The 144,179-nt window shown below is 37.8% G+C and overlaps 3 protein-coding genes across 6 annotated transcripts; 1 reads left to right on the top strand and 2 right to left on the bottom strand.

Annotated features, from left to right (window-relative positions):
• Window positions 1–51,803: 51,803 nt before the first annotated feature.
• Window positions 51,804–58,359, bottom strand: VCPKMT (valosin containing protein lysine methyltransferase). 2 transcript variants are annotated; one of them, XM_033107198.1, is made up of 6 exons: window positions 57,992–58,359; window positions 57,777–57,887; window positions 57,534–57,606; window positions 56,691–56,810; window positions 55,381–55,485; window positions 51,804–52,795 (listed from the first exon to the last, which is right to left on the bottom strand). In XM_033107198.1, the coding sequence occupies exons 1-6, from the start codon at window positions 58,255–58,257 to the stop codon at window positions 52,781–52,783; spliced, it is 690 nt and encodes a 229-aa protein (XP_032963089.1). In that variant the 5' UTR covers window positions 58,258–58,359; the 3' UTR covers window positions 51,804–52,780. The 2 variants fall into 2 exon arrangements, with proteins under 2 accessions (XP_032963089.1, XP_032963090.1); XM_033107199.1 differs by lacking the exon at window positions 55,381–55,485 and having other exon boundaries at window positions 57,992–58,306.
• On the bottom strand, window positions 51,804–142,501 carry SOS2 (SOS Ras/Rho guanine nucleotide exchange factor 2). Of its 3 annotated transcripts, XM_033107194.1 has the most exons (28): window positions 142,097–142,501; window positions 123,956–124,081; window positions 121,392–121,523; window positions 120,340–120,504; window positions 111,573–111,776; window positions 108,853–108,996; window positions 106,101–106,211; window positions 101,468–101,566; window positions 92,625–92,752; window positions 91,472–92,127; window positions 91,010–91,091; window positions 89,324–89,446; window positions 83,716–83,819; window positions 81,850–82,072; window positions 78,869–78,988; window positions 78,546–78,708; window positions 74,044–74,161; window positions 72,868–73,040; window positions 70,302–70,418; window positions 68,340–68,601; window positions 67,659–67,700; window positions 61,515–61,624; window positions 57,992–60,645; window positions 57,788–57,887; window positions 57,534–57,606; window positions 56,691–56,810; window positions 55,381–55,485; window positions 51,804–52,795 (listed from the first exon to the last, which is right to left on the bottom strand). In XM_033107194.1, the coding sequence occupies exons 1-23, from the start codon at window positions 142,181–142,183 to the stop codon at window positions 60,136–60,138; spliced, it is 3,999 nt and encodes a 1,332-aa protein (XP_032963085.1). In that variant the 5' UTR covers window positions 142,184–142,501; the 3' UTR covers window positions 51,804–52,795; window positions 55,381–55,485; window positions 56,691–56,810; window positions 57,534–57,606; window positions 57,788–57,887; window positions 57,992–60,135. The 3 variants fall into 3 exon arrangements, with proteins under 3 accessions (XP_032963085.1, XP_032963087.1, XP_032963086.1); XM_033107195.1 differs by lacking the exons at window positions 51,804–52,795; window positions 55,381–55,485; window positions 56,691–56,810; window positions 57,534–57,606; window positions 57,788–57,887 and having other exon boundaries at window positions 60,531–60,645; window positions 61,497–61,624; window positions 142,097–142,344; XM_033107196.1 differs by lacking the exons at window positions 51,804–52,795; window positions 55,381–55,485; window positions 56,691–56,810; ... (1 more) ...; window positions 57,788–57,887; window positions 61,515–61,624 and having other exon boundaries at window positions 60,482–60,645; window positions 142,097–142,344.
• On the top strand, window positions 118,172–118,551 carry LOC117022941 (small nuclear ribonucleoprotein F). Its single transcript, XM_033107200.1, has one exon. It carries the CDS (start codon window positions 118,275–118,277, stop codon window positions 118,533–118,535), a length of 261 nt encoding a protein of 86 aa, XP_032963091.1. The 5' UTR covers window positions 118,172–118,274; the 3' UTR covers window positions 118,536–118,551.
• Window positions 142,502–144,179: the final 1,678 nt, after the last annotated feature.

The raw sequence follows: 144,179 nt of genomic DNA, 5'->3' as shown, positions 1-144,179 counted from the left end.
ATGCTGCAGACACAGGCACATCACATCTTGCACAGCAGGGAAGGAAAGAGAAGTGGGACCAATAGGCAGAGAAAGGCCCAGAAACTCAGGCCAGCCTAGAAAATAGGACTGTTGTCCTGAAAGCAATCTGAAATGCAGAGTCTTGGCTCTGAAGATCCTGATTGCAGAGACATTATCTTCAAAGAGAGAAAGAGGTACTCAGAGTCTAGTTGTGCAGAAAAGCAACAATGCCACATGCAGATCTACAGAAAACAGAACACAAAAATTGTCATCCTCTTAATTATAGAGCGTGTAAGGAAATAGGAGTTCTCATACCCTGATGATGGGTATGTAAAGTGGAAAAGTTTGGTTGGTTGGCAACTTGGTAATGTATGTTTAAGGCAGAGACAATGCTGTGTTCACCAAACTGTTTTCCTCCTGTACACACAGGAAGACTACATTTCCCAGCCACCTTTGCAGTTAGGAGTGGTCATGTGACTGAGTTCTTAAAAGGTGGGCCCAGGAAGTGATGTGAGTTACTTCCAAACTTGGCCTTAAAACCACCTGTCCAAGTCTCCATTCTCTCTTTCCTCTCTGCTCTTCCTCTCTCCCTTTGCCTTTCAGCTGAAATCAGAGGGTACAGTGCAGAACTCCAAGGCCCTGGCAAATGAGAAGCCATCCTATGAACAAATCCTGGTTCCAGACGACTGAGCAGAGCACCCTCCACCCCCAACCAGATGACCTACATTGAACTATAACATAAGAGAGAAAAAAAATCTTTATTGTGTTAAGCTGCTGAGATTTTGGGGTGTTTGTTACAACATTTAGCCTATCCTGACTGATGTAGTACCAAAATCCTTAAAAATGTCCATAAGCTTTGACCCAGCAAGTACATTCTTTGGAACATATCCTAATTAAGAATAGTCACTATAGTATTGCTTATAACAGCAAAAAAAGAAAAAGGTAAACATTAATCTCCAATAATAGATTCTTTAAATAAATAATAGAGCTTTGCAAAGCAATATTAAACACTTAGTATCATTGAAATATATTTACTGACATGACAAACTTTCATGATATAGTGTTATATGAAAAAGAGCAAGGAACAAAACAACATGGAAGGTATGACCCCAAAATCATTTATACGTGTGTGTGCGCGCGCGTATCTGGAAATATACCAAAATAACAGTGATTATTTCTGATAATAGGATTACAGGTGGCTTCTTTAAAAAAAATTGTCTCTTTTCTGCAGTTTTATGCTTTTTTTTTTTGCAATGAACATGTATTTCTTGAGTTAAAAAAAATTCTTTTAAAGCAGCCTGCTAGAAATGGATGGGTCTCCTGTGAATTTGAAGGCTGGCCTTGCTGTCTCTGTGTATAGGTGTATTGTGTGCAAAAAAACCCCAGACCCCTTGGATGCACTGCTGGTAAGGGCTAAAACTCCACTATTCCTAACGTTAAACGTCTACTTGATCCTCGCCTCTGGGAGCAGCTCTCAAGGCCTTCCCCAGCTTCAAGGCTCAGTTCCAGTGACAAACTGTCCTGGCTTTAAGGAAGGAAGTGACTTTTCCAGGATTTCCTCAGAGATTGATCTACCTCAGAACGCTCTTCTTTTGGGGTCCTAATTTGGTAATTTGGGGGAAATGTGGCCACAGATCTCTCTTCTCCCAAGACAAGCTGGGTAATGCGGACCATACCCACCCTGCAGAGAGCAAGGCAGGAAGTTACACTCTAACTATAGGTTTTTATTCAGAAACTCAGCGGCCTCACCACAAAATACACTCCAGAGCCCTGAAGCCTTGGGGCCCTGACCTACAAGATCAAAGAGTCTTTTGCAATCTCTCCAAGTGAACTTTGAACAACAAGTAATGCTGCAGGTTTTTGTTTTGACCTTCCAACCACATGTCATGCCAGAATTAAGTTGTAACTCCAATTTCTTTTTCTGCTGTATTCCTCCCTATGCTTTTCAATGGACCCTCACACAGACAGAATAAGCCACTGAGGGTTCCTGTTGAAAAAGGTTCTTTGTGTTCTGTGAGGAGACCGTATATTACTATGACCCAGGTATAAATTTTGTGTGTAGTAGGACAAATCTATTTTATTTGAATTCAATATCTTTTTGGCAAAACATATGTCCCCAAACTGAAGACATGTAAAGAAGGCACAACTAACTTTTAACAGGAGATCCTGATGTACTCCATCAGGAAAAGAGGCTTCCCCTGGAGCAAATGAGGACCAAAGCCTGAGAGCCTGAAGTGCCTGTAAGAAAACCTTAGTAATTCTTTTCCATTCTTTTCTACGACTCAAATCCTACCTGCCCTTCAAGGCCCAGCCAAAGAAAGTACTCACAAAGGCCTCCCTGGTCCAGTCCACCCACACCTATGTCTTTCCTTTCTCTCCATATCCCTTCCCAGTGAAAAGGCTGTATCATGTGACATATGACCTGAGTGCTGCGGGCTCTGAGTGAACACCTTCTGGGCCAATGCAATCAGATTCATGTCAGTGTCCTGCGTAGAGTTACTCAGGGTCCCCATCCACTCAGGATCTCAGCCTGTTGAAGATTCCTCTTTCTCCAGGTACTAGGAACCCAACAGACAGTAGTAGTAGCAGCTAAACACATAGGTGTTAGAGTTAGACTGTTATGTGACCTTGAGCAAGTCACTTGTTTTCTCTCTGCCTGGTTCCTCATTTGTAAAATGGCCTTAATAGTTGTAAGACTTAAATGAGAGAATTCACATAATGAACTTCAAACTTAAAAATCAATGTTTCCATTTTTAAAAATGGCCCCAAATTTCTTTGACACCCCTCCCATGCAGAAGTGGTGTTCTATATCTCCTCTCCTTGAATCTGGTCTCTGAAGGTGCCTGACCAATAGAATGTAGGTAAGATATGCCACACCATTTTCCAGTTCCAAGCCTTCAGAAACTGGCAGCTTGCATGTCCTGTCTCGCTCTTGGAACCCAGACACTATCCTGTGAAGGAGCCTGGCCACAGGAGAGATTTGATTTGGCAGAAAGCCCCAGCTGAGGTAAAAGCAAAGAAGCTTTTGAGATGACTCCAACTGCAGTCACCATCTGACTGTAATCATGGAAATCAGAGATCAGAAACCCTGAGCAAGCACTGCCTAGCTGATCACAGTCAACCCGCAGAACCATGAGCAATAAGAATAAAATGATTGTAACTTTTTTAAGTCACTCAGTTTTCTGGTCATATGTTATTCGGCAATAGATATCTGAAGCCTTTACATATTGATTTAAGGAGGTTTCACATTGGTCCACGAGTGATCTTAGCCCTCATTTGCCATTTCTCCTTTGGCACCTGGACACTCGGTCGTCCTGCTTCCTCCTCCCCAGCTTTGTACAGTCAGGTCTTCCCTTCCCCCTTCCTTCCATACTCTTGTAAGTATCTAAATCCAGCTGCAGAGCTGATTCAAGTTTTCTCCCCAAAGGAAACTTCTTAACTCCCATGTTAATCAGTGCATTCAAAGAATTGTTGAGGAGGAAGAGTATTGCCCAACTCCACGACAGAACAGCTTCTTACCATTGCATGCTGCCTTCTTCTGTTCACGATTTTTTTCTATCTATGTTAGATCTTGTTTTTCCAAAAAGAATGTAAGTTTCTTGAGGGCAGGCACCCTGTTTTAATTTTGTTTTTTGTGCAATTTTAATTTTATTTTTGGGGAAAATTTAATTTATTTTTGTGAAAAAAAGCGATCATAGCTAATTGGAACCAGTTCAGTCTGTGAAAAGCCTAAGTCCATGATGATACTTTAAAGAGGACAAACAGTCAAAAGTGTGCTAGAAGAAAATTGCATTGTGTGATATGAGTCTATTGGTGCACCATCGTCTGCCCAAGATGTAAGAAATATTTCACCTGCTAAGTTGATAATTGCAAAAATCTTGACACTTAGGTCTGACACTGGAAGCAGTAATAGACCTGAAGGATATTCCGTGGCTGGTTTGGGGGTTGGGGGGTGGGTAATGGTGCTCCTGGGGAGCGTCACACACTCTGCACAATGGCTCCTCCACAGGCTCTATCTGGAAGCACGTTACATGGTGTCTCCTGCTCTGTGGAACCATTTCCATAAGTTTCTCTCAGTTGCCAACCAAAAAGATTAACATGCTCTATGACTATTGGTTTCTATTGAGCAATCCCATGCCTCTGCCTCTGGGAGCACCTCCATTGTCCCCACCTCCAGGCTGGGTTAGGGGTGTTTTCTCTGCGCTACCACAGCTTTTGGTGCTTATTTTTATCCCAACCCTTACTCTGCCTTTCTGTGTCTGTGTACATCTCTCTCTCTCTCTCTGAGAGACTGACCTTCTAGAGAGTCTTCACAGCCATTTGTTTTTCTCTTCCCGCTCCCTGGCAGTAGCAGGACCTCCCCTTAATAAAGTTTTAAATGAGTAAATGAATTAATGAGTGAATGACCTTTCCACTATTTCCTTACAGGTTTCAACCAGCACAGACTACTTGATTTTTCCCCAATGTGCCTTCTGTTTCCTTGTCTCCAAGGGACTGGGTTTTATGTGTTTCTGGAAGCCTTCTTGGTGCACACAGTAGTGTAGCAGTAAGGTCGGCTGCAATTATGTAGGCTCCAGTGAAAAATGAAAATGCAGGGCCCCTCCTTCAAAAATTATTAAGAATTTCAAAACGGTAACAGCAGAGCATCATACCGTATGTGGAGTCCTTTTAAGCACCAGGCCCGGTGTGATTGCACAGGTCCCCCATCCATGAATCTGGCCTGTGTAGCACCTACCTGTTGATGGCATCAGCCTGGCATGCCATGCCCCTCTTTCTGGTAACTGTAGTTTTTATTTGTGCAATCACAGTTTCCTATATATGTGGCTTGGAGGGACTGCCTACCCAGAGGTGAGCATGTGATCCTGGTCTGGCCAATGAGAGCATTGCATCCTCCTGGTCATGATTTGTTCAGAGATGGGCAAGTGACCCAAGCACAACCAATGAGAACCACACCTCAGAAAGGTGTTCTTTTTGCTGGGGCTACTCAGTTGGCAGGAAACAAGCCTAGAGCGCCTGGGAGTCACCAACTGGGGAAACCCTGCTTGGGTTAAAGCTGATACTGAAAAACCAGAGCTGAGAAGATGGGGTGGTGGGGAGAGAAATTCTTGCCAACATCATTTAAGTAGCTGACTGAACTGACCCTTTGGACTCTTTTTCATAATTTGTATAAACCAATAAATTTCCTTCATGGCCTAAGCCAGCTTACCTTGGGTTTCAGTCATTTGTAATCAAAACAGACCTGACAAATGGGTGAGAGCTTAATAAATACCTTTCAGTTTGAATAACAGACCAGCAGGGCTTGAAGGAATCCATTGTTTAGTTCTATTACTCATCCTTTGCTTGGTTCCATTTGACTTGAGAATCAGGGCAAGAAATAGAATAGCCCAAAGAGATTGTGCCTGGGTTATTAAAATGGGGATTTAATAGTACGTGAAGGACTTATCTCTGCCTCACGCTCCCTGTTTTGTGCATAGAGGAAGACAGGCACGAAGAGCATGGGGCCTCTTTGCTTGGAGATTTTAAAATAAAGTTTTTATGTTAAACATGTTTTACTTTGATAATATGAAAGAAGAAGAATAAAGTGTATGGTTTGAAAGGATTTGAAAAGATGTAACTCAGGCCAGTTTACCTTTCTGCAGACTGCTAGGGGACCAGACCCACAGAGTTAACTCTGACCAGCCCAGCCAGCCCTTCGTCTAAAGCTGCTTCACAGAATCCAGAAGCCCACGTGAGTCCTGACCTTCAGCACCCCAGCTCTCAGCCTTCTGGCTCCTCCCCTCTCTACTCAGAGCTGCTGTGCCAAAGCCAGAGGGTCAGTGGGGTGTTTACTGACTTGGGCCCAACCACGCCCCACCTGCCTCCTTTCGCCAGTTTCATTTGGAATCCTGAGCAAAGGTCTCAGATTGCTGACTCCACTGCCAACAGCAAACATTATCTATCTTCTGAATGTGTTGGCAGGAAAACCAAATTTTTATATCTCCAGGACAGCCAAAATCCGGAGGCCGGTGAACTTCCGTCATGATCTCATTAGAGTCATCCTTCTCTTCTGCTCAGTAAAAGCCTCGTCTGTGCTCTGCTCGACTCTCAGCCCAGCATTGCTCTCTGCACAAACCTCCCCCGACACACCACCACCACCACCTACTTGTCTCCCACTGCAGCCTTCCCCGAAAACCCCTTCCTTTGGGGTGCCGTCTTCTGTTCCACTGTGAAGTGTTTCTCCATCTTATTCCCTCAGACTCTTCACTGAATACTTGATGCCTTTGTTGAAACTAGATCTTTCCAAGGATACTACCTTCCTTCACGGGCCTCTCACAATTCTCAGTGGAAACTTCCAGTGCCTCTCCCCACCATCCTGGGAAAGTTTAATTTTCTAATGGGTGCCTCAGCCAATATCCTAGCATCAAGTGTGTTCACCTCCTCAACTTCAGTGACCTTTGTCTTCTCTTCATTTTATGTCCATATCCTATATATTCTCAAAACTCAGAACTGAAATGTTAAACTCTAGTATCCTTAAACTTGTTTACACACACACACACACACACACACACACACACACACACACACACACCGCCAATATCCCACATTCTGACTTTGATTCCCTGGTTACCAGCATTCATACTGTCAAACATCAGCATTTTTCTTTATTGAGACTTCTGGCCAATGGTCAGCTCCATTTCCCCCAAATTCATGTATTCAACTGAGTGTATGTGTGTGCCAGGTACTGCCAGGCAAAGCTCATGAAGCTTCATTTTAGTGGGAGCTTCAGTGACCTACTGCTGCATAACAAAACTGCAAAACTTTGACTTCAAACAAGAGGATGTATTACGTCTCACAGTTCTCTGTCAGGAACTGGACCAGGGTTAAGTTAGGCAGATCTTCTGCTGCTCTGGGTGTCAGCGGGGATCACTCACTCATTGACATTCAGGTATCGCTACATGTCTGTCACTTCGGTGCTCCCACACACGCAAGCTTGGGCTCCCTCATAACATGGTGGTCTCAGGGTAGTTAGGCTTACTACATGCCAGCCAGCTTTCAAGAGTAAAGGAAGCTCACAGGCCTCTTAAAAGTTAGGCCCAGAACTGGCATAGCATCCTTTCTGCTGAATTCTGTCAGTCAAAGAGAGTAATAAGAAGTCGTAGGCCAGATTCAATGGGAGGAGAAACAGACTCCACCTAGTGACTGACTGGTGACCAGCATGTGCATACACTGAGAGATGGAACTGATGGCAGCTATCTTTGGAGACTATCAACTACAAAGGAAGGAGACAATAAATATACAGACAAATAAACAGGAAAATACCAGATAGTAATAAAAGCTGCCCAGAGAATTGAAACAGAGTGATTTGACAGAGAACCATTGAGTAGCTCCTGTAGATTGAAGGGATTGTCAAGGAAAATCTCTTTGTTTTAAAGAGATTTTAAAGTTGTTTTAAAATTACAACTTGAAAGAATTGACAGCTGTATGAGGATCCAGGCAGAAGGAAGAGCTAGCAAAATGCTCTAAACGGGAATGAGCTGGGCATGCTTAAGGAACAGAAAGAAGGATCAAATGTTAGGAGTGCAGACAACAACACAGTACAGGTGGAAACGAGGTCAGACAAGTAGGAAGGACCAGATCCTAAGTGCACTGTGGTAAGGAGATTAAATTGTATTCCAAGAGCGGTCAATGGAAAGCCATTGGAGGGTTTTAAGCAGGGGAGGGACCTGACACAGCTCACACTATTAAAAGGTCAGCTGGCTGCCTTATGGGGAACAGGTTGTGAAGTTCAAGTGTGCACGCAGCAGAACCGGTCGGGGGGCGACTGTGGGAGCCTGGGCCAAGGACGTGGTGACTCGTTTGGCTGCTGGCTGTGGGGAGAAAAATGGAGATATGTTTGGGGGTTGGGCCGTCAGGAAATGTTGAGGATTGAGCCTGTTCTGTCTTGTGTCAAGTCCCCTTCATGCTCGGTGACCACTGCAAAAGCCTCTTGCCTGTTCCTCACCAATGGCCCACATCCAGCTGGCCTTAAATAGCGCCTCAGAGTTTTCAAGCTTACCGTCATGCGTCACTTTAACGATGGGGATGCATTCTGAGAAATGCATTGTTAGGCAATTTTGTCATTGTGCAAACAGCACCGAGCGCTCACATAAACCCAGGTGGTCTAGCTTACTACACAGCCAGCCGATTGCTCCGAGACTACAAACCATGGTAGTGCACTGAATACTGTAGGCAACTGTAACACAATGGTAAGTATTCGTGTATCTAAGCATATCTAAACATAGAAAAGGTAAAAATATGGTATCAAAAACAAACAATGGTCCACCTGTAGAGGGTCCACCTGTATCATGAATGGAGCTTGCAGGACTGAAAATTGCTCTGGGTGAGTCAGTGAGTGAGTGACAAGTGAATGTGAAAACCGAAGATATTACTGTCCAGTACTATAGACTTTATAAACACAAGTGTACAGACTTTATAAACACTGTACACTTTATAAACTTATAAAACAATGTGAGATTAAATCAAGCACAAGAGAAAATGATGCAATCAAAAGACTAGGTAAAAAAATAAAATTAAAAATACAAATTAAAAAAAAATTAGGTAAACACGAGATGTATGCGGCTGTTGGCAGCATGACACAGCATACTATTTTACTGCAAACTTTTTTTGTTAAGTAGAAGGAGTACACTCTAAGATAATGATAAAAAGTATAGTAACCACATAATCCAGTAACATGGTCATGTATTATCATTATCAAGTATTATGTACTGTACAGAATTGTATGAGCTATATTTTACACACCTGGCAGCACAGTAGGTTTGTTTACACCAGCATCACCACAAATCCGGGAGTAATGTTACACGATAACATTAACACGGCTATGACATCACTAGGCAATAGGAATTTTCCAGCTCCATTATAATCTTATGGGAACACCGTAACATTTGTGGTCCCATTATGCAGCACATGACTGTATTTTAAATTTAGTATCTTTGCATACAATGCTGCCCTTCATGATAGGCTCTGCCTCCCTCCCGACTTGGGCTCATTTCCAGTCCCTGCCTCATAGGTGCCCTTTATTCCAGCCATATCTAATTATTCAGTGTTCCTGAACAACATCCTAGGTCATGATCCCGTGCCTGGCAGGTGCCGTTTCTTCTTCCTAAAGAATTTCCTTTTCCCCACCTCCATTTGTCATCCAAAAAATGTTTATTCCTCCTTCAAAATCTAACAGGAGTCACCTCTTCCACTAAGCCTTTCCTGAAACCTCAGTTTTATTTAGATTTCTGTGCACTCAACACACAACATCATAGACGGCCAACTCCTGCTCTGTTTCCTCCAACTGACTCTGGGTGCCTAAGGACTGGAAACTAACAGATTGTTCCATAAGTGAAGAAAGTGAGAAATTTAAGAGAGCTGATGCATGATTTGCCCTTGGAGTGTGAAAATGTACGTTACAAGGTCAAATCACAGCAGAAAGATGGATTTTATGGTCCCTTTACCGAGTTCCTCCCTCCTCCAAGCTGATTCTAGGAGGCTAGCCTCATCACTTCACAAGCCTTTAAGCCTCCAAGGGGGAGAACTTATGTTTCTCTGTGCTCAGATTCTCCAGAAAGAGTCTGGCCTCTGCACACACAAAGTATCAGCATCATTGCTGATAACAGTATTGACATCTGACAGAATTAGTCCTCAGATTGCCTCCCCCCACCCCCAGACACAGTCTCTGGGAAAATCTGAAAAGCCCACTTCGGCCAACGTGAAGTTCACTGTGATATTTACAGGTAAATATACTACAAGCTGCTGACTTTCAAATCTACACCCACACCTGGTCCTTACACTGAACGTCAGACTCTCAAATCCTGATGGACTTCTCTACCTAGATGTCCCCCAAACTTGGCAGGTCTAAAATCAAACTCATCATCTCTCCTGCCCCATATATTCATGACTAGGAGTCCACCAGTAACTCACTAATGAGTCACCGATGACTATTTCTTGAGTTCACCCTCCCCGCTTCATTCCCATCACCAGGATCCTGGCCCGAGTCCTCAGCTTCTCTGGCCTGCACCTCATTAGCCCCTTCAGCAGCCTCCCTGCTCCCAGCCTGTGTACTTCTGGTTTCCGGTTTATCCAAAATGTAACTCTGACCTTGTCCCTCCCCAGTCTGAAATCCTTTAATTGCCCAGCAAAGGTTATCAAACTTTAGTTTGGATCTGATCCACCTTCTCAACAATGCAGATTTGAGCCCCTCCCCAGAGCCAATAAATTTGAGGAACTGCGGGTAGAGCAAAGGGATGCACATTCTTGACTAGCACCCAAGGGCTGGGACCCACCAGGCTCAGAGACACCGTCATCCATCCCGGGGATGAATCCAAGCTCCTCATTCACTTTACCAAGCCCTCTTCATGAGTCCTTACCCTCTTTAGGAGAGGTCCTACACACCTCTCGGGCCTCACCCAGCCCTCCTCACACACGCTGCTCTCTGTAATACTTCTCACCTTTGACCTTTGCTCTATCTTGCCTGCTGCCAGGAATGTCCTCTCTGAATGACCCCCCTTTTCAGTGAGGTTAGTCTTACTCATCCTTTGTAGCTTTGCTCCCCAGAGCATCAGCATCACCTGAGAGCTTGTTAGAAATGCAGAATCGCAGGATCCACCCCAACCCTACTGAATCAGACCCTAGGTGACTCCGATGCACTTTAGAGGATAAGCAGCACAGCTTGAAAACCCTGCTCAAGCTTTCCCAGACTGACACACACTCATCAAGTATTCCTCTTACTGCACACTGGGTATCACCACAACTGCACTTGTAACATTTCCCAAGTAAGGACTCCTGTAATGAAATCACAGAGAACTGGTGTGTTTAAAGCGTTGCCCAAAGAGGCAGTGAACGCATTTAATCCCCAAATATCCCAAAGTCAAGGGCACACCCCTTTTTTGCTCGAGGTCCCATGCCCTGTCTTGGTACCCCCTTTCTTCTCTGCCAGTACTCACCCCACAGGAGGTGCCCCCAACATGCAGGGTCCCCTGCCTCACCTGGCCTCTTGGCTCCTGCAGTTCCTCTTCAGCCCTGTCTGCTTTTCTCCTGAGAACCTGCGCGTGGGGCGTGGTCGCTTCTCCCCTCAGGGATGCGAGCAGGCGGAAGGGGAGGAGGTAGTGGCAGATGCTCTCGAGGGTTCAGTAGAAATGCTTTAAATATCTGCCTCCCCCATCCTCGAACAGCGAGTGTCCAGTTCATTGCTGACCACCTGTTCTTGATGGGGTGGGAAAAGCGATGGCCTGGGAGCCAGAGGCCTGTTCTCACAAGTGGCTCTGCCACTGACTGAATGTCACCCCGGGAAGACCCCTTTACGGCTCTGAATGTCTAGTCCTTGGTCTGTAAAAGGAGGATAATAATACTGTGTGGTCCGCCGCACTCCTTCCAGAGGGTATCTACTGAGCCGTGACTGTCTGGGTGTGGTGCGCATGTGCGCCCATGCCCCTACACCCTCTCTGCGGTTCCTCAGCCCAAGGAACAGAGCATAGTCGGGTCTTCCCGTCATTTTTCCCTGCTGCCATGATGCCATGAATGTTCTCAAGAGCATCAACACCACCAAAAAGAGAGGCAAACGCCAGATTAACAGGCCGTGCTCCAGAGTCATCCGGTTTCTAACTGCGATGATGAAGCATGGTTACACTGACGAAGCTGAAAACGATTTTTGATCACAGAGCTGGGGATTTTTGAGAACCTCACCAACACATTTAAAACGTGTGGGTGAAACCAGTATGGTGCCCCAGATTTGATGTGTAAGTCAAAGACCTAGAAAAATGGCAAAACAATCTGCTCCTGTCCCATCTGTTTGGTTTCATTATATTGATTGATGACCTTAGCTGGCATCATGTGTGAACACACACAGGAGAGAAAATCCTGGGATTCTTTTTCGAGGGATGTGATACAGACATACAAATAAAATGTCTCAGTGGAAGAGAGAAAGAGGAAGAGAGCCAAGCCCGGGTCAGCTGCTGCTCTGAGTCTCAGAGCACTGGATGAGGAGGAACTCAATCCCTTGGTATCCACATGTGTCTAGACTGGAAATTGTCCTGGGGCAGCCTGGGAATACCAGGACAATTTCCAGTTCTCCCAGGACAATGATACTCCTGTGACAGTTCTCACTGAGGAGTATCCCGGAGCCACTGGCATGCATAGAGGGACTGCAGGGAGCTTGACCCAGCAGAAGCCTGGAATTGCTTTAGCAGAAGAATGAGGGAACTGTGGGCCCTGGGGTTGGGGCTCTCACTGAGGACACCTGTGGGTCTTTATTACCTGTTACCTGCTGAGTGGAGGACTAGAGGGTGCTATAAACTGGTACGGGCCAGAGAACACAGGCTTTGCTTTTTGGAATGGTTAGAACTCTTAGGCAGAAATGAGGTTTTTGAAACTGGATGATTCCGCTCCTCCTCTCCCCTAATTTATTAATAACGGATTTGTGACACACCTACTATGTGCCCTGCACAGTATTAGACACGTGGCTTACGTCGTCTTGGTTAACACGTTCTTGTCACAAAACTGAAAATGAGGCCAAGGAGCTGACGTGATTTTTAAAACCTAAAGTAGCACCTGAGCTCTGACTCCCAACTCCATGACCCCACTCCATCGGCCTTTCCCAAAATGTTCTCGGTGAGGGATAGTCTGGAGGGACCTTCTGTGGTCAAATGAATTTAGGAATGTCTGTATATTTGCGTCCCCTTTGGTTTCCGGGTGTTATGAGCTGAAAAAACACAGAACTGTGAAGAAACAAACCCAATGGGTTAACGCAACAGTGTAAGCACGGCAGAGATCAAGAGAAGCTTCTTTGGTCGTTCTCGGCTTTTCCCGCATGATTCTAATATGACTGCGACAGCTCCAAGCTCATGACTACATGTGGTAACGTCTAAAGACAGGAAGAGGCAAGTACTCAGCTGCAGCACGTTGAGATCCCTAAAGCCATCACGATCAAGAAGGATGGCTTAGACCAGGGGTGTCCAAACTTTTTTCAACGTTTTTCACCAAGGGCCATATGCGGTAAAATACACAAACAGCCGGCCACTCACTCGAGGTGAAGTACGTATCGCCTCACCTGGTTTATTTAAGTAAACTAAATATATTTTGGGAACTTGCTGCGGGCCAATTAACAATGGATCGCAGGTCATAGTTGGTCCGCGGGCCACAGTTTGGACACTCCTGGCTTAGACCAACCAACATGACTTCCTGGCACTGAGAAGGAGCCCACGAAACATGCAGGTATCATAACCAACAACAACAACAAAAAAAAAATCCAATCTATTTCAGCAAAGAAGTGGAATAGGGGATGGTATTGGGTAGAAAATCAATGCTCTTTCACACCCTTCTTGGAGATTCATATTGCACATGAGTATATTTAAGGTTCTATATAGTAAAGAAACCCATTTCACTTCTTCTGAACCCAGTGCTTCTCAAACTTATTTTTCCTTGGAGTTCTTGTTAACTTCCTGCAGGCACGTTAAGAAAAGCTGGATCCCACCGTGCTGTTTGTCCTCAGTTAAGTGACAGTCCTGAGAGCTCTTGAGCACACACAGTCTTGGAGCCAGACAGCACTCTGTGCACACGCCAGAGAACAATGAGAACAGCTCAGTAATTTGAAGGAGAGAGTTTTCCTTGGTCCAATTAACTGGAAATATAGGCAGGGGTTTTCTTTCTCCTGCAGGCTCCTTTTCTTTCTGACCATTCTAAATGAATAGGTTTAAGACATTACTTTTAGTTTAATTTCTTTCCACTAACCTTGCCACCAGGGAGGGAGAAAATGACAGCTTTTAATAATGATTCAAGATGGACCAATGGTTAGATCAAACCAGGACTGCATTGCCTCCCATTCTGCATGGACAATGCTCTCCAACTCATTACTTCCCTGTGGCCACTTCTCAGAAGTCAACAGCTGCCAGAAGCCTGGACAGCTGGCGGTTGGCTCTCACAACACGCTCAGCTCCACAAACCTCTCCCTTTTCTCTCTTCCTCCTAAATCTTCCGGTCTTCCCACCCCACCTAGCCCCCTACACTTCTCCTCTGTATTTCTTCCCTTGTTGGAAATTTCTCACTGGTTGACAGAAAGGAGACGTTGAGGTTTCTTTGACATTGATATTTGAATGAAAATGGAAACCCCACTGTAGCCCTCTGCTGAGGAAGCCAGCCTGGTGCCCTGATTCAGGCAAGTTCTCAGAACCTGAGCAGAGGCAGAGGTTTGGGCAGGCAGGAAAGCCACACTTTGAACTCAAGATAACCAAAATTCATGTTGATTTCACAGGTATAAGCACCGTTCTCTCTCCCGTTCATTCCTGGGTACTGCTGTGGCTGTGGGCTGGCCTTTGTTCCCATTTTTGTATGTGGGTTTTAAGGGGCGAGGCCATCCTGCCGGCTGTGGGAGGGAAGAACAGGCACTCTCAGCCTTCACTGGTTTCCCCAGAGAAGTTGTCCTGCAAGCTGGCAAGCTGAGTCCTCTGGGCTAGTAGAACCTGGTGGCAAAGATTGGGTGGGTGAGGTACAACTTGCTAGGATGACAGAAAAGAGCTCAGTTCATTCCACCTGCTTCATCCAGACATAAGAACAATGCAACCAACAAGTACCCTTTGCAACACAGAGATTCCCTAGACCCTGAGTTATAGGCAGATCTGGGCTGGTCCCTGCATCTTGTGGTCTTCCCCTTCACTCCCACAGTGTCTTCCTTCTCCTTGGACTCTCACTTCCTTGATCTCTGCATCCCCCATTTCTTTTACTTTATGTCCAAAAAATGTCTTCCATCCATCCACTTCTCTCCATTTCTGTGGCCTCTGCCAGAGTTTACGTCACCCTCATCTCTTGCCTGGACTGGATAGCCCCATTTCCACTCTTTTGTGGCCACACCCATTCTCCCCACCACAGCCAGTGTGACCTTAAAATGCCAGTTCTCTACTTCAAGCCCTTGGGTGGTTTCCTACTGGGCAAAGAACAAAATTGAAGCTGTTTACCCTGACCCCTCAATGATTCCCCTTCTATGTTTCTGCTCAGAGTCACTTCCCCTTCCCTGTGGAGGGGGATGGGAGCAGAAAAAACTTGAGAAAAGGTATAAGAAATCCTTTGCTTTAAAATAGCAGAGAATTGCTGCTTGGTATGTTCCTGATTTTTATTTGTTGAAAAACCTGACTCTGGCTCCTGTTAAGTTCAAGGTGGACAACGGAAAGGCTTGGCGCCATCCTAGAATCTAGCATGCATGCATTCAACAAGTCCGTCACTGAGCACCTCAGGTGCCGTTATGTGCTGTGGAGACAAACAAGGCAGAGGAGAGGATTCAGAAGCTCCAGGGAGGACGGCGGTTGCTGTTTTTTGTTTCAGGAAGGAGGAAAGAGAAGGAAAACAGCGTGTTCCTCATCCTTCAAGGACAATTTCCAGACGTTGCACACTACACCTGAAGCCATTGCTCAAAACTTAGTCACACAGCCACACCTTGCTGCGAGAGAACATGGGAAATGCAGACTCAATTCTGGGAAGCCATGTGCACAGCTCTTGTGGGGAAGTGGGGTTTCATAACTGAAGATGCAGAGAATGGATATTGGGGAGCAATCTGCCACAACAGGGGAATTACACCACTAATGGGACAAATTGATATCATGTGCCTCTTAATGTAATTCCCTGAGAAGAATCCAACATCATCTCAGTTGTGCTCTTGTTAAAAATATGTAGCATGATTCTAATCATGATGAAAAATAAATCCAAATTGAGGGATATGCTATAAAAACATTAACACCATGAAATACAAAAAAGGAAGGGGGAACTCTTCTAGATGACAGGGACAGCTAAATGGAATGTGTCATCCTTGATTGGATCTCAAATTGAAGAAGGAAAAAACAAATATGATAATATTATATAAAATATCCATATTCACATTGCCCTTGAAAAAAATGAACATGGACATATATTAGATAATATATCATTCTTACATTTCTTGAATGATATTATAATTATGTAGAAGATGTTCAAGTTCCTAGGTGATACACATTGAAATATTCAGGGGAGAAGTGTCATGACTTCAGCAAATTGTTTTCAAATAGAGCAGGACAAAAATGTGTACGTATACAGAGAGAGAAAATACAGAGGTGGCTAAATTCCTAACAGTTGGTGAATCTGGGTGACGGCTATGTGGGTGTTCACTGGATTATTCTGTAAACTTCTTTGTAGTTTGATCTTTTTTAAAACAAAAAGTTGGAGAAAATGGTACAGAATCCTGGTGACTCTGAGGAGGATGGATTGGAGGGAGGGCAGAGCTGGGCTCAGGCGTGGCTGAATTAGGAAGTCCATCTGCTTGGGAATTGTCTCTGCATGCGTCAGAGCTTCTTTCTGCAGCATGGTCTCCTTCTCTCCTGCTGCAAACAGTCTTTGTCCAGGCAGCAAGGCACATGGGCATAGGCCTCTCTAGATTCCCAGCCTTCCAGCTAGGAAACAGAGAGGAAAGAAGTGTTCAACTCTGTTTCAGCTCGGAAAATCCTGGGGAAGGGCTCTGATGGCCTCAGCTTGGGTTGTGCACCCACCTCTGGGTCAGAAAAAGGCAGGGGAAGGGAGCCGTATGGCTAGGACTCAGTGTCAGCTATGTATTCCAGGAAATGAGGGGAGGCTTGGGGACTTCCTGAAGACAAAGAAACCAGGAGGGAAAATCAATCACATATAGGGGGCAGGAGGAGGAGGAGAGGAGCCGGGGAATTAAGGCTGATTCAGCATTTTCTAAATAGGGTGACTCGGAGAAGGTGAGGCCAGTTATTGAAAGAGAGAATACAGGAAGACAAGTTTGGGGTGTCCTATTTTGATCATGATGAATTCAGAAGCTTTGAGGGCATCTAGGAGGAGAAATCTGACAGAATGCTGGAACCCCAGCTCTGTAGTTCAGAAAAGCACTGGCAGTGCCAGCCACTTGATGACAGTGTGGGGGGGCGAGCTTTGGCCCAAGAATGTGAACGGTGCCACCTTGTCCAGCAGCCTCGCAGCACAGCCCTCCCCTTGTAACCAGGCCCCTGCTGGAGAGACCCCAGCTAATCACAAGGGAGCTGTGAAAGGCATTGCATCCACATTTCTGTTTAATGCAGCATTCATGACTCAGCAAGGGCTGCTCCTGTGGCTTGTTCCAAAGCACACTGGGAGATGCTGGACAAATATTTGAAAAGCATTCAGGTCCTAAATCTGCAATGGCCTGAACCTTCTAGTTGCAGAGCCTCCTGCCCTGGAGTAGCCAGCCCTCTCAGCTTCTCCTTCAAGCCCAGCTACAGCAGGGGCAGTGGAAACACTCAGAGCTCCAGTCTGGCTTTCCAGAAAAGGCCCCCTGCCAAGAAATGTGTCACTGGAGGAAAGGAGGAAAGGGAAATATAGCCAAAACTGCAGCGTATTGATACCTTTCTCCTATCTTCCTCCAGAAAACGGAGGGCTCCCCTTTGTTTACTGTGATCCTTTTCGCCTTCTGTGCTCAGGGGAAGGGGAGTCTGTGGTTATCCTTGAGATCCAGAATGAGTCAGACATGGGTCTGGATTCCTGTTTCTCCATCTACCAAATGGGAATAATAAAGCACTTTCTTCCTGGGAGTAAGTGAAAGTTAAAGAGACGACACAGTTAAGAGCTCAGCACAGGTTGTGGCTCATGGGGCTGTGCGCCAAGTATGAGTTGCTCTCTGGAGAGTCTGAACAAGGCCGGGTGGAACATCTTCTTTCCTGCTGCCTCTCAGACCTCCCCTTGGGAAGTTTCCGGTCACGGAGCAGAGGAGATCAGCCTCAAAGTGGGTGCCCAATGAGGCTGTAGGGAGGGAGGCTGGAGGAGGGTGGCTGGGACTTCACTTGTGTAAGCTGCACACCTAAAATAGGCCCAGGCAGAAGACCCTGGGAATTCCTATAATCTTCACTGTAAATGTCCTATTTATAAAGCTGAGTCACTGCAAGACGTTGTTTCACAACCATTCAGCATGTAGAGACAGGCCGCACAGGAAACAAGGAGCACAGCCCGCAGGCCTCACCCACGGGGCAGGCCTCGGGTCGGCCTGGCCTGGCTGTTCAGCTCTCAGAAGCACCTCAACAGGCTCAGAGCCTTCACCTTACTGGACCCTACTTTCTCTCATTCCATTGATCCTTTTTCTGGCTTCTTTGCTCCAAAATAGCCTCCTTGTTTTGGGGTTATAAATGTACAAGGAAAGTCTGGCCTCCTCATAGCTTGCTTACAAGCAGTGGCAGGCCTGTCTCTCCCCGAGACCCAAGGGGTCTGGCATCTGAGTGAGAAGTGAGCCATCTGTCTGTGTCCCCGCATGAGCAGACTGCCTGGCTATCGCTGCTCGTCCAATCGCTATTTAAAAAAGCAAATTCTCCTAAGAGAGTTTCCATACATTCAGAGCTCTGGGTGCCTGCGGTACAGAATTCATGAAAAGCCATAAAGGAGCAAAGAGGGGAGCAGAGGTCAGCAAAGAAGAGCTGCACTAATGAGGCCGTCAGTCCATCCAGGGTAAACCCTTAGAGAGGGGCAGGGAGGGAACACCTGCCTCACTTCCGGATGTTACAGCCACTCAGCCCTTGACCGAAATTAGTCACCGATCACGACTGTTAAACCAAGGCCTTCCCATCCTGCCTGCAGCAGCCCAGTTAATGCCGCGCGGGGCAGAGGGCGGCCCCATTCCACCGTCTCTCAGGTGTACAGAGAAAGTTTCCAAACCAAAGTAACCTTCATACTCAGCTACAGCTACCCATTAAACAAGGCAAACCAGCGGCCTGGTTAAAACATTCTCAACTCCTGACCCTCCCTCCATAAGCTTGTCAGGACCAAGTGTGAGGTCCTGCAACTTGGCTGTGTCTTGTGGATCCAGCTCTGACTTGCAGGAGCTCTGGAGATGCAGGTGGTTCAGACCCTGGGGAGTTCCTGGGCCCCCCGGGCAGCTTTGAGCGTTAGGATCACAGCCCTGCATGGTGACAGGAGCAGTCATGGGGGGCCTCTGTCAGTCAGTCAGTGTGGGCTGGTGGTGGGAGGGTTGGAGGTGCCTGTGCCTCTCCCAGGTGCTTGAGATCCTTTCCTGTCCCCACATTAGGCGACCAGGGCTGCTTTGGGCAAGACTGCTGGATGGTGCGTCCCTGGTCCAGTTCCTCTTCTGAAACCAGACTCTTTTACCATCTACTGACCCTGATGACTTCTCAGGCCCCAGACTAACCCCCAGCCATCAAAATCCTCCTCAAAAGAGTCTTTCCCTTTCGTCTGTCTTTTTCCTCCTCTCTAAATCTCTCCCTCTCTCTTTCTGGTGACATCCCCTGCTACCAGAGAAACTTAGGCCACCTTTTCTCCCATCACAGTGGTAGGTGGCTTGACTGGCAAGTCTCTGTTTCTATGGAGAACCCCGATTTCACCATCCCAGAGGCCTAAGCCCCTCTCTAGTAGCGGGGAGGAGCAAACACTTTCCAGTTCTTTCTAGTAAGTCACCCCCCCCCAACCCTCACTACCCGCAACACAGAAATTAAATGAGGGGACGGGTGCTTCTAACCACAGCAACAGAAAGCCAGAATGTCAACTTAGAAAAAACAAATGATAACTAATAAGGTTCAGCAAGATTGCCAGATGCAAGATCAACCTGCACAAATCAACAGCGTCTCTCCGACCCACAACAGCTACCAGAACATATTACTAAAAGGTATCATTCACAGTCGCAATAGGAATTACAAAATATCTGGGCATTAACCAAAAATACACAAAAACTTCTCTACAAATTTTAAAAATTCTAATAAAGAAGCAGCAAATGATCTGAATAAGTCGAGCACATTCCACACTTTTGGACTAGATGACCTAATGTAGAATGACTTATCTTGCATGGCTCTATAAAGACCTAATTAAATGAATGATTAACCTACAAATTCAGTGCAATCTCACTCAAACTTCCAGTTGGATCTCTTTTTGAGGCTCTCTTTTTGGATCTCTTTTTGATCTCTTATTTATTCAATCACTAAATCCTTAAGATAACTTAAAAAAAGAAGAGTAAAGAGGGGAGACTTGCTCAATCAAATAAAAAACCATAGAAATAACAGGGTGGTGCTGGCTTAGTAACAGGCCAGTAGAACAGAATAGAAAGGTCAGCAACACACCCATGTACTATATGTGTATTTCATACATATTTACATATATACACTTACATTAAAACATATATTCTCAGTGGGGTAGGCCACAAGTTGAGGTTTCATTGGAATAGTCTGTTGCACTGCTATCATTGTAGCCGGTGTACAAGGAAATGTGTACCCTGAGGTCCCCATGTGACTCAAAATGAACTACATAAAAGTGACTCTGTGGAGAGAACAGCACTTCCTTGTTCCACAGGCCTAAGTTTCAGGGGCTGCCTCCTAAAGCCAGCAGCAGCCACACAGCCCCTAGTGAGAGACGTAAGAAGCGAGGCAGGTCTGTGCACACAGCCACAGGGCACCCGTCTCTTTTTCCGTGAAGATTGTTGTGTAGATAATGAGAAGATGAGCTTTAACTGCCAGAAGAGCTGGAGGGTAAGCTGAAGATGGACTTAGGCTGAGACCAAAAGCAAGGATTCCACAGAGCAGCCCCATTCTGAGTGTCCAGCAACTTTTGCCTCAACTAATCCACGCAGGTGTTGAGCTCTCCTGAATCCCTAAAAGCATAAAAACAAACACAAACAAAACAACTTCAAGAAAAATATGGCATAAAAATCAGATTTGATCAATTTTGTTTCCACTCTCTTTACCTACTTGTCACTCATTCAGCATTTCTATAAAATAACATCCTGTTCTCTTGCTTTAAGCAAGATTAGTCTATGTTGTCCTGTATTATTAGGTTGGTGCAAAAGTAATTGTGGTTTAAAAGTTTAAAAATAATTGCAAAAACCGCAATTACTTTTGCACTAACTTCTAATAATCAACAAGCCCCAAATCATAAAAGCCTATATTTTGATAATTGTTGAAGCTAAGTAATGGGTATAGCAGTTTGGATACATTATTGTCTCTGCTTTCATATATGTATGTTTGAAATGTTCTGTAACAAAAGTTTTTAAAATCTCCATGGCTTAAAGCAACAAAAATTTCTTTCTTGCTCATACTACATGTCCACCATGGATCAGTAAGGTCTCTGCTCCACTTTGTCCTCAGGGAGACCCAGGCTAGCAAGCTTTCACCATCTGGAGTATTGCTGATTACATGGCAGAGGGAAAGAGCCGTGCAGGAGCCGTGCGATTGTTCTTAAAGCTTTGGCCTGGAAGTAAAACATATGCTGTTCACATTTCATTGGCAAAGCAAGTCACATGACCATGCTTAACTTCAGTAGGTCAGGAAAATATGACCCTACTGTGTGCTCAGTAGAATGAACACAGGAAATATTTGGTGAACAGCACTGGTAATTATCACAGCCCTGAAGAGATGTGAATCTAGGAATTAAAAGCAAGCAAAAAGGTGTTCTCATACACCATAATTCTCCCCAGTGGATTTGACCCCAAAACAAACAATGCTCAGCTTTCTAACTTGTGATAAAACACTCAAAATTGTACCGGGAGTTCTGCAATGTCAGGAACAGCTTACCTGTCTTTACCTTTGCAATACAGAGCACTCTGCCTTGTCTTTACCAGGTACTAAAATAAGACTCGCTGAACTGAAGAAACACCGGAGGCAGGCAGTGTGGATGACCAGGCACTCCCTTAGAGTATCCATTTTCCATCTTGGTTCTTACTTTTACCAAACTCTTTCTAATGACATTGCCAGGCAGAACAGGGAGAGGCCTGGTGCTTTCCTAGTTCACTGGGTTATTGAGGCTATTCTGGGTGGTCAGTCTTTCTCAGCCCAAAGCCCTGAACTTGAACTTACCAATGTTAGGGGCTCCAGTTACGGGCCTCTGGATCTTTCTACACAAAAGCATGCATCTTACAAGTGAGGAAACTGAACCCCAGAGAGAGAAGGAGCTTTATTTGCTTTATAAGTCTATGGCCTCCTAAGTCCCTTTGTCTTAGCATTGTTCGAAATGCTTATGGCTGAGCTGACTTTGCAGCAGGGGTATCCTGGCCACCAGGCTAGTGCTCTCTGCCATATTCTATCCAGCCATGTTTTTGCAAAACTAAAATTGGAAGAGGGAGAGGGAGCAGAAGAAGGAGAAGGAGAGGGTGAGAGCGAGCTATTTAAATAGTGTCAGCAGTTCTGCCTGCTATTCCACTCAATGAAGGGATATGAACATGCTGTTCCCCACAGGTCTTGGTTTCTGCCTCCTCGTTGTATAAAAACTAGCAAGGCTTTATGTAGTTCTAGCATAGCTCCTAGATACAGGCCAGTTCTTCACCTGGGGCTTCACTGAAGAGACACTGCTCTGCTCCAAAACTAGAAGATAAAAAGGCTGGTCGGAGAAGGGCTGCCAGGAAAGGACCCATTCAAAGCAGTGCCGTGTGTTACATTACCCTGTGATGAGCGCTGGCTGGAGCGTCTCAAGAGCAAAGGAGCATGGAGAGAATGAAAACTTGAACAAACCTACACATCACTGGACTATAACAATCATTAAAATATTGAAGAATTTAAAGACTAAATGACCCAGCACAGATGGAAAATACGCTTACATGCAGATCTCAGTCATTAAAAGTGCATTTTGCATGCCACATTTACTTCCCATGAAAATGGGGAGAGGGGATACATTTAGGGCAAGACTGCCACAGTTCCCCAAGTGGGCAGATTAGAAAAGTAAGTGACAATCCTCACTGAGTGCCCAATGAGGCGAAAGCTCTCCGGTGCTCCCATTGCTTTTCTGTCACCATCTGAACCTGCAGCCAATTCACCACTCCAGAGACTTCCACCATATGCAAAATGCATGAGCATTTTTCTGAGAGAGATTCCTTCATGGGGAAAGATGCCAGAAAGAGTCTGGCTCGGCAGTAGCATCAGGAGGTAAGGCAACTGGAGAAATGTCTGTGCAGAAACACGGAGGAAGGCAACTAACCAGAGAACAAATTAGTCTTCTACCAATGCTTGTTTCTTTTTCTTACCAGTCCTTTGTTATTGTATTGGTTGGCTAGGGCTGCCATAACAAAATAGCAGAGACTGGGACGCTTACACGACAGAAATGTCCCACAATTCTGGAGGCTGGAAGTCTGAGATCAAGGTGCCACACAGTTGGTTTCTTCTGAGGCCGCTCTCTTTGGCTTGTACATGGCCGCCTTCTGCATCATCTTCCCTCTGTGCCCAGATGTGTCCAAATTTCCTCTTAAAAGGACACCAGTCGTATTGGATTAGGGCCCACCCTAGTGGCCACGTTTTAACTTAATTACCTCTTGAAAGATGTTACCTCCAAATCGGTGACCTTCTAAGGTACTGGGAGTTAGGACTTCAGCATACGAATTGGGGTGCAGGGAGGAGGACACAGTTCAGCCCATAACAGTTACGAAATGATTATAATACATCCCAAAGGAGGCCTTGGCGGGTTTTGCTTTATAGAGAAAGTTAAAAGTTCGTGGTGTATGGAGTGCCTTCTACCTTTCTAAGGAGTTTGACTCAGTGAAACTCCCACTCACAAGGAGTCCTATTGACAAAGTGCATGAACAATAAGGGGGCAAACCTGGGACTGTCAGCCACAGACCAGTTATGTGACCGTCAGCAGATAACATACCTCTCCCAAACCTCAGTTTCCTCATCTGTAAAACAAAAGAACTAAGTCCTCCTCTGCATGCGGTGATGGGCACGCCAACTTGCTTCTGCACGCTTTCCTGTGTGGCAGAGACAAGAAAGTTGAAAACTATATTCTCAGATTCCTTTACAGCTGGAGCTCTGGTTACGAATTCAGTTCCCCAATGCAGTGCACTGATGTGAGACTGGAGGACAAAAATGAAGCAGAGGCTGGGAAGGAGGCAGGGAGGCTGCATTCTGGTGTCTCCAAACCAGGCTGAGGGGCTTGCAGAGCGGTCAAAGGGGTGAGGTGTGGGGCAGCAGCAGGGGGTGTCCGAGGACTCTTTCCCAAAGACATGCTGGCAAGATATGAAAAAGTTCCTTATAGCAAAGGACTAGTAACAACCCTGATGTTTGCCAACAGGGACCTGGTTGAATAAACTGTGGCATATCCACACAGAGTGGAATGTTCTGCAGCTCCATAAAGGGATAAAAAGAATATTTCTGTATCCTGCTGGGCCATCATCAAGACGTATAGTTAAGTGGAAAAGGCCAAGTGAAAAAAAAGGTACAAATTATGCTAATATTTAGAAAGAGGGTTAGATATGTATATTTAAAAGAAATCTCAGAAGACTAAACAAACAAGAAAAGGTAGTGCTAACGATCTCTTTAAATAGTAAAAATCATGTGATTAGGGTGTCAGGTCCCGAACTGTGGTGGTGCAACCAGAAACGGACAAGTGCACCTGCCTTGTGGTGTCTTCCACCCGGTTCAGACTCAGGAGTGAGGAGGAGGCAGACGGCTGGGAAGGCACCGAAGGACGAGGAGCATTTACTGAGTGTCTGCCATTCACTATGCCTGCGCCAGGTTCGCCACGTACATTTTCTCCTTTAATCTGCCACAGCTGTGCCTTGAGGTAGGTATTTTTATTAGCCCCACTTTATAAATATGGAATGGAGAGCAAAGAGAAGTTAGGCAACTTGATTAAATTCATAAAGCAAGTAAAGTACCGGAAATAGCGCTTCGCACCTGCAGGCCTTTGGGGTCCCGGCTCTAGCGTCCCCCTCTTGCTGGTGGAGTCCTTAGGCCGTGGCCACAGGAAGATCCCTAGGGGGTCCCGGTTCCTGTGCTTCCTTCACCCACTTCTAGGGGGGCACCAGACCTGGCTGCAAAGGACGGGCCCCAAGCCTAGCCAGGGCATCTCCTAGCCTCCCAGCTTCTCCCAGTCTGGCTGCTGGGGAGGGAGGAAGTACCTCTACGCCATTGGCTTTCAATTTGCTTGCATATTAAAATCACCAGAGGAGTTTCAAAAAATACTGCCGCTCAGGTCCCATCCCAGGAGAGTCTGGTTTAGTAAGTATGGGTTGCAGCTTAGCCATGGGGTTTTTTAGAAGCTCCCCAGGTATTCTTAATGGGCAGCAACGTCTGAGAACCACTGCTCTCAGCTATTGTTTTCACGTGCAGTGCCATCCAGAACTAGCTTCTGAGAAGGGGGAGCACCATTGTCAGAATATGATGCTGCTACTTAGCAACTGTGCATCAAACGCTGCCAAATGGAGTGTTGACAGCGAAGGGAGAATCTGGTCCTCGAGGACAGATGGGCCAGGAGGAACAGCCGAGGTGACCCAGCAGACTGGCAACCCCTCTTGCCATCTTGAATGGTGTGTTAATTTCCTCGGGCTGCCGTAACAAATTATTACAAACTTAATCACTTAACACAACAGAAAGCTACTCTTTCACCGTTCTGGAGGACAGAAGTCTGAAATCAAGGTTTATAGCAGGGTTGGTTCCTCCTGGAAGGTCTGAGGGAGAATCTGTTCCCTGCCTCTGTCCGGGCTTCTACCGCTGCTGGCAACACTTGGAGTCCCTTGGCTTGTAGACAGACACATTGCTCTAATCTCTGCCTGTCTTCACAGGGCTCTCTCTTCTGTGTCTCAGATTTCCCTCTCCTTTCTCTTAGGAGTACACCAGTCATTGGATTTGGAGCCTACCCTAAATCCAGGATGATCTCATCTCAAAATCCTTCACTTAATTACATCTGCAAAGATTGTTTCCAAAGGTCCCATCCCCAGGTATTGAGGATTAGGACTTGGGCTATCTTTTGGGGGCTATCATTCAACCCACTACAGATGGGAAACAGCTTTCACTTTCTTACAGCTGCCCTCCCCAAGGCTGATTCTGAGCAGAGGAATTACCGGACCTAACTCCGTTTCCCTCGAGGCAAATACGATGGGCCTGGAATACAGCACCAATCACTGTCTTCAGAGTTCCACATTGTACAAAGTGCTTTCATGTGTGTGCGCACTGAAACTTGGCCACCAGGCTGTGACAGTTCTGTGCTGTTGCATAAAGGAGGAGGCTAAGTGACTTGCCCAAGCTCACAGAACTAGCAAGGGGTAGCCCTCCCCGACTCTCAATGTGCTGCCATTCTGCTGGGATTAGCTACTGTCAGGAGTCGTGACTTAATTAACCCTTCTGACTTCAAGAAAGTGGGGGCTGGGAGACCCTTACCTGAAGCTAGTGGTCTAATTAAGATCCAGGGTCACCGGTGGTTCATGGGAATGGCCTGGTCACTTCTTTCTCTTGCTCAGTTTCCTGTGACATCCTTCAACTCCAGTGCTACAAACACAGAGAACCTTGTACATTCTAGGCAACGTGGCCTCTGTGAATAGAATGATTTTTGCTTGTTTGTTTCTGGCTCTAGCTCAGCAGGAAGCCTGCTTGATAATACACGGTAGAATAAAATACATCTATTTCCATGAGTTAACAATCCAGAGACCCCACAGACACACTTAGATGAACAGTGAAAGCAGAAGCAGGGGGTTCTGACACCAGTCTCCTTGCTCTTTATCAAACTCAAAAATGGCTGAAAACAGGTAACCGAAGCAGCCAGCAGACTGGTGTTGATGCTGTTATCTTCAGGTGGGTGCCTAGTGTTCCATGGGTTCCTTGGGGTCGGGTCTGTGATGTGATGTCAGCTTCATCTTCAGAGTCTTCCTGACTGAGACGGAAGACCTCAGGTTTGCTTGTTCCCCTCAGCCATTGGCTGCTGCGACCTCTTCTAGGAACTTGGGACACATGCAGCTGGAACAATGCCAGTGATCTTGCTCAGGACTCTGCCTCCCTGTCCCGTTGCCATTTCTCAGCCCTTGGGCTTCCAGCCACCAACACGACTAGCCCACCATCACTTCAAACTCCAAAGTTCAAAAATCAACCCTATCTTCGCCTTTTGACTAGTTCTCCTTTCTAACATTTTCCGTCTGCTTAATGGCGCCATCTAGAAAACAGACGTCATTACTTTGCCCTGTCCTCTCCTCTTTCCTCTACAGGCAATCTCTTACCACAGGACAGGAGGGGGCATACAGAGATGAGTAGATGAGGAAGGGAACAGACATTTTTGAACGCTCACCCTGATGAGTCGTGCTGCATGCTAACTCACTGAACTTCTCATTAATCCAGGGAGGTAGGGACAGTATCACCGTCCTGATTTTACAGGTGACAAACAGAAGCTCAGAATGATTCAGGGCCCTGAGGCCACGCAGCTGTCAGGTAGAGATCAGAATACAGCCTGTGCTCTTCACACTGCGTTGTATTCAGCCGGATTCATTCTTCATTTGGTGACTCCCTAATGCACCGCTTCTCTTCTGACTTTGCTAGCACATCACCATCTCCTTCCTGAATTGCTGTAACAGCTTCCCAGTTATTCTCTGCAGCTACTCTTTTTTCGCTCCAATTTGCCTCTGTCGGACTGCTTTATAGTTCTTTCACGTCTTCTGTAATGCCTAGCCAAGGACTAGACAGGGGGTACTCAGCACATTTTGTTAACAGAATGATATGGGAAATTTATTTTCTACCATCGAGATATGATTTTTGATCAGGCTAGGTGTCACCTGCTTGTACCTTAAGAGGATGTAGTAAAATCATACCAGATACAGACTAGGTTAGTCATGCGGTTGACTTGTCAACCCCTTCTTAGTGATGAAGGAAGAAAATGGAACTTACACAGAAGTTCAGAGCTAATCTACAAAGCTTACCATTGCCCATAGCTTTAATCTTTTCCCCGTAAGTCTGTAGTCAGTCTTGTTTCTCTACCACTGTACAACTTCGAGTGAAGACAGAAAGTCCCATTTCCTACACATCAAACTCTCCAGCCTAGATGGGAGTTTGGAGAAGCCACGAGAAAAAGGAATTTCTGGATTCTCAGGTGACTTGGATGAATGAAGAAAGTCAAGTAACTTTTGCTTAACCCGACCCAGGAATGCAAGCCTTAAGATATACATTTTGTAGTCAAAGTGGATTTTATAGGGATGAGCTCTACGGTATGTGCTTATCTGATTTAATCAGGAAAGTGTGCGTGTTTGAATCACAGATACTCCCTTTACCAACTTGGGTGTAGATAAGAGGACTATGGTGTTAGGAGGTCCCAGTGAAGTATGGTAAACATCCTCCCCGAGGGACCATTTGCCAGTTCCCAGACATGAAACTAACACCTGATTCTTCTCCTTTGTCATGACAGTGTCACTGCCAGGAGTCCATCAGGCTCCCACCCTCCCTCCCACTAAGCAATTCAAAATATTTTGAAAAATATGCCCATTCCATTTCATATATTCATCATCAGTTAGTTTGAATAAATGCTAGAATGCTTACAAATTAATGCAAACTATTCATAACTGATTTACCTGTTATGCCACACAGCAAAGCTGTATTTTGTATGAAAATCTAGTCAGATAACAAGGGCACCAGACTTAGCACTTAAAATTCCTTCTTAGAGCAACTTGGTGCAACCTCTTCATAGGATAATTTGGAACTATTGATTAAAATTTAAAATATAAATATCCTTTGACCTAAAAGTTCCACTTCTAGGATTTTTTCCCCTTGGATAATGACAACAACGACTACAAGCCAAAACAAAAATACATACACGTGTGTGTAAATACTTATTTCAGCATTATGTGTAAGAACACAAGACTAGACACACTTAAAATGTTCTTTAATAGATGATGGTCAAATTCTGATACATCCAGACAATGGCAATCTATGAAGTCATGAGAAAGAATGAGGTAAATCTTTGTGATGATATTGACGATGGAAGGTGGTACAGGATATGTTAAGTGAAAAAACAAAGGCGAGAGGAGTAGGTGTAGGGTGTGTAGCGTGTGTGCTATGTAGTATGCTTCCTTGTGTATGAAAAGAGTATTGAAGCATTCATTCATTTATTCAAACTAAATTACCAGTAAGTGCCTCTTCTCCATGTATTTACTTGCTATTGAGTTTATTGTAGATTTCTGAAGACTCATTATATAATTTAACTTGTTATAAGAAGCAGTGGTGCCATCATCTCTGAATCAAAATGAGGAGAAAGGAGATTCAGAAACTAGGTCCCCCATTATAACCTCAGGAAAAAATGGAACAGGAAGGCTGCCATTGCATCCCTTCGTTATCCTCTTCACTGAAATATCCTGCTCCCTTTAAGCTGGTATTGGTGGGTTTTGGGGTTGGTTCATGTAAGTATCTTTTAAAAAAATCTATAATACTGAACCTGGTGCTGGCTCCTCATGCCATTTGTAGACTGAAGAGCAGAGCTGGGTCCTGAGTTTCATCCAGCCCCATAAAGTAAGGGGTGAATACTGGAGATTATGAAAGAGCCCATTTGTGTTTCTAGGGAATTTCCAGGCCAACAGTATGGTAGGGGCAGCTGGACTAGGGCACTATGGACCAGGAGATTCAGCTCCAGAGACTTCACCTTGGAATTGTACTGCGATGAAAGGAAGATGTTCATGAGGAATGTCTAAATAGTCCCTAGTCTCTTAGGTTTGGTACCTTGACTCTCAAGACGGTAGTGCATAGTGGGTAAGAGCTAGGTTCTGCAGATTCTAAGATTTGGTCCTGGTGATGCCACTTATCAGTTATTTGACCTTGAATAAGTTACTCTCTCATCTTAGTTTTCTCATTTGTAAAATGGGGATAATTCTAGCACTTATCGCCTAAGGTTGTCATGAAGATTAAACAAGTAAATATAGGTAAAATACATACCAAGTACTTAACCAATGCTATTACATCCTTAAAAGCTAGTCTATTTCTGAAAACCAGTCATATTTCTGCACAGTAAGCATTAAAAGTTTCAACACCCCCTCATTGCACCATTTCTGTTCAAGCTCCCTGAGGCCATGAATTAAATAACAGACATGATCTTTGTCTCCTGAGTTCAACAGAGCAGTTTTTCCTAAGCAATGTTATCTACTGCAATGCAAATTAATGTAAACTATTCATTTTATCTCAAAATCATTTAATCTCATTCAAACAGCCATTAATTTCAAACCCAGACTTGCCTTTGTACGTAATTATCAGTCCTCTCAGGAGTTGAGAATGTAGTGCTTTCATTCACTTACCTAAAGTTTAGGTGCCCACCATGGTGGTGGTGGTGGTGTCTGAAAGGATCCAACAGCACTTGGGTTGGAGTGTTAGAAACTCCCATTGCTGCTGCTGCAGAAACGAGACACCATCTCAGCGGAGTTTCTAGGCTAACAGCATACAGTTTCCCTACCATGTAGGCAGGATATGGAATTGCACAAAAGGAGGTAGCTGTAGGATCCAGAGCAAGCCCTTACCTGTCTGGACCTGAGTTTCATCATTTCTAAAACAAAGGTATTGAATTAAATGGTCTAGTGGTTCTTTTCAGTCCAAAAGACTAAGTAAATATGAACCCTATCTCAGGAAGCTGGGCTTTTTTTTTTTTTTTTTCTTTTTACTACATGGAAACACTCCCCTCTAACCCCAACACTGCCACACAGAGCTAAACACATAGACCTGGTGAAATAATAATAAGAGCTCCCATTTACTGAGTGCTAAGTGCCAAACGCTTCATATACATCACTGCACTTAGTGCTCACAATAAAACTTGGAGGTAGCTATTAATTTTTCAGATACCCAGAGAGACCAAAATGAAGGCCACAGTGAAGGCCAAAGAGATTCTTCTCTGTAAAAGAGAAACCTGGACTGGATTACTAAGGCCCCTTCCCACTCTGTAACATTCTATAAATCTAGATCCATTGTATTCTCGAGCTTTCCAAGTCAGCCACGCTTGGGGAAGGGGGTTGGACCTGGGCAATTCCTATGGGATTCTTCTTGACGTACAAGGTGTGAAATGGCACCATCATCCATGGATTTCTACTTTCCAAATTTGTTTTGTTTTAGCCATGCTGGTTTTATAAAACAGCACCCAAGAAGTTCTCCTAGAGCCCTTGAAAGCCTCCGGGACAGACGGAGATTCAGTGCACTTGATTCCAAACCTCCACCCTTTCTCTCAAACACTCAGACCTCTCCACAGTTTCACTCAGGAAAGAAATTCAGCTAAGTTCCCCTCCTGTGGGTTTTCAGCTTGCGTCAGGCTACAGGGTGGGGCTGAAGGAGAGCACAGAATGATATGACCTCATTTTCGGTGTCTGGTTTCCAAGCACATATTTAAGTCTCCGATTCTACCACAACTACACATTTTGCGCCTTTAGCATCCCTCCCTTCCTTAACCATTCCAGTCTACCCAGCCAATCTCTCTCTCTCCCTCTCCTCTCCCTCCCCCCGTCTGTCTCTCTATCTCTCTCTCTCTCTCTCTCTGTCACACACACACTCATGTTCTCATTCATTCTCTATTCCTTTGAAGACAATTCACAGTTGAAAATTAACACATCAAAATTAAGACTGTTCTCTGCAACAGGAAAGCGTAGACCAAAGAAGTGACCGCCTGAGTTCCCAAAACCTCAGCCATTCAGGAATGTCTTTGGAACCATCTTCCTCCTCTCAGGGCTGAGAGTTGCAATAAATGGAGCTCATCAGAGACAGAGTCAGAATAAGAAAAGCACACATTTACTATGAGCAGTTGCATTCGTCTGAGTTTTTGGAGGGATGTGGGAGAAGGCTGGCATTCCGTCCCTGCCCTGGAAAAGGCTGATGCCACAGTCCCCGTGCCACGGGTGGTGCCCAGCAGGCAGCAGCATCTACACAGGCGAGGCTGTGGGAGGACTTCCTGAGCAGTTCCCCCAAAATCTATCAACAAGACAGTCCAAGGGCCCTCAGTCTGCAGCCTGCCTGTGGGATGGGAGAGGGGCAGTGCTTGGGGCATCCCGTTGTGAACGGAAATCCTGCCATCTGGAGAGGATGGCACCACTTCAATTCCAGGGGGGCCTTCCCTCTGGATGGTGTTTATCCGATAGAAATATGGAACACCCCGTTAAAGTAGAATTTCATGTTTCAGTATAAATATGTCCCAAATTCTGCATGGGGCATACTTACACTAAAACGTTTTTTGTTGTTATTTACTATCTGAAAGTTGAATATAACCAGTTGTCCTGTATTTTATCTGGGTACTACATCCAAATAAAAGTAGGCCTTCCGAGGGAGTGTTTATTCTCACTAGGTGCTTTCAAGCAGAAACGTGTACAGTTCTGATTCTCCTAGGATTCCTGGTGAAAAAGGTAAAGTCTTCAGGCCACATCTAGTGCAGAAAATGTCTCGCGGGGGGCCCAGAAGCACCTATTTGACTAAGTTGTTAATCCAGGTGATGTGATGCATATTTGTGTTAGTTATCTATTGCTTCTGAACAAATTGCCCTAAAACACAGAGACTGAACACAACCAACATTTGTTATCTCACCATTTGTATGGGCCAGGGATTTGGCATAGATTCGGCTTTGTGATGCTGGCTCAGGCTGTCTCACGATGCTGCAATCCACGTGTGGGTTCAGGCAGCAGTCACCTCATGACTCCACTGGTGCTGGACAATCAGCTCCCAAGTTCCCTCACGCGGCCTTTAGCAGGCTTCAGGTCCTTACTGGCTATGAGCTGGAAACATCAGGTCCTCACCACAAGGCTGCTGGCTGTTTCCCCCCTGAGCTAGGGATGGGGGCCTGGGGGGTGGGGAGGGAGATGTCCCAAGACAAATCCAAATCCAGACTCCACTCAGAGGAAGAGAATTACATAAGCTCATGAACACCAAGAGGCAGGAATCACCGGGGGCCATCTTACAGGCTCCCTACCACAATATTCAAGTTTGAGAATTATTACTATGGATCAGTCCTCAACACACTGCAACCGAGGTCACATTTTAAAAATGGGAGCCAACATCTTTCTTTACTTATTTTTTCCCCCTATTTTCATCTCACCGTCACCCCCTGGGGATTTGAGACAACAATGAGGAAGTCATAAGAAATAGGGAAGAAAAAAATAATCAAAATGACAATCTTAGGAGAACAGCAAAATGTTAAAATTTAAAATGTCTGCAAATATTGTTGAGTAGAAGGAAATTATTTGCAAATCCCATGCATATATAGCTGTGTCCTCCTAAAAAACTTTAGCCCTCAATGTGGCTCTTAAACAATGTCCTATGAGGACTTCTGGAAACATAATAAGTAGGGTGACCAATCGTCTCAATTTGCCCAGGACTCTCCCATGTCCTGGCAAACCCTCCTGTCCCAGGCAAAACGAGATGGTTGGTTACCTGCTTACCAAGGAGACAATACGAAATCACATCAGCCACTCTGCCTCTATCAACAGACTGAGTGGGTCCACCTCATAAAATGGGAAGAGTGTGGGCTTCAGGCCAGAAGCCCACCAGTGTGTGCCCTTAGCTGTCTGGGGCCGTGAGCTATCTCATCTAGAAAACAGACACCATGGATCTGCTTTAGTGAAGTTTAAATACAATGGTGCACATGGAAGTGCCTTGTAAACTGAGAGGTGCCATATGGATGCTTTTTATTGCTAATTGGGAGAAGAGCCACTCCAAGCATGAAAGGTGGAACTAAAATTGTCCCCCTTTACACTTTTGCCACCAATCCGACATTTTCTCTTCCAACTAGGCGGGCTGTGCTGACCTCTTGAAAAGGTGAACATAGCCCATAAAAGCGACATGACACACCTTTAATTTTCATTTTAAATTGCCATTTAATCTCCAAATCGATTTACACTGGTCCCTCCAGAAAATGCTAAGCTACCAAAAAGAATAGTCATCTCTATTGTATCCTCAATGACAAGTTTCCCAGAAAATCTGTGTGAAGACTTGATAGAAAAGATATGATTCATTTTTCACAGCTGTGATGGTGTGACTCCCTCCTTTCAGGGGGAGAACCTGTCAACAGTGTCACTCTCTCCCTCACCCTCCTCCACTTCCGTTCCTCAAGGTTTGGGAGATTTATTTCGTTGGCAAGAAAGGCCGTAATCTGCAAATTGTGTTGAAGTGCTCGTCCCCTCTCTGTTTTTCTTCTGCCTTTACCAGTTCTGGGCAGGCCTGCACATTTATATGATGCGAAGTCTCTAATTCAAAATAGACAATGCCATTTTGAACTACTTTTCTTTGAGGTGGCCATCAGTTGCTTCTGTCTATCCTTTTCTTCCACCCTCCCTTGTCGCCTGGCTGTGAGTCCCAGGCATCTGACAACGACACTGGACTGATTATGATGCAGAAGAAAGACAATCTGGGTCTGGACTGTTCCCTGCCACTTTACAGCCATGCCACCTAGAACTTTTCTGAATCTCAATGAGAAGGATATCTGGCCTCCTTGCAGCACAAGGTAGTTTGTAAAGATCAAATCACATAAGATTAATGTAAATAAAAGATCTTTAAAATCTTGGAGTGCCATATAATTTACAAGGTGTTTAGTTTTTATTAGAGTCCTTCCTTCCAGACACGCTTCAGATATCTTGCCAGCTGAGTATTCCTATAGTATTATTATTTGTATTGTTTACGAGGTGAGAATTTCTACCTACTGACCTTAGCAAACATACATAATAATTACAATAATCTTAGTACTGCCCACAGAGCTGTTGCCTTATGATGTCTGTTTTATAATTTTAACACTTTCAGAGGCTGATTTTTGCCCCTGCAGTTTAGACCAGTTTCCAAGGTGTGTCCTTTCTCTGACATTCAAGGTGGTGATATTTCAGTTTATGCATAATTTAACTTTTAGTTTTATTCCATTTCTACATAGTTACAGAGTGTTTTTAAAATCTATTTTTGAAGTCAGCAGTTCTACCTCAATAAAATTGATTTTTTAAAATGAGCAATGTTTAAGCAAATCTTAAACAAGTACCATAATTAAAGAGAAGATTATACATTTTTCCCTGATTCAAGTTGCATGCCATCTTATAGTTAATTTATAATTAAAACATTACAACCATACTAAAAGAAATGAAAAACAAAACAACAAAATACAAAAATATGGTTCACCTACAACTTTACCAGCTGGATACAAGTGAATAGACTTCAAATGAAACAAAGTAGATTGTTTCATTATAGCTTTTTCTTCCCAAGGAGAAAGGATGGGCAAGTTGGGCTGGAAGCTCAACCTTATACCACAGCCTGTTTTTACCTTTCCAGGGCATTTGGGGCGTAGCAGTTAGGGTCAGAGCCACACATACGCACTCTCAGAAAATTCTGGATGACGCTGGGCAAAGACACTGTCTCGGTTAATTTTATGTGTCAAGTCGGCTGGGCCATGGTGCCCAGATATTTGGTCAAACATTATTGTGAATGTTTCTCTGGGGTGGAGGGAGGGCACCTGAGTCCCTCAACTTCTCTCAGCCTAAAGCTTGAGGACTTTATATGTGCCAGGCTCTGTGCCAAGCACACATATTATTTCATTAATCCATCCAACAATCCCATGTGGTGAATAGTAATGCTGTCCCCATTTTACAGAGGAAGAAACTGAGGTATAGAGAAGTGAAGCCACTTGCCTTGGGTCACATAGCTGGGACGCAGCAGAGCTGGGACTTATACTTGGATCTCTCAGAACTAGGGAATATTCTCCCTAATGATTAGTTCTGTGCCCGTGGGGCTTTTTTAACTGCTTTAAGTTTTGATATTCTTGTATGTACCATGGGATACCTGTTTATTTCCTAAGCCTGTTGTGAGAATTCAGAAAATCACATTAGGAGAGGCACCTAGCACAGCGCCTGGTGTGCACTCAAAGAGTACAACAAGAATTTCTACTACAGACCCCCTAACTCCTGCACTGCCAGTCCCTTTGCACAGGGGGACAGTCTAACCACACTGGCTGCACAGGGAGAGCAACAAGATTTGCTGGAAATTAATGACCAATCTGCCATGTTTATTGAAATCTTGTTTTAAGAAACGTTCTTCCTGAAAAGTCAATGAATTTGAAAATTTTTATGTTAAGACTTTTAATATGTTAAATGAACATCTTCTTAAATATACTTACGAGAAATCTAAACTACTCTGTAATGCAAACCTTTTGACAAATCACACATTCCTAAAATTGATGAAATACAAGTACATCTCATATTTTAAAATATAGCTGTAAGATTATTATGTTAGTCTGCTAGGGCTGCCATAACAAAGTACCACAGACTAGGTGGCTTAAACAACAGCAATTTATTTTCTCACAGGGATGCTGGAAGTCTGAAGTGAACGTGTTGGCAGGATTGGTTTCTTCTGAGGTCTCTCTCCTGGGCTTGTAGATGGCTGCCTTCTCCCTGTGTTTTCTTATCTCTTTCCCTCTGTGCCTGTCAGTGTCCTAATCTCCTCTTATAAAAATACCAGTCGTACGGGGCTTAGGGGCTACTCTAATGTCCTCATTTTACCTTAACTGCCTCTTTAAAGACCCCATTTCCAAACATAGTTACATTCTGAGATACTGGGGGTTAGGACTTCAAGATATGAATTTTGGAGGGACACAGTTCAGCCTATAACAAATATATTTATTAACTATATTCGCAGTAAAAACATATTCCTATTAATTGGACAGATTCAGAATTGTGGAGAGAGACAAACTTTCCACTACCCTCAAGGTTCTTCTGGCTGATCTAATAATCAAATAGACATGAGACAGATGAGCAGAGAAAATAACCAAATTTAACACATACATATGTATGGGAACCCCACATACATGGGAGAGTCAGAGACCCCACATGCATGAGAGGTTCAGAGATAGAAAGGGAACTTGGGCCCATAAGACATCCTGAGCTAGGGATGAGGTAAGGTGCCTTGGGGGCTTCAAAGGGTCATTGCAGGATGATAGAAGAACAGATGCTTAGTAAATAGAAGTTTGTCCTGCCATATAGATAGGTCACAAGAGGTTATCTCTGATACTTTCTTATTATGGGCAAGGCTTCTAATTCACATTCTTCCTTCCCATCAAGGAAGGGGCAGAAGCTTCTCTTGAGCCCAAAGCAAAAATTGCCTTTACCTTAAAATAATCTGCATACGCGTACAACTGAGGCACATCTTTGGGTGGCTCATTTGGAACCCCCCGAGAATCACTGACTGTGTATAAAGAATATATTTATGTTCATTGACTATGTTTGAGAAAATATATCCATGAATATGAGTACTCCTTGAAACAAGCTTTCGGTAAACTGGTTATTTTGGTAAATTTGACAAGTTGGTCATATGGTAAATTGATACTTTGTTGAATTGTCTCTCTCAGAATACCAATGGGGCATATTGATCCAGAGCAGATGTACAGCCTGTGTGACCAAAAACTAATGGGACCTCTCTACCCCCCAAGAATATCACACAGTTACCTGAGAGAGAAAAGTACCCCAAACCATGAGCACCTACTGAAACAACAGCAGCAACGAGCTAACAGGGAGCCTAAGGGGCATCTAAGGGAAGAAAGGAGGGGGACGACTTGCAAACCTGGGGAAGGCCAGTGGGTGGCGTGCTCCCCTGGGCTCAGATCCTGAGAAACGGAGTGAGGATGGGGGAGGGAAGGAAAGATAACCCTAGAGATAACTCCGGTTTCCCAACTTTGCATTTCTTGCCCCCCTGTCCGGAATCTCCCCCAATCAGGCCACATGGCCATTTTTGTGTCACAAATTCCTCTTCCAAGTCACGCCAGCAATGGCTCCTTAGCAGCATACGGTTTTTAATGTTGAGGCCCAAGTCCCCTCCTCATTCAGCAGTGAAAACCGAGAAACATTAGTAGGGAACTCCTTTCTCTTCCACATTCTTGTCCACATTTAGCTACATCGCCTTCCTTGCTTCCTTTCCTCTCTCCTACCTGTATTAGTCCTACTGAAGAGCTGACCTTCCTTTGTTCCAGAATCAATTTGTCTGCCTGTGCTCCGGATCTCAGTCCTTCTCTCTGGGCCCGCCCACACCCCACTCCATCAATTATCTAATCTGCCCCCCAATAACCCCCTGTCCTTTTTCTTCAGCCACATTCTCTCCCCTGTCATTCTGTCCTACGCGTCTTCTCTAACCCCGACTCTCCTCATTCCCACCAACCTGTATGAAATACGCTACTGCTAGCTCACTTTCTCCACTCTATTGCCTCACTTTTCATTCACATCCATTCATTTTTGTATTCCCTACAGGACCTACCCCACACGTCGTAGGTGCTCAAGAAAAGATAGCTGGATGAATTATTGGACTGGGTAACGCAGGACATTCCTCGAGCAATAAGTGCAAGGATCGCACAGGATGCAAACAAGACAGGGCGCTTATTTTTAAAGAGGGGCCATGGAGTTCCCAAGAGAGAAATGTGAAAAATGTCACCAGAGCCATATTGGACAAACAGGACAAACGGAAGTTTCTGGAGAGGCCCGTGAGCTAGATGAACACCTTCCTGTTTCCGCCCAGTGCCTACTTGAGCGCCAATCAATAACGCCATAGTGAGGTGCAAGGACCAAAGGGGAACCCAACCACTGTGCCACCACTTGGGGTTTACACAAAATGAATGCATGTAATAAGTATTCTGGGACCTCTTTTGTTGGAAAAGACGGTGTCCTTGAAAGGAGAAAGGCGTCAGTGGACAAATGGACTCTGCAAATGGACCACGCAGAGTGTCCATCGGTGTGGGGTGCGCGGGATGTCCTAGGGTCTGGAGGACCAGTCAGAACCAGGTCCTGGCTTTCCCTGGCATGCGCCCGCAGTTTCCTCCGCCATAAAGGGAGGGTGGCGCTCTGACGACGCGGAGTGTGCGCAGCAATCTCAGGGTGGTTTCCGCACTCTCTGCAGGGTCCTCCGCCACCTTCAGGACTGCGCCCTTTAGGCAGCCTCAGAACTTCCTGTCTCTGAGCAAAACTGGCAGCTGAGAGGAAACACCACGGCAGCCAAGCCTTCCCGTGAGGTTCAGCCCTGGGAAGAACCCCCAGGGGCCTTGGCACCCCTGGAAGCCCAGTGTCCACTGGCCACCTCTTCACAGCAGGGCTTTCCATGGGCTGAACTGCTTTAAATCAGACCCTGGAGCTCCCACAAAGCAAAGCAGCATTTACAGCCTGCCTGGGAAGATCTGCAACCCCAAATTCTTTCTGGAACAATGAAATAAGACAGCGTTGAGCTGAGGAGTCCCTTCCTTTGATAGTTTTGAGGAGCCAAAGTAAACACATTTGCAAAACCAGGCCACTCCTCTATGCTCCAATAATAATAATAATAATAATAGTAATAATAAATTACAATTATCAAAGGCCTAGCATGTCCTGGGCTATGTCCTATAGTACTTGCTCCTTTTAGGAAATGGCTCCTTTATATGACACCAAACAACCAGCTGGTGTCCCCAGCACCTACCACAGGGCCTGGCCCACTGAACACAAATGAGGAGAGACGATGACACTACAGGTCTCTGGGGGATGTTCTGTGAAAGAGTGAGAGGAAAGACTGATAAGACTTGGCCCCAAATGAACTAAGGTCTGACAGGCAGAAAGCCTGACCCACAGTCTACTCCCTTCTGTGAGCCTTCAGCTGAGAAGCCCTGCTGGCTCGGAGATGAAGCAGATCCACAGAAGCTGCTGTGACCCGAGAGCACCACCAGCACTCCTGGAGAACTGACCGTTCCTTCCTGAACGGAGCAGTCCTGGCTGAGGAGGGGGAAGGAATCAAGCCTTTTGTCAACCGTCTGCAACCAACACAGTAACTCCTATTTCCATCCAGCTTTCAAGTTGGTATTTGGCTCTCACATCCACCTTCCTACTTGAGCATCTTCCGAATTCTGTGGGGAGGCAGAACAAATGTCACCACCACCACCATCGTCATCCCCACCTTGTGGACGAAGAAACAAACTCAGACCAAGGGATCTGCCCAAGGACTCACAACGAGTCAGCAACACAGGTAGGAGTTTAGCCTTCACCCTCTGGCTTCTGTGTAGTCCAGGAAGTTTCCACCAAATGGTGCTGGGGCAAATCTTTAATCAAGAGAGGGACAGGGTGATCCGAGGGGGGTTTATGTGGTCATTCTTCTAATCATGGTCAATACTCGGCATTGATTGTGTTTGGAAAGATGGTAGCAAAATGCCCTGGGAATCTATGGATGAGTTAGTCATGGGTACTCTCCTGTGGTGGGGAAAGTGTTTCTGGAGAGATTCACAAGCTGGAGCGATTTCATCCTCTTCCTGACCTGGAGAGGCTGAGCAGGCCCGAATCCTGGGCTCTCTCTTTACAGAATCCCACTCTCCTTGCCAGGGTCCTCACTGAAGGACAGCAAACAATGCCATTCTTTTTGCTGCAGAATAATGGTCACATTTTTCAAGGACATCTGGCAAGTTATGTCTGCGTTTTAAGACATTGGTAAGAAAAAGTTAGCCAAAGAATTCCTCCAGCCTTTTGTCAATTAATCACTTACAGCCTTCACCCTTCCTTACACACACACACACACACACCATACTCTCTGCTCACATTTCACAGGTCTGGGCAGAGATCTTTATCTAAATGCAAAGCTCTGAATTGCTAAGTGGCAATATTAGCTTGGGTCTTATGTTAGCCTTGATTACATTAGGCAAGATCACATACGGTAGCACTTATATCAATTCTGACAGTCCCAAGCCCATCCATGTGCAACCCAAACATTTAATATAGTTTCCTATTGATTGGTAATTTAATTCTCCTACAACTGTAGCCAATCATCTGTCAATCATCAAAAGCTGCCTTTAAATGAAAATCAACCCAGGACTCTTGTTGGAAAAATAAGTGAATAGTTAGTTTATGCTTTTTATAAATTAGCCCTTGTGAGAGTCAGGGATCATTCTGAAAAACTTTTGAAATTCATGGTCTTGTTTTAGTTGTTTTTGTTTGTTTCAATTTGGTTCCAGGATGCCATATAGTCACAACACAAGGACCTCAGGCATCCCATACAAGAAATCACAATTTTCTGAACTACCTTACCAATTTATTTGGAATAAGATGATGTGAGCATAAATTGCAGCGTTTCAAATCTGGTGATATAAAATAATTAGTCTGACTTCAATCTTTCAAATACCTTGATTGCTCTGGACTATTGCGTCTAAAGTCCGGTAAACTGTGTATTGTGTCTAGAACATCTATACCCCAGGGTCAGCTCTGCCTCCATTCCAGGGCCCTCCTCTGGTACATACTAGGAAAGGGGCAGTTTTCTCTTGCATCTCTGAGTGGCCCACACAGTGTGGGTGCTCTCCCTGGCCCTTCTAGCTCTGCACTGTCCATCTGTTGAGCTCGGTCTGGTCCTTCCAGACCTGTCCCCATGCAGAGGACGTTGCTCCCCTCCTGTGGGCACCCCCAGAGAGTGGATGTGGGGCAAGTATGATTCTTATATTGGCCTCTTCACTTTCTGTCACTACATGTAGGCTATACCCAGGTGTCAAATTTTCCTGAAAGCTGCATAACTAAAGGAAATTAAAATAAAAGAGGTTAAACAAATAAAACGACACTAAATGTGTACTTTCCCCCTCACCCAAGAGAAAAGCAGCATGAAAGCTGAACCTTTCTTAGATGACACCTTCTGTTCCTAATTTTCCTCTCCGGATCACACACCTCACTGCCCGAGAACCTCTCCTAATAGATGTTAATTCTCACAAAATATAACCTCTCTAACCGTAGGGCTTCGTCTCACCCCAGAACCCGCTCACTCTCCCAAGCAATTCATTTTCTGAACTCTTGAGTTATTCCCTCTAATGATCCCAACATGGGGATGGGGAGGTAGAGGAGTGAACACCTTCTGGGTGGCAAAGGTGCTAGATGTGCTCTTCTGTTAACACGGTTAGGTCACTCCCACAATGGGTTTTTCTTTGCTTTTGCTTTCTGTCTAGTTTTATGTTTACTTCTGTAGTTTGATAAGTTAAGATTTCCACAGTATCATCAGCAACCACACTGTTCTACAAAGCCTGTAAATCAACTTGCCAAGATGATTTGGCAGGCATTGTGGATAAAGTGAAAACTTAAAAAAGCAGACTATTTCCTGGAAAAGGTAGTGGGTGACAGGATCTTAGGATTAAGAGTCGGGTTTGAAGGGCAGAAAGGTTTGAAGGCTCTACCAGTTAGGACCTGCTCCACTGCCGGGAAGAGAAACCCAACCCCAAACCAGCAGAGCAAAGGTAACTAGGTTATATAACTGGCGAGTCCAGGAGGGGCAGCTGGCTTTAGGCATGGCTGGTTTCAGAGGCTCAAACTGAATCATCAGGACAGTGTCCCAATTTCTCTCTTTGCTTCTAGACTCTGCTTTCCTCTGTGTTGACATTTTATTCTTGGGCAGCTCAAGGCTTGTTTTATCTTTATCATTAGCTACCCCAGAAAAGAGGAAGTGCCTCTTATCCAGGAGGGTTCTGTGAGGGTAGCTTGGATCATGTGACACCCACCCCTAAACTGTGGCTGGGGACATGGGGCTGTTTGGCTGGGCTTGGTCATGGGGCAGGCAGAGGGGTCAGTGTGGTGGGTTCTCAAGACAGAAATTTGGTCTTTATCAGATGGTTGGGAGGTCTGATAGAGGACGGAAGTCACAGCTACAGTTGCCCACTACATGAAAAGATCACGAGCAAAGACAGAGCAGCAAAGCACACTGAGTATGCACAAGTCCACTTTGGTGAGACAGCAAGAGGGAAGCAAAAGGAGATCCACTGAAGAGGGCATTGAATACCAGGGTGGGAGTTTCTACTTCATCTGACAGGCTTTGGGGAGCAGGATGATGAACAGTTTGGAACTCCGTGTCAGGAGAGTGCACTGCCACCACTGTTAGCACAGGTGTGTGGAGAGACACTGAAAGTGGGAGACTATCACAGGAGCATAAACTAGAGGTAATGAGATTCGACCTGAGGAAATAGCAGTAAAATCAGAAAGGGGAGGAAGCCTGCGAGTCCATTTGTTGGGAGACTGTATGATACGCTGATTTTACGTTGAGGCAGAAGGAATGAAAGATGCTGAGACAAAGATGATGCCATTCATAAAACTAGAAAGTGAGGCAGAAGAGTCTGTTTGGTAGAGATTTTGCTCAGAAATGGACATACTGCTAGTTGGGCAAGTAGAGGAAGATACAAGGCAGGCAGGTGAAGAGGGGAGGCCAGAGCTTAGGTGAGGGATCAGAGCCAGAGGTCTCAAGAGGGGAATTCTCCATTAATCTTGTAGTTGGAGAATTGAGAATGAGAATTGCAGGGTCTAGGAAGGAGAGTACAGAGAGGTGAGCTGTCCAAGGACAGAACTCTGGGGAATCGTGAGGTAGGCAACAGAGAAAGAAAAGGAACTAAGCAACCAGTCACTGGGCAGAGGGAGAAAGTTGAACCTACTTAAGTCTAACAGGAGGGGCATTCCATTCCCAAAGAGAAGATGAATTAGACCTCCACGTTCATTGATTTCCAGTGATGGTTCTGTATTCTTCATTTCATATTCTCTGTTTCTTTTCACAAGTGAACTCATAATGAAACTACATCCAGTGAGCAGCCATCAAAGCTAAAGATTTACAGCTTTCTGAGCACCAGTTATTTCTACTATGGTCTAAGTTGTATTAATTTGAGTCCTGAGCTTCTTTTCATTAGTAATAACATAGTCTTTTTGGGGGTATTCTCTTTTTTATAGAATAAAGACAAAGTATTAAAAGAATTGTCCAAGCACCACTGTGCTGTAGGCAACTAAACTGTGGACTGGCAGGCAGTATCACTATGTTGATTTGGGGACAGACATATGAAATCTGAACTTGGCACACGAAAGGTAGGTTGGAGGACTCAGTGTGTGAAGTACGCAAATGGGAGTTTTATGACCATCAACATATTTGAGAACTGCCTGTGGCTGAAGCCCAGGGAGAAGACATTTTCAAGATTTCACTTTTAGGGCGGCTGGATGGCTCAGTTGGTTGGAGTGTGAGCTCTGAACAACAGGGTTGCCGGTTCTATTACCACATGGGCCAGTGAGCTGTGCCCTCCACAACTAGATTGAAGGCAGGGAGCTGCCGCTGAGCTTCTGGAGAGTTGGCCGGATGGCTCAGTTGGTTAGAGCGTGAGCTCTCAACCACAAGGTTGCTGGTTCAATTCCCGTGTGGGATGGTGGGTTGTGCCCCCTGCAACTGAGATTGAAAACAGCGATTGGACTTGGAGCTGGGCTGCGCCCTCCGTAACTGGATTGAAGGACAACAATTTGGAGCTGATAGGCCCTGGAAAAGCACAATATTCCCCAATACATCTTAAAAAAAAAAAAAAAAGTTTCACTTTTAGTGTTGCCTTTTTCCAACTATTCCTTGAATTTTGTTATTTCCCAGGGTCTCATCTTGGATTTTTTTTCAATCTATACATTCAGGGTGATCTGTAAGACCTCCTCTTTCACTAGCCACCCTCTCCTCTGCCCCAAAACCTATACATGTAGCCGCCTATCACTTTATATCTAACCCGGGCTGCAGTATGCTCAGGCTGTGTACCACTAAGAGGGGACATGATTCATATTGTAATTATTGTTTTGAAGTTAAAGCAAAAATTTAAATTATAACTGTTGATTCCAAAGTTGTACAACATGCACACGTGACAATTTTCTAGCAGATGGCAATAAAATATCTGGTTCTAATTAAAACTAGTATATTACAACTTTTCCAACAAGAAGTATTTTGAAGGAACCTTTTGATATGCACACAAGGGCACATCACAATATGGGCTGTGGAGGTCTTGACTCCATCGGGATGCTCCATGGGGACCTACACCACTGTTTCCTGTTCAGTCTAGGTCCACAGTGGCTCTTGAATTCCTCCCTCCCTTTCTATTCTCACTGCTGCTGCGTGAGTTCAGACCCTCCCACCCCACTGTCTCCTACCTGGACCAGTTAATGCTGCCTTCCTGATCTATCTGCCTCATGTTTTGCCCCCCTCCAGTCCATCCTCCAGACTTTCCATGTCTTCCCCCTGCCTCCCGGCCTGCCAATCAGTCATTTGCTACATATACCCTATGTTCCAACAAACACCGCATGTGATGCAGTTGCAGCTGTTTGTCTAGAACAGGTTGTCCAGTGCATCCAATCATCCTTTAAAAATCAGCTAAATGGTCCCTTGGTGATATCTTCCCTGATCAACGCAGGCAGTTAACCATACCCTGCTTCGTACTGCTGCTGTGGCTAATTTATACCTTTCTTATTGCACTTCTCTGAGTTGCAATTATTTTTGCATATGCCTATCCTATTATGGATAAGTGAGTAACTTAAGTGTATGGATTGCATTTTATTGATTTATTTGCCCATAGTACCTAACAGAGTACCGATGTGTATCCCAGACACTTAGCATAATACCTATTTGTTGACTGAATTGAAAGAGTAAATATTTATTCAAATGTTTAGTCAAATGTTTCAGAGACGTCACGGAAGGTGGATTTGATAATGGAAGCAGGGAAGAGAATATAAATATATTTAGGGTATTTTACACTGAGTATTGCTCTAAATAGACGCTTTACCTACAGGACCTCAGCTTCAGGTTCAATGTGGAAACACTTTAATAGCTATTTGCTTCCCCTCTACAGTATTTTAAGGAGTCTCAAAGAATTTCTCTGCTGAGTTCTGCTCCTGCTGTCTTCAACCTCTTCTAGTCTGCTGCCTTGGGACTTTCGTGGTTTCTAAGGGGGCTATTTCTCTGTTATGTTTTGGTATTACATTCTGTTGGAAAGTACCAAGTCAAGACTGCCTTGTATCCTATTAATGTTTTACAGGACCTTTTTGGTAAAAGCAATCTCTTGAGTCTTCCCCCCTGTGACTTCTTACTCCCTTCCTGTGATGAAGGTAGAATCTAAAGAGGAGATGAAGAAGTCACAGTGGGGCATAAAAGTAAAGGACAGGCATGCTGCTAAACTTGGAATCCCTCCTTTTTGAAAAGTAGGCTTTTGTTTTTCTTGGACGACATTAGGAAGACTTTGCTCCTCTCTACTTTGCAAGAGTTTACCAGTTTGAATTCTCATAGTGAACAGTTGTGGCTTTTGCTGGGAAATGCCTTATTCCCTACCCTCATCCCCATATATTATCTAGTTTAACCATCACCACGGCCCTATGGCGCTTTCATTTTACACAACGGGACACTAACATTCAGAGTTTAATGGCCCAAGGACATGCAGCTAGATTAGGTGATGATCAGGTGAACCATTCTCACTTAAGAGAAAAACAGAATAAAGGGAAGATGGGGGCATAAAGGGAAGAGATAGGATTTAGAACTGCACTGGGGCTTCCAGAGCTCATTGGGAATTCTGTTCACCAGCCACACTAAGCCTCTGCTGTTCTCTCCTCTTCCTTGGAATCTCAGGTTAACAACCAGACACTTACTTCAGACAGAATAATAGACTGAATGTGGATATCAAATACATGCTTGAGAATGAAGAGAGTTTTGAACAACGGAATTTTTTTTTTTTAAATCTCGTAACAAGATTTAGAAAGAAGACAGCTATTTTAAAAGCACATTGTGTTCCTATATTCATAAATGTCACTGAAATCCAAAGTCATTCTCTGGTTAAACATTTATTATTTGTGGGAGTGTGTAACTTGTTTTTCCTGCTTTTAACTTTCAAGAAACCAGGCCTATGTTCGCTGAGAATTATATGCCACGAGATTATTCTTTATACTCACTCTAAATGTAATTGTAAAGCTTCTCATCTAAGTTTTAGATAAAATGTGCTGTTTATATTTGAAGTACCCCAATATGCAGCTACACCGTGCACACCGTACAAGCAGGTCTTCAGGACACATTCTTAAAAGAACAAGGTCAGGTACTGAGTGTAGATACATGACATGGTTTGTACTTTATATGCATAACTCTGACAATGATTTATCAAAGCAATGACGAGCTAACACGTAGACCTGGAATTCAGACTGTTAATGCCTGGATTTCAGTAGATTAACAAATCGGAGTAAGTTAAACTTTAAAAAATTTACACCCAGGAGTCGAAAAGCACTGACCCATCAAGGGTTTAACAGACTGCCAGTAGTGCTTCATTAGAGTTAATAACATGAAAGAAATGTGCTAACTACTCAAGCATTGAGGCCTGTAAGAACTACATCTAGAAACAGCTTTTTTTCAAAAGCCTTCATTTTGTTTTGCAAGGAAGAAATACCATTGTTTTTAACCTCGTGAATATTAAAGTTTGAACTTATTCATCAAAGTAAGTTAGTGTATTATAGGGAACACATGTTTCTAAAAATTAAGACCAGCTATTTAGTGTTCATGATGATCTCTTCCATTAATTGAAAACAAAAAGATCTTGAAAATTTAATATAATGCAGTTAAAGCACATGTGCCAAAGTCACTTTACACTAGCTGATGGAGAAGCAGATATAACTCAAGGTTCTGCCTCTCATTCTTGTCTGTTGGTACAGTCAGATGGCCTGTGGGATTAATTAAGCTAAGCTCCTGCATCCTGCCACGTATACTTATTACACGGTAAAGGACTGTTTATGCAGCAGGCAACTGCTACGTATTTTATAGAGTCACCTTGCTCTTCTATAGTTAATACATCTAAAGTCTGAAAATAGTTATGCAGATACATCAGTTCCCAGACTTCAGAAAAATGACCTGTTGCTGTACTTTAATTACCTGCTACTTAACTGGTCTCAGTTTAACAGAGATAAGAACCATGAAGGAAGAACTGGCTAAGGGTCCAGGGCAGTGGAATTTTAACTTCAGAGCTCCAGCCATCAAGCCCAGGCTCCTGTATCTAGAAATGAGGATTTCCCCTGCTCCCACAGGCCTTTGAATGCCCATGAAACTTGCTTTAGAACCATAACAAATAGCAAAGGTTTTTCTTCCTCCGTGATTTCTTCCTTCTTTCTAGAGTTGTTTACTTGTTCAAATAACAGTACTAGGGAACAGTGTTCTCCACATCCTCCCACCCCAGGTGCCATTCCCACCGTGATGAGCGAGTGGTTTACATGGGGCCTACACTCTCAAAAAGATGCTCAAAGTTTGCACTGCAACACATAAAAATCAACTTGCATTAAGACATGACCCCAGCCCCCACATGTAAAATAATTCCACCCCTACTATGATCACATTTATTGCTTACTATGTGCTAGGTACCTAACTGCGTTGTATGTATGAAACCGATTTAATCCCCATGGCAAACTATGAGGTAGATAATGTTATGATCCTCACCTTATATAGAAGGAAACTGAGGCACACAGAGTTTAGGGAACTTCTTCAAGGTCTCACAGCTAGAAATGGCAGAACTGGGATTCAAACTGGGATAATCTGGTCTCAGGGACTGTGTTCTGACACACTCTGTTCTCAGAATGCACATGGGAAAAACATTATCATAATTTGTTCTAATATTTTTTAAGTCTATTATTTTGAAAACTATCTTGTTATTAATAATGAATTACATAAAATATATCTCACAATTGATGGACTCACTAGATCTTCACAGAACTCCACCAACACGTAAGACCTAAGACAATGCCTTAAATGATCCAAAATACCTAACAGTTTTAACCTAACTGGTGAAAATGATTTGAGAATGTACTGCTTTCCTACCCAAAATTATGTAAAGTGAAAATTTTGCTTTTCCATTACTTAATTTTCAGTAAAATTGTTGCCACTAATTTTTTCTGTGTTCATATTAGCTTGACGGTCTCTATGGTATGAAAACTGAATGAATATTCTACTTTTACAATGTTTGTTATCAATGAATCAAAAACTCTTTCAAATCCTGACATTCCTTCAAGAAAAAGAAAAACTGAAAGTCAAATAGCTGGCCAAAGCTTATAGGATATAAAAGATACTTTCAAGGTGAATTGAATTTTTAGAACTTGAATTTAGCCTCTTAAATGCCTGTCTCTCATACAAGATACCTATTGCAGAGAAACAGTTTGAGTTGCAATTTATGTAGCTTATGAATGATATTAAAACATTCAAAAGGCATTATCAGAACGCAATGGACAAAAGAGATAAATCAAACATAACTTTATAAGGAAAAAAATCCAATTTCACTTGTACTGTTGCTATGGTTTGAATGTTCATGTTCCCCCTAAATTCGTATGTTGAAACCTATTCAAATGTGATGGTATTTGGAGGTGAGGCATTCATTTGGAAGGTGAGTAGGTCATGAGGATAAAGCTCTCATAATGGGATTAGGGCCTGTCTTGCCGGAGACCCTGCTCACTGCACCATCCATCGTGCGAGGCGGCCTGCGGGGTCTCTGCTCCCGCTCCCCACATAAGAACACAGGATATGGCTAGGCCAAAAAGGAACACCCACCGAGCCATAGGTAGGGGAGTCATACCACTATAGTCTCACTGGAGGCTGAAGCCACACGTCCTGCAACCTGCTCTCCGTTTCTCTGCCTGCCAACCGACCAACTGACCAACCATCGCAGCAGTGGCTAATTGGCTAACTGGTTACAGCTGATGGTCAACCAGCCACAGCTGACGGCCATCCATTACCCGAGTCAGCACCCCCATGTGAGGCCGAGAGCCTGGAAACTGCTCTCTGGGACTCTGTCCCCACAGGGCCCTATAAAAGGGACCCCAGGAAGATCACTTGGCCCTTCTGTCATATGAAGTTGTATTTGTAGTGAGGGTAGCTGCCTGTGAGGAAGTGGGTACCTTGATCTTGGGCTTCCCAGCTTTCAAAATTGAGAAATAAATTTGTTATTTATAAGCTATCCAATCTGTGGTAATTAGAGCAACCCAAACAAACTATTCTGAAAGCAACTCATAATATGTAGGTACGTTTATTCTTTAAAATCTACTTCACCTTTAAAATGCAAGTATGATTCCATTTCAAAATATTCTATTTTAACAACTTCCTTTCTATAAACCATTTAAAGACAAAAGTCAAGCAATGCCATCTACAGGGAACCTTCAGAACAACAGCCATATTTCTATGACCCTCATTCTTCTTTAAATGAATACCGTATCTGTAGTCTAACATTGTATTTGGCATTGTTTAACAAAAAAACTTTCAAGGAAAGGGGTAAGAAAAAAAGGTATGCTATGTAAAAAAATCCTACCATCATTCTAGATTATTAATACTTTTTAAAAGAATTAAAAATAACCTAACTTCGCTCTCAAATTTACCAAACGTGATCTATGGACCTTTGGTCCATAACCAGCTGCTGCAGTTTAAGATTCAAAGCTATGCAGCCTCAAAGATCTCTCAAGTTATGACAGGCATATAGAGAAGGCCCAAATCATTGCTAACTACACCTGTTAACAATTTTCTTTTTCCAGCTATTGAATTCTCCTATCCTCTTGAGTAGCATCATCTTTACCTTCTTGGCCAGATTCTCACAATTTTCAGATATTGAGTCAGTTTTTAAAGCTCAATCCTGTTTATTTTAAAACCTATTTCCTAGAAGATTCCACATTGGATTCAAAGCTTTCCCTACACAGTATAGGCCCACTCTAATCATGGATAGTTTTTTCTATTTCTCCTCCTTTTGCTCGTTTCTTTGCAAAATAGATGGTAGGGTTCTTAATTGCAATAGCTCTCAATTTAGGCGAAACATTAAAATCATCTGGAGTCCTTTAACAAAAATATCATGCCTCTGATACAACTGGACTGGGATGAAGCCTGAACATGGCCTTTGTTTGCTTTTAATTTTCCAGCCTAGTTTGAGAAACACTGCCTTACTGTGGGGGCTCCCTAATTGGCTGTAACTGCATTCTACTAAGTGGCCTATGGTTTCCTTGTGTAAAGTGCAACCCCCACTAGGTGGAGGTCCACAGGCTCACTCCTGAGCAGCACCATTCAGCACTGGCTGTCCTTAGAGATGAGTTGTCTGTATTCAGCCTGACCCCCAGGTAAGTGGCATCACACATCACCCATCTGTCGCACCTGCCTTTTAACCTCATGTTGCTCCAGTTTTCTAGCCCCCAATTCACTTATCAACTCTTAGGCTGGCAGGATCCATCTTCAATACCTCACTACCTGACAGTCCCCCACATTACCTTTCCAGTTCCATTCCTATGCGCTAGAATAAAACAATATGCTAATCTGGGTAAAGACAAATCCAACCAGGTGGAGAAAATGGTGGTCTGTCCTTGCTGGAGGCAACCTGAATCTTGAATTACTCCCTCGGGCACCCTCCTGTGGTTTCGGAAAGCAGATGTACTGTTTCCTCCCTCATGAGAGTCCAAAGGACTAAATCCCATTCCTCTACACTGCACTCCTCCAAAAGGAGACCTCTCCCAGGCGTCCCCCAATCCTGTGGCAGGGTGGTTAGCGACAGGATATGTTACACGAACTGGCACCACTAGGTAAGCTCTACAGTGCTAACTGGTCCTAACTACCAGTAGTTCTCTGATCTTAGAATGTGGGGACTTGGTACTTTTTAAACTCCACTTTGGCCTTTTCCAGAATAGGAATAAATCCCACTTGATTTTGTTAGCAATTACTTAACTCCACGGTCAGCAACTTACATCAGTTGCCCAGAAACAGACAGCGAAAAATGTATCTAAGTGACTTATTAAAATGTTTAGTCAAGTAAGGGAGTGGGAACAGAGGGGAGGTAGCACACACAAGCAAGGGTATGATTCTGGTGACGTTGCAGGGAAGTTGATCTTAGCCTGACTCCTCCTGGAAGTGTGGAGTGTAAAGTGCACCTGTTCGAGGTAAAGGAGCTCGGTTTTCATACAGGAATGTCGAGGGGCACTTCAGTCCGAAGACCCACAGAGTGTATTATTAGGAGGATAGTGAAAAGGGGAGGAGGGTGATAAAAGATCTGAGGAATATGGTCAATATCAAACTTATTTTTGCAAGTTCCATGTTATGAACAAGCTAGAAAATGGTCATTTGTCCCGATAAAAGCTGGTATTATTTGTAACTAACAAAGTACATGCTTAGGTTTCGCTGTTGAGTAATCTGCTAATGAAATGCTAAGGGCAGTATGAACAAAGTACTTGAAAAAGAACAGCAAAACAAACTTTAAAGATTAAAGTAAGCCTGAATACTATTAACTCTTGACTTTAATCCTTAATTTCTCTAAATAGGGATGCTTTTGCTCTTTCTGGAAAGCAGTTATCTGGTTTAGGTGATCCTTTTCTTCAAAACTATTTCTGAAACATTCACAAAGTCACAGGATCTCAAAAACAATGTTTATTTTAACACATAAAATGTGCCACCTAGCACCAATGCCTGTAAGTACCACAATTCTATCAGTTACTATTACTGTTTGGAACTGGTGAGACTTAAGCTCTTGACAGATCAGTCTGTGATCAGATGATTATCATGGTAACAAAACAGAGACTACACAGAATTAAAATCATTTGCTAAATGTATATGGGACTACATTTGTAGTTATTTAAAAATTTTTGTTTCATGTAAACAAGTTAACACCAGTGATTTCAGCCACATTTTCCTGGAAGATAGAAATGAGGAAAAGTGCATCAGCCACGTAAGTGCATGAGCCTGAAAATGGGCTTTTAAGTCTCACTTCATTATCCAATGAAGATTTTTGTAAAGATGGCTTTCCCCCCCTCCCAATCTTCTGATTTCTTAACTTTCATTCTTACTAACTCACTACAGTATAATTTACTATCTAACTCACATAGACACGTATGGTGGGGGAAAAGAATAAAACTTTGGCCAATGTAACATTTTTTTTAAACATGTAAGAACATTAAGTATTAAAGCTATCTTAAAAGCAATGAAGCTACATATGATAAAAACCACCGCATAATTATGTTAAAATAAAAACCTTTTAAATTTACCTTTCTTGAACAAACTAAAATTTACTGGTTTGAATTATTTTTGGCCGTCTTTAGGCTAATCTCAATACCTATTTTTATTTGAGGAGTGACAAATACAATGTTTCTTTTAAGCAGAACTTGATGTTGAGCTAAAAGTAAACTAAGCTGGATTTCAGGCCCACTGGCAGGCAGGCAGGCAGTCATTTCTCGTGTTGCAGGCATCCCATGATGGTTGTCATCTATATCAGATCTGTAAGTACATGCTGGAAAAATCTGTGAGCACAATCTTCCCATGATATATTCACATGCTCCATTCATATCTTTAGCTTACCCAAGTTGTTAGAGGCTTGGGTAAGATGACTAAAGATTTCACGATGGGAATTTCTATAAGGAAAAAAAAAGGAAACTTTATACAGATTGATTTCTTATTACAAATTCAGTATTTACTGGGTAGTTAATACTAGGTAATATGCCTAGAAATGGCTAAACGCAATTCAAATGAACAACCATGCATAATGTTTAGAAATGATTCTTTGTTGATACCTAAAGCACGAGCAACCAAAGGAAAAAAATACATTGAACATCATCAAAATTAAAAACCTTTGTGCTTCAAAGGGCATACTATCAAGAAAACTAAAAGACAACTTACAAAATGGGAGAAAATATTTGGAAGTTATGTATTTGACAAGGCTCTAGTATCCAGAATATAAAATAACTCTTACGACTCAAGAATAAAAAGACAACCCAATTTAAAAATAGGCAAAGTAGTTCTGTAAAAATATACAAATGGCCAATAAGTACATGGAAAGACACTCAACATCGTTAGTCATTAAAGACATGAAAATAAAAACCACAATGAAATATCACTTCTTACCTACTAAGATGGCTATAATAAAAAAAGATGGACAATGACAAGTGGTGAGGATTTGTATGAACTGGAACCCTCAGAATTGCTGGTGGAAATGTAAAATGGAACAATAGCTTTGGAAACAGTTTGGCAATTCCTCAAAAAGTTAAACATGAATTCCCATATGACCTAGCAATTCTAGTCTAGAAATATACCCAAGAGATTTGAAAACATGTTACATAAAAATTTTTACGTGAATATTCAAAGCAATAGTATTCATTAGAGCCAAAAAGTAGAAAAAACTAAAATGCCCATTGACTGATGAACAGATGGATAAGGTGTGGTATATCTATACAAAGGAATAATATTCAACTATAAAAAGGAGTTAAGTGCTGACGTGTGCTACAACATGGCTGAACCCTGAAAATACTGTGCTGAATGAAAGAAGCCAGACACAGGAAGCCACAGAGAGTGTGATTACAAGTTTCCCCTGCATATTCCATAAGCTAAAATGGCATAAAGTGAAGAATATCCCTTTCTTTGAGTTATGCCACTTAGTGCTTTTACGAAAGACCTACATTAGTATGGTAACGGTTTCTTTTGTAAAAGCGAAAATTCTCCTGGGATTTCTTTTAAAAGTTAGTGAAAACAGGTACTAATAATGTAGGTCTTTTGTAAAAGCAAGGTGGTGTAACACGAACTTTTGGAAAGCCAGGGACATCTGTATAAGAACTGTTCAGAATAGGCACATACAGACAGAGAGTAGATTGGTGGTTGCCAGGTGCTGAGGCGGAGGCAGGAAGAGGAAGTGACCACTAACAGGTATGGGGTGTCATTTTGGGGAGGATGAAAATGTTTAAAATTAGAAAGTGGTGGTAGTTTTGCAACTCTGTGAATGTACTAAAAACCACTGAATTGTATGCTTTAAAAGGGTGAATTTTATAGTACGTGAATTGTATCAATTTTTTGCAAATGATTCTTTGCCCAAAAAAAGCCTTGATATTTAGGAATCAAAATCTTCATGCCTCAAAAAATTCTACTTTTAAACTACACAACAACTTCAGCTAAAACTGGATCCCTTAAGGCATAAACCATTTTTTATTTATCTTTGTATCTCCAGTCTCATGCCATGGAAAAGCTGATTGATCTGAATTACTAATCCCACCACACCTCTTGCCTTATAGTCCTAACATCTGGTCTTGATCCCCCAAATGAAAAGTTATTCACTTTTGGGTAGAATTCACATCATCAGAAAACATCACAAACAAATTCAATCAAAGCAAAGATAATAGAAAAAAGTGTGAGTTATTAAATTTAACATCTTTAATTCATAAAATTGATCATGTTCCCTGCCTTATACCAGTCACATATACAGAAGGTGGTAGGGATAAAAAAATGGATACATTTTAGAATCCTAAAAATTCTTCCTTTTTACAGGCTCACACTTTTGCATCACGGGCAACTAGCATAAGATGTAATTGTCATAACAAGAAAGCAACAGAAAGGGAATCTACATATATTCTATTTAACTGAGTGAATTTTTCATTATTGGACAGATCTGCCTTGCTATATTTTATTTTTTAAATTTTATTCATTAAAGTATAAATGACATACAATATTGTATTAGTTTCAGGTATACAACATAGTGATTCAACATACTAACTTCCCTGACCAGGAATTGAAGCTGGGCTGCAGCGGTTAAAGCTCCAAATCCTAGCCACCAGACCACCAGGGACAAAGGGTTGTTGTATTTTACTTTGACTATTAAAAAAATTTGAATGGTTGGAAAAAGTTCTAAGGTCAGAGCTGACATTTTAAAATCTCTAAGAGATAGCAGAAACTTATAAATAGCTACATTACTTGTCTGAGGTAATGCCCAATTATTAAAGCTATATAATTTACAGCTGGAAAGGACCTTTACAAAAGAAGCTTGCCTTATTTTAGAGGAAGAACCTAAGGCCGGATAAAGTGATCTTAACATTGAGAGTTAGTGCCTGAGTCCAACGAATAATCATAGCTGTTTCCCTATATCAAAATCAACATCTACACCACACATAAGCTCAGAGACAGCGTCCAGCTAATGAAACCTCCTCAGAGGACAAAGAGCCCGGAATGTATTTACCGATTTTTTCTTTCTGATGTATAAAATATGAATATCTTCACTTCGATATTCTTCATCATGTTTTTCCAAAGGAATTTTTTCAAAGTCAAAGTCTAGTTGAAGGAGCTATAAATTTAAAAGAGATATACTTCAAATTCAATAATATGAAGTGAACCTGTGGCGAGAGAAGTCAGAATGGTGGTTTCCTTTGGAGGAGCACTGACTAGGTAGGGGCACATGGGAGCCTTTTGACGTTGTGAAAATGTTCCACATTCTTATGTTGGGTAGTGGTTTTCCTTGAGTTTATACACAGGAAAAATTGAGCTGAGTACTTGACATATGTGCATTTTACATGTTTGAACTCAATTGAAACTTGGACAATAGGAATTTTCATTTATAAAGTTCATTACCATTCTTCATATTCAAGAAAAACATGAAAAAAATTTAGCATATATCTGAAGCAGAGTCATATATTTGCTTTCTCATTTAACCAAAGTAGTCCTTTCAGTGGAAAAAACTGCAAGGGCTATATATATATATGTACCCTCAAAAGGAGTCACTTGTAATATGACTGATTTTTGCCCATAAAAAGGGTTTGGATGACCAAGAGGGGAAGATGGGTGAAAGACACATGAGACTCTATGTACTACTGTTGCAAATTCCTGTGAGTTTTTATTTTAAAAAACAAAACAAAACCCTGAAAATAGATAGGATATCTTGGTTGAAGCTTTCACAAAAATGTATAGGAAAACACAGAAGTAAAAATACATCACATACCATGTTTCTATGATGTATTCTACAAAAGTATTATATACATCATTAAGATGTTCCCCAAAGCAAGCATGTTTAATAAAGAAACATTGCAAACTTTCTCAGAAAAGACAAGGGCATACCATTATTTTACATTGTTCTGTAGATACTAGATTAACTAACTTGAAGAGAAAAAGAAATAAAGGATCAGAAAAGATGAAAAAAGGGAGGGGGCTAGTAGAATGGTGCGTGGGCTGTAAAGAATACTCTTTGGTTTCATACAAGGATTGTATGAAATTACCATAATATTTTGAGTGAAATTACCATAATAGGGGGCGGTTATAGTGTGAGCTTTTAACAACAGGGTTGCTGGTTCGAGTCCCACATTGGCCAGTGAGCTGCGCTCTCCACAACTAGATTGACGGACAACAACTAATGGGTTCTGGAAAAACAGTGTTCCCCAATATTCCCCAATTAAAAAAAAAAAAATTAAAATATTACCACAATATACTGAATACACAGTCACATATAGCCTCCCTGAAGGCTAATTACTACAAAGCTAGATCTAGTCGAGTACCCACCTCAAAATATTTTTTCTCGATTTCTGGATTTTTTCCCATTGTTCTTTGTTCATAACAACATATAATACAAGTCTCAGATCCACAAAGATCTTTTAGGGTTTTCAACAACGGCTCCAAAGACTGTTCAAAAAGGAATATAACTTTTATGACTTTAAAAAATTTATACTTTTTTACTACAAAAAGGGGCAGGGGTAATCATAACTCCTCTACAATTTATCCATCTTTGAATCAATCCAACAAAGTACATGTAGTTAAAGCTCTGTAACTAATCAACCATTGTACTGACTTCAGTTTCCAAAGAAGGATTCAAGTGACTGTATTTTGCAGTTCCTATGGAACTGACCTCACGCTTAAATATTTAATTTGGGATTTAAACAACTAAAAATTTACCTACAAAAGCAAGTATGACCTAACATGAACATAAGTTAGCTTAATGTTCATTATTTTAAAAATTAATGATGCCCACAACGTTATACAAACTGATAATTTAAAAAAAATCATTGAGTCTAATAAATCTTGCCACAAAACAATGATTTACAATGCAACTTAAAACTTAGCTTGTCATAACAGATCTAAATGGCAAAATCCTGTAAAAATTTTACTGAAGCTTCAGTAAAATGCACGTATCACTTTTCTCAACATGATTCACAGGCCTGTATGTAAATCCTGAGTGTATATACGTAGTCCCTGGAGACCTTTACTTTCTCTTTACTATCTATCTTATCAACTATAGGACAAATATCCTTCATTAACATATCTTAAAGGTGAAGAAATATGTGCTCTAGAATCCAGGAAATATGGTATATCTTCTAAAGGAGGGGACTTCACTCATTGAACACTTACCTCTTCGTAGTATATGCAGTCGGCCATCAGTATGTAGTCTGGCGGAGAAGAAAAGTCTTCTATTTCTTCCCCCCTTAAAAATGTCAACCAAATATTTTAACTTGGCTTTAATAATTTAAAATATTCTTGTTTTAAAAACAAAACCCGAAAGGTCTCCTTCGTATTAACCAAGCTTTTAGTGAAATGCAATTGAAAGCAAACTACAAATCGTTATCTTAAAACAAGCTGAAAGGCCATACAAACCATTTCAGTACCTTGGCTTGAACGGAACCAGTGACAAGGTGCTTGTTCATATTAATATTCATCTTCAGCAAGTCTTGCAATTCATCAAGATCGGTGACTATAACATCTGCCCTATAAAATAACGTCGATTGAGGGAGGCGCAGGCATAAGGGTGGGAAGCCAGTAGTAATCTGGGTTTCGCACACCAAGCGGCGGCCCCTCCCCCCAGCTCTTACCCGAGGGTAGCCGCCATGAGCCCCACGGCCCCGGTGCCGGAGCCCAGCTCCAGCACTGACCGCTGGCTCAGCACATGGGCCCCATCGCCGGAAAACCCTGGCGTTTCCAGATATTTAGAAAGGACAATGGCAGCGTCCCAAACTACGCAACCCACGCCGCCGGAGCCATACTGCTGCAGTCGTAACACCGTGCCATCCCTCTTCTCCAAAACTCGCACAAAGTTCCGCAGTGGGTCCTCTACGGAGGACTCCAAAGGAGCTGCCATTGCTGCTCAGCAACAGGCTGCGGCGCGCGACGTGACGTCATATCCAGGCGCACCACCCCCGCGGCCCCACCTTGCGAGTGGCCGGGCGCCTCCTAGTGGCGGAGTTGGCGCCTCGACACGTGCGTGAAGGCACAAAGCCCGGAAGGCAGCATTACCCGGGCGTGGCCGAGTGCTGAGCCACCTGCTTCCCCTACACGCGGGACTGCCTCACTCTCCCCTAAATTACAAGTCCGGTTTCACCAATAGGCAGTTTAAATCACTTTTCCAGACAAAGCTAGTATTATAATCTGCTGTTTAAGAAAAAAACAAAGCCAACCTCAGAATGTTTTTACCTGGTTGGAGACTGAGTCACACGGTAGTTACTGGCCTTGAACCCAGGCAGTTTCCAAAATCTTAAACCAAGGACGCTGCAATCCTGTTTATCAAGTTTCCTAGCATGCTCCTAATTTTTCATTTGCATAAAAATGGTTACTAGAAGCTTGCTGATTATGTTTAGCAGTGAAGACCAAGTTCTCTCTCTAAAATTTGCATCACTCAAGTGCTTTGGGATTATGTAACTGAAGTCGTACAAACATATTTAAAATAATGTGTGTATAAATATTTCTACAGAACTCAACAACCTACCCATTTGTTCCTTATACTGAAAACACATATGTTGAAAGTCTTTTAAAAATTAAGACTGGGGTGTGATTTATTAATCTTGTTAAGAACTCTGATACAAAGCACAGTAAAAGGCCTCAGACCAGTAAATAACGTGGCTTTTGGCTACTTTACAACTGCTGCTACCGGCACAATCAGCAAAACACGCTTTTTCATCACTTTAAACGAAGAAGTCCAAATGGCAAATAAAAGTTTTACTCCCTTCTCTGATTAAAAAGTTTAATAAAGCTTTAAGTATTTGCTATTTTAAATATTACCAATCTAAAAAAATATTTTTAAAAAATTTTAGTTCATACAAGATTTATAGAGAAAGTTACTAGGTTTTGACAGCAAGGCAGTTGGTTCCGATGCCATAAACTTTTCCTCTCAATTTATGAATTAGTAAAGTAGCAGATTGTAGTACAGGCCTCGAGTCACTTAAATTTATATAGGTTATTAGCATTATCTTTAAATATACAATATAAACAAAACTGTACATACATGGCATATTAACTGTTTTCCAAAACAATAGGCAACTCATTAGCTACAGATACCATAGTCTGCAAAAACAAAAGGCACATCTGAATATGATACATGCCCTTTTCTCCTCTATGATTGGGTTAGGTAGTCTTTGTTTACATTTTTGACAAAATAATAAACACAGTGCATTCTATTCTTTTCATTCTATTTTTCATTTTTGTCTTGAGCAGCAAATTCTGGCATTTAAGACATGGCATTAAAGAGTTTAAGAATAGTGGGTGTTATTCACAATTCTCCTAAATGTAAAAACTAGAAGTAAAAACTAGAAGATGGCCAAAGAGGTTTAAAAATCAGTTAACACCACACACCCCCTATATTTGTGTAAATTTATTGCCTTGAAAAGGCAGCTATTACTCAAATTTGAAAAATTCCATAAATGCACTATCCCCTTTCAGTGCAATCAATATTACTTTAAATCATATTTTAGCAGAGTCTACAGTGCAAATATAAATTCTTTATACTGGCCTTTTGGCAGCACTGAGGATCCAAGACAAGGCAATGCTACTGATCACCTGAGGATAATGGTAAAGGAATTTTGTATTTTTATTTTTCCAATTTTTAAAAGCTTATTTGATCAGTAGCATTTTTAAGAGCATTATTTGTAAAAAGTACTAAAATACTATGCCTTTCTTTTTAATAAATTAAAAAAAAAACAAATACAAATACCATTCCAGTGTCAATGACTACATATGACTAAGGTCACTGAGGAGTTTCTGCATTTTCTAGCAAAGGCAGTCTATACAATGGGGGGTGTGAAAGCTCTCGTTTGTAAGTCTTTGGTGGCAGTTTTGGTAGGTGAGGGCTTGAATTCTGCCTTGGCGGAACAGGGGGAGCTTGAGGATGAGCAAGATTATTGTGACTAGAACTGAGCACATGGCATCGACGTGGCACCCTTGGAGAGGGTGTGCTAGGAGGAGTGTTTGGCGAATTTGGACACGTACTAACGTCTCTGAACCAGTCTGGATCTCTGTGCAGGTGTCCCAGTGGAGGTGGCTGAAGATTAAATGGACAGTTTATAAAGTGTTCTGGAGGCCGAAAGGGAACCGGTGGAGGGGTATCAGGAAGAGGATCTCTTGGCGGTGGCGGAGGTGGACTGTGCAGAGGCCCATCAAATGCACCAGTAGGAGCAGGAACTCTGGGTTTTACCTTTGGAGGAGGAGGTTGTCTCGGTGGAATAGCAGGGGGATCATCATCAAACTTCGTATTTCCCTTAAGAAAAAAGTAATTAAATTATACCTCTGTTCTCCTGAAAAATCTGTAAGAATATGTTTTTAAAAGACTGAAAAATTCTTGTGTGTCCAGTTAAATTCAGAAGCTCAAAATAGGTTAATGATCACATTTATGAATAAACTACTCCCAGTTTAATACAGGGCCCAGTTTAATATTTTTATACATGATATGTTTTAATTGAAATCTTAGAACATAATGCCTCAGGTTATCTTGCCTTGTATATATATTTCATAAATTTATGCGTTTGAATTATAATAGGCAAGTAAAAGAAAAGAAAATATCGTTTTGTAGACATGAAAGGACATGATGTGAAGAGGACTTGATATCCAGCTACTGCTTTCTGGCCACCTACTTCCCCTTTCCCCAGTGAGGCTTACAGTTCTGTTTTGCAAAGTGTGATCCAGGCACCAGCAGCATTAGCTCCCCCCATTGCAAATTAGGGGGCTAATGCAAATTCGTTAGAAATGCAAATTCGTGGGCCCCACTCCAGACTAACTGAATCAGAAACGCTGGCAGTCTGTCTTAACAAGCCTCCCAGGTGACTCTGATGCAGCCTAAAGTTTGAAAGGCAGCAGCTGAAAGTTTGAAGAATGCTTTGAATAAATAGCGAAGCTCTTTCATCTATATTGCAAAGAAAATGTACTTCTGTCTGTGAAAATGCCCAGCCTCTTTTTCAGAAAAAGTATTAGGATTAAACAAAAGTATTTTTCAAATAAAACAACCCTAATGTTTAAAAAACCATAAAGGGTAGTCAAATTATAATTACCAGACTCTTTATAAGAACAAGCACTATTTTAAAGATTTACAACTTTGAATAAGTTGATGCAAACCTAAGTCCTGTTGACTACCTTGGAATTTGAAGCATCATGATCAAACTTTTTGCGAGGAGGAAGAGGAGGAGGAATCAGTGGCTCTTCACTTAGTTTATGTAAACTACCACACGAACTGAAGAAAGACTCTAGGGGTAAAAAAGATTAGTTTAACTACAATTCATAGTGCAATCATTAGGCTAACTTCAATTTGTGATCCCCTCTGCTATGGCATCTGTCAGACTGTATTGTAGCTGACTGCTGATTCATTTATCCTTTCCATTAAATTGTTAGCTTTCTGAGGGCAGTGCGTACTTATTTTTGTATCCCTAGTACTTAGCACGGTGGTAGTGCCTGGCACATAGCAGGTACTCTAGCTAAATAAAGACATATTATTTAATTAAGGTTAATAATGACATTCTGCTCTTGAAAAGCATTTTTAAAAATCGGAAACAGACAAAACAAATATATTTGTATAAACTGTAGTAATTTCCAAAGAAAAGGTCATCCGTAAACAGAAACTGTGCATTTTTGAAGCCGCTAGAATTGGATACATTTCTACACAGGTAATAAAGCCTCCATATAAGAGACCATAAGGTAGAGTTGTATCACATAGCTCTTTCTCTTTGCAAATCTCTCATTGATAATGGACACATTATATAAACACATTAAAGGAAATTTACAAAATAAAATATTAGGGGGAAAATGACCAGTAAGCATGCCAAACAGAATAAGCACGATTTCCATTTATTTATCTTTTTCATATGATTAAAAAATACCTGTAATTATGGACCAAGTCCCTATTTGATATCTCTCTCCACACACAATTATAAAGGCAGTGACCATATCTTGTTTATCATTATACTGAGACTGGGTTCACAGGAGCTAGTTGGGAAAGAAGTTGATGAATTTAATTTTAAACACACTGAATGTGAACTGCTTATGGGATATCCAAGTAAAGATGTCAAACTCATTATTCCATGTCTAAAACTGCTGTCCTGATCACGTGACTGCAGTCACCTCAGGGGGCCTTGTTGGCTCAGGGTGCCAATAGTACGAACAAAAAGAATGCCTATAAGTTGGCAGATGGTGTGGGAGGTTAGGCAGAGCACTCTCTGCTGTGGATGTGTTCCTTTTGCCTGCCCAGCATTCTTTGCCCTGTGTGCTGGGACCAGAACTCCTCTTGGTGGTGCTGAACCCATCCCATATGGTTTAGTCATGCCAATTCTGCCCAGTACACCCCAATTCTATTCAAAAAGTGGGCATGGGACTTTCTTAACATGATCAGATTTTTATCTACCTTTCATGCATGCAACCAGGTGCTTCAGTGAAAGCTGACCTACTCCTTAGCTCTAGAGATGGGCCCTGATTAGATCAAATCAGAGTAATCCCATTCCTTCAGCCAGAGTGTTGTTGGTTTAGCTGTAGGCACATGACTTAATTCAGACTAGTGAAATCTGAAAGGAGATTTGCTAGGGGATCCTGAAAAGGAAGTTCCTTGCTCTTCTGGAAAAGCACTCTGTCAGTCGGTACCTCTCTTTCCTCCTTGAGCAAACAAAGAAGCACATAACCTTTATTGCTCCTGCTACTACTCTAATGACCTTGAGGGAACACAGCCTTAGATAAAGCTGATAACCTGGACAAAACAATGAAGAGTCAAAAAGAAACCTGATCTTGGGTCTTCTCTTCCTTACAAAAACATACACACTCATGGAAGCAGAAAATATCCGAATGATGGTGAGCCAGCTGTACAAGTTTTTGATCTGGGTCTGACTCTATAGTTAGACCACTTAACCACTATGTTATACTTCTCCATAGCAGGCACTCAATAACCCTTGCTGAAGTATGGATACAATTTTATTTTCTGTCAAGAGTATTTCCCTACAAGATTACAGTTTCTGTGAGCATTTTAAATAACTTAGTATTCCAAACTAATGAATGTAGAATAATTTACTAAATGATTTCTATAATGTTGGTTAGCTTCCAATTTTTTGCCATCCGTCTGTCCATCTGTCCCTCCCTCCCTCCCTCTAAACAAACCACCACCCATCCAGTATCTATTGGGCACCTTCCATAGTGCCAGGCATTGTTCTCAGCACCAGTGACAAGGTAGTGCACAACAACAAGCCAATTTCATGTCCTTACGGAGCTTACATTCTAAGTTGGGGAGAGAGAACAGACATGATTCGTAAGTAAAAGTGCAATGGCTATAAATTAGAAGAAATATTAGGTAAGGAAGGGGGAATAAAGAGATAGGTGGGGAGCAATTTTAAATAGGGTGATTAGAGAAACCCTGACTCAGGTAACACTGAGTAAAAACCTGAAGGAGGCAAAGGAGCATCATACCATGAGGTCAAATGGGTGAAGAGCATTTTAAGCAGAAGGAATGGCAAGAGCAAAAATCCTGATGTGGGAATGTGTCTATTGTGTTCAGGAGGCAGAGTAGCTGGAGCAGAGTGAGTGATCGGAAGAAACAGTAGATTATGAACTCTGACAGAGCAAAGGAGGCCAAATTGCATTGGGCTTTATGAGCCCTTTGAAAGGACTCTGACTTTTACTCTGAGATGGAAAGCCACTGGAGGGCTTTAAGCATAGGTGAGACAAGTCTAACCTACATTCTAAAAGGACCTGACTGCTGTATTGAAAACAGACTAAAATGTGGAGGGTGGGAATTTAGGATGCTACTATTATAAACCAGGTAAGAGCTTATGGTGGCTTAGACCAGGGTGGCAGCAATAGAGATGGTGAGAAATGGTTAGGTTCTGAATATACTTTGAGCGTAAAGATTTGTGGATGGATCACATTTAGGGTATAAGAAAAAGATGTAGATGATAAGTCTAATATTTTTGGCTTAAGCAACTAGACAGATGCAATTAGAACTGAGATGATGAGGCAGTGGGAAGAACAACTTTGGAAGGGATGAAAACAAGCTCAACTTTGGAGAGGTTAACTTTGAGATTCCTATTAGATATCCAAATGGAGATGCCAAATAGGTCACTGAATATGTGAGTCTAAAGGTCAAGAGAGAGATTCTGGGTAGAGAAAAAAACTGGGGAATTATCATCACATAGATGATATAAGACTGAATGAGAATCAAGTGAGTGAGAAAAGAAGAGGTCCAGGAACTGAGTCTCAGGACCCTCCAATGTTATTTATTAGTAAGTTAGAAAAATGAAGAGAAACCACTGAGAGAGGCTTAAGAACTAAAAGTAAACTAGAAAAACCAAGAGAGTGTATGAATAATGTGATCTCCATGTATATGACTTCTTCCCCAAAGTTTTTTGGTATTTTGTATAAATGAAGGCAGACTTTGTCTTTCTTGTTTGCTACCGAATCCCTAGCAGAGTACTGGTACAAAGTAAGCAAGAACTCAATTTTCTGTTGAATAAAACCAAAGGTATGAACATTTTTATGGTTTGACATGTTGTTTTCAGATTTCTTTCCAAAAGGGTTAAATTAATGTACCGATTTACAAGGAGTAACATATGAAAGAATCTTTTAACATAGGCTTGCTTATACTTTGATGTGAACTATTTATTCATGTCCATTGTTAATGAAGTCTTGCTGTTTTTCTCATTGTATATGAGCATTTTTTATACTTACTATAAATATTTTATTGCTTTCATGATTTATTTTAGGATATTCAGAATTTTATGCATTCTCAGTATTCCCTGTTAAATTTCAAACAATTTTCTTTATCATATGGAAACAGTATTTTACTATCATCTAAAATAATATCTAGAACTCCTGGTTCTAAAATGACACAATGTTATGGGTTGAGTTGTGTCCATCCCTTCCCCCCCTACAAAAAATGTTAAACCTTAACCTATAAATGTGATCTTATTTGAAAATAGGATCTTTACATATATAACCAAGTTAGGATGAAAGTGGGCTCTAATCCAGTATGACTAGTATCTTTTATAAGAGAAGTGACAAAGAGACACACGGGGAAAAGATGGTCATGTGACAACAGAGGCACAGATTGAAGTGACACATCTACAAACCAAAAGATGCCAAGGATTGCTAGCAAATGCCAGAAGCTAGGAGAGGCCAGGAAAAACTCTCCCTTTACAAGTTTCAGAAGGAGCTGTCAACAACTTGGTTTTTGAACTTCTAGCCTCCAGAACTGTGCTCTTTTAAGACACTCAGTTTGTAGGTATGTCCATGTGGCCAAGTTTTGGCCAATGAAATGAGAACAGGAGTGATGTGTGCAACTTCTAGATAACATTTTTATAACAAAGCTCTTTGCCTTCCGTGTTCCTGTTAGCAGAAAAATGGTAACAACTGAAGCAGTTGATCAAGATGCAGACATGGAAGCCACATTTTGAGAATCCTGAAGTGCCCTGCTAGCTGTGGAGCAGAGTTGTCTAATTGCTCTGGCTATTGTGAAAGATAAATTTCTACTTTATTTAAAGCACTGTATTTTTGGGTTCCTTTGTAAGTATACTCTAGTTAAAAAAAATGGATTGAGAATGCAGGGTTACTGACAGAAGGATTTTTTTGGTCTGTTTTGTTCAGGGCCATAAATTTGTGCCTAAAATAGTGCCTGCACTTACCAGGCCATTTAAAAATTATTTATGAATAATTTATGAGTGAATGATATTGGCCTTCTAAACAGCAAGAATAAAAGCTGGAAGACAATGAGAAAACCTTCAAGTTTCTTAGTAAAATGACTTAAAATTCTATACCCAGCCAAACTATTAATAAAATGTATAAATAAATTATCAGAAATGCAAAAACTTAAAAACTTTATATCCTGTGCATCATTTCTCAATCAGCTACTGGAGGATGTGTCCCTACCAAAATAAGGGAGCATATCAAGAAAGGTGATAAGGAATCCAAAAAACTAGGATCCAATGCAGGAGAGAAGGGAATTTTTAGTATGACAACAAAAGAAAGTTCTGGGATGCCAGCTGGATCAGAGGTTAGACAGCAACCAGTTCAAACTGGAGCATGAGGACAAAAGGGCACCAGGAAGGAAGTTTCCAAGTTAAAAAGCAAAAAAAAATACTGATAGCTTTCCTGAGTGGTCTGACCTTATGGAAAATCGTGCTGTACAAGGGTGTGGGAAGACTGAGCAATAGATGTTTAAAAAAAATAAACAAAACCCCAAGCATTAATGAGGCTATTATTAACTTCAGGAAACAGAGCTGTACAAGAAATGAAGCATAATTGTAGTATACACTACTTAACTTATCAGTGAAATATTTTCCCTAAATGTGGTAAGTATATTAAGCAGAGTAAAGGGTTAAATCATCAACCATAACAGGAAATCAATAAACACTACATAAAATTAATGATTCAAAAGAGAGAAAAATACAAAAACATCATTTGAAAATATAGAAGTGTCACTGGAAAACAAGAAAAGGGGTAGGGAGACATGTGATAGGAAACTGCTGTTAATTTCATTTTAAGTGTTTTAGCACTATTAGCTTTTAAACTCTATGCATGTATCACTTTGGTAAAAATTTAAAAATTAAAATAAAGTTTGAAATTAAAAATTTTAAATAATAAACTTACTTTTCTCGTAAGATAGGGACTCTCTTGCTACTATCTAAATGATAAACATTTTACTGTGATAGATGCAGAAGTCCTCCAGATTGGGAGAATTATTCTTGAAGCTGCTGTGCCCTTTTTATTTTATTTTAAACAAACGATCATAGAAAGAAAGGTGACAGCACTCATGTCATGAAATATAAAATAATTATGAATGGCAGAACAGTATTTTACTTATAATACTGATTTAATAAGATAATGTGAAGAAATAAGTGATCAAGGGCTAGCCTGAGAACCTGATAAACATTTGGTGTATTACTCTTACGGGAAATGAACTGGAAGGGTTGGGGGAGAAAAGAGGCAACTGATATGAAGTCACTGATCATTCTGTGCCAAGTAATGTGCTAGGTGCTCTACACAGTTATCTCGTTTGATTCTTAACAAGCTTGGAAGATGCTATGTAATACAAAGCCCCTAGAACATAGATAGGTTGTAAAATGATGAAAACAAACTATAGTAGTTTAAATAGTACCCAGTTGTAAGCAAATAATTCAATGTATTATAAGAACTTCATTTTTTAAATTTTAAAAATGTTGCTAAAACCCAAAATACTCATATACAAATTTAATCAACTCAATTATTATCTTTACAGTCATTTCGTTAGAATCAACTCAAATTCTTACTTACTTGAATGTGGCAAGAGAACTGGAGCAAAGATGCTATTGCTGCCTATTGGATTGAAAAAAATTAAGTTGAAAAGGAAGATACTATGTATGATTTTTCTTTTTAAAATATGTTTGCATAAAGTAACATATGTAATAACACACACACACAGAGTACAGAATTTTATCATTACATCTTTTGTCATGTAGTTTTTAAAGAAATGAATCCAGTACTCTTTGTACCTGCAATGTTTTTCCTTTCGCAGCATAAGTAGTTTCCTCTCTATCACTGTCTCTTTTTAAATTTCCTTCACAGAACATATCTGCTTGTTTTCTTATTCATTATGTATTGCTCTCTTTATAGTAGTAGTGGTGCCCAAAAAGTACTAAATAAATCTTTGTTAAATTAATAAGTTAGAAAATAATATGCATAAGCAATGCACGAATGATGCTTTATTCCCGTGTTAATCACTATTTTCACATTTCACTGTCACTTTTCATGCTAATATAGTTTGAAAAGGATTCTACAGTTCCCTAATTAAAATAATGAGAATGATCTTAAACACAAGATTCCTTTTTTAGGAGGGGGGTTATCACTTTGTGAGGGGTACAAATGTCTAACTATTACATTGTTTTGTACACCTGAAACTAATAAAAAAAAAAAAAGGATTTCTTTTTTACCAAATGGTTCACATCAAATACATACCACAGGAACTGTTGAGATCCACATCTAAAAACACACTAAGGTCTGAAGAAGCAGATACTGGTGGAGTAGATGGTGTATTTGGAGAGGTTGGTGCTGATGCTGTTGATTCAATCTCAGTTTCAGCAATCCGACTAAAGCTTATTTTACATGGTTCTCTTTCTAATGGTGTTGGATGACCTCGTAAAGTGCCTGAGGTAGAGCCATGTCGGCCTGCATTAGGCCTTATTCCAGGAGATTTTAAGGAGAAAGTTGATTTCCTAGGCTATGAAAAGCAAACACAATTACCATTACTAACTTGCATGTACTTTTTTTTTTATGGCTTAGTGCTACTTTATTAATTATTAGCATATAGTTAAGAGAGTACAACAAAATCTCAATCTGCAAAAACAGCCTGTAACATTCTAGTAGAACACTTTGGGATTTGATTTGGCTCAATATTAAGATGAACTTGAATATAAACCTCTTTTCATACTGCAGAAATAAAATTCTTAAAAGTCGGGTTGGAGCGTCATGCTTCTAAACTGAGATCGCTGGTTTGATTCCCACGTGGGCCAGTAAACTGCATCCTCTACAGCTAAGATTGCGAACAACAGCTCTCCCTAGAGCTGGGCTGCCGTGAGCAGCCAGAGGTTGGCATGTGCTGCCAGGGGCTGCCGTGGGCTACCGTGTGCTGCCATGAGCAGCCGGTGGCCAGTGTGAATGGCCAGCAGCCCGCGTGAGTGGCCAGCAACCATCATGGGCTACTGTGTAATGCCATGAGTGGCCGGCAGCCAGTGTGAATGGCCGGCAGCCCACAAGAGCTGCTGTGAGTGGCCGACTGACGAATGACCACCGGCTGCCTCAGGCATGGGGCAGCGCAAGGCTCATAATACCAGCATGGGCCAGGGAGCTGTGTCCTACACAACTAGACTGGGAAACAACGGCTTGAACCGAATGGGCAGGGAGGATGGAAAAAAGGTGGGGGGAAATTCTTGAAAATCTGTGTGAATAACTTTTTGCTCTCAAAACTTGAACCTAAACTTCTTCAAGTCACCAATATCAATTTCACAAATATTTACCATGGCCATAATATACGTAACATGCTAGGTGCTTCAGAAAACAAACAAAGACCTTGCTCTTCCTAATCGTAAACGACCAACCTCTACCATGGCACTTTAAAGTCTTTGGAGAAATTGCTATCATTGCCCCCACTGAAACCTCCACCCCCTTTTTAAAATTCTCTTAGTAGTAACCTAATGAAAAAATATGGAACTCAGATTCAGATAACGAGTTAAAATCTCAACTGTGTCAGTATCTAGCTATGAAGCCTTGAAAAAGTTATTTAACTTCTTCGACCATCAGTTTTTATGTTTGTAAAAGTAAAATTATTGTGGAGATGGGTAATATGAAACTACAAGCATACTGCTTGGCCCCAACTTGGTGTATTTTTACTTCCTTTCAGATCTTGCTTCACTTGTAGCTACTCAGAATCGATCTTCCGCTACTTCTGTTGCCACTGCATACCCCAGGAATAACTAGGAGCCTCAACAGCGAATTTTAGCCAGAGAGGTGGATTCCAGTGGCAACCACAGACCACGGTGCTCTAATGGCAGGAGTCATGGTCACGCCAGAAGAACCATGATACATCTGTGTACTCCTCATCAGGTCTTTTTGTTTCCTATTCCATCCACCTACCTATCATTTTAGGTTTCCACTTTCTCACAGCTTTCTCCCTTTACTAGGAAGGGTCAAAAGTGAACAGATAAGTAAATGGTACTAAGATAAAGGATAAACCAGATTTTATCAAAAGACTAACACTTCCCTCCACAATATATATGCTTTTAGAAACAGCATAGTATTTAAATACAAAACACTTAAAAACAACTATTTGAATAAATCACAATTTTAATGAAAATAGGTTGTTAAACATTGACGATAATATTGTTTTAAAAAACAATTTTTCCAAAATTGTAATGAACTTACAAATCGAGGTGGCTGTTTACAGTTTCGGGGTTCAATTTCTAGTGACTTGTTGAACAAATAATCTGTAAACTCTTTTTCAGAAGCATTTCCCATGGGGTTAAGGTTTTCAAAGAACCGCTGGAATTAAATATCCATAGTACATGTTTTAGATCTCATTAAAACATTTATTTCATCAGTTTAATACCAAAAAATGACCAACAATTTAAGAGATCATGTCTGGAAAGTCCACAGCATTGTTGATTCCAATCTTCCTACTTTTGAATAAAATTGTATAATTTATATGGAAGTTACATATTCAAGTCTTAAACTTCTATTAAGAATATGAACAGATTTTCATTTATTACCATATTAGTGGCTCAATATCCCTCAGTTAATATTATACCTACTCATTATAACAACAAAACGATAATTACCAGTAAGCTATCAAAATGTTTACAATAGAATTGTACTTATAATCCACAAGAAAACTTTGACAGTAAAAAAAAAAACACAAAACAGTCTATTCAAAAGTAATTTCAAGAACAATTATAAACTTAAAGTTATCTGTGCTAGCCCATAGTAAAATAACCTCTTTGTCTTTATCAAAAAATATTTTCTAAGCTTAAATTTAAGTTTTTAGGTAGAAAATTTAGATGAATTAGTAAAGTGCAAAAAGAAAAACAGTAATCTCACTAACCAGAGATCTCACTGTTAACATTTCACTATTAGAATATCCTTCCAATGTCTCAACTGCCATGTGTGAATATACACGTTTACATATACTGTATTTTTTTCTGCAAAATTGGGATCACGCCATATTTATTTCTAACTTTTTTAAAGTTTATTTTCAATTATTTTTTCCCATGTGGTTTACTTACTTTATAAAATACAAATTTTAACTCTACAGTATTTCATCAGATGGATATTCCAAAATTTATTTCACCAATCTCCATATAGTTATCCATATATAGTTATCCATATAGGTGCTTTCTAATTCTTTGCTATCGTAATTATTATTGTTATTAACTCCTTGTACATAAACTTCTGTACATTTCTGATGATTTCCTTAGAAACATTTCTTACAAGCAAATTACTAGATTTAGCTTTATTCAATTTTGAAGTGGTTTAGAAGCATATATAAAAACAAGTACTGAGTTTTAGCTTTAGCAGTAGGCAAAATTAGCTATAGAATTTCTAGCATAAAATTCTTCCATTTTTCAGGCATTTTATCAAGTTGAAGAAAATTATATTATTCCTTTAACAATATTGAAATAATTTAGGTTAACTATGTTAAATCATATGAGACAACAGTAATTTAAAGACTTATATAGTTATAACAGCAGTATTCTTGATTTTCTCATCTTTTGCACTACTTTTTAATACAATTTAACTTGGTTAACTATGGTTTGAAAAGTGAATAGCTACTTTGTCTACATTTAAAACTTAACTTTGACTCAATCATAAAGAAAGAATTCTCTGCACCCTCCCCCACCCCCACAGCCCCACCCCTAACATAATGCTTTAAAAGACGGTAGGAGGTCTAGACTGAATCACAAAGACCTATTAGGAGTTACTGAGATGTGAATGCTAAAAGTACTATTTCAAGTATAACCAAGTACAATACAACATTATTTCTGTGGGGAAATATACTGTGAACGCTAATCTGGGCCACAAGAACGTATTTCCGTAGTCCTATGAAGCTCCACATCACAGAGGGTTGGCCCAATGGCGAGGGAATGGGATGAGATAGTAGCTTATCACCATTGTCTTTAGAGCAGGTATCTGTCTACATTTTCACAATGGTGTACTTAGGTCATTCTTTCTTAGGACTGTAGAGTACTTTGTTTTGAACTAGGGACAAAAAGCTACCATCTTATAATTTAGGAGGGTAGGAGTGATGTGGACATTTTCATTTAATATACGCAACTTGCAGACTATATCCAAAAGTTTAGCACAATTTTTAATGTGACACATGAACTTATTCTGATCAATAGTTATTTTATGCTCTGAATTTCAAATAAGCGTAATTCATTTACCATAAACATAAAATCATAATTTAATTTAGAAGGTATTCAACATCTTATAGCACCACCGAATCAATATCATGAATTATTGTTCAAAACAGGACATCAATTAATAGAATGTTAAAAAAACAATTTTTGCTATGCATCCATACATACCATTCTACAAGCCTCTTCCCCTATTTAAACCCAGTGTTCCTACAAAGGGATTAATTACTTAATGTTACATTGGCACATGTAAAATATCTAAAATGGCTATCAATCAATGATAGTACCAGCAGAGGATTTTCTTTTTAATGCATGGACATCAGAAAGCTTCTCCATTTTGTCATTCATTTTTTTAAAGTGTTAACTTGAATCAGTTATACAAAGAAGCAATACTTTCAAGAGAAAGTACCCAATAATATTAACTTCTAATTGTTAGTGCAGAATATCTATTTATCACTTCTATTGATTATGTTATTTTCATAGAAAAATAAATAGTATAATGTGTGGTTATGATATTTCTTAGAGATGCAGAGAATTTAACATGTTCTCTTTTAAAAATAAGGAAAGAAAATATTTACCCTCATTTCTGGTTCTATCCGTAAACAATAAGGTTGATTCTGATACTGCTGAATTTCTCCAGTAATTTCCGCCACTTTCCTCCTCTTACTGAAATTGATTAAATCTTTACCTTTCTTTTTTAAAAAATCATTATTCCCTTCTTCAGTCTTCAGAATATTTGTTAAATATATCCCTAGTAAAAAAAGTATTTGAAGAAAAGTTGTTATAAAAAATTGGTTACTTAACAATTTGGGAAAATAATTAATCTAGTAAAGTGAAAAGACATCCTATAATCCAGTAATTCTACTCCTGAAATGTAGGTAAGTCTGTGATAGGCTTATTAATTACTTCTACATAAAGAAATATTTTAACACGGAAACAATTTGAAATAAAAAAGAATATTAGGGTTTTGAAAAAGCTTAATTGGTCATTTCTTAGACTAATAGCCTAACGTAAAAGGAAGGATTCATCCACAAAGTCTAACTTGTAAGTGTTAAATCTACTCTAACCATTTTAATATTTGGTTATAAATATATAATGCCAATGACCTTAAATGATTACTTACTAGTCAATAAATTAATTTTAAGCCAATTCTGGTTATTTAGACTACAGATTTATAAACTAATTCTCTGTTTTCCCAAAGCCCATAATTTAGATAGAAAAAGAATTATTCCTCACATGAGGACAGTAATCAAGTTTTTAGTTTCTTTTTCATGCATAATTACTGATTCATTTAAATCAGTAGCACTCAACTGGGGGCAATTTTGTCCCCCAGGGGATATGTGAAAACGTTCAGAGACATTTTTGTTTATCACAACTAAGTGTGTGTGCGTGTGTGGGATGTGTGCACACATGCATGCTATGGTCTGAATGTTCAAAATTCATACGTGGAAATCCTAATGCCCAATGTGATTGTATTGGGTGGTGCCTAAGTCATGAGGATGGAGCACTCATGAATGAGATGTGTGCTCTTACAGAAGACACCCCACAGAGCTCCTTACAACTCTATGAAGTAATTATCATAATCTTCATTTTATAGATAAGGAAATAGAGAGTTTAAGTTTATTTATCAATACAGACAGCTAATAAAAGCAGACGCCTCAGATATAAAATCAGGACCAGCTGCCTCTAAAGGATGGTCTCTTTTGGCTACAACACACTCTCCCCAAAAATATAAATTCTATTTAGTAACTTACCAAAAAAAGGCACACAAGGTGGATTGATTGACTTAAGCTTTACTAGGTATTTTTTAAAGTGATCTTGACTTAATTCCACAGCTTCATCCAAAATTCTCCTTTTTCTTTCCTGTAATGCCTTTCAAATATATAAATTGAATATAATTTGTTTTCTACAATTCAATCATATTTTATGGATGCAGAACTTTGAATTTTATATAGTATGCAAATATTTGAAAAACAGTTTTTAAAATTAAGACATACATAGTATTCCTTTCTGTGCTTGCCTGAAATGATTTCTCTTCTCATATCTATAAATATAAAACTTAAAAACTTATTTTTTCTAATATAGAGAATTATACAATAAAGAAATTCTTCCTCAGAACCTTATTAGTTATAATTTTGATTAACCCAGAGTTTCAAGTTATAGCTTTAGGAGAGAAATATAATCCCTTAGCGTTCAAATATTTTTCCACTGAAAGAACTTTTGGGACTAAGGTAATGTTTTAGTGAGGAGAAGGCTATGAGAGGGAGAGAAGAACTTAACCAAAATTTAGAAAGTCAAGTATGCAGTCAATTCTCTTATATTTCATTATTATAAATTAATTAATTACATTATTTTAACCTGATAAGTACACACACGCACACACACACACACACACACAGCAAACATTTTACATAATGGAGAACCATTCAATGCATTTTTTTCAACTTATGGAAAAAGCAAAGGTGATTGTATCACTTAACTTTTATTCAGTACTATACAAAAGCTCTAACTAGCATGGACCAAAAAAATAAATATAGGTCTAGGGACTGAAAAAAACTGTCGGTATTCACAGAGGATATGATTGTGAAGAAACTCATTAAATCTACATATCGAGTGTGAATGAAAGAATTTAGCAATGCTGTGAATAGGCAAAACCAACTGCATTTCTGGATATCATTAATAAAGAAGACTAAAAAATATTCTAATATAAATCTAACCAAAGATATGTGAGATTTCCATGAATGAATACATAAATAAATAGAAAGATATACCATGTTCATGTATATCTGGCTGGGAAAACTCATTGTAAAAATGTCAGTTCTTCACTAATCGATTTATATAGCCAATGCAATTCCTATCAAAATCCCTACTTTAAAAAAAATGAAATTTAAACTGATTCTAAAATTTATATAGAAGAGCAAAGGGTCAAGAGTAATCACTCTTGAAAAAGGACAAGATTGCTGGGGACTTGCCCTACAATACTTTATCAAGAACTAGTATAAAGTTATGGTAATTCAGACATGTGACACTGGCACGGGAATAATCACATACACCAAAAGAACAGATCAGAGAGACCAGAAACAGGCCCTCATTTTATGGAGACTCAATTTATGACACAGCTGGCTGGCACTATAGATCAATGGGAAAAGGATGGACTTTCAATAAATGTGTGGGAGCAAACTGGCTAGCCATATGGAACAAAAAATGAAATCAGACTCCAGCCCCACCCCATAGTCAAAACTGATTTCCAGGTGGATTAAGCACTTAATGTGAAAGACAAAACATTAAGATAACGGAGGAGGACCTGTTAAAGGAGACACCAACAGGCACAAATTACAAAGGAAAAGAGAAGTATATCTGACTACATTAAGAACTTTTGTTCACTGAACAATATCATAAAAAAAGGTGAAGGGAAGCTTCAATCTGGAAAAAGATATTTACAACATACATAACTGACAAAGGATTAATATCCAGTATATCACAGAACTCATACAAATTTGTAAGAAAAACTCAACCAAAACAAGTAAAAAAAATTTCCACAAGAAACACAAAGAAAAAATAAACATTTAAAAATAGGTTCAAACTCACTAAAAATCAGGGAATTAGAACCAAAACCACAAGACTGGAAAATTAAAAAAAACTGACATGTCAAGTATTGGTGAGAATGTGGAATAGCTAGAATTCATACATTTCTGGTAGGAGTATAAACTGGTACAGTTACTTGGGAAAACAATTTGGCATTATCTAGTAAAGCTGAAGATATCCATATCCTATCATCAGTAATTATACTTCTACATATGTAACTTAGAGAAATTTGTGCATGTGTGTACTAGAATATATGTAGGAAATGTTCATGGCAATATTAGATAATAACCACACACTAGAAGCAATCCAAATGACCATTAACTAATGAATAAATAAATTTTGGTAAATTTATTCCTATACTATGATACAGCTATGAAAAAGAATAAACTATAGCTACAAGAAACAATACGGATGAATTTTAGGAATATAATATTGAGAGAAAAAATCTTTAAAGAATTATATTGATATATAATTAAGAAATATGCAAAATGAAACAATACACTGTTTTGAGATACAAATAGTAAAACAATAGAAAAAAACAAGAGGATGATAAGCACGAAATTCAGAATGGTAGTTGGCAAGGAAGGAGATAGAATTGGGAGAAGTTCCTTACCTGGATGCCAGGTATACAGGTACTCTTTATATTTTATTCTTTACATCTTATACATATTTTAATTAATATTGTTCTGTACCCAATATTTTAAGAGACAAAAGCTTAACCTCTCAAAATAAAGACACTACTTCAGTTTTTCAAAATCAGAACTGAAATTATTAAATTGATTAATATTTGGCAATGTTTGACTGTTAGTATCTTTAATATATAAAAAGTTCATTTATTATTAAACCAATAAAATGCAAGCACCCAAGTAGAAAAAGACATACACGAAAGCAGTTTACCCTCCACTCCCCTCAATCACAACCCACTGAGAGAACCAATATTAAGAGCATGCATCCTCCAACACTCTTCTCAATGCGCATGCAACTTCAATTACATGTTTAGTTATTTATTCTGTTTTGTTATATCAAAATGAAATAGTATACTCCTTTTTCTGACATGTTTTTTTTAAAAATGACTTTCCCCATAAAGTATCACAAATATTCTTCCAAGACAATACACATAGATCCTTACTCACTTTTTTTCTATAGCTGAACAATATTCTACACTATAGGCACAGGATAATGTATTCAATCATTCTCCGATTGATGAACATACTGGTTGTTTCTAGTTTTTTGCTACTACAATTAATGCTGCTGAAATTACATCTTTGTACATTAACTTTATAGTCTGGCACTTTTATTTCTGGATTCAACAAACAGTATGTGTATTTTAATTTTAAGATATATTTCTAGATAATTTTCCAGAGAGATTTTATTCCACATTGCTAAAGGCAATATATTTGTATGGCTGCATCTCTTAACTTTCTATCTTTCATTTAGGCATTAAAAAACTATTTTTTAGGTACAAAAGCAAAGGAAGAATTCATAAATGAAGAGATTGGTATAACTAAATAAAAATGATAAAACTTCCATATATAAAAATATTATATAAAATTTTTAAGTTAAAAAAGCAGATAAAATAGAAACTAGAGAATATATGGGCAATATGTGACTAAGTATTAATATCTTTAATATATAAAAAGTTCAAAAATCAATAAAATACAAACACCCAAATAGAAAAAGATATGAATAAATTATAAAGAAATTAAAATGGCCAATAAATACACTTAAAAATATTCAACTTCTTTAGTTATTTTTAAAAATACAAATTTTAAAAATGAGAGTTTTTTCTGGCTCATCAAATCTATAAATACATTTTTAATAAAGTAATACCCAGGGTGATTTATCATATCCTGCTAGAAAGCACCCTGGACCAACAGTATGAAAAAATCTTGAAATGTACAAATATTCTGACCCTGGTATTCCACTCTAGAAATTTATTCTAGGGAAATAATCAAATTCTTACAAAGATTTCTGTGTATAGATGTTCCGTGTTAAATTATTCATCACAGAAAAAAATCAGAAATAACTTAATTGTCCCACAATAGAGTATGAAATAAATTATGGTTTGTCCATGGGATAGAAAACCACACAGCCATTAAAAATTTGTTTTTGAAAATAAACTAGTAAAACAATGTTTATGATAAAAAGGTACAGGCCAAAAAAGAAACCTATGTACAATGTGATCTCAATTTTATTATTAAAAATATATATATGGATTATCCTTCTATACTTTCTGTATCTTCTGAACTTTCTATAATAAACACTAAACATATACTATGTTATAATTTTTAAAAAATTTAATTTTTAGAAAGGGTTCTCTCCTTGTTATTCTTTCTTTGACTATATACTAAAGGTGATTAAAGTAATTTTTATACTTATATTTAAAATCCTTTGTCATTTATTTAAAACTGTCAATCAGTGTGCCATTGAAAAAAAATCCACCTGGAACTTCATTATATTTTAGGTAAGTATATTAAACAAGGCCCATATCCTTTTATGAAGCCTAGGCTTACTAGTAGTGTATACTGATGTATTCTCTAATATCTTGATATCACTGCATTTAAGGAAATAAGATGGATTCACTCAGAAAGATTGGTGGTAGAAGGAATCTTTTTACATTAATGTTTATCTCCCCCCACAAAATGATGAAATATTTAACCTTAAACCTTACCTCAAAGGTGTGGTCTAGTCTGTATACTGACACTGAATTTACTGCACTGACTATCTCCAGTACACCATTGAAATTATTCAAATCTTGAAAAACTTGCAGAATTTCTATAATTCTACTTAGTACTGCCACCCGTTCGTCAAAATTTTCTGCTTCCACAATGCACCTACCCAAAAAAAGAAAAAAGAAACAGAAATTCATGGCTTAGAAAGCAATTTCCTCACTTCATGTATAAAAAAACAAAAAAACATATTCAGCCAGGATTTTACCTTATATAACTTAATATTATGATTATTAAGAATAAGACAGAGTAAGTAAAAACTTACTTTTCAAACCAGAGCGTGAGATTTGTGGTGTGGCGAATCATTTTTAATAAATTGGGAGAATTTATTTCTTTATCTTCTTTCGTCCATACACTTCCTACAAGTTCAGAAGGTTGAACTTTCCTGTGGAACCAAAAATATCAATGCAACTTAACCTATAAAAGATTAGTATCAAAATTATTTAAAGGTCTCCTAAAACTTAAAAATAAAGGCAATTAACCCAAAAGATAAATGGACAAACATAAGAGGTAATTCACAAAGCAACAGACCAAACTAGCCACAAATATTAAAAAATAATTTATCTTTTACTAACAGAAAAGAATATTAAAACACAATGAAATCCCAGTTTATGCCTATCAGCTTAACAAGAGTCTGATACTAAATGGGTAAAAATGCTAAAAAACAATAAATCTCCAACACTGATGTGCAAGTAAAAATTGATACAACCACTTTGTAAAGCAATCTGTCAAAATCTTACAATACTGAAGATATACATAGTAGATCACCCAGTAATTCTATTCCTAGATATATGCTCTAGATATTAACAGGTTATAAGAAAACAATTATAGGAATGTTCAGTGAAGCATCTCACACAATCTTGAGACTTATCATCAAGAAACTGGATAAATTATAGAGTACCCGTACAATTCAATTCTATACAGCAATTAAAATAAGCAAACAAGAGCCATATTCATCAACTTGAACACATGCCAGAAACAATTTCAGTAAAAAACAAGTTGCAGAATGATATATAAGTATATAACCAGTTTTAAAATGTACAAAGCAATGCTATATATTGTTTACGAATGTTTACATGTGTATAAATTATAAAGATATACATAGGAATAGTAAACACCAAATATAGGGTAGTGGTTATTCCTTGGGAGAACAAAAGAGAAATAGGATTGGGGAAATATATGCAAAGGATTTCAATTTTATTTGTAATACTTTTGTTGTTCATAAGCCCTCACTATATTATTTTCCACATTTTTTGAAATACTTGAAATATTTAATAAAAAAGTAAAAAAAAGAGCCAATTAAATCATTGTATACAGTAAGTCAGGATTAGATAATTTAAAAAACTGACCGGGGCATTGCCATCCTACAGACTTGGCTATTAATTTTTTTAAAAAAATGTTTTTCATCAGTGAATTTGAGTACAAATGGGTACTTGCTAACAGTTTTTGAAATTAGTTTTCTTAAATTGGTCCTATTATTTCACCAAAAGTTTGCAGTGCCAATGGTTTATGTATGTTACCCATCTTCCATATATATATATATGTGTGTGTGTGTGTGTGTATCTATATATATATCACATACACACACATATATATATATCACTTATTCTATGTTCTGAAAGCAGATCCACATAAAGCTAAGGCCTTTTTTTTTCTGATGTCCATTCATATAACAGTCATTCTATAAAGAAAAATTTGATTCAGTATTATTTGCTTTGCTATCTCAAGTAACAAGTCCTTTCATTCCTACATATCACAAATCCCACAACATAAACAAAAACCACCTGAATTCAAAATTACTTAAAATATAAAATGACATTCTGAATCAGATGTTGACAACCTCCAACATGTGTGATAAATTCTGAACAGCACAGCCAGGGCAAACCAGAGGCCCAATTCTAAAGAACGCAAAGTTTTATATCTCTAGTGTCTTTCTACATTCTCCATTAATGCTAAACTTTATATAGTCTTACTTTTCTCTGTGTAATCTCTGTTAAAAAAAAAAAAAAGTCTGCTAAGCAAGATAACTACTTAAAGTATTTGTATTTTAAAAAGGGTTACTCAGTACAGAAAAGGTTTTGATGGAATGACAGTAGTGGGTGGTTATTTTTTGATGGGGGTTGGTTTGGGGGGTAGCATTACCAGCAAGGCCTATGTCCTTCACAGGACCCTGGGTTTTAAATGAAAAACAAAAGCTTAAATTAGAAGGGAGGAAAGGACCAAAAGGGGCTAATGCACTGGCAAAAAATAGTGGTTTAAAAGAAAATGATAGAGAAAAAAGTTGATAAAGCAAGCTGAAAGGAGAGAAGACTGGTTAGGAAGGAATGAGATGCTTGAGTTAGTAATTTTGGAATTAGGAAGATTTGGGGTGATGACAAGATTCAGAATATGACCTGATTTGGAGGTCTGATTTGGAGTTAGACTATGACACTGGAAGTGATGAAGCCATGAAACTAAAATGTTAGGTTGTGAATGGGTGATCTGTGTGGATATAAGGCGATGGCAGGAATGTTTTACATATAAAGACAGATGATGGCATACTGGTTAAAATAAATAGCCAAGCCATTTCTAGTGATCCTTATAAATATAAGACCTTATAAATGAAAAAAAAAAAGATTCAGAAGTTTTAAGCATGGTTCATCATCACACTACTTCAGAAATAACTTTCCTTTAAAGTTAATATTGACCTCAAAGAGCTGAAGTATTTGAGGCTTCTTAAAAGAAGTTAAGAAATCTTTATTCCTCTAAGAATTTTGTTATTCATTTACCTAACCTAACCCAGTAAAGCCCCCAAATAAAATTTTGATCATGAAGAATCTTAAATAAAAAAAAAAAGAAGAAAGCTTGTCTCATTCAATATTCTACTTACTTGGCTGCCATGAGCCTAGCATCCATACTGACTGACTTAGCTGAAAGTACTCAATAAAGAAATCTGAGAAAAGTATTAGGAGTAAGAACTCTGTGACTGCATTGAAAGTGGTTGCTCCATTCATTAGTCTTCTCTCTGCCACTGCTCTTATGAAGGATTACTAGTACCAAATCTAGGCCTAAATAGCAGTATGTTTTAAGACTTTTACCTGCAGAACAGACTGTAGTTTAAAAGTGTACTATGAACTTTCCACCACGCCCCACAGAATAGATGAGCTATTTTTAAGTACTCATGAATAATTTGCTAAATGTTCTGAAAAGAGAGGTTATATTCAAGGTTCTTGAAAATAGAGCATCAAATTAAAGTTAATTTTCTACCTGTAGAGATCAGATTCCAAAAGTGTTAGCTGACGTGCAATTTCTATTGGATGAAGTGTCATGAGATCAAATGTTTCAAATTGTCCTGGTCTGCTGATATGCCATTCAATTGGCGGAGGTGGACTTTCAAAGGTAATATTATGGCTTATTCCATTTGCCTGAGCTTGTTTCTTCCTCTTAATGATCTTAGCAATTGACTCTACCCATTTCTTCATGGCTTTTCCTAGAAAAAACAAACAAAAATGCCTTGTATTTGAAAGACATAACTGCAAAACTTCATACAATCTTTAACCATGAACCAGTTTCAACAATGATCAACTCAACAGCATCTTTTTTGTTTCATCTAACCCCACTTATGCCCTCCCTTCAATCCCTTTGTTATTTCAAAACATCTAAAACATATCATTTCATTCACATTTAAGTATGTATCCAAAAGTTAAAGACTTTAAAAAATAACAATAGCCATTATCACACATAAAAAAATGACAATAACCTCTTAATACCATCAAATATGTAGTTAGTGCTGAATCTCCCTGATTGTCTCATAAATGTTTTCTTATACTTTGAAATAGGATTGGAATAAGATCTACACATTGCGCTCAGTCAATATGTCTCAAGTCTCCTTCAAACTATGGGTCTCCCGCTTTATCTCTCATTTTGCTTGCAATTTATTTTTTGAAACTGAATCATTTGCTCTATGGTGTTTCCCAAGTCTGAATCTTGCCAATTGCATTCCTGTGGTGACATTGCCATGTTTTGCTGTTCCTGTATTTTCTGTAAATCAGACACAGAGCCTTGATTTGATTCAGGATCAATTTTTTAACATGAATACTTGCAAGAATATTTCCAACAGGAGGCATATAATAGCCAGTTACTTCTCGTTTTCTGATGTTACTAGTTGAGAAACGGTAATATTATATCATTCTTTCTTCACTTAGTTGCAATACTTCTATACAAAGAAACGTTCACACATCAATTATTTGGTTATCCTGAGGTATAACGTGTATTAGAAAGGCCTTTAGACATTAACATAATGATTTACTTGCTTTATTCGAATATGTCTGTATATTTTAGAAGTGTCTTAGATCACATATAATCTAATGTCCTTAATAAAAACATTATTTAAAAATTAGTACTATAAACAATTTTAAGGCACACATGAAAAAAAGTACCTTAAACATCTCAAAATTGAAACAAATAAATCACATTCTCTATTTTAAGTAAAATTCTCCTTAAAGAAAAAGTAGGAGCTAAAATAAGCGAGGTTTAGTTATGGTATTCTTAATTAATGCCTTATAATAGTAGATAAAACATAAATGTTCTTGATTCAATAATATACATTTGATGACATAAACGTCTGTTTAAATATTCATGGCCTAGAGTTTCATTTCATGGGCTGTGTTCTGAAACTTCAGGTAGGGAATTCCTATCTTTTAGGTGCCAAAAATACACCAAAAACTTTTCCAGGGGAAGTAAACATTATTTAAAAAGTGGTTGGTCATTCAAAACTAAAGAATAAGATTAAGGAGAAAAAGAAAACAGGTAAAATTATATAAATGTTTAATTAGTTAAAGGAATAGCAACCTTGACATGAGATAAAATTAAATGACTTCAATTTACTAAAGAGAACTTTTGACTTGTTTATAAGAAAGATTTTCCTTAAAAAATTTGAAAAGGCAAGTTTCTAGGACTTCAGGTGGTTCTAAATACATGTGAGCTCTTTAGAGTCTAAAAAAAATCATTCCAAATGTTGTTCCAGCTTTTTAAAAACGAAAAACAGTTTAGCTTCTTAAATTGAAAGTCACACAAATTTAAAAATAAACTCATGTGCGACATAAAATTCAATCAAACCTTTAAATAATATACCTCTTACACTTGAAATGAAGGATTCTAGTCTTTCAAGCAACTCCAAATCTCTTTCAAAGTCATAAAAATGGTGTTCAACCCAGTGCCGAAACACATTTAGGATCCTATAAAATGGAAAAAAACACATTTTAGTGAAATTTAAGCATTCAATTACACTTCTGTTACTTCTCTAATGCTATGGTGATAGCTTTATATGTAAAGGCCATTGTAATGTGCAAAGAGCCTATAATTTGCATTTAATTAGTATCGTAAATATTAATTATATTAATTAAATACAAATTATTTAAGACAGTATATCTTCAGATTGCTTATTTAAAAATTATACTTTCAAAAATATTTATAAGTATAAAAATTGTGGTTCCTACACTTAATTACGCATTTATGTTCAGGAAAGTACCTTTCCTTTATTCATATATACAAAATTCATATTCTATACTGTATAAAAACTATTTTTAAGAGCTTATATTAAAAAAGATTTCTTTTAAGATCTAAATTTTTATATATTTTTCACATAATATGGAAAACCAACTAAGATTTAGTGTATTTGATTCTAAATCCAAGTGCTACCATCAAATTTCTATGTAATTTACAGGTATGTCCATATTCTTATTTTAGTCAAAAAGACACAAATATTTCTGACAGACAGCTATTCTGTTTTGCAGTACCACAAAAATATTACTTATAACCATGCAGGTACAGATTTAATCAATCTATACAAATATAACATTCCATTCCCCACTCTTATACAGTGAATTAATTAGATTAGCATTTTTTCTTTCATTATTGCAATGAGTGACTCCTTCTAGGTTAGCTTTCATTCCCCCTACTTGACAGACAATAGTTTTTCTCCCAGACTAAGAAAATTCTTTAAATCTCTATCATGCTATCTGTATTAAAACCACCTAAGTCACGTGTGCGTGGTTAGCTCAGTGGTTTAGAAAATATTTCAAGAGATCACAAAACTGTTAGCTTCTAGTTTACACAAGGTAAATTCAAATAACTGCTTCCATTTCCCCTCCTTCCTAGTTTCTACAGCATATAATGTAATCTAAAAATTATCACGTAAGAGAAAAAAATCTCATAATTAGATTTCATCAAAATTAAAAACTTCTGCTCATCAAAAAACATTATTAAGAAAAGTAATAGGCCACAGATTGGGAGAAGACATTTGCAAAACATCTGTCTGATAAAAGAGAGACATCTAATCCTGCTAAATACAACTCAATAATAAAAAGATAAACAACTCAGAAAATAGTTCTCAATATCATTAATAATCAGAAAAATACAAATTAAAATCACAAAAAGGTACCAATATACCCCCCACCAGTGTGGCTAAGGTATAAAGGCTGACATCGTTACATGCTGATGAGGATATGGAGCAACTGGAACTCACATACATTGCTGGTGAGAGTGTAATACAGTACAATTACTTTGGGAAAAGATTTGGCAGTTTCTTTTAAACTTAAACATACACCTACCTTACGACCCTCCCATTCCACTCTGAGTTACTTACCCAAGGTATTATATGAAAAAATCTATTCACAAAAATCTTGTAAAATAAAGATCGTAGCAGCTTTATTCATAAGAATCAGAAACTGAAAAGAACCCAGATGTCCTTCAGTGGAAAAATTAATAAACAAACTGTGATATATTCATATACCTGAATACTATCCCAGTAATAAAAACAGAACCAACTGCTGATACAAGCAATAACATGCTTAAAAGCATGTTCAGTGAAAGAAGTCAGTCACAAGAGTATGTAAGAATCCATTTATATGAAATGCTAAAACAGGTAAAATTAATCTATGTAGGAAGATGAATACTGCTTTAGACAATGAGATCAAAAATTGATTAGAATGGGAATGAGGGAAGCTTCTCAACAATAACATTTTATATCTTGAAAGAAGTTTGGATCACAGAGATGTATGTTAAAATTTACCCAAAGTACACTTAAGATGCGCGTGTCACTGTACACACATTTTAGAACAAAAGAACAATAAACAAATACTGTTAATGATGTACAAATTGAATAAGGAGAAGTGTACTTTGAAATACATCCCTCAAATTAGATGATTAATGGACCAATAGAAGAATGATAAATGAATAATGTGACAAAATAAATCTAGCAAAATGTTAGCAGTAGATCCAGGTGGTGAATTTATGAGTGTTCATTATAAAATTCTTTCAACTTTGCTTTACGTTAAAATTTTGTAATACAATGTTGAAAAAAATTATCATTATAAAATTCATAGTAGTCCCCCCTTATCCACAGAGGAAACAATCTAAGAACCCCCAATGGATGCCTAAAACTCTGGATAGTACCAAAGCCTACATCCACTATGTTTTTTCCTATATATACTTGATAAAGTTTAATTTATAAATTAGGCAATTTCACAGACGGAAGATTTGTTCTTAACCATAGTTAGCAAACTCAGCATACAATTTTTTTTCTTTTCTTATTAAGTCAAGAACTTTTACCTTTCCACTTAAAGGAAGCACTTTACATTTTCTCTTTGGCGTATTCAAATTGCCAGCATCACTACTCTTGTACTTTATTAAGTAAAATAAGGGGTACTTGAACACAAGCACTACAATATCAGACACTCGAATTGATAATTGAGACAGTTAATAAGTGATTAACAGGCAGATACAGTATACAGTATGGATATACTGGATAAAGTGATGATTCACGTTCCAGGTGGGATGGAGCAGGACAGCATGAGATTTCATCACATTACTCAGAATAGTTTGCAATTTAAAACTTATGAATTGTTCATTTCTGGAATTTTCCACTTAATAGTTGCAGACCATGGTTGACTACAGGTAACTGAAAACCACTGAATGTGAAACCATGGATAAGGGTAGACTACTGCATCATTGCTAAAAATCCTTCAGTGCTTACAGGACAAGGTTAACAACTTGGCTTAGATTTCAAGACCATTTTACCACCTCATTCCATATAGTTAATCTCATCTACAACGCCTTGCATTACAATGTCTTCATTCCTTGTAAGTCTATGTCTTACCAATTTCCTCTGGGCACCATTCTCATTTCTGCCTTCTTGCCTTTGTTCATACTATTTCCCATAACTTTGAATACCTACAATCACCATTCTGCCTAAGTCCTTCATCCTTTAGAGATAATCTCAGATTTTATCTCTTTCAAGATGCCTTCCCTAATTACTCCACCATTATCTTAGCTATTCCTGAAATTTCATAGGGATGTATTTTTCTAAACCACTTAAACACAAGTAGAATAATGCATAACTATTTCATGTATCCTTTTGCCCCAACAAAATCATAACATTGTGGTGGCAAAGACGATATTCTGTTATTTCTCTACTCACCATAGTTCTAAGCACAGGACTGGGAACAGAAAATGCTTGGAAATAAATACTTAAAGAACATACATGGCTAATCATTATGTTGCATACCTGAAACTAGTATAATATTGTATGTTACCTGCAATTGAAAAATTTTAAAAATTATAAAAATAAATGAGGTTATGACGACTGAAAAAAAAAAAAGACTACACATGACTGAGCATCTAAGATTATATTCTGCCCCTATATAGCAATCTCACGTTGTACCTTATATCAAGGGGCTTAATTTGAGTGTACATTATTGGTACAACTGCATCATAGCTAGTAGAAAAAAATTAACTGTTTCTTTATTGCTGAGAGGTCATCTTATTTTCTTATATAACTAATGACATATTAAAAGTGTTGGCTAAGAGACATATAAAACTGCATTTATTTGTGGCAATTATTCTGGAAAATAATATACTCAGTTCCAAAGTTGCAATTTATTGGTCAACAGTAATCAAGGAACCGTAACATTTTCAGAGAAAAATTTTTTTACATCATATTCAATTAATAAGATATGCCAGTTTTCCCAGGGAAAGGGATAGTAATACCTTGGTTTTCACTTGGACTGTAAAGAAGGCTAATCAAAGAAGTTTTCAAATTTTTTTTTTGTTGAAGTTTTCAATTTTTAATGTTCAGTGGTAAAAAAAAACAACAACACAGATTTAGGAAGTCAGACAGATAAGAGTTTGAATCCTGTCCTGCCACTTTATTTGACCTATCTCAAACTACTTTACCCTGCTAAGTTTCATTTCCTTCTTACATCAAGTAGAAACAGTAATTGTGTTGTGAGGATGAGATTAAAAAAATAAAGCATTTAGGCACACAGTAAGTACCTAACAACTGGCAGCTGCTATTATCAAATACATTTTTAGAAATTACTGAAATTATTTTTTTAGATAAAGTAACGAATGCTGATTCATTCTGTGGGAGAAGAGCTTCAATTTCCATCCAAGGTATGATTAAACAATACAGTGAATGGTTAAATAGAAAAAATTTATTACAGTAAAAGACACATTGCCATTAATCCCCCCTCAAAATACTCCCCCTCGCTTCAAACACACTTATGTCACTGTTCTTGCCACTTTCTGAAGCAGTTCCGGAAAGTTCTCTTTCATGAGTGTTTTCAGTTGCGCTGTCATGGCTGCCTTGATGTCCTGAATCATTTTGACTTTGGGGAAGAGCCAGAAGTCCCATGGTGCCAGATCTGGTGAATAAGGTGGATGATGACACACTGTAATGTTTTTATTTGACAGAAATTGCCGTACAAGAAGTAATGTGTGACACAGAGGGTTGGAATGATGGAGGGTGATTTACGGCACACTTTAAAACACACCTTCTCTCAATCATAGCTCACACCTGACTGACTACACCGAACAAGTTGAACTTTGTCACATACTGTTACTAAGGTTTGATGCACCACTTCCCATATTGAAGATCCCTGCCTTTTCATTGGATGGCACTCAGCAGCAGCATTCACCGTATTTTGTGATCACAACAGAAATGCTGTATGTCACACATCATTTCTGGTATGGCAATTTCTGTCAAATAAAAACATTATACGGTGTGTCCTCATCCGCCTTATTCATTGGCTCTGGCACCCTACAACTTCTGGCTCTTTCCCAAAGTCAAAATGACCATGAAAGGTAAATGTTTTGATTCAGTTCAGGACACTGAGGCAGCCATGACAGCGTCACTAAAGACACTCATGAAAGAGGATTTCCAGAACTGCTTCAGAAAGTGGCAAGAATGATGGGACAAGTGTGTACAAAGCGAGGGGGAGTATTTTGAGGGGGATTAATTGCAATGTGTCTTTTACTGTAATAAATTTTTTTATTTAAACATTCACCTTATTTTTCTATCATACTTTGTAAATATTATAAGCTGTAAAAAGCCCCAAATTACTAGGTGATCACAATGAGACATGAAGGAAAAAGGGGGGGAGTTGACAGTAGACAAACTCATATGCATTTTTATAATTTTTACTTAATAGGTATCCTGGATTGTAAGCATAATATATCACATGATAAGAGATACGTCATGCAAATAACACATTATATTTTAATAATTAAAATATTTCAGGGTATTCAAAAGGAGCTTCAGATAAAGAACTTTGGAAGTTTAACTTAACTGCTATGAGGTTAACAATAATACCTATACCTGAATTAAGAGGTAAGAACTTTTGTGCTAACTAAATATTGAAAATTGAATGGCACATAAAAAAGTATAATATTCAAGCCAAACCTAAGTTGTACTGGTTGGACATATTCCTTGCGAAACCTTTTAAGGTCTGCACTAATTGGCTGCTCGCCTTTCTCTACTGCCAATTTATCTGCTTCAGTAGGTTCTGGCTCTGGAATTTCAAATCTAAGAAGAAAAGCAAAATAAGAGAAAATTTTCACTGTTCACACATAAGCAAAAAAGATTTCAAATACAGCAGGAAAAACATTTTAACTAAGCAACATTCTTTCCTACTAGTTATGTGAAATTACAATTACTGATAAACTTCCCTTAAAGCATTATCTACTATAAAAACATGCCCTTTGGATATACAGTACTAAGGTTTTATATATTAACTTTTATCAAAAAAGTTTAATAACCAGCACTTATCGACATAAAAAAGGTCAATGGAAAAGATCCAAGAAAAGACTCTTTCAAGAGTTTAACCTGTTTAAAGAACATAACAGAGATGGCTTATCTAATAATCTATCCTTAATATTAAAAAATATATAAATCTACACATAAATTTCCTTAAATAAATGAATATAAATGCAAAGAGAAAGCCCAACCTGAATTTTAAACAATATTTTAAAACATACTTAAGTGGATAATAGAAAAATAAAGTTAAAAAAACACACAAAACTTTGCCCAACCATAGGAAATATAGCTAAAATATAAGTCTAACATGTGCTTTCCTTATTTTGGACATGGAAATACAACTGAGCAAATCTTCACAGCTCATTACACTGACTCAGTCTGCTAAACTTAGTTTCATACAACAACATACTGATAGGCGTCAAGATAAAATTCTTGTATTAAGTTTTAAAATGTGAAACAAAAATTATTTTGGAGTCCAGACACTACATTTTAACCTATATAAAGCACAAAAGTGCCATTAATATACTCAGTAAAAGAGAAAAATTCAATCTAAAACTTACTTTTTAAAATTAATGATAATGAAGCTGTTTCTTTTTTAGGTCTAATAATAATGTGATTGTAAGAAGAGTACTTACTTATCTTTTAGAAATACAAATGAAAATATTTACAGGTCAAATACATTGTCTAGGATTTACTTCAAAATACAGTTGTCCCTTGGTATCCATAGGGGATTGGTTCCAGGACACCAATGGACACCAAAATCCACCGATGCTGGAGTCCCTTAGTCAGTCCTCCATATCTTTGGATATGGCTACGAATAAGGATAAGGAATCCTCGGATAAAGAAGGCCAACGTAATCCTGGGGTTAGGATTTGGAAGTTGGTAGGGAAACAGATGCCACGAGTTGATAATTACTGAATTTGAATGACTGATAAATGGGGTTATTATATTTTTCTATTTACTCTTGTATGTGTTTTGAAATTTTCCACAATACAAAGTTTGTTTTAAAAGTGAAAAGTAAAAGAGTCTCTTTTAAGGAAGTACTCTTTTATTGTACAGAAAATATTTCATTAAGATACATAGTTTTTTTAATCCTCTAAAACTGGGTCTTCCTGATTACTACTATAAATATTTCTAAAACCTGAAAAGACCTCTGTTATAAACAGGGATTTCATTAAGCACGTTGTTTAAAGAGAACAGAAATACTCTAATTTAATGCCAAATAAACTATGTTCAAAAACTACTTGAATACATACTAGGTACCCAGTATTCTACAAGTTAAAAATAGGTAACTTTTTACAAAGTGTTAAGTGAAATAAATATTTTTCTTACCGTTCAATCAGTAAGCTTAGCAATTCCTGTGGTTTACAAAATGAACGATATGTAGTAAGAAAAGTACGAACAAAATTGGGATCTGAAAAGGTAGAGCATAAAACAGGTTGCATGTTCAATTTATTCAGCATATTTTGGAGGCCTTACTTCCTTTTTCGCTTTATTCTGGCTCTTCCCACTGTGGCTCTTCCTGCCAACCATGGTATTTCTTGAGAAATGAGGATTGTTTTCAAATTCAAATTCATGAATATACAAGTTTTACGAATATTTAATAATTAATGAAGTTAACAATATTGTATTTTAGAGATGTTTAATTAGTTACTTATTCCTTTTGATTTTGCAGTATTCGTTTTATATTTTAGAAACAATCCATTACATCCAGGCCTCAAGCATTTTTGAACATTCTTGAAAAGCTTTCAGATCCTTGGCCCTAGATAATCACTTGTAATGAGTTTCACATACCTGCATACATATGATACGTTAACCTTTCAATTAATTTCACCACAGTTCCTCCTTTAATGATGGGGATTCCACTTCTACTTTGCAAGTTGTCTTCAAAAACAATGTTTTCCTCAGAGTCTTTTACCACAAAACGATATACTTCAGGACTTGGTAATCTCAGTGGCTGCTCATTTTCTTCTTTCAATAGTACTGAATCTAGCATTCGATCTAGAGTACTACGATAATGAAGAGAAATAAGTGCTGCCATCCAATTATTTTTCTCTTCAGCAGACTTAGCAGCAAATATTATGCTGTTTTCATCTTTGGATACTAATTCAAAAGCATGTTTGTACTCACAAGTATCTTCTTTATCAAATATTTGTATTTTTCTCATGACAAATTTTTCTTTTAATCTGTATTCGGCACTACTGTAACCTGGAAGGCGAGACTGGCTATGGTTGGGTTTGCAGCTAATCATTAAACCATCAAAGAGAAAAATATGCCGTTCATGTTTAGCACCAATTCTTGTCAACGGACCTTCCATAATAAATTCATTACAACATTGTCCAATATCTTTGCCTTCCCATCCATCTATGTTTTTCTGAATTTCATTCATTTTTTTAATAGCCAGGTGCTTGCTTCTTAATTGGCGATTATAAAAAGGGCAAACAGAATCCCTAAAAAAAATACCAAGACAATTTTAGCTTTTTCAATCGATAGGTAACCCTAATTGCTTTAAGTGTAAACTACCTCAAATCAAGTAACAAAAATATTAAATAACCAAACACTAGATTTTGCACACAGCATTTACTTTCTTCTAATAACTTTACCACTAAATGATACATGCTTCAATTTCACTATTGTGAAAGAGAAGCACTAGAGACTCTATATTTCATTCCTTTTACCACAAGAATTAAAATGATAAATAATCCTATATTTTTATATAAATTACACAAAATATTATTAAATATATCTTTTTAAATTTTATTACATATATCTTAATAATACGAATATGCCAACTTTAAAAGACTAAAAGACAAAAAAAAAGTAAAACAAAAGTATAACTTTTAAAAATGCACTATTATTGTAAGTAACACTTCTTGAGAAAACCAGGCATCAGATGTAAATAAAGTACTATGCAGAAGCATTCATATTTTCAACGGTTTGGAATTACCCAGGTCGGCGTCGAGGTGAATACTGCTTGTAAATTCGGTCCATACTACCTTGGAGATTCATGAGAGCAGTAATAGCTTGGTTCAAACATTCTTTGTCTTCTTCTTCTTCACTGCATGCTTTCAATTGCTAAGAAAAACCAAAAAGAAAAATTAAACCTGCATTGTTCAATTCTTTCCCTTTCTCGTAATTAGAGGAACATAAATAAATATTACAAATTCTAGCTGAATTTTAAATATAGTTAATAAAAACAGCTATAATTTCATGTAGTTATGCATACTTCCTAAGCCCTTAGACCAACCCTCTTTCCACATATGTATTAAGTTGGTGCAAAAGTAATTGCAGTTTTTGCTATTATTTTTAACCCTTTAAACCGCAATTACTTTTGCACCAACCTATAAATACAGTACAGATATAAAGTCCTATTACCATAGCAATCAGAAAAAGAAGCAAGTGTGATAAGCATTTGGACATTTTCCAGATATATAAAAACACTTCAAAACATGAAGCTTAAAAGTGACTTTTATTTATTAATTATGAATAGAGAAAATAAGATAAACACGCAAATTATTTCATATACTCTAATAATTAAATTCTTGTTTTAGAGATTTCTAAAAGCTTGAATATCTGTTATACAATATAATCAAGCTGTTAACTTTAGCACTTCAATCCATCAAAACTTTTCAGAAAACAGCACCTCACAAAGGATTCAACTGATACTTTTCACCACGTAAAATTCAACCAGTCTAGCAAATATCAAGAAACCATGAAAGTTAATATTGTACTTTATTAATCCTTAGAAATAAGATTTATAAACTGCATTGTTAATCTTAACTTTGGCTTTATTTATCCAAAAATTTCTCTTGTATCTCACTCTCAAAAGGGAAGAAAATTTACATTATAATGTGTAATTCAGATTGGATGATGCTCCAATGTTTTAATTTGTTTGATAGAAGAATTCAAAGTGGAGCATTATATAGATATATAGAGATATTACAGGGATATATTTATGCAAGAATATAGAAAAATTATAATCACTTCTTTCAAACAAATTTTAAAAATTTAAATATATTTCATGATCTTAAACTACTCTGTTTCCCCAAAAATACGACCTAGCCGGACAATCAGCTCTAATGCGTCTTTTGGAGCAAAAATTAATATAAGACCCGGTCTTATATCATATAAGACCCGGTATTTATTATAATATAGTATAGTATATAAGACCAGGTCTTACAGTAAATTTTTTGGGGGTCTTATATTAATTTTTGCTCCAAAAGATGCATTAGAGCTGACTGTCCAGCTAGGTCTTATTTTCGGGGAAACACAGTATCTTACAAGAAATTTTGTGACAAATTTTCTTTATATTCCAAGAACAACAGGAAAACCATTCAGCAATGGCTCCCCTTCCTCCTCAAGGAACTGAATAGATATTGTTTGAATACTAGGTCCATTACCTCTCATTTCCATGTTCTAGAAATTATTCTCTATATGGAGCACAGAGCCATCTGATATTTTTCAAGATACTTTAATCAAATCAAAAGACATGCAATATAAATAATTTAAGTGACTACCATTAGAAAACCTTAATCTCAAGATTAAGAAATGAAAAATTGAAAGGATGAAGGAAAAAAATACAAAATACTGGAAGTTTAAAAAAGGATCAGTAGTTGATCATTCATGCTGACTTCTAAAGGTGAAAATTACTACCAAATCACTTATTATGCTGTTTTAAAGATTTCTTATACAAAGATTCTTCTCAGCTCCACTCTATTTCCTTAGTAAATATGGGTATTCTTGATATAAAATACTTAATTACAGGTTTTTTGTTCTTACTGCTTTTATTGATTCAAATTTCCAAATTATCACTAATAATGATATTCTACCAAAATGAGAACTGTTTTTCAACTTAGGTGTATGAGGATACTAAATTCTATCTAGTCGGTCTTCAGGATGCTCAAACTCCTCCGTATAAATGGCCACGTCATTTCTAACTATCCATGTAATAATTACAGGCCATCAAAGATATAAAACTTCAAGCTATTTAAAGCATAGGATTTTCTGCTGATATCAGTATATATAAAACAACAGCTCTGTTTGGTATAACCTTAGTTCAATAATTTTCTAAACATTTGTTGAATTTTCAGAAGAATAAACATCAGATTAATGAATATCCAAGCTAATTCCCTACAGACATTTAGAAAGAATATATTCACGCATTTTACACTGACATAGAAATTACCACACTGAACTACTTGCAAATTACTCATGCTCTTTCACACCCCTATGGCTTTCTACCCATCCTTATCCACCTGGTGAATTTAGCTCCTGTGATACAATTGAAATGCCGCCTCCCTATGAAGCTCTTCCCTTTTCCTGACCGCTTAAATTTTCCTTTTGAAATAATATCAAATTTATAGAAAAGCTGTAAAAATAACACAAATAATTCCTGATACTCTGAGTCACCAAGTTTTAACATCGCATCATTTAGTGTGTAAGTGTATGTGCACCATTTCCCCCCTGAACTATCTAAGAGTAGTTTGTAGCACTATCCTTTCAGTTCCTTACTGAGGAAGAGAAACCGTTGCTGAGTGGTTCTGAGATTGTTTTTGGAATATGAGGAAAACTCAAATGTATCATCAATTATTCTCAAACAGTATCATTCTCCTTTAATATTTCAGCAGTAAGTCTTAGAACAAAGATATTCTTTCACACTATAGTGATCAACTTCTGGATATTTAACATTGGTAAAGTTCTATGACCTAATTTACAGTGCATATCCCATTTTGTCAATATCCTAATCATGTCCTTTAGGGCAATTTCCCTTCCAATACAGTATCCAGTGTTGCACTCAGGGGACATGTTTCTATTGTCTCTTTTAATCTGAATAGTTCCTCACCATTTGTCTTTCATAATAAATAACACACACACACACCAGAATAGTAGGATAAACCCCTATCTAGCTAACGCCCGTATGAATTTTTCTAACTTCCCTAGACAGAGTTAGTTACTCCTGCTTCAGTGATCCCATATTACTACTTGTACTAGGCACTTACATTGCAATTATTTGCTATTCAACCTCTTCACTAAACCATGAACTCTTTAAATATGGGGATACGTTTTATTCATTTTTAGTATAGTACCTGCAAATGGTAGGCTCACAATAAGGTAATTAGAATGAGTGGCTACTGTACAAATACTTACAATTTTGTTAATTGTTTAGACAAATAACAACGAACATTTATTGAACTCTTATTCTGTGCATCTTATTCTTATTCTGAACTCTTAGTCTTTCATGCATTCACTTAATCTTTGTTACAACTCTGTAAGATAGGTACTATAATTACACACATTACAGACAAAGAAACTGAGGCACAGAGAGGTTGAGTAATCCACCCAAGATGAGTGGAAAAGTTTGTATTCAAACCTGGAACTCTGACTCCAGGATCCATACTTTTTCCCACACTACTACATGCCTGTCTACAATGACACCAGGTACAATTATGCAAAGTACTGGTTTATGACTAAGTCTGGTGACCATGAGTTGAAAGGGATCCCATGTTAAAAATAAACTGAATAATTACACAGTTTAAGAAATATAAAGAAGTGTGCTTTAGAAAAGAGGTAAAAGAGAATAAATACCCTTGCAATATGTAAACTAAGTAATAAAGTGGATTAATATGTAGTATCTTATGTAGTATCTCATTAATATGTAGTATCTTATGAAATTGACTAAAGCATAAATTCTTTACTTACCTGATAATCATTATTCTCATTAGCTGTCTATAAGTGTGCCCTGTCCAAGATTTTACACTTCATGTAAGTTTTGTCTTAACTCTATAAGACTTCACTGAAATACTTACCATGCTTCTCTTGAATTCCTATAAAATGCTATTATCTACACTACATGTGCCTAAAGCAAGGGAAATTTTGATAAATTATGAACTTGTCTGCAATTCTTTACACTGGGTGTTCAGTTTAGATGTGAAATAATGTATATCATCAATTCTATTTTGGCAACAATAAACTTCTCTCTAGAGTTTCATAAAAATAGAATTTTTGTAATTTGGTGGGAAATTCAACTCATTAAAACCTACCACTTCCTATTAAGCTTTAACGTAATTTAAGATAAAGTTCTCTTGAGAGGAGAATTTTTATTCTTTCCATTACTAAATTTACAGGGAATGACCAGAGAGTTAGAGAGTAAAAGAATGTTACTTGGCTTTAAATAAAACAATTCTGAAGTGAAAGACTAGGTATGTTCTTAATAACAGAAGAATAAACATATATTTTTTTCTTAGAATAAGAAGTATATTATAAAGTTATTATAAATAATGAAATGATTTTTTTCTTTCTCCCCTTACATAAGGACTGAAATATATGTTAAGAAAGAAATCTAAAATTTATGAGGAAAAAAACAGAAAATGAAAGCAGTTGGTGATTAACCCCAAAAGGATTTAAATTTGAAAAGAAAAAAGAAACATATTACCTATAAAATGGACTTTACAGTACTGCTATGAATAAGAATAATCCAACAAGGTACTGTAAAATAATTTCAAGTAAACTATATATGATAGCCTACCATTTCCTAATATAGTTGTTTCTCTATTTGCTTATCATAAATTCTGATTCTGAGAAGTGAAACTCAAATAATATCATAAATGCTATGTCCACAAATAAATCTCCCCTTAGTATATAGTTGAAGCAGATACTTCAATAAAATTAAAACTGACTGCTCCAGAATTTTGTTTTCTATTTCCAAAGGAATGTGACAGCCTTAAGTGACACTGGTCCTGCCTTCTCTCTTATGGTTCTCACCCCAAAGTGAGCATAACATGAAATTTCTTTTGGATGAGTACTTGAAAGCAAACAGTATCACTAATTAATTGCCCAAAAAGGCAATCTACAGAATGGGAGAAATATTTGCAAATGATATATTTGATAAGGTATTAACAACAAAATACAAACAACCCACATAAAAAATGGGCAAAGGACTTGAATAGACATTTCTCCAAAGAAGATATACAAATAACAACAAGAACATGAAAAGATGTTCACCATCACTAATTATTAGGGAAATGAAAATCCAAACCACAATGAGATACCACCTCACATCTATCAGATAGCTACTATCAAAAACAGAAATAACAAGTGTTGGCAAGGATGTGGAGAAACTGGCACCGTTGTACACTGTTGGTGGGGACGTAAAATGGTGTAGTTGCTATGAAACACAGTATAGTGTCTCCTCAAAAATTAACAATAGAATTACCATATGATCCAGTAATTTCATTTCTGGGTATATATCCAAATGAACTGACAATAGAGTGTCAAGGAGATATTTGCACACCCACATTCATAGCAGAATTATTTATAATAGCAAAAAAGTAGAAGCAACCCAAGTGTCCAATGACACTGGTTACATAACAATATACGAGTACTTAACATAACTGAACTGTACACTTAAAATGGTTAAGATGGCAAGTTTCATATTACATATTTTTACCACAGCTAAAAATAAACAAAATGCTTTTACAAACCAACAGTATCACAATCAGAACAGATTAAAGTCATTTTTCATCTGCCCATGTGCTAAGCCATGTATTCAGAATTAACACTTATTACAGTGTTTTCAAACTGCATGTCCATTAGATCACAATCTTTTTTTAAAAAAGAAATGGAATATAACAGTATACTGCATGAAATGCTAAGAAGCAACATTTCATGGAACTGTGTGTGTGTGTCTGTGTGTGTGTGTGTGTGTGTGCGCGCATGTGTGTGTGTGTGTGTGTACAGTCATGATGCTAAATGTATTTCTTACTATGGATCATTCCCACTATATAACATACAGGGTGATTCCCATAGGAAAATAAATGCTATAAATTGGGCCACTTTCTAGAATATCTAGGCCCTTCAAATCCCACTAATTGAGTCATATGTTTACCAAGAATCAGTAGTGTATGTTTCCAAATATGTTTATGCCAGTTGTGCTTATGCTGTAATTATGTAATTTAATTACAATAAGTTAAAGAAATAAAAGTATAAAAAAGATATTAATATGAAAACTCAATCAAATAATTTTAAAGGCAAGTCCCTTTAAAAAGGTATAGGGAAGATAACTGTAAAAGATTTGGGAAAATTATAAAAACCTAGGTTTCTGCCTCAGATTGCTTTACAAACACCTTCAAGTTCATATACCATCTAAAAGAAACGGAAAATATAAATCATAGAAGATAATTTTTGTGACTTAAGCCAGAAAGATTCATATTTAAAAAGGTTTTACCCTAAGTCAACAGATTAGCATGTAAATACATGTAAGTGTTCATTTGTAGAGGTTCTGTGTGTATGTTTATTAAAATGAAATGTAAGATTTCTTTTTATGATTCTTTGCTTTATTTTAATTAATTGAACAACTACTAATCCCAATCACAATGGCTAAAAGCACTTAGGAGTACAGTGATTAACTGGTGGCAAAAGTAACTCTGGCCTCAGGATGAGTCAGGCCGTCATAGTTGATGTCCTGATCTGAAACGCAGCCCTTGGGGATTTAAAAAACCAATCATCAAGACGGGTAAAGATAATCTTCAATTATAGTCAAACTGGGAGTTTTAAATGTTGGCAAACATTTGAAGACAACTATAAGATTAATGAGAGGACTTCCAATTAGACATGAACATTATCTAAAAAAATTTAGGAATCCAAATATTCAAGGGGTTGCCAATGGATTATTCCTATGAAGTCTACAATACTTCTTATAAATTCTTTATCGATCCATTAGTCTCTATGGAGATATACACAATCAAGTTGCTCATCTTTTTGTGCACAAAAGCTAGTGAGCTCCAGCATCACACACTATGTGTAATATGACTCCACAAAAAGAATTCTTGAGGTAGGTATTTATTAGAAATCATCAAATAAATACCTTGCCTAGATGCCTACAAAATACGGAGTTATTCTGGCTTTTATTTCAATATTATTATTAATGAGTTAGATAAAGAAAGTCTGAATAGGTTGTCTAAATCAACAACTTGGTATCCTAAAGGAGAGGTACAAAATACTCAAGCAGAAAGGCCTTGCTTACAAAAAGCAATAAAAAAGTTGGGGAAGAAAATTTTACTGAGCAAGATATGTTGAAATAACAATTGAAAAGCGGAATAATCTGAAATTAGGCAAAAGTCCTCAGATGTTAGCTGGAGTCAATGAAGATCAGTAGCTATGATGTAGAGAAATGAGAACGGATGGTCCCCAGAAAATCTCCATCTCTCCACATGCCCATTTGGTATCTTAAAAATCAAAGGAAAGTGCATGTGGAACCTGAAGTAGAAAAAGAAATACTCGACGAATTCTGATACCTGTCCAAAGGCAGCAGATACTCTTTTGTAACTAGGTAGCAGTGCTTTAAGGCTTCAAAGAATTAATAATAAAGAGAAATAACCTATATCTTATCAGTGCAACTATAATCCTTAGAGTAAATATGGAATATACTCAGATTTAATTAATGCACAGTAACAAGAACAGAAATATGGAATGCAAAGACAAACCACAGATGATATTTAAAATGGCAAAAGACTTAAATAACTCCACAAAAGGTTATCCCAAAAGCCAATGAACATACTATACCCACGCTCCTTAATAATCAAGGAAATACAGATTAAAACCACCAGAGACGATTAGAAATACAACAGATGACAGAAATTTAAATTTAAAAGTATGAAAATATACATAAAGAGTGACATCTCATCCATTCTGGTAGGAATGTAAACTGTACAACCCACTTTGGAAAACTGCTTGGCATTATCTATTAAATTTGAAAATATGCATATCTTATGACCAAGCAGTTCCATCCCTGAGTATATACTCTAGAGAAATAAAATGCATGCACGTGTGTACCAAGAGATATGTACAAGGTTGTCCACACCAAGTGTTATTAGTAATAGCACAACACTGTTCGACCAGAAAAGAATAAATAAATCATGGTTTATTCGAACAGGAAGAAAATTAAACTAGAACATACAACATCATCAATGAATCTTACAAATATAACATTAACAGAAGATATAAGACACAAAATATATACAATTTGATCTCATTTATATAAAGCTCAGAAACGGGCTATATATGTATTTTAATGATATACGTAGGTGGTTAAACTAGAAAAAAAAAAGCAACTGCCATTAACGTCAGGGTAGTGGTTTACCTCTGGTGTGTTTACACATTATATTTATTTATTATATAACACATTTATGTTTCTATTATGTTTTATTACATACATTTCTCTAGGTATGTAATATATCATAATAAAGTTTACACTATATATTAGAATCTTTAAAAATATATTTTTATGTTTATTGATCTTTGAAAAGAGTTCAAGTTTTACCATAATTTTTTAAAAATATGTTGCTTGGGTCCTAAATAAGAGAGGAAGAATACTACACTGCATGGAAAAACACGTCAATTTTAAAAGTGCTTTTCTTAATAAGTTAAAACAAGATGGAAATTTATACATAAAAGTTACTGATCACTGATTTAAAATAATAGCTAAAATATTGTTTGTGTCTCCAAACACGAGTTTTAAAAATTTAACTTTTCATAATGTTAGTACTTTGAGATTCTATATTATGAAATGACAGATAAAGATACATTTTCCTGTCTCTATCTACCACTTGGAAATAATATGAAGATAAGTAAAAAAGATAGGCTTTTCTCCATGGTCCATGGAAAGAAGGTAGACATTTATTTTATTTTTATGAATAAAGTATTAAAAAATAAAATGATCATATCAAACACTAGTTTTTAAGCCTGATAAATGCCAAGTACTTTTGGTTCAAAAAGCTTTTTGGTTTACCTTACCTTTAATAATTCAAAATAGTGCCAACAATGATACACTGGCACCAGCATAAGGCGTGGAAGGACATAACGAACTGCCTCTTTAAAACCATCAGCAATGGACTGCAAAGCAAAAAAGATGTAATATTGTATCTCTGATATCAAGGATATATAACAGCAGTGTCTAACAGAAATAGCTTTTAAAAATACAAGATACAGACTTATCAGAACTATAATGGAAAACATTCTATATTAAAATGGAAGTGCTATCAAGTTTTTTTCCTCCTTTTACTCCTTTAAGTTATTAGATAACTACATACATTTCTTCACCTCTTATATGGCTAAAGTAACTTTTACAATGGTCCTCTCAGCTTTCCTTCAAGTTTTAGGTTTTACATACTTTAAAGGAATTTTGAAAAGCTATGTACCTCCTTGCACATTTTTATGCCACCACTTGGAATGTTTTAATTTTAAGTAGTTGCAAAGAATGTATTTTGGGGGATGCTGTATGTATACTGTGGATATGATTTAAATATATTTCACCAAACAATGATTAAATAAGTTTCAGATTTAGCTCATTTATGAAAAATGTCTGTCATACAGACATTGACAAAGCCAATCTTCCTTGACAAAATAAACAGAGCCAATCTTCATTGTCAAAATAAACAGATCAGACTTAATTTCTGCAAAAAATCTGATTTCATCCTTAAATTCAAATATACATGTTAATATCACACTCTTAAATATAGAAAGCATTCGTAAGAACCTAAAATAATACATCCAGGTATGAGAACTTTATTTTTCAAGTCTCCCTCTCCTTTATCCCAATGTCCAATATAACATTAATGTTATAATGAATAATACAGTACTTTTAAAAAAATTAATATTCACCCTTGTTACAACCATCTCACAACTTAATTCTTAGATATGATAAGACACAGGTAGAGAGGACCTGCCATTTCAGCTACCAAGAGTTTTTAACAATCAAGAGTTCTCTTGGAATACTTTTGCTTTGCAGTCAATGAACTTGCTATATTGTGATTTGTAAGATATTTGATCTTTATCCACAGTTGTGACTCACAGCTCCCACAAACCCTCGGAATTTCCTAAGTTTTGAGAGTGATAAAGGTGTCTTTTGTTATGTTAATGAGATTACTTTTTGACCCCACCCACAGATGGGGGCTAGTTTCCAGGAGAATCAACCTCTGTGATTAGAGGTTTGGAATTTTCAGTCCCATTGCCTGACTTCTGGGGAGGCGAGAGGGGTTGGAGACTGAGCTCAATTGTCAGTGGCCAATGACTTAGTCAACCATGACTACTATATAATGAAACCCCCATAAATACCCAGAAAGACAGCCCTTTGCCTTTTCGGAGGGCTTCTAAGTTGGAGAACCAGAATGTTTCCATGTGCCACCAAGCTGAGGCCCCAAGCTCCATGAAGACATAAGCTCTTTTGTTTGAGATTTCACTCTATGTGTCTCTTCATCTGGCTGTTGATTCATATCCTTTTCCTTTAATACCAGGATGCCAAAAAAGTGTATACAGGTAGATACTTTGGTCAACGTTGCTTAAGCAGTAGTTTGCCATAATCAGAAGTGTCTGGATGCTGATGGTAACCACTTTGAGCACCTCTTGTAATTGCAGAAGTCAAACATGATTTGTATTCATCTTTTGTTATCGGCATATACTGAGTATTACAATTTTAATAGTTTTCCTTTCTTAAAATGTGTATACATGTTTTTGGCACCCTCCTCTGTATACTTTTATAATAAACCGGTAATCTAGTAAGTAAAATGTTTCTCTGAGTTCTGTGAGCCTTTTTAGCAAAATGAACCCAAGCAGAGAGTCATTGGAACCTCCAATCTATACCCACTTGGTCAGATAAGGTAAGAGCCTGGGCTTGTGGTTGGCCTCTGAAGTGAGAGTGAGTGTGTGTGTGTGTGTGTGTGTGTGTGTGAGAGAGAGAGAAAGAGAGAGTGTATGTGTGTTGATGCACGGGTGCGTGTGTGCAAGAGGTGGCGGCCCCCCAGCAGGGAGCACAGTATGGTAGGACTGAACCCTTAACCTGTAGAATCTGATTCTATCTCTGGGTACACAGTGTCAGAATTGAGTTGAATTCTTGCTGGTGTCTCAGAATTGTTTGTTGGGGGGTAGGAAGAACCCCCTCCCTATGTTGGAATTGGGTCCAGGAAACCCATTCACTACTTTATTTTGGGAGCAATATATTTTTTTTCCCGACTGGTGCCCTGGAAGTTTTTACACTGGATCAATGCATAATGGGAAATTCAATATGGCAATAGATAATATGTGAGAGAAATTGGAAAAGAGAATGCAAAAACACAAACAAGGTAGCTGGCAGACTAGAAACTGATTCCCTTAAAGTTATCTGTGCCCTTATATCACCTGAAAGTGTACAGCTAAGGTTACATATGTCCCAGTTTTGAAAACTAGTAGTCTGTAGAATAAATGCTTTTCTAAAATTTGTAAGAGATTTAAAAGTCACTCATGATTTTAAATGTAATTAAGGTTGACTTATTTAAATTGTTATTTCTCATCAGATTAATAACAACAGCAATATATAATATGAAGAAAGAATCTAATATGCTGCTTTTAAAATATATCCTCATAGGTAAAATATTCCCATAATTCTTGTATGTTATTAACTGAAGTTAAATTATAATTTGTTCAATAGACTCAACAACTATTAATTGGGTCAAAGCTCATATTCTTAAAATGTGCTATACACAACTTATTAAGAAGTTTTATTACTTTTCTAAATGAACCATTACTTCAGCTTTTTAAAGTTAATACAAGTGAGTTTGGCCTATGAAAAGGGGCTTTATCTAACTTTCAATAGCTTACATAATTGAACCCTAAACATTCAAATCCCACAGTCAGAATTACTAATAAAATAGAAATGAAACAAGAAATGTTGTGAGTGCTTTTAATGAGTATGCAAAGATACTATAGGCAGGTTGTCCAATTTAACATTGTTTTCTGTATGGTTTATGTCTATATACAAGATTTAACTTAAAAAAGTACTCCTTCGGATAGGCCGGATGGCTCATTGGTTAGAGTGCGAGCTCTGAACAACAGGGTTGTCGGTTCGATTCCCACATGTGCCAGTGAGCTGCACTCCCTGCATCTACACTGAAGACAACAAGCTGCTGCTGAGCTTCCAGAGAGGCGGCCGGATGGCTCAGTTGGTTAGAGCCTGAGCTCTCAACAAGGTTGCCGGTTCAATTCCCGCTTGGGATGGTGGGCTGCATCCCCTGCAACTAAAGGCTGAAAACAGCGACTGGACTTGGAGCTGAGCTGTGCCCTCCATAACTAGATTGAAGGACAATCAATGACTTGGAGCTGATGGGCCCTGGAGAAACACACTGTTCCCCAATTTAAAAAAAAACAAAAAAAAAACAAAGTACTCCTTTGTTGAAGTAAATCTTGAGAAGTTAAGTGTAATTTTTATTCCAAGTTGGCAAGTTTCTGAGTAGGAATAGAAGAAGATAATAATGGGAACACAGTAAAGAAGGCAAGGGAAAGATGGTAAGCTCAGTTTTGAACATTTATATTTCAAGCGCCTGTGGGATATCTAAGTTAGCTAGTTCAAAAGGCAGGTAGTTATATGAAAGTGTACACACACACACCCAGTGCTCAAAAGAGATATAGGCAGCAACTAAAGCAAAAGTCACTCAAGAAGAGCATTAGAGGGACAGAAAATCAGGAGCTAATAATAGAAGTTGAATGATACCTGCAATTAAAGAGACTGAGAGGATGAAATCAGAGAAGATAAAAATTAAAGCATTATGGGAGCCAAAAGGACAGGGAGACTAACAAATATAATACTACAGACATAAATAAGGAATCAAAAATGTCCACTGGATTTGGTGGTTATGTTCATTATCAGGGCAATTTTTAGTGTTATACCCTGATTAGGACACAGATGTTAGCAGTATAATGAAGAATTGTAAAAAGTAATATGAAGACTACAAATGGGGAAAAAAAGGAACGTGATGAAAGCATTATTTGCTTGTTTTAGGCAATAAAGACTTGACCATATTCATATGCTAAGGGAGAAGAGCTGGTCTAGATTTAGGAAATTTCTACAGCAATAAGTACATAGTCAAGAATCATCGATACCAATGTAACCCTTGTTTAGTGTTGAAAAAGTAAAAATATAAATGTCATCTGTCTCTCTCCACTTCCATTTTATCTTACTGCATTACTGAACACTTAACTTGCATACTTCCTATTAATATATTTATCTCCTTTAAGATATAGGCCTGACAGAGAAATCATGAGTATACATAAGGATATTTTCCACTCTTTATGATTTCAGTTCTATCTTGTTGGGAATAAGAACTTAAAATAGCTCTCCATATTCATCTCTATATCCCAGATGTAAAATGTGCCAGATTTTTCTGGTCAATCAGTATTTGTGATGGTGTTCTATAAAAGATTTCTACATTGAGAACAGATTAGTTTTTTTCAATCTAAAACAGGTTTACAATAACAGATTTCGAATGACTGGTGAAATATTTCCTCAGTTACTTTCTGAAAGGATTCTAGAATTATAAATATTTGAAGGATAAGATGGGGAAATATTTCTTTAGTTGTTTTATATATAAAAAAATAATAACATTCAATTTAAGTTTACCTGAAAGTGTAGAGCCACGGCAGGTCTGGCCATCAACTTATTGAAATGGTCATTAAATTTTGGTGAAAGAATGTCCTGCGATAATGTTTCATAAGGATCAAACGCTTGCTCCTATTTTTGTAAAAAAAGAAAACGTGCTAGGTTTAAAAGAATATCTTTTCTACTAATAATGGCACAGAATACTTAATGGCAATTTTTTATTCAAGTCCTCAACTAGGTTTCAGAACTTTGTGCTCTGCTTCGCAGGGACAAACAATAACGATGGCTGTAACTGGAAAAAATTTTAAATGTAAGTAATGACCTTGAGCTATAGGTGACAAGAAGCTACTGGTCTTAAAATAGGTCACTGATTTTGTGGTAACAAGTATCAGACTATTAAAATGCTTATGTACATTTATCCCCAATAAACGAAAAGTGTATTCATTAGTAAGAAAAAGTTGGGTTTTGAAATTTCAATTAGGCTTATCTAAGTTGAAATTAAGTTTACACTTAGGATACTTTCTAAGGAAGCAAAAAGTGATACACTGTTTTATCCACTTGACACTTTTCAAAATTAGAAAAAGCAAAGACTAATGTACTCAAAGCAGAAACTGCCCAATTTTTGTCCAATGTTTATATTTAAATTCCTATTATTTGGAAATAATCAATGTCCCCAATGATTAGTTAGAACCCAGAAGTTTGTTTCATTTTTGTATTTTAAAAATATAATATGTTTTTCAGAAATAACAAGTATTGGCGAGGATGCAAAGAAATTGAAACCCTTGTCCACTGCAAGTGGTAATGTAAAACGGTGTAGCCTCTGTGGAAAACAGTTGGACAGTTCTTCAAAAAGCTAAACAAAGAATTACCATATGAACCAGCAATTTCACTCCTTAGGTATGTACCCAAAATAACTGAAAATGGACTCAAACAGATACTTGTATGCCAATGTTTACTGCAGCATTATTCACAACTGCCAAAAGGTGTAAAAAACACTAGTGTCTATCAACAAATAACTGGATAAAGGAAAAGCGATATATACATACAATGGACAATTACTCAACCATAGAAGGGATGGAGTTCTGACACGCGCTAGGACATGGACGGATTTTAAAAACATGCTATGTAAAATAAGCAGACACAAAAAAATAAATATTGTTTGATTCTACTTATATCAAATATCTAGTATCAGCAAATTCATAGAGACAGATTAGAGGTTACCGGGGTTGGAGGGAGGGAAGAACAGGGAGTTGTTTCTTAATCAGTAAAGTTTCTGTTTGGGGTGATGGAAAAGTTTTGGAAATAGATAGTAGTAATGATTGTATAATATTGTGGATTTAATTAATGCCACTGAAATGTATACTTAAAAATGATTAAAATGGCAATTTTGTTATATATATATTTTACCACAACAAAAAACAAAAATTAGAAAAAACATTGCTTCTGAACCATGATATCTTTAAGAGCACAGCAGGCAACCAAACTACAAATTAACATGCCAAGATATCACAATATAAAAATTTTCTAATAAGAATCAAAGCTGAATATTTTGGTTATGCATCAGTAGCTGAATATATCTATACTATCAGTTTCATTGTCTACAAAATAGATGTAATAAAAGTGATGTATATTTTCAGAAAAATATATAGAGAGGTTAGAAAATCAGGAAATTTACATGACATCTAAAGAAAGCACTTTTAGAGCTCTGTTTTCCAAATAAATAAAAATGGCCAATGAGTGAAAAGATGTTCAACATCATTAGTTTAATTTAAAAAAAGGAAAATTAAAGAACAAAGAAATGCTGGAGATTTTTTCCTAGTAGACTGGCAAAAATTAATGGGATAATACCCAGAGTTAGTGAAGGTGTGAGGAAAAAAAGGAGGCCAGCATATAGAAGTTATTTGAAAATAAATTTGGCAAAATGTTTCAAAGCTCTAAAAACATACCTAGTCTTTAGTACTACAATTCCTCTCTAGGAATATATCCTAAAATAATGACTAGGCTATGAAGGCATAGTATGAATATGTTTGTTGCAATATTATTTACAACAACCAAAATGGAAACAACCTACATGCTTAGCAACAGTAGACAGTTAAAATATGTTACAGTGTCTCCATAATACAGTACTATTCAGACTTTAAAAATTGTATTGAAGTATATTAACATGGAAAATGTTTGTTATATACTCACTGAGAAAAAGCAGATAATAAAAATCTTATTTTTATAAGTACACATAGGTTTGCATGTATGTGTAGAAAATAACTAACAATAAGTAAATATTATAAGGATAACATCTCTGGGTATTGGAAAATGAATGATTTTCATTTCATTTATATTTGCCTCTCTTTGTGAATACTTTTACAATGAGCTGTACTACTTTTATAATCATTTAAGACAACAAAATGATTTCACTTTGGAAACAAAATTAAAATATAAAGTTCCTTTTCAATTTTTGGAAATTAAGACAAAAATCCACAAAAGCTAAACAACTATGATCAATAACATTTCTTTCACCTTAAATGCACTCGCCATTTAAAAAAATATCTTAAAATGTACTATTTTATCAACTTTCACTTAAGTATTATTATAGATACACTATAAAGTGTCATTATTTATAAATACAATGTAATTGTAGTTGGCTATTGGTTGAATCTTAAGTATTTTTTATACTAGCCAGCAGTGTCTTCTAATTTTCACAAAGAATATATTACTAAATTTCTTACTACCTTATTTAAGATTTAAATGAGAATATAAAGTAGTTTTGTAAACTTACTTCTGCCAAGTCTTCAAAACAGCTGCCAGCTAAGGGATGAGGACTACTTTCATCAGTCATTTCAACTGTGTCTTCAATCAAACCTAAAAGTTTTACAGTCAACTCATGTATATCTGAAATGTTACTGAAAATCTTTTCTATGTCCTGAAAAAAGAAAAAGAAAGGTTAGGACGTGAGGTTGAGAATTTTGTTTAAAAGTTACTAAATATATATAAATAATGTGTTCCACCCAATCACATACTAATATACTCCAAAACATAGCGAAAGTCAATCACAAATAAGGAAGAGAAATAAACCTGTTGGATAATACACAGTACATTTACTGGAAAATATAGATTCTAGATGTTTTAAATTTATTTTTCAATTACTGTTGACATACAATATTATTATTAGTTTCAGGTGTACAACATAGCGATATTTACATACCTTACAAAGTGCAAATCCTAATAACTCTAGTAGCCATCTGACACCATACAGTTATTACAATATTATTGACTATTTCCTAAGCTGTACTTTACATCCCCATGACTATTTTTATAACTGGCAATTTGTACTTCTTAATCCCTTTCACATTTTTCACCCATTCCCCACCCCCTCCCATCTGGCAACCATCAATTTGTTCTTTGTATCTATGAGTTTCTGTTTTATTTGTCTTTTGGATTCCACATACATGCAAAATCATACGGTATTTGTCTTTCTCTGTCTGACTTATTTCACTTAGCATATTACCCTCTAGGTCCATCCATGTTGTTACAAACGGTAAGATTTCATTCTTTTTCATGGTTGAGTAATATTTCATTGTATATATGTACCACATCATCTTTATTCAAGCAACCATTGAAGGACACTTAGATTGTTTCCATGTCTTGGCTACCATGAAGAAGGCTGCAATGAACATAAGGGTACATATATCTTTACAAATAAATGTTTCTTTTTCAAGTAGATATCCAGAAGAAGGATTGCTGGGTCTTATGGTAGCTCTATTAACTTTTTGAGGAAACTCTATACCGTTTTCTATAGTGGCTGTATGAATTTTTATTCCCACCAGCAGTGTATGAGGGTTTCTTTTTCTCTACATCCTTTCCAACACTTGTTATTTCTTGTCTTACTGACAATAGCCATTCCAACAGGTGTGAGGTAGTATCTCATTGTGGTTTTGATTTGCATTTCCCTTGTATTAATAGCTAGTGAAGTTGAGCATCTTTTCAAATATCTGTTGGCCATTTGTATGTCTTCTCGGGAAAAGTGTCTATTCAGGTCCTCTGCACATTTTTAAATTGGACTGTGTTTTTGTTGTTGTTAAGTTATATGAATTCTTTTATATATTTTGGTTATTAGCCCCTCATCGGAGGTATCATTTGCAATTATTTTCTCCCATTTGATGTGTTGCCTTTTTGTTTTATGATTTCTTTTGCTGTGCAGAAATTTCTTAGTTTGATGTAGTCCCATTCATTTATTTTTGCTTTTACTTCCCTTGCCTTTGGGGTCAAGTTCACAAAAGCCCCTCTGAGACCAAGGTCCGTAAGTTTAGTACCTATGTTTTCTTCTATGTATTTTGTTTCACGTCTTATGTTTAAGACTTTAATCAATTTTGAGTTAATTTTCGTGTATGGTGTCAAAACAGCAGTCTAGTTTCATTCTTTTGCATGTGGCTTTCCAATTTTCCCAACACCATTTATGAAGAGGCTTTCCTTTCTGCATTGTGTTTTTGGCTCCTTTGTCAAAAATTAGTTACCCATATAAGTGTGGGTTTATTTCTGGGCTCTCAATTCTTCCATTGGTCTGAGTGAGCTTTGTAGTATAATTTGAAGTCAGGGAGTGGCTTTTCTTTTTCCTCAAGACTGCTTTGGTTATTCGGTTCCAAATTTGGTTCCATACAAATTTGATGGTTTTCTATTTCTTTGAAAAATGCCATTGGGATTTTGATGAGGATTGCACTAAATCTATACGTTGCTTTAGGTAAATTTACGCTGATTCTTCCAATCCATGAAGATGGAATCTCTCTCCATTTCTTTGTGTTGTCTTCAATTTCTTTCAACAATGTCTTGTAGTTTTTGGTGTAGTTTTGGCCTTCATTCCTTTGTTAAGTTTATTCCTAGGTATTTTATCCTTTTTGTTGCAATGGCAAATGGAATTGTTTCCTTCATTTCTTTTTCTGATATTTCATTGTTAGTATATAGAGAAAAATCTTTTTTTTTCTTTAGAGTTGATTCTTTAGAGTTGATTTTAGAAGCCACGAAAGAAAAAGATGGACAAAGTTCTCTGGATCCCCATCCTACTCACCCCACTCCCACCCAGTCTTTCCAATAGAGAAGCTCTGCCTTTGTTTACGTGACATTCTGCATAAACTTTCATTCTTAAAAAGTTCCACCCACTGTTAAAACTTTAAACTACTGTCTTAAAGTACCTACAAAAAGACAGGAAAAGCAAGTTTTTTTCTAGACCATACATCTTTTTCACCGTCTTCAAATGAATAACTACAAATCTTAAATACCACATAGCACAAGAAGATTTCATTCCACTATAATTCCCGTTTTTCATTTTGTGTCTAATTTTCATTGTCACCATATTTTACATTAGTATAAACATTCACATATTTTAAAAACCCACAAATAATACATAAAAGAATGTATTGTTTTGCATATAGTTACTATTTATGGTTTTAAGCTGCTGTTTGACTTTTGGGACAGACAGAATTTCAAACTCAAAAAGGTACTTACGGAAGGTTTAAACAGCTTTTTGTCAGAAAGAAAGGCTTCTCGAAACACTTTTATAATCATATTTAGTTCCCGCAGATACTGTCTTTCTTCTGCAATTTCAGTTCTGACAAGGTCATAATAGTTTAATTCACCTGAAGAACTAGGTTCATCTTCACAGAGAGAAATCAAACCTATGTCATCCTGATCAAACATGTCCATCAAAACCTGAGAAATAAATCAGTAATGCATAAACTTATTTTCCTTACTTTTATAAAACCACTTCAAAGTATTTGCAATTAAAACACTAAATAATGAGAGTTGTGTGTATTATAGGCTAATCTATATGAAAAAATTCAAAATAAGAGAAATTGAAAAGTTGAAGGGGAAAACCAAATATTTCTGGAAATAAGATAAACCTAATAGTGAAATATATATGTGTGTGTGATACATACACATATACACACATACATATTTAATAGCAAAAAAGAGCGTAACTTTGGAGAACCATCCGAGCCAAAATACTAGTACAGCCACTTACTCATCTGTGATTACAGACGTTTCTTTTAAAAGTCAGATTCCTTACATACAAAAGATGAAAGAATTAAATGAGGTAATGTACATAAAATGCATACTACTATGTCTGGCAAATAGTAGGCACTGTAAATGGTAGTTGCTTGTACTACCTACTATAAGGATGGTTGTATGTACTTGGGTAGAGTTCAAAAGAGGAAAAATGAAATGGTACTGTGGTAGTAGCACACAATAGATTAAAAGTGTGATAGTTTGATGCATATCTACTATATCGACTACTGTTATTAAATTCATTTGTTCAAACCAAGCATCCCACAGATGCTTAAATTGCTAAAGCAACAATTTCCCCTTTCGGAGAATAGTAAAGATTGCTACTGTGGATTTATGTCACCCAACTCACAAGAACCAGTTGTCAATGAAAAGCCATAGGAAATAGGTGACCATACTTTTTAGAATTAAAAATAGTTAATAAAGAAAAATTGGAACTACTTAATTACATATTCAAGACGGACTGAAAACTACTTTCTTAGAGTTCAGGAAAAAAAGGCATAATCCCAAAAAGGAAGCTCCAAAAAGTAAAACAACTTCAAAGGGATGAGAGGAAATTCTAACAACATACAGAGATATTCATTTGTTCACTCATTATGAAATTGTTCTGATCTACTGATCACCAGAAACTGTGCCAGATATTGGTAAAATATAGCAATGAACCAAATAAACAGGGACCCTACCCTCCTGATCCTGTTGAATCAGAACTATTTCTTAAATGTGGTCAGTTTTTTCCATCCCACTTCATGCTTTAGATTAGACTATTAAGCATCGCCATCTCTTAAAAGGATACGCAAGTCCTGCAATATAATCTCCCTGCCACTGGTCTTCCCAGTCCCATTTCCAAAAATTTGTTCCTGAAACCAAATGTGTGTCATACCATACATAAAAATGATACTGGATTTCCTTGCCTTCAGCATAAAATGCTAACTTTGTAAGGATAAAGGCCGTTCACAATCTAATGCTAATCCATGTCCCTAGCCTCACCTGTGACTCTGAAATCCCTCCCTCCTCCCTGACCCTCCATACAACTCACTTTCTTGCCACTGAACATCGTCAGCCCCAGTTCTTAGCAATTCAGAGCTCTAACCAAATCTCTGGGGCTGCACAGGGAATTAGCTGATGAAATCTGATTTTAAACATACACGCAAAAGAATGAAAGACATGACATAAACTAGATCTGTCTTCCCTATCAGACAGTTTTAAAGCAGTCCATACTTGCTTTCTTGAACTTACTCTCATTCACTTCTCAAGCCCATTACTCTATTCAAACTGTTCGCTAATGATTTTCTGGCGTCTTCTGACTTGTTTTCTGTAGTTACTGACACAGCTGACAACAAAACTTTTTTCCCTCTGGCTTCTGATATATCCTTCTGTCAGTGGGGCCTCCTTCTCAACCACCCCAGCTTCTGCACCACAGATGCAGGGTTCCGTTTTTGGACCTGTTGGTCCCACAACACCAAAGTCCTGAATGTAAATGCTACAAGGTCAGGCAGGTGGTAACATCGTAATAAATAAGAAGTAGTGAGGGGGTGTGGCAAAATAGAAGGTGCGTGCACCTGTATAGGAAGGGCACTGTTAAATGCCAGCTATTTGGTCAGGTTTTTTGTTTTCTTTTTTTTTTTTCAAAAAAAGCATGAGATTTAGATTTTTATATAAAATTTTCAGGTTTGTAAATATAGATGGCAAATAATTAAGAAAAAACTTTTTTTAAATAGAATTACATTGTTTTTATTTTTTTAAAACTTTTTATTGGGGAATATTGGGGAACAGTGTGTTTTTTCCAGGGCACATCAGCTCCAAGTCAAGTCGTTGTCCTTCAGTCTAGTTGTGGAGGGCACAGCTCTCTTAGCTGCAGGGGGCACAGCCCACCATACCATGTGGGAATTGAACCGGCAACCTTGTTAAGAGCTCGTTGCGTTCTAACCAATTGAGCCTTCTGGCCGCCCCTCAAAATTTTAAGAAACAAACCTGGAACCCTGTTTACTAGCAGGCCACCAGTCTGACACGTCTGCTGACTTTCTCCTAAGTGAGCTCATCTTCTTAGATGTTTTCCAATTACTAAGTAGATGATAATGACTCCTTAAATGTTTATCTCTAGACTTAGCATCTCTCTTAACTCTTGACAAGTGTTATGAAAGGCTTGCTAGTTATCTTCCTGTCTGACCAAACCTATACATGTATACTCCACCTCAGAATCACTAATAACAACATCACCTACTTGGTCATCATAACTAGAAAACCTGTCATTACTCTAGACTTCTCCTTTTCTATCAAATCAGTCCCCAAAATCCTATTAATTCAGAAATATCTCTTAAATCTGGTCAGTTCCTTGTATTCTCCGCTATCTAGAATGTTTTCCTTTACTTCCCTTCCAAATAGCACATTTATTTATATGACAGACACCTACCATTTTTATCACTTAGCTCAAATGTCATTTTCTTTGTATAGCTTTTCCCACTCTCCCTGACTCTCCTCTCAGTCTTTTCCACTGGCTTTAGTCCTCTATTAGCAATTTTCTCTCTTTCCTATATAAGTGCTTAACTTGTATTGAAATTTCTAAGGATTAAAACCATGATCTCATCTTAAAATCCACAGCATGTGACACACACAGTAAATGCACAAAAGATAAATTGCTGAAAAAAAATACACCACATGTATTATATATGTTTGTAAACTATTAGACTTGTGTAAAGAAAGCTATGGCCCAAATGAATTAAGGATCAGGAAAAAAATGTAAGAACAATAAAAAGCATTTTTGGTCATGTTCATAAGACGGACAGTAAAGAAGTACAGCCAGTTATTGGAACAGGTGGAGTAATATTACCATGCGTTAAAAAACATAGAACTCAACTCTTACTACATCTAGGCTTAGAGAAGTAAACTTCAGAGCAGCTCTGTGCTCTTATTCTATTGCCTTTCTTATACATTAATTTTCCTCTTAAGCACATATGTTCGATTTTTCCACTCTGAATATTATTTTCTTTAATAGTGACAAGTATAGTAAGGGTTGAACTACACAATTCTTTCCTGTGATCGTCTTAAGTATTCTCAGCAATCTTTGATGTGACAGAATACCTCACATAGTCAAATGTTGCTTTTATTTTTAAATGTAAAGAAAAAAGGTTGATTCCCAAGTTCCCTATCTGGCAAATTAAATGACCTTTACTAGCAAATTATATAGATGCTTAGAAATCATTTAGTCAAATAGTTTATTAAACAGATGGTTCGTGAGCTCTTCAAATGGACATCACCAGAAAGTTTAAATTTACTAAGATCACATCCTGGCACACTATTCTCATTATTCCACTCACATGACTAGACCCACAAACAGTCATCTTAATTTTAAGCTAAGTATACGACAGTCTCTTGAGACAAACTTGGAATCAAGGTAGAAAAGGACAGGCAAACTATAGCCCATAGGCTATATCATGCTCACAGCAACAGTTTTACTAGAACACAGCCCACACTCATTCATTTATGGCCTTCTTCCTGTTATAAAAGCAAAGATGAGTAGTTGCATGAGAGAGTGTATGGCCCATAAAGCCTAAGATATTTACCCTCTGGTCCTTTATAGATAAAGATTGTTGACTGGTAATTTAGACAAGAGGTGAAACAGTAGCTGACTAGAAGATCATAATGGGGAAAAAAAGTGATAATTTATTTCTAGAAGGATGCCTCTAATAACATGAGAAATCTCATTTCTTACATACTGTTTTTTCCAATATTTTTAATAAATAATTCCAACTAAAACTAAGTTTCTCAGATTTGCACACATTTCAAAAAGCTGGGTAGGATATTGAAAATGCTGAACGACAAAATTAGATTTTTATAATATCTTGGTATGCTGGAGCATAGTCTCAGTAACAGTACGAAATGTTCTGGGGATAAATTTGACTTGAAACTTACATAAAAAAAATCAAAAGCGAGTTGTAAGAAGTCAAAGAAAGTAAGTTGTAAGAAATCAAAGACATAACATAATAGTTCCTCATGTGGAAAGTCCTAGGGAGTTTATACCTCTGCAAACTCAATAAGTAAGCAGAGTGACATAAGTGTCAAAAATATTAATGCTGAAATTATAAAAGAATAACATAAAGAAGGAAGGCATTTCATTGTAATCTGTGTTAGTCAGACCAAATCTAGATTGTCTTTAGTTTTAGAAATCACAGGCTAAGAGCAATACAACAGTGAGATCAGAAAATCGTATTACATGAAAACTGTTGCTTAAAGTCTCAAAAGGTAGATTTAGTGCATAAAAAACTGCTTCCAATAACTGAATAACTTACTCTGAAAAGCAGTTTGGTCTTATTTAATGTAATTCAGAAGACAGAATTAGAATTAATGAACGAAAATTAATAGAGAAGTCAACTTTAATTTTGTATGAGAAAGACATTTCACCTAATTAGAATTTTATAAAAATGGATGAACATTTTTGTAAGAAACGAGTTCCTTAGCCCAAACAAGCTATATGAAGATTTGTCAATTGGTTGTGATGATTTGGTCTCTTGTAATTTTGAAACTGTATAATTGTTTAGAATTTAATTGCTTTTGCCTTTAAAAAGAATCACGGAAAAAGTGAACCTCAAATATGGTACGAAGTCTCTCCTCTCCACAGTTACTCAAAAATTATGTCCAAGGCTAATGGATGGGAGAGGCAGGGGCAGCAAGTAAGGTAGGAATCTCTGCAGGGTGATGGTGGGGAAAAACTGGGTGGCCCATGTCAGGGTGACAGATTCTGAAGACAGTAAGGAGAGTATTTGTAGTGAGGGACACAACCTGACATAGGATGTTAGATTAGAGATCAACTGGAGTAAGAGATTATACATATGACAGGGCAGCTCAGTGAAGGGTGGCGGAGAAGGTGGTTCACAGCAGCAGGCCAACATGGGATTCTCAGATCTTGAGCGGGAGGATAGAGTGCATACAAAGGGGAGGAGTGGTTTCGAAGCTAAAATAGAGTTAAGGAGGGTCCCTACACCAGTAGGGGAAGAGAGGTCGGCTGGGAGATTAGATACATAGGAGAACTGATCAACTAAGAAAATATATTAAGAAAAATGGGAGCCAAGTTTCTTACTATCAGAGAAGGGATACAAATATGAAAAGGGGGAGCTAAAATGAACCTGTGATATTGGATTTGGTTTGGAGAGATACTGTGAGATCTCATAAAAATAAGAATTAAATTTAGATATGTATTATATATATGTGTGTGTGTGTGTATATATATATATACATGTATATATATATGTATATATGTGTGTGTGTATATATATGTGTGTGTGTATATATGTGTGTATATATATATATGTACATATATATATACACACACACACACATATATATATATACACATCACTCTGAAGAGACACACCGTTATTGTGAAGGGCCCCAGAGGCACCCTGCGGAGGGACTTCAATCACATCAATGTAGAACTCAGTCTCCTTGGAAAGAAGAAGGAAGAAGAGGCTCTGGGTTGACCAATGGTGGGGAAATAGAAAGGAACTGGTTCCTGTTCGCGCTCTCTGTAGCCGCGTACAGAACATGATCAAGGGTGTTACCTTGGGCTTCCGTTACAAGATGAGGTCTGTGTGTGCTCACTTCCCCCATATATTATATAATACACACACACACACACACACACACACACATATCTATATCAATACCTGTATCTATATCTATATCCCCTAACTCTAGCATCTAAAAGACCAGACCAGTGACACTCAAATAGGAATAAGCTCATCTAGCACTCAGATCTTGGTTTCTAAATACCATTCTCCACTAAAAGGAACCAGGATTTTTAAAAAAACAACTAATTCCAGGCTTGAGTAACAGGTAAAAACAAGTTGAACCTAGAATATCTTGTGTCAAAAGAAAGTGTTCAAAGAATGACAGGGACAGAGAAGCCAACTTAAAGGGGCGCTCACCCACCAAAACTGGTGCAATCTGAGTATCACAATAAATAACGAAGTAATGGATTATGACCCATTGAATAAAATAAGACCAAGAGCGCATATTAAAATAAACAAATGAGATTTTTTTTTCTCTTGGAGCACCGCGATACCGGCCCTGCTGTAGGTGCTCCAGTCACGAGGGACGACAACAGCAGGGTCGGGGACTTGTAACCTGCAGCATTTGCCCGTCGTCACAATGAGTTTGCCCCTCAATCCCAAACCTTTCCTCAATGGATTGACAGGGAAGCCAGTAATGGTGAAACTGAAGTGGGGAATGGAGTACAAAGGCTACCTGGTATCTGTAGATGGCTATATGAACATGCAGCTTGCAAACACAGAAGAATACATAGATGGAGCATTGTCTGGACATCTGGGTGAAGTTTTAATAAGGTGTAATAATGTGCTTTATATCAGGGGTGTTGAAGAAGAGGAAGAAGATGGGGAAATGAGAGAATAACATCTTGTGGGGCTTTTTTATAAAATAAAAAAATTGGTTTTTCAGCTGAAAAAAAAATAAAAAAAAATAAAAAAAAATAAAATAAACAAATGAATAAATTTAAAGTGTGATAAGAAATGAAATATTTACACAGTCTCAAAGTATTCCACAAAATATTTGTAATTACAAAAGGAAAAAGAATACTTCAAAGTAGGAAACCTGTCAGGCAACCCCTTAATTAAGTGATCAAAGTAAATATCACCAGTAATGAGACACATAGAAATTGTATGCTATGTGAGAAAATGCAATGAGAAGAACACAGCATCACTTCTATGATATTCTTGCCAGATCCATAACCTGAATCTAATCAAGAGAAAACACCAGGAAAAAACTAAAGTAAAGGGCATTTTAAACAATAATTGGTGTAATACTTAAAAGTGTCAAGGTCATAAAAGTTAAGGAAAGTGAGGAACTGTTTCAGTCTGAAGAAAAAGATTCATGACTACTAAATGCAATACATGGTTCTGGACTGAATCATTTTGTTATAAAGGACATCATTGGGACAACTGGCAAAATTTGAATGGGGTGTAGGATTAGATGGTATAATAAATATATCAACGTAAATTTCCTGGATTTTTGATTGTCATACTGTGGTTATGTAGGGAGAATGTTTTCATTTGTAGGACATTAAACTATGTTGGCAACTTACTCTCAAGTGGTCTGAGCACAGGCAATTTTACCAAAAGTCTGAAATAAACACAAACTATGAAAAAAAAACCCATATAATCATAACTTTAGAAGTCAAAATAGAAGCAAGAAGGAATTTCTGTTACTATGAATTTTAAATGAAAAATCATTTTTGAGACTATAGCATAGTACAGTGGCTCTCAATCATAACTGCTCATCAGAATCACCTGAAATTTGAAAATACTGTGGCGTGGACGCCCAACCCAGGCCAAGTAAATGAGAATCTCTGGGGGTAAGACGCAGGCATTAGTGTTCTTTCAAAGCTTCCTGGCATGCAGTCAAAGTAGAGAACCACTGGCACATGCCAGGTCTTGGGGTTCCTTCACCCTTAGAGGTCTAGTTGAGGCATCTTCTTTGTGAAATACTCCTTGTCTCCCCTACACCAGAGTTGATCACTTTCTCCACCATAGTGCTAACTTGTTTAATAGTTTTAATTACATTGTGCTACTTATTTGTTTACAATATTTTTATTTCCCACTAAAATAAATTCTTTCTAACAGGGATTGCTGACTGGCCCATAACAGATACTCAAAAATACTGATTTAAAAAGGAAGAAAAAAAGGAACAAAGTAGAAAGGGAAGAAAAGGAGGAGAGAAAAAAGTACTCAATTGCTTTCCTCAGTAGCTTATAGCCACAAAGGAAGAAGTGTACCAAAAAAATTATCAGGATAAAGTAACTTTGGCATTGCAATGTCTTTTTCTCTCTACCTGTGTCCCATTAAACTACTCTATGAAACCAAAGTATGTTTCTCAAAATTACTTCAAATACTTGAAAGCATCTAAATATTCTGTATACAGTCTCTTTCTAAAAATATAAAACTCAAAGTACTTTTCTTAAACTGGTTGAAGGCTATGGATGTAAAAGATTCTTGATGGAGAAAAGAGATTCCCGTCCTATCACATGCTGAAAAAAATCTGGAAATATCATAGTCTGTAAAGCCAGCATTTTTCTGCCTTTCAAATCCAGGAATTGTAAGTTACTAATATAATGATGTATTTAAAAAGAGGGAGGTAGAAGAGACATACGCATACAGTCACTACTATTCAAGTTAAGTTTAAATACCTTTTTAACACTTACCTTATCCGCACACATTGATACTTTAATGTCCTGCTGAGATATTTCATAATGTCGAATATTGAAAACATAATTACCAGCCAATTTCAAAATATCAGCTGAGATATACTCTAGGACAGCCACAATATATAAGGACACATGGTAGTCCACTTTGTACCCTAAAACTTCCTGTGGGAAAAAAATAAACAATTTAATTCTAAAAAATGGCACTATAAGCACCAATTAAACACTTAAAAATTTCATTTAACATTCTTACTTGTGAAGAATTTTCCATAAACCAAATGTCTAAACTTAACGGTACCACAGGATATAAAGTGAGTTGTTGGTCCCAGTATCAGGGGCTTTTTTAAAAGAGATATCTAACCCAACAAATCTGCCTTTAGTGTCAAATAAGAAGAGACAGTTAATTCTAATATACAACACAAATCTTGGTCTGGACTTCAATTAAAGCCTCGTAATCAATACATTATCCAAAACCCATTTGACAAGTATCGCCATCTTCAAGGACCTTGTTTTATTAACCAATACCCTCAAATTACAATGGTTTCTATTGAGAGGATATGTGATTGGGGTGGGGTGGGGGGGTCTTGAAATTGCTACCAAAGGGTATTCAAATCCATGTACACCAAGTATTTTCTATAGACTAAATAATATTCTGTAGTCTATTTTCCAATGTATATAAAAATACCTGTGATAAATACAGATTAATTTAAAAATAGTGCTGAACTCACAGTAGCTTTTGACATTATATATTTTTCTTAACCAAGAAAAGGCTGAAAATCAGTTGGTGTAGTCGACATCAGAAGATGTCACAAAGATGCATTAGTGTTTATCATTAACTTAATATTATTTGAAAGGCAAGCTGATTTAATCAAAGTACATTTATTTTTATTTTGTACACATATTAACAAATACATATGTTTGTGTAAGTATACACACATGCAAGTGCACATGTACAATAACACAGACCATGCTATATAAATACTATATGCACCAATACTATATACAGTACGATTTGTTATTAAGAACTTCCCTAATTTTTTTTTTTTTTTTACCTTCAGTGAAGGATGGATTTTGTCCACAGGCAGTAAGAGAGGATTTCTTCGTTTTCGTTTCTCTATGGCAGACTGTGCATCAGCAATAGCCCATTTATCAATTGGATGAGGAAAGGTCTTTTGAACTCGTTCCTGTTCAGATCATAGCAGTACTATAGTTAACAGAAGTGCTCATAAATAGAAGATTCATACAAAATTAAACTTTGTCCCCATCCTTAATGCTAGCAGATAGTAGTAACATAACATTTTGACTCCTGGGGTAAGTAAAATTAAAACAAATAGATCAGCAAGACTATCAAGATTTTTCCACATAATTCCCATGGGTAAAGATAAAGGTGAAATTTTAAATAGAAAGCTTTAAGTATAAGCATAATTATACTGAGAGAAAGAAAAAGTATTAGGTTAGTGCAAAAGTAATTGCAGTTTTTGCAATTACTTTTGTACCAACCTAATAATAATATTAGGAGAGATTAAAGCTAGCATCAAATAACTCTCAGTGATTTTATAGTAAGGTTTCTAGGGTTAAAATTGTTTACCTAGCAGAAGTTGTCAATTCATTATTAATAATTATTATTCAGTCACTTTCCTTTTGCTAATCTTAGAGCTTCAAATATAGAGGAGAGTTTTACAAAGAAGAGATGTTATGTACCTCTTAGAGGATCAAGTGGGTGGCAGAGCTCAGAATGGCTTAAGGAAATACACCTCTTGGCAAAAACAAAATATCCAAGCCTTTGAGGTTACTATTATAGTTCATCTAATCTTAGTGACTGGCAATGAGAAGTAATAACAATGGAATCAAATACCAATTTAGAATTTCCTATTTTTTAAATTATATTCTCAGCTTTAAGCACACTTATCTACTGAAAAGTGTGCTTTGATTACATTTATTTATTGCCTAATTCTCACAGCAGAAAATAGGGAAATATGCTTTAATTCCCAGAGTTACTAAAGGCTTAACTGCTCAATTATTCCAAATTAAGATTTTCTTTCATACTGAAAGTTGTTGCCTTATTATAGAAACAATTTTCAAAAGAAATGTGATGTAAACAGTAATGTGATGTAAACGTATAGTGCAAAATTAATTTATGAAAGCTATACTGACAGATATTTCTAAAAATCTAAAAATACTCTCATGTAACCAAGCCAAAATATGATCTTTTAGAGGTGTGTGTGTATTTATTTGTGTGTTTGTGTGTGTGTGTGTAGTAATCAATCAATCAATATCCTTAAGATTTATACTAATCCTTTATTGAGGTAACATTCACATGCAGTAAAATGCATAGATCTGAAGTGTACAATTCAATGAGTTTGAAAAAAATGCTTACATGTGTGTAACGATCACCTTAATCAAGAAATAGGATGTTTCTATCATCTCAATCTCCACCCTCTACAGGCAGCCACCTACCATCCTGACTTCTATCACCATTAATTTTAGCTGTTTCTGAATTTCATCTAAGTGGTAACACGCAATATGTACTCTCTGGGGTCTGGCTTTTTTTGCTCTATAAAATGTCTGTGTATTGTCGCTATGTTACTACATATATCAATGGTTTGTTCTTTTATATTATTGCTGAGTAGTATTCCATCTTACGAACCAACTAAAATTTGTTTACCCATTTTCTTGTTGACGTAAATTTGAGTTGTTTCCAATTTTTGGCTATTATGAATAAAACTGCTTGGATAAGTCTTTTTTTGAACATATATTTTAATTTTTCTAGGGTTAAATAATACCTAGGAGTAAAACTGCTGGGACATAGGCTAGATATATATTTAACTTTATGAGAAACTGGCAAACAATTTTCCAAAATGGTTATACAATTTTACACTTCCCCTAGTAAAGAGCTCTAGGTGCTCTTATCTCATCAGCAATTGGTGTTATCAGTCTTTAATTTTACTCCATTGGGTGAATGTGAAATGGTATCTCATTGTGGTTTTAATGCTATTTCTCTGATGACTTATGAACTTGAGCACCTTTTCATGTATTTATTGGCCATCAGCAAATCTTCCCTTATGAAGTGCCCATTTGGCTGAGCAGGGTGTTTTTTTTTTTATTACCGATTTGTAGTTTTTAACATATTCTGGATATAAGACCTTTGTAAGAAAAACATATTGCAAACATTTTCTCCTAGTCTGTAACTTATACCTTTTTTTTCTCATTAATTTTATTTGTTAATATTTACTGCATTTGAGTCCTCAGTAAAAAAATATTGCTTAACCCCAGGTTATGAATATGTTCTTCTGCATTTTCTTCTAAAAACTTTACAGTTTCAGCTTTTATGCTTAAGACCATGATCCATCTTGAATTGATTTTTGTGTGAGATAGGTTTAAGGGTTTTCTGCCCCATAAATTTATCCAGTTGCTCTAGCATTTTGCTGAAAAACTTTCCTTTCCCCACTGAATTGCCTTGATATCTTTATCGAAAATGAACTGACTGCATGTATATATCCCATATGATTTCAATGGTTTTAGATTCCAGGATAATTTAGAATAATATATATTTAGGTTCAAAAATTAATTTGTACAGTGGTTCAGTGACTTTTTGAAATAACAGAATAGTTTTTACCTCCACATCTTGAACAGTCCTTGGTTGTGCCATGCATAATTTATTAAGCAGCTGAAAAATCAACTCTTCAATATAATAGAGAGACTCTTCAGTAGCTGAGAGATTGGGGTGTACTTGCTCCTGAACCTTTAAAAATAAAGATCTCAATTAACATACAGGCCAAATAGTATTTACCGAATAAATGTCAGAGAATCTTATATATAATTATTATTTTACTAAAATGGTTATTCAAATACAGACATAAAACATAAATTAAAAAAAGCACCTGTATTTATTGGTCTCTGTAAACTTTTATAACCCACAGTGCAGTGGTTCTTAAACTTCTTTGGATCCTATGAAAATCTTTTGGCCCCTTTCCTCCTTACCACTCAAAAAGCATATACACAGAAAATGTCCTATATAATTTCAGAGAAATCACATATATGATTTATATATACATATATATATATATATATATATATATACCCTGAAATTAACTAATATATCTACTAAAAGTCTAACACTAGCTCATGAATCCCAGAGACATCTGAATAACCATACTACTTTACAAATTATAGACCTGCTCTATGAAGAAGTAGATGCCAGTCAGTTTTCTTTTACAGTGGTATAGGCTCCTGATTATCACCACATCGCTGTACTGAGCCATTTTTGTTGTTAAATTTCTTAAAATCAGAACCTACTAATCTGTCCTAAAAAATAATCTAGTTGAACTGGATATGAGGAATAATAAGGTAAAAGATCGTACCTACCATATAGCAGGTATCATGTAAATATTTGTTGAAAGAATGATTGAGAAAGTACTACTGTAACTTTATGCCATGGTATTAGGAGCACATAAGCACCATCGACATAAAAAAATGGAAATTTTAAATAATCACATAGTTATTTTGAAAAACTGATTCAGTAATTAAAAACCTTCCTGCAAAGAAAATAGGATGAAGTTGACCACTTCATCTAACTTCTCAAAATTTAGCATAAAATTGTCATTATAGCCTCCTGCAACTTTTAAGTCCATAAAGTCTTTGGGTGACAACCCTTCTTTCATTCCTAATATTAATTATTTGTGTTTATTATTTTTCTTGAGAAGTCTCTCAGAGGTTTATCAATTTTATTAATCTTTTCAAGAACCAACTTTTGGCTTTGTTGATCGCATTTTATGTTTGTTGTATGTTTCACTTATATCAGTTTCATCTTCATTTTTTCTTAGTTCTTTTTTCTAACTTCTTGAGATGTATACTTGGTCATTATTTTTCAATCTCTATTCTTTTGTAATATGTATATTTTCTCTAAGAACTACTTTTGTAAAAAACCCACAGATTCTGATGTGAAATATTTTTGTAGTCACCCATTTCAAAATTGCTTCTAATTTTCACTATGTATCTTCTTTGACCTTTAGAACTTAGAAATATATTTCTTAATTTCTAAACAGGGAATTTCTTAAAGTTATCTTTTTTATTTTTAGAATAATCACACATTGTGGTCAGAAAACAAACTTTCTATGATTTCAATTTTCTGAAATTTGTTGGGCCTAGATGGCTTCACTGACAAACTCTCCAGCATTTAAGGAAGAAACGCAACAATCTTAAGCAAACTTTCCCAGAAAAAGAACAAGATAGACTTCCCAACTTATTCTGAGAGTAGACTTGATATAAAAACTCAAAAAGAAAGATGCAAATTATACAACATAACTAAGCTGAGTTTATCCCAGGAATGCAAAGTTGGTTTAATGTTGGAATACCAAGCAAAGTAATTCACCATGTTAACAGATTAAAAGGAAAAATAATACGATCATCTCAATAGATGTAGAAAAAGTATCGAAAAATATTCAACATTCATTCATGATGAAATCTCTTAATGAACTTCCTTAGTAGGATAAAGTATATCTATAAAAAAAGCTACAATAAATATCATAGTTAATGGTTAAACACCGAAAGCTTTCCTTTTGAGATCAGGAAAAAGGCAAGGATAATTTTATCATTTCTATTCCACGTTGTACTGGAGGTCCTAGCTACTGCAGTACAGCAAGAAAAACAAATAAAATTATAAGAATTAGAAAGGAAGAAACAAATTTGTAGATGATTTGATTGCCCACTATAATAGTTAATTTTATGTTTCACTTCTGGGCCAGAGGGTACCCAGATAGCTGGTTAGACATTTTTTCTGAGTGTGTCGGGAGGGTATTATTTGAAGCAGTAGACTGAATAAAGCAGATTGCCCTCCCCAATGTGGGTGGACTTCATGCAATCTATTGAAGGGCTAAACAAAATAACAGCTGACTAAGAAAGAATTATTTCTCTTTGTCCAGGTCTTTGACCTGGGACTTCAGTCTTCTCCTGCCTTTGGACTAGAACTTGGACTAGAACTAGAACTGTACCTGCAGCTCTCCTGGGTCTTTCCCTTACTGACTGCAGATCTGGGATTTTCGGGCTTATAGTGTGAGTGTGTGAGTGTGAGTGTGTGTGTGTGTGAGAGTGTTTCTGAGTGTGAGTGTGAGTGTGTGTGTGTGTGTGTGTGTGTGTGTTTCTCTGGAGACCCCAGACTAATACATCCATGAAGGAAAATCAAAATATTGTACAGATAAATTATTTGAATTCATAAAAAATACAATTTTATTCTATGTAACAGCATCAAAGTTAGAAAATAAAATTTAAAAATATCTACAACAGAATAAAAAACATATCACATACCTTGGAATAAATCTTACAAAAGCATAAGATCCCAAAGGAGAAAACTATAAACTCTGGGAAATTTAAAGATGCAAGTAAATGAATTATAATACCATTTTCATGAATTATCAGACTTAATATTGTAAATACTAATCCAGAGAGTTAATAAAACTAATCCAGGGAGTTAATAAAACCACAGTCAAAACCAAACAGGGGGTTGGCCCAGTGGCTCAGGCGGTTAGAGCTCCATGCTCCTAACTCTGAAGGCTGCCGGTTCGATTACCACATGGGCCAGTGGGCTCTCAACCACAAGGCTGCCGGTTCAACTCCTCGAGTCCCGCAATGGATGGTGGGCTCTGCCCCCTGCAACTAAGATTGAACACGGCACCTTAAGCTGAGCTGCCGCTGAGCTCCCAGATGGCTCAGTCGGTTGGAGTGCATCCTCTCAACCACAAGGTTGCCGGTTCAACTCCTGCAAGGGACGGTGGGCTGTGCCCCCTGCAACTAGCAACAGCAACTGGACCTGGAGCTGAGCTGCGCCCTCCACAACTAAGACTGAAAGGACAACTACTTGACTTGGAAAAAACAGGCCTGGAAGTACATACTGTTCCCCAATAAAGTCCTGTTACCCTTCCCCAATAAAATCTTAAAAAAAAAACAAAACAAACAAACAAACAAACAAAAAAAACCAAACAGGTTGTTTTGCTGAAATTGACAAGATAATTTCAAAACTTAATATAGCAATGCAAAAAGCTAAGAAAATCAGTCGCATACTCTTAAACAAGTACTTATACTTTCTCCAATTGTTATTGGGATTTATTACAAAGCTACACTAATAAGAATGTGATATTGGTATAATGATAGAATAGAACAGAAGAGAATACAAAAACAACCCCACAGATTTTACAACAAAGGTGGTACTATACAGCATGGTGGGGGGGAAGTGCTGTGGGAAGGCAGGGGAAATGAATTAATAGTGAACAACTGAATACCCATATGGAGAAGAATAAAACAACTATTTATACTTTACACAAAAATCAATTCTAATTGGATTTTTAGACCTATTAAATTGAGTTCTAAGCATATAAAACAAGGTAATATCTCCATGACCTCACGAGAAAGGATTTCTTAAAGAGGACACAAAAATTACTACCCTTAAGTAGATAGATAAACTTAACTGCATTAAAATTTTAAAATCATGTTCATCAAAAGACACCTTTAAGGAATTAAAAAAGCAAGTTACAGAGTTGGGAGAAGATCTATGTTAACACATAAAACAAAAGGGCTCATATCCAGAATATATAAAGAACTCCTAAATATTGAAAAGGAAAAAAATGATAAAAATCCCAGTTTAAAAACATGGGCAAAAACACTTATAAACTAGCAATTCACAAAAGAAATTCAAATGGCCAAAAAACGTAAAAAGGTGTTCTAGCTCTTTAGTAATCAGGGAAATGCAAGTTAAGCCACAATGAAACTTATCCACTCACCAGACGACTAAATTAGTGAGTCTGATAATACCAAATACTGGTGAATATGTGGAACAATGGGAACTCTCACACACTGCCGCTGGAGTACAAAATGGCTCCATAAACTTATGGCAAAGTTTATGGCTTTAGAAAACTCTGTCATAATCTACTAAAGTTCAATATATGTATACTCTAATACCCGGCAATTCCACTACTGGATATATATATACCAGGGGTGCCAGAAAAAGTGTATACAAGTGGAGACTTTGGTCAGAGTTGCTCAAACAGTAGTTCGCTGTAATCAGAAGTGTCTGGACACTGATGGTAACCACTTTGAGCACCTCTTGTAATTGCAGAAGTCAAACATGACTTATATTCATCTTTCGTTATCGGTATATATTATTACAATTTTAAAAGTTTTCCTTTCTTAAAATGTGTATACATTTTTTTGGCACCCCCTGTATATATCCTTTCGAGTTACATAGTCCAATATAATAGACAGTAATCACACGTGGCTATTGAGAACCTGAAATGTAGCTCCACTGAACTAAGATGGGCTATAATAGCACAATACATATCAGATGTTAAAGATTTAGTATAAAAAAAAATAATGTCAAGTTTCTCAATAATTTTTAAACTGATTACATGCTGAAATGATTAAATTTATTCGGTTAAATAAAATATACTAAAATCAATTTCATCTGTTTCATCTTCCTTTTTAAATGTGGCTATGAGAAAAATTTAAATTACATGTGTGGCTTACATTATATTTCTGTTAAACAGCACTGCCTAAAGAAATAAGCATACACGTTTACCAGAAGACCTGTGCAAAAAGGCTCATAAGTAACATTAGTAATACCCTCAAACTAGAAAGAAACTCAAATATCTATCTAGAGTCGAAGAGATAAATTATGGCATATTCATACAATGGAATATATATACAGTCTGCGTACACACACACACATACACACACACAGAATAGCTATAGCTATATAAAATGTGGATATAGCTTCAAAATAATGTTGACTGAAAGCCAGATATAAAGAATAGCTACAATGGGATTCCATTCACGAAGTTCAAGATGAGAAGAAAATTAAACTGTAGTGTTCAGGGACACATGTTTAAATGGTAATACTACAAAGAACAGCAAGTTATTGCCATAAAAGTGGTTATCTTTCAGAGAGCTCTATTGAGCAAAGTGCTAACAATGAGCTGTTTCTAACCTGGGTGATGATTAAATTGTACATTCATGTTTTATTCATTTTCTAGTTGTGTGTTATACCCTTCACCATAGATACGGTTTTTAAAAGTTAGAGAATCCTCTAGCAAACGGAACATCAAGGGGAGATATTATTAATAAGCCAAAAGGGCTCTCCTAGTCCCCACCTCAATGAATGCCAAGTAAAATGTAAAATGTCAGAACACTGGAGACAAAGAGAATATCCTACATGCTTAGGGTTACATACAAACAAGTAGACATTAGACTAGCTCCAGACTTCAACAGTAATACTAGAAGCTAGAAGGCAATTTTTTCCAACCTAGAATAAGATCCTAACAAACCAACAATCGATCAAATGTCACAGTAAAATGAAGACATGCTCAAGCAAAACAAGGTCAAACATTTTATCCCCCACATACCCTTTCTCATTAATCTTCTACATTTTGTACCACACCAAAACAAGAATATAAATCCAGAGAAAAACATAGGTTAAGGGAAATGAAAGAACCAATACAGAAGACCAAAGGAACGCCCAGGATGAAGTGAAGACAAATTATAAGATGAGAGCTGTACAACAGGCATAGAAGTCACCAATCCAAACTGGAGCCAATCAGAAGCTCTGGGAGAAAATGTCAAGAAGATGAAATTGATAGAGTTATCTAGTGGATCTAAAATCTTGAAAGGATATTTAAACAACTGCTAGAGATTTTGAGCTTGAATTAATTACACAGAAAACTACATAAACAAGAAAACATTAATTCCAATAAAAGTAAACGGTTATGTAGAAAAGAAAAAGTGGTTTAACTATCAAATAGCATCTAAAGTCATAATGTAAACTTTTAATACTAATCCAACCAAAATTAAGATATAACCATGGATTTAGTGGGAAGGCAAGAAGTATGTTTGTGTGGTAAGGTATATATGGTTGTAAGAAGAAATGTATATGTGTATTAAAGAATATTAAATCATTAAATCCTTACCTTTCATGCTGGGAAGTCAACAGATAATATCCAAAAGAGAAAAATCAAGAAGTAGCAATATAAGCACTTTTTTTCTTAGTGATATGGAATACTGAAATGAATCACTTTGAAAAATAAAAGTTGATTGTCTCTACGAAGCAGAAACTTTTGTAAATAGAGACAAGGTACTGCTATTTTTCCATAACAAGCATTACAGAACTAGTTATTGTTTTATTTGCATGAATAATTTTGACACAATACAAATTAATTTATAAAGAAACATAATCTGAAGTGGGAAAGGAGGAAGGACACATGAAACTGGAGACAATAAGTAAAGACAATTTTTTTAAGAAGTTTGGGTAAGAAAAGTTTAAGTAAGGCAGTTGAAAATTCATATAGGACCTACATTCAAAAAGCCAGGCTTTATCATTTTTATAAATTCAAAATAGATTTGGGAGAAATAAGTATTTCCTTTTATATCTTGCACTTTAACATGACAAGAGGAAACTTTACATTTTACTATGTTTTCATTAGATCAATATAATAAAAAAAGACTTTCTTTTTTTATATAAAACAAACATTTATATTGGAAGTTCAGCAGTGAAGTTCATAAGGCTGTTTCCTATAATATTCTTGCATAAAAGCCAAAGACCCTACTCTATGAAAATGTGCATCAAAATTAAGATAATGTCTAACTTGGATAAACATTTTTCTTCCTATGATTATAATTTTAGTAAATAACCTGCCAAGCAACTTCAACATTGAGCATCAATATTTCTTATGCCAAACTTCTTGAAGTAACTGCAAATTTCAAAATCATAATAACAAACATATAATGTTAAAATCCCACACATAAATACTAATAGGACATCAAGATGACAATGAAAATAACAATTCTTTGCACTTCGACAGTATTTACTATCTCAGCACCCTAAGAGACAATAAATGTAAAATTACCACATCAGAACAAAGTCACCTATCATATTTTTCTGAAAGACTAGTCAGAAAAAGAGCAATTAAGATAATTTTCAGTCTTCAACAGTAGATTAACAAGTCAGACCTGTATTTTAGTTACATCATATTTTCAAATTGCCAGAAGGTATTTCCTTATACATGCACTGTAAACAGAACAGTCATACTATATATCCAGGTATAGACGTATAAAAGCATTAAACTTTAAATTATTTTTTACACTGATAAACACTAGATTTCACAAGTTTCAGAATGTTATTTCCTAATTTATATTTTTCAGTTCTCCATATTCATAATCAAATAAAAATTCCTGCTAGTGTACTTCTTCAATCAACTAACATTTGAGTTTCTGGTACAATGTAGAAATAAATTACTTTGACTATACAGACTGACTGACATTTATTTATACCAAATTCTTTCTTCCATCACCATGATTTCTTCATTCCATTGCCAAGGATGCAAATATTAAGAATACTGGAAGTTTTGTTTGTTATTACTTAAAATTCATTTAAAAAAAAAACACAAGGGTTTCTATTAATAGAAATTGACAAGCTGATTCTAAAATTTGTAGAGAAATACAAAGAACCTAGATTAGCCAAAGCAATCTTGAGAAAGAAAAAAAAATTTTTAAAAAACAACAAATGCCATTCTAAAGATATATGCTAACAACTACAAAACATTGCTGATAGAAATTTTAAAAGACCTATATAAATGTGAAGATTTACATTATGGGTTGGAAGACTCAATATGGTTAAGACGTCAATTCCTCTCAAATGATCTATAAATTCCACACAATCCCAATCAAAATTCCAGCAGGTTTTTTTTGGAAATTGATGTGCAGATTTCAAAATTCTTATGGAAATAAAAAAGTCATAGAATGACCAAAACAAATCTGAAAAAGAACAAAGTTGGAGAGCTAAAACTGCCTGATCTGAAGAATTTTTATAAAGCTACAATAATCGAAACAGGGTGGTATTGATGTAAAACGATAGGCAGAAAGATCAATGGAACAGAGAATCCAGAAATAAAACCATACATATATAGACAAATGATTTTTGATAAAAGCACAAAGGCTTTTAGGAAACGATAAAGAACAGCTTTTTAAATAAATGGTGGCAGAACAACTAGATATCCATAGGCAAAAACAAACAAACATAATATATAAAAAATTCTCATCAGATATAAAAATTAACTCAAATAGGTGATAGATCTACATGTAAAACCTAGAACTACAAAACTTCTAGAAGAAAAAAACAGAAGAAAAATTTTGCAACCCAGGGTTAACTAAAGATTTCTTAGATGTTACACTAAAGGCACAGTCTCTACAAAAGCAAATGGATAAACTGGACTTCATAAAAATTTAAAACTTTTGCTCTTCAAAAAATATTATCATCAAATATATGGTGATGGAAAGACAACTGACTCTGGGTGGTGAACACACAATGTGATATATATATATATATATATATATATATATATATATATATATATATATATATATGGATGATGTATTACAGAATTGTACACCTGAAATCTATGTAACTTTGCTAACGTCACCGTAATAAACTTTAATTAATAATAATAATAATAATGTTAAGAGAATAAAAAGACGAGCTATAGAGTATAAGAAAACCTTGTATATATCTGATAAAGGATTTGTAGTCGGACATATAAAGAACTCTCAAAACTCAACTAAGAAAACAAACAACTCAACAAAAATAGGCAAAAGATCTGAACACTTCACCAAAGACAATATATGGATGGCAAATATGAACATGAAAGATGCTAAACATCATTAATCAGGGAAATGCAAATCAAAACCACAAGATACCAGTCCACACCTATTAGAATGGCTAAAATTAAATTAAATACCAAGTGTTAGTAGAACTAGAATTCTCATATATTGCTGGTGAGAATATAAAACCGTACAACAGTTTGAATGGAAAATAGTTTGATAGTTACTTAAAAAGTTAAACATACACCTACTATCTGAGCTAGCTACTCTGTGGTAATTATCCAAGAGAAAAGGAAATATGTGGCCACCAAACACTTGTACATAAATGTTTACAGCAGCTTTATTTGTAACAGCCAAAATCTGAAAATCAAAGGTACATCAACAGGTAATGGATAAATGAGTAGTGGATAAATAAATATTAGGTTGGTGCAAAAGTAACTGCGGTTTAAAAGATTAAAAATAATTGTAAAAACAGCAATTACTTTTGTACCAACCTAATAAAATTCCTGGTAGCAAACAGATGTCTTGGCCTGCTGAAATCTGGAGACTAAGAAAAATTGAGAATGCCGTAACATTTGTTTTTATTTCACTGGATATGTACCTGGAGAATTAGTTATACCATATAACATTGTACATGAGGAGGTTCCCACTCAATGTTCCTCTGTTCCCACTATCTATTAATATTCACTTCTTCAGAGAGCATTTTGGTGGTTGCCAGATGGGAGAAGGCATGTGTAAAAAGGGGAAAGGATTAAGATGTACAAATTGCCAGTCACAAAAAAAGCATAAGAAATATAGTCAATAATATTGCAGTAACTACGTATGGTATCAGATGAGTACTAGACTTATTGTGATGATCACTTCATAAGTTATATAAATGTCTAATCACTACATTGTACACCTGAAACTAACATAATATTGTATGTCAACTGTAATTGAAAAATAAAAAGGGACTTCTGGTTAAAAAGAAATTCACTTCTCACTTAGATTCAATGCTCTGATTTAGGTACTTTCTTGACAGGTTTTCAATGTAAGTTTATTTAAAATGCAGATAACTATAGGCCAGGAATCTCATTCTGTTTAGCTTCACATTAGGTGAGGGCTTAGCATAAAATAATCAAAACATGTAGAAAATACTGTTAACTGAAGCTAACATTTTTGTCATTAAAATTTTCCTTGATTGCCATCAAATGGTATATGATCTGTAAGCACCTTCCCTTATAGGCAGGCAGGCCATTAGCCTGTGAAGCCAAGATAGATCAATGATTCCTAACTTGTTCCAATGGCAGAGCATTTGGAAGTCACAACATGAAATATTAAGATACTTGTATTTCATCAGAGTAAGCAGGGATAATGTTAGTATAAATGACTATAAAATTTAAAACTATAGGCACATGTTGGTAAGAGAAAACAAAAAAAGCCATAAGCTGTTTTCCCTGTAAAACCTCTGTATCTCTTATTCATGTATTTTACAATGTTCCACTACTCACTAGTACGCTAGGTAAACTGCAGCAGGCAACACCGACTTAAGAAAAGCTTATGAAAGAAAAATAAAATTGAAAAAAAAAATTAATGTTGGCCTCTTTTCCTGTGAACTGGGAAAAGATCACTGTTATTAAATACATTTTATTCAATCAAAGTTTAAGACTCCCTGGGCCAAACACCCAAATCCTTTAGCATACCACCAAACTATCCCGTGTACTCTTTCTTAAAGATCTGCCTGACAAAGCGTCTGCACTCAAGGGGTATAATATGGATTCCCCTTTCCCACCTCTCTTTCACAACTGCCCTCCTCCCACTTTACTGAAGAAAAGCAGATCTCTTACTTATCCTGAATCTCACGATGATGTGTTGCACTGGTGTACAATAAAATAATAAATTCTAGGGCACTAAACAAAGAGACAAGTATAAACATTTTAATGCAAAATTTCCCACTGTTAAAAAATCACTTTTTCATATACCTATATTTTAAAAGGGTGAATGGTGAGTACCAAATTGTTATGGTATTTAGATTTCATTAGATACAGACTGATGGGAACTATTTTATTTTAAAACATCAATATTTAGAATTCATAAAAAATTATACCCTCTGCAATTATTTGAACTTAAAGATGAAAATTTTTAGATGTCAACACAAAATGTGTGAAGTTTTCAAAATTATTTTGGGGATAAATAGCATGGAAAGAGAACTGACTCTAAGTGGTGAACACACAATATGATATACAGATGATGTATTACAGAATTGTACACCTGAAATCCATGTAACTTTAATAACAATTGTCACCCCAATAGAAACTTTAATTTAAAATTTAAAAAAACAATAGCAAAAAAGTTAGAAAAACTCCTTTTCGGAGAAAGAATCAAGACTCAGTGTTGACTAGTTGTGAGCCTGGTATGAGAGGGAAGAGAAGGATGAAGAGTAGATTTTTGACTAGAGAACTGAGCATGTCACGTAATACTGGAGATGCAGTTTATGGAAGATGATAATAAGCCTGCATTGGGGGGGTTATGCTGTGAACATCTACATAGGAATGCCCAGGAAGTAGGGGATGTAGCAGTTTTTAGATAGATTGCAAGCGAAGGCCTCTTCAAGAGGATGATGCTTGCCTGAAGACTTAGGGGAGGTAAAAGGGCCACTCATGTTTTTATCTGCAGGATGCTCGTTCTAGGCAAGAGAAACAGCAAATACAAAAGTCCTTAGACTAGAACATATCTGTGTTGTAGGTACAAAGAAGCTAGTGTGGGGCAGGAGTAGAGAAAAAAAAAAGGACAGTAATAAATGAGGTCAGTGAGGTAAAAGGGGGAGGGAGGCATACTGCAGAGGGCCTAGCAGGCCACTGAGAAGACCCTAACTTTTATTCTGAGAAGGAGGGAGAAAGTTTTGAACAAAGGAATTATAGGATCTCACTTATCTCTGTTGTGTAGAGAAAAGATTGAATGGGGCAAGGGTAGAAGAAAGGAGGTCAGTTAAGAAGCTATCTTAACACTTCAGGAGATTGGTGATGATGACTTGGTCCTAGGTAGAAGTAGAAAAGAAATGGTAACTGAATATAGCTATAGTGTGATGCAGAGCTAAAGGATTGGCTGATAGCTTGGATGGAGTTTATGAAAGACAGGATTCAAGAATAACTCAAGATTTTTATCTTGAGCAACTAGTAGGACGATGGAGTAGCTATTTACTGATAGGGGAAACATTACAAAAGGAGCAAGTTTGGGGGGGAAGAGAAGGAATTCAGTATTGGTTGAGATACCTATCATACATCGATGTGGACATATCAAGAAAGAAGTCGAATACCCAAGTTCAGAAGAGGTCTGAGCCAGAACATAAACTGGAAATCATCAGATACGGATGATATATGAAGCAATGAGACTGAGAGGGAGCTCCAAGAAATAGACTGTCAATAGAAACGTAAGTCCAAAAATTAAGCTCTGGGAGGTCAGGATGATGTCGGGGAAATGAGGAGGAATCAACAAAGGAGAAGACCTGAAAGGACTAGCCAGAGAGGGAGAAAACCAGCAGTTTGGTGTCCTAGAAACCAAATGAGGGAAGGATTTCAAGGAAGAAGAGAGCAATTGTTAAATACTGATAATGGGTCAGGTAAGAAAGAATTACGAAGTGATATGAAAGTAAGAGGTAGCATTTGAATTTAATAAATTGATTTAACAAGAAAATTGGGGTACTAAAAACTTTACTTGGAAGATAATATGGATTAGTGCTCACATGCAGATCTTGATGTTATTTTGTGTTGCTTTGTCTCTACACATTAAATGTAAAGTGTAGAACACTTTATACATTTCAAAAGCTTTCTACTTAACTATCATATGTTCCTATGTAAAAAAAGAATTTTAGGTTGTTAATTTTTAATGTGACTACATGAGATAATGCTAAATCCATTAGTTCCATTAAAATTCCTTCCTGATTCAAATATGCAGGCTAACAGAGGATATAATCAAACTACTGTTCTCTTGAAAGAGAGGCCATGGTTAATATAAAAGACATATATACTTGATTTATGTCAAGTGGTAACACAGGTAATGCTTTGCATACTCAGCATAAAACACTTTAATGGAACAGTATTGCTCCAAATATACCACACCAAAATTAAACTGAAAATAGAAGACGACAACTAAATCATGGCTGACAGGGAGCTAAATGCAGCAAGTTAAAATACATTCTTAATGCTCATCCAGTTCTGGCTGAACCCTTTGGGTCAGTTGGGGTCATTATTAGTTTGGAGTAATTCCAAATGATTCCCTGGAGTTCTGTTATATTCAGTGGCTTCAGGAAATCCAGAAGAGGCCTTATCTCACCAAAAAATCATAGGATCTCCTACTGGTTTCTAGCTTTCAGTTGGAGTGATCTTTTCAAAGTGATCTTTTGTTTGTTACATAAATAACCTCATAGGACTTTCTTAACCTGGTCTACACGTTGTCTCCCAACTACTCATCTCCTTCTTTTGACTTAGTCTTCGTTCTTTAAAGCAAGTCATGTTCCTGCCTTTCTCTTGGCCACAAATCCTTTCTCACTCTTCCTTTGTTTTGTTAATTCCTATTGACCTTTCAAATAACTACTTCTTTATTTTCTGTCTCTCCCAAGCGTCTCTCCCTCAGCCATCATAAGGGAAGCTTTATGAGAGCAGGGGTCTTGCTATAACCTCAGTATCAAGAATAGTGCCTGTTTGGGGCAGCCAGTTAGCTCAGTTGGTTAGACTGCAATACTCTTAACAGCAAGGTTGCCGGTTTGATCCCCACATGGGCCACTGTGAGCTGTGCCCTCCACAACGAGACTGAAATAACTGCTTGACTTGGAGCTGATGGAAAAACACACTTAAAATAAATAAAAGCTAAAAAAAAAAAAAAAAAAAAAAAAGAGTAGTGCCTGGCACATAAGAGGTACCCAATAAATATTTGAATATATCCTCCAGAACTCAGCACAATGTTACTTCCTTGACATTCTCATGTCATTGACATCAATTTATTTTCTCAAAGCACCCTACATTTTTCTCCTAGGCCCCAGGAAAGATACAGTGCAAACTTCTAAAAATAGTTCCAAGCGACATTAGTACAAAGGCAGAAACACTAGAATCTTTCAGATTTCACAAAAGCATTTCTGAAACAACCCCACCACTACCACCGTCCTCTTTCCTTGCCTGCTATTAATTAACTCAGACATTCTCTCACACCTCTTGAATTTTAGAGCGATATCTAAGAACAAATTGTAATGGTTGGGGTGGGGAGTAGATATTTAACCTGAATCAAATCAGATTGAGTAACAAGGCAATTCAATCAATTCTTTCAAGCTCTCCACGACATTTGTAACTACAGATAATAAGATAACAGATATTTTCTTTTCCATGACTAGCCTAGTGAAGAAAACCTTACAGAAAGACATCAGCTCAGGGACCAAAAAAACCTCATAAAATGATATTAAGGCATGTTTCCCATATGCAGAATGCTTACACTGACTTTTCTCAGCATACAAATAGCACATGCACAAAGTACCAAAGGCATTTCAAAGACACAGGTAATTAGCTGCATTTATAAATATATCCCATGCTCTTTTTCTCCCAAGCAATACGGTTGATGTTCTTGGGGAATAGTGGTGAAGGCATTTATGTTTCTGGCTCTTTTAGGTAAGATACATAATTTAGCAATAATGTTAACAATGCATGTATTATCCATTAGTAGTTAGTATCATTTTGGGGTGCTTTACCCTTTGTAATTCTGTAGGTATTTAAATGCTCAAGGTGAAGTTTTGTTTTCAAAGTTAAAAAACAAAAACAAAACAGAAAGTTAAAGAACACATTTCCATTTCCAAAATTGTTTTTCCATGAATCTATTTTTCAATGTTCATGTTTCTACATAGTGAAATGAATATTTAATGTTGGTTTAAAAAAATTTCTTGCAGTTTCAAAGTCAACAATGATGACTTTGCCAAACACACACACACACACACACACAAACACACACACACACACACACACACATACATTTGGTTTTCATAAAAATTAGCCAAAACTGGAAAATAAGCAAGAGTTTACTAGGTGTTCATGAGTGCAGTGCTGTGCTGGAACCTTTGATTGCTCTCTACTGACTGGACTATTTTACAAATCTGTAAGATTAATTTAGAGATTTTTGTCTGGTACAGATGCAAATTCTAATCAGTGAAAAAGATAACCCAAAACTTACTGTTTACGTTCCTGTAGGATATTAACTAATTTTGTATCTAACCTGACAATCTTACCTTAGTATTCCTTTATTAAATTGCCTATAAATACTTACCTCTTCAAATTTTCATATGAAATGGCTTTAACATGTTTTGAATGCCCTCATTCTGTAATGAGTTGAATCAAAATCATTGACACATGTTCATTTATATTTGGTGAGTGTCATGATTTTACCTTTCTGAAAATTGTATTTTCGGTTTTGGAGGTTCCACCAAGATGCCCAGGTGGACTACCCTGACAGAGCCAACTAGACTACGTTGCTTCTTACACACACACACACACACACACACACACACACACACAAAGATATTCCTTCCAGAACTCTGAGCTCATAATTGCTCTCGCTTATATAAACCAAAACCTCAAAGTTCAGGATTTCGGTCTAGATGATAAACTCCTTTCAAGCAGGGCCTTTGCTTTTACTCATCTTTGTATTCTTAGGATCCAGTATGGTGCCAAGTACCTAAAATGTATTCAACAAACGTTAAATGAAGCTAGAGTATACCACATGTTCAATAGCAACACCAACTGGAAGAGAAAAATCCTATTAATCTCTATTGCTCCTTCTCCTACTAATGGTAGTAATCTTTGTAACTACCTGGTCTGCTGGAGGAAGGAAGCCAAATTCTAGATGCTTTGAACGTGAAGACAGAGCCTCCACCGAAATGGCAGGGAATTCTCATTGTGCAAAGACATGAGTACACAGCAGAATTTAACACATCCTGCGAAGAGTGAACCTTGAGCTCAAGAGCTACAACTCTTAGCAGGCACTACAAACCTACATGTTGCAATACCACAAATACCCAAATACCACAAAAATAGACATAATCCAAATTACTAACACCAAAAATTTTCCAAAAATATTTAAAACTGGGACTTCTGTGGGAATATACCTCAATTGTATAATAGTAAACTAATAAGTTAAATAGAAATTGGTTTCTGAATTCACCTCAAAAGACCAAATTTTCTTAAATGTATTTATTCCATAAGCAAAAGATATACAAGAACTGTAGAATAATAAGACAATGCAGACCTACAAAGCATCTGAGCGCTAGGAAAATGAGCACAACATATAACAGCAAAATTAAGTCTCAAAGCAATTGACTAGGATTGGATGCTAGTTCTGGCGTTGTTACCAGCCTAACCTGAAGAAATAAATCTGTATCTGTGCATGAAGGATTATTAGGGGTCAAAGCTACCTATTGAATAAGTTATGCAACATACACTCAAATGCTATTTGCTATCAGAAAGTACTAATAGGTAGATACCTACAACACACTGCCAACAATACAGGCCTACCTGACAACTGCTCTCCTACTTCTGTGTGGTAGAAGGGTCAATTACTATCTAAGCATTTCTTCCTTTGCTTTTAACTCTGGCCAGAGTTCATTATCACCACTCAGCACACTTTCCATTTCTTTCCCTCTCCTTATAATAGAATCCAGCTGCTCACGCAAGGAAGGTCAATTTAATATTTTAACACCTACCATGTTTCCCCGAAAATAAGACCTAACCGGAAAATAAGCCCTAGCAAGATTTTTCAGGATGACATCCCCTGAACATAAGCTCTAATGCGTCTTTTGGAGCAAAAATTAATATAAGACCCGGTCTTATTTTCAAGAAAACATGGTAGTATACCAGTGAAATGGTAACTGTCTAGCTGCCCTATTCAATTATATCAAGTTCTTTAAAAAGATACAACTTGGCCCAAGGAGGCAATATCTCCTTGTAAGAATTTTGAAAATAATAGAATATCTGAAATTATGAATGCATGAGTAAATGTTTTTACCTTCAAAATATACTACTTCCTTTCATTTACAGAAATTTAATGTGTGTAGATTTAGTTTCCAGTGCAATCTTTTAAATTAAAGTTTATTTTTTCTTTATCATTTTTAAAATTTATTCTTGGTTATTTTGCACAAAAGGCAGGAGAGACTAAGTTTGTGTCAACTGCAAGGAAAGCCAAAGTTCAGCAGGCGTATCTGAACCTTGCACTCACTTCCAGTCGTTAAATTTATCTTGACCTTACAAAAGGGTTTATTATAAAAACGATAATATGATTATTACCTAAATTCACAGACGAAGAGTCACATCATCTACAGGAGAGATACACCCTAGCGATGAACCCAAACTTAAAAAAAAGATCGATTTTTTTTTTTAATGAGCTACACATGTTTTGTCCTCTTAAAATGATTCCAAGTTCTAAACTGCACTCAGTGAAGAAACTGGCCAAATTTTATAGGGGAAATCTCTTGTAAACAGGTAAAACACCTTTTGCAGGAAGTGAGGAAACACTTTAATGTTACCTCAAAAATTGTATATGGAACCGTATGGCTCACTGACATTTCACACATGTAAAACACCCATGTTACAAAAAAGTACTACCTCTTGAGTGGCCACCCTTCACAAGCAAATTGCCTAAGGAAATACCCCCAAAGAACTTAATTAGAAGTAATTACCCGGCCTGGAAATGCGCTTTTGTTTTAGAAACTGTCTAAATACCAGTGGGACTTTCTCTTGCCCCAATCCAGCCTGAGGACAACAAATTGGTCAACGGCGGAAGTTGCCTGACGAAATGACTGCAACATGAAATCCAGTTTTATGATCATAACAAAACCTTCCTTCCGGGGCCAGGCAAAAAAAAAAAAAAAACTTGAGAAAAAGTCCTTTTGGATGCAACAGGCAATTATGAGTCCCCCACCCCACCCCGCTCCGTCGCCAACCAGAGAGAAATAGCTCGGCCCTCGGCTCGAAGGACCCGAGACCGGGGAGGGCATGCAGCTCCCCGTTAGAATCTCGGAGGGGCCGCGCGGGCCGGGTACCCCGCCCGCCTGCCGCCTGGCCGCTGCTGCACCTCCCTTGGCCCCCACGGCCGCCCGGGCATCAGCACTGACCTTCCGCAGGGCCGAGACCAACAGTCCCCGCCATTTCGGACTGTTCTCTTCGCTGAAGAACTCGTACGGCTGCGGCGCCTGCTGCATGGCCCCGGCGGCAGCTCCTCCGCATCGGGGGCTGTCCGCGGGCCGAGCCGGGCCGCTCGGGTGGCCTGACAGGCAGGGCGATGGCCGGCTTGCCTCGCCAGCCGCCGCCGCCTCCCGCCTGGGCCGCAGCTACGGCCGAGGCGGCTCGGAGGCGGCGCCGGCGGGCGGGAGGGGGCTCCGGGGGCGGCTTCCTCGGCCCGGGTGGCCTTGCCTCGCGCAGCGTCCGCAGAGGAAGCGCCGCGGCCCCTGAGTCCGGGAGACACCTCCCAGCTGCTACCGAGGCGGCGGCCTCCTTTCCCGGCGGCGTTGCCTGCTTCTCAGGCGGCTCCTCCTCCTTTGTCTGGGTTCGCAGCCCCTCGCGGGTACGGCTGGCCTCGCCCTCGCCCTGACTCCCGCTACGGCGGCGGCGGGCGGAGAGCGGCGGCGGCGGCGGCGGCTCTTCTCCTCATCGCCTCATCCCCGCCCTCCCAACAGGCAACGCCGCCCGGCCCGGCCTGCCCGAGTCACCTCCAGAGGACCCTGGGGACCGACCGGGCGTGCGCGTTGGGCGAGCAAGCCGCACTCTGGCGCACACAGTGCTGGCGACCGTCGCCGCCCCTTCAGCAACCGCTCACAGCTCCCCAGGGCCGCCGCCGAGCTCTGGGTCCCAACAGTCGCGGCTCGGCCCGCCCTCTCGGCCCGGCGCTCATTACCCCGGGTCGCGGGCGAAGCCCAACACGGAGCATGCGTGCTGCGAAGCCGGCACAGGCGCCGGCTCGGCGCGGGGGCGCGGGGACGCGGGGGCCCGGCCGTGGGAGTCTCTCTCCCGGGCACTTGCTGGGAGCTCGTTCCAGACAACTACCTAATTTACTACGTTTCACACAGACTCTCCCTTCTCTCCATCTTCCCAAGACAATCCTGACTCGGTGCCACTCCTCGAGTGCCAGGACTTAAGTCGTGGGAAGCCGTATAGGGATGTGGCGAGAAAGGGGCATTCGGGCTTGACACGATATTTAACGTATTTGTGTTCTACGTGGTTATACTATAAATAGGAGATAGTAACTATTTCATAGAATGGTATGTGGACTGAAGGAGGCGAGGCGTGGAAAGCCCTTACCACACAGTAGGGTCAGAAAAGGAAGATGACAAGGACGTTAATGAAGCTTGAACTTAAAGGTCCTTCACTTGCACGGTCCCCTATGTGTTCACAACATCATATCGTTTTTGTAAGACTTTCGAAAGGTATTTTTGAATTGTTTTCTTAATGGTGTCCTTCAAATTGTGTAGGTGTCAGGTCCCCAAAAACCTGAATCCACACTTGGGGCCCAGCCATACTCAACAACCACCCAAAAAAGATCTCCAGACTGGAAGCTTTCCTGAGTTGGAGACAGAGACTCTGAAAACTTTATGCTAATTTCATCCCACCAAAGATGCTGAGCACATAAATTACAATAGCGTGAGCTACCAGCAGTGAGGAAAGGAAAGGAAGAACATGGTGCAAAAAAATGTGCCTCACTTCAGTTCCAGGATCAGTAGCTGAGCAATTATCCTCCCTTATAACACGCACCATTTTGTCATTTGGATAAGATCAGAATGACAGAATTAGAGTTGGAAAATTTAAGAGATCATTTTTCTAATCCAAGTATCTAGTGAATCAAGAATGTCTCCTAATGGCAACATCCACATTCCCATACACTAGGGATAAAAAGTAGGACAGTGAAATGCATGTATTTCTCCAATTAATCTTTCAATAAGTGAGGGCAACGACTTTGGTTTAGATAATCTTTACTTTTCTCTCCTGTTTCTGAACTCCAACCATAAACTACTAAGGTGGCCAACTACTAGACTGTGATTGTATTTTCTTATAGGAGAATAAAATTGTTAGTGGGAAGTTTCATTCTTGGCCAAAGATATTGGAAGCCTTTTCTAGGCCAACTCTGGCTTGAAGACACATTTTGTTTAGCCAAGGCTGTATTTAAATTTTTTAAATTGTTGTTAACATTTTAAAATCAAGAGA

Source organism: Rhinolophus ferrumequinum, chromosome 6 (assembly GCF_004115265.2).
Source record: "Rhinolophus ferrumequinum isolate MPI-CBG mRhiFer1 chromosome 6, mRhiFer1_v1.p, whole genome shotgun sequence".
In the NCBI taxonomy this organism is placed as follows: domain Eukaryota; kingdom Metazoa; phylum Chordata; class Mammalia; order Chiroptera; family Rhinolophidae; genus Rhinolophus; species Rhinolophus ferrumequinum.
Note: the sequence above shows the minus strand (reverse complement) of the source record. Positions and strands in the feature narration are given on the sequence as shown.

Bases quoted from the DNA above. Each gene is read 5' to 3' on its own strand.
- SOS2 (XM_033107194.1), bottom strand. From the start codon at position 142,183: ATGCAGCAGGCGCCGCAGCCGTACGAGTTCTTCAGCGAAGAGAACAGT. The intron at 92,753-101,467 runs GTAAGGTAAACC...GGTTTTTCTTAG, and splicing joins ACTATTTTGAATTATTAAAG to CAATTGAAAGCATGCAGTGA. The intron at 78,989-81,849 runs GTAGAAAATTAA...TTGGTTCCACAG, and splicing joins TTGGAATCTGATCTCTACAG to GAAAGTTCAACCTTCTGAAC.
- LOC117022941 (XM_033107200.1), top strand. From the start codon at position 118,275: ATGAGTTTGCCCCTCAATCCCAAACCTTTCCTCAATGGATTGACAGGG.
- VCPKMT (XM_033107198.1), bottom strand. From the start codon at position 58,257: ATGGCAGCTCCTTTGGAGTCCTCCGTAGAGGACCCACTGCGGAACTTT. The intron at 57,607-57,776 runs GTTTGTATGGCC...GACATTTTTAAG, and splicing joins CAAGCCAAGGTACTGAAATG to GGGGGAAGAAATAGAAGACT. The intron at 56,811-57,533 runs GTAAGTGTTCAA...CTTTTTGAACAG, and splicing joins ACTGCATATACTACGAAGAG to TCTTTGGAGCCGTTGTTGAA.